Source organism: Sphaeramia orbicularis, chromosome 22 (genome assembly GCF_902148855.1).
Source record: "Sphaeramia orbicularis chromosome 22, fSphaOr1.1, whole genome shotgun sequence".
NCBI lineage: Eukaryota > Metazoa > Chordata > Actinopteri > Kurtiformes > Apogonidae > Sphaeramia > Sphaeramia orbicularis.
In genome coordinates, this window is record NC_043978.1 from 49,874,236 (window position 1) to 50,018,414 (window position 144,179).

The 144,179-nt window shown below is 36.5% G+C and overlaps 3 protein-coding genes across 3 annotated transcripts in view; 1 reads left to right on the plus strand and 2 right to left on the minus strand.

Annotated features, from left to right (window-relative positions):
• Window positions 1-5,186: 5,186 nt before the first annotated feature.
• Window positions 5,187-103,208, minus strand: pld1a (phospholipase D1a). Its single transcript, XM_030127524.1, has 26 exons — window positions 103,054-103,208; window positions 75,112-75,327; window positions 72,926-73,095; window positions 71,639-71,781; window positions 67,525-67,636; window positions 67,239-67,304; window positions 64,157-64,215; window positions 63,889-63,981; window positions 62,562-62,714; window positions 56,045-56,194; window positions 55,230-55,313; window positions 50,333-50,414; window positions 36,940-37,050; window positions 35,043-35,228; window positions 30,942-31,155; window positions 29,304-29,432; window positions 27,724-27,842; window positions 27,365-27,478; window positions 24,084-24,194; window positions 21,303-21,391; window positions 20,949-21,062; window positions 20,755-20,804; window positions 14,058-14,192; window positions 10,772-10,925; window positions 6,078-6,195; window positions 5,187-5,993 (listed from the first exon to the last, which is right to left on the minus strand). The coding sequence occupies exons 2-26, from the start codon at window positions 75,293-75,295 to the stop codon at window positions 5,769-5,771; spliced, it is 3,165 nt and encodes a 1,054-aa protein (XP_029983384.1). The 5' UTR covers window positions 75,296-75,327; window positions 103,054-103,208; the 3' UTR covers window positions 5,187-5,768.
• Window positions 103,209-108,204: 4,996 nt separating this feature from the next.
• ghsra (growth hormone secretagogue receptor a) lies at window positions 108,205-110,515 on the plus strand. The gene is made up of 2 exons (XM_030127080.1): window positions 108,205-109,039; window positions 110,143-110,515. The coding sequence occupies exons 1-2, from the start codon at window positions 108,205-108,207 to the stop codon at window positions 110,454-110,456; spliced, it is 1,149 nt and encodes a 382-aa protein (XP_029982940.1). The 3' UTR covers window positions 110,457-110,515.
• Window positions 110,516-124,342: 13,827 nt separating this feature from the next.
• Window positions 124,343-144,179, minus strand: part of fndc3ba (fibronectin type III domain containing 3Ba) — a 260,323-nt gene continuing 240,486 nt past the window's right edge. Inside the window, exons 25-28 of the mRNA XM_030127293.1 lie at window positions 138,662-138,828; window positions 133,153-133,280; window positions 128,878-131,595; window positions 124,343-127,485 (exon numbers count right to left, since the gene is read on the minus strand). Coding sequence (XP_029983153.1) covers window positions 131,284-131,595; window positions 133,153-133,280; window positions 138,662-138,828 — 607 coding nt within the window. The 3' untranslated portion in view covers window positions 124,343-127,485; window positions 128,878-131,283. The remainder of the gene's footprint in view (window positions 127,486-128,877; window positions 131,596-133,152; window positions 133,281-138,661; window positions 138,829-144,179) is intronic.

Genomic DNA, 144,179 nt, shown 5'->3' on the forward strand with positions numbered 1-144,179 from the left:
CTCAAATAAGTGACTGTCTGGTGACTATTTAACCAAGTATATTTATATGAAAACTTCTTCTTTGTTAGGAGTTTCATGCTTTTGCTGTTGGTCTTGTACTTTGTCGTATGTGATCACTGGTTACATGTGAGGCACCAAAGCAACATCTAATATTGTGAATGTTACTGATAGATTTAAGTTTCTGTAACAATTACAAGTGATTGTAAAAGTCTTACAATTCTTTCAAAAATTATTCATCAATTTACGAAAGCAAATATGCAATTAGCAAATATGAAACAAATATTAGAAACTGTGGAAAAGGAACTGATAAAGTTAAAAAAATGGTTTGACGTAAATAAGTTATCACTTAATAAAGATAAAACAAAATGTATGGTTTTTGGTGGTGCTAGGGGAAATTATGATCTAAAACTGAAAATTAATGAAATTGAAATTGAAAGGGTGTATGGAACTAAATTTTTGGGAATAATTATTGACCATAAACTCTGTTGGAAAACACAAATAGAATATATCAAACGTAAAATGTCCAAGGCTGTTGCGATTCTTTATAAAACTCGAGACTTGTTAAACAAAAAATGTTTGTATATATTGTATTGTTCACTTGTAATGCCATATATGTCATACTGTGTGGAAATATGGGGCAATGTGTATAAAACTAATATAGACCCGATAATTAAACTTAAAAAAAAAAAGCTATTAGAGTCATAAACAAAGCTGGTTATCTCCAATCAAGTAATCCAGTTTTTGTAGAATCTGGTTTTCTAAATTTTTTTGATATTGTATATTTAAAAACAATGGAATTTATGTTTCGTGTTAAAAGTAAAAATCTTCCTCCTTGTATTCAGAAAATTTTTAAGTTAAGAGAAGGACATTATAATTTAAGAGGGATGTTTGTGTTTGAAAAATGTAAAGTAAGAACAAACGTTAAATATCACAGTGTTTCAGTTATTGGTGTCAAGCTATGGAACGAACTGAAGGATGAAGTGAAATTGTGTAGTTCACCGTTGAGTTTCAAAAAGACTTTAATTTGTCAAATTCTGAAGGGCTATGAAAGTAATATGATTATAAAGTGACTTATAACACCGAATGTAGTATAATTTGTGTTTAAGTATTAATCTGCTGCAACTTCAGGTGTGGACTTAGAGGAAGGATGGGAATAGGAGAAGCAGAAATAAGCCTCTGGCTTCAGCTTCTTCCTTTTTCAGTTACAAATTGTGTTAATTTTATGTTTGTTTGTTTTTTTTAATATGTATGTGTTTTGTATTTAACTGAAATAAACATTCATTCATTCAATTTTAACTGTACTAAATCTCTAATGAAACGTAATTGGTTTTACTGGGATTATTTTAAGATTATTGTTCATTCTTTAAGAAACTAAAAACATAACTTTTTAAAAAAATTTTTTTTGTCATTAAAATATAATCATACTAAAATGCTCATGTAAAACTTGAATTAATACATGAATAATTAATAAAATTAACCTTTATTTAACCTTTTCATGCACGAATTATGAGAACCTCAGTCAAGATTTTTTTCTTGAGTGTTTTTATTCCTCTATAGGCATGAAAAAAAACAAAAACAAAAACAATGTGATTGAATTTTTTTTAATTAACCTATTTTTCATGGAATTACAAAAATGTCCACTCAGCTGGACATCATGCATTTAATTTTAGAAGCAAAGAAACATGTATTTACTCATATACTATGAGGTAAAAACATTTTTAATGCCACTAATTTGATGTTTTCTCACATTTTAACAATACCTGCATATAGATAATGTGTAAAAAAACCAAAACAAAACAAAACTGTTAATTACAGTTTAATAACAATTAGCATTTTTTTTTTAACAGTCAAACAGGTCACTGCAGATCAGATTTATCTAGAACAGCAAATTTACAGTAATGGTATGAATTACAGTGTATGGGACGATACATAAGCGTCCACTGTGTTGGCTGAAATGGAACTAAAACAACAAAACCCATAAGTACATAAGAGAACCCCTTTGAACAGCTGTCCACTGTAGTGACCACTATGCATGAAAGGGTTAATTAAAGAGATTAAACATCTGCAAATATACAATTGAATTAAACGTTTAAATAATTTATGGATCACTATCAGCTAAATAAATAAACAAAATAATCAATGTAGAAAATGAATAATTAATGAATGATTTATTTATTTAAACTTTCCTGTTACTTATTTTTAATTTGCTGCTAATTTTGCTTTGTTTGCCGTTACACTTCATTGTTTTCTGTACGTAACTTATACGTTGTTTTTTTGTTTTTGTTTTTTTGTTTTTTTTACGTGAAAATAAAAAATTAGAGGCAAATTTGAAATTAATGTATGAAAAATATTTAACATTTGTAAAATATCACATTTTCTTCTTTTTCATTTTCCATGTTATTTTATAGTTTTTATTCTCACTAAAATTTGTCAAGACTAATCAATATGTTTGATAATTCAACTGTTTTTCCCTCTTACCTTAAATTCAAACAACTACATTAAATATAATGTAAATGTAGTATTTACTTATTGATAAATATCCACTCAGCCTGGTCTAAGCTGGTGTATGAACTCTTGATATAATCACATTTCAATAACAAAAATAATAAAAAACAATACTATTTTTATCCTAACAGAATATGTCTGCATGGTAGTCCATATAGTTCTAGTGTATTTGTATTTTCATAATGACACTATACGATTGCACATAAAGTTGTAATAAACTATTTCTACCTCTTCTCATGAAATGATTGTAATAATTTGATTTATTCTTGATAAAGTATAACAGTGAGTCAGCTTGTAATCATGTGATGTGATTATGATGCGTGTAAATCGGAATAAAAAGACAAATGGGCCTGAAAACAAAATTATTTGGTGTAATATAATTTCTTCTAAAATGATCCACAATCATTTTACCTTTTTTCAATTTAAAACGTGGAAAAATCCAGGTAAACTGTGTAAACCTCCATTACAGTATGAGTGTTTATTTTTACAGTCAGTCTTTGGAAATCATTTTGAGGGCATGTTGGATTAAAATAATGACTTCAGAAATTTAAGTCTAATCAATAAAGTAAAGTACCAAGAGGTCAGATGTCTTGTAATCTTTATTATATATATACTGTATGTACTGTGTATATAGTCACCTCTGTGTTCAGTGGCTGTAAACTGTATTTATGACAAACTGGCGCCATCTGCAGGTCAAACAGGGTACTACATGTGTGAAGTCTCAGCTCGATTGTCTCCTCCAGCTCTTGTCGTGGCTGCTGTCACAACCATTTCCACAGGTTAGCTGTGGATTCTCCCATTTAGCTGTAATGTCGTACTGAACCCACTCTTCTGAATGTATGAAATAAAACTGAATTTGCAGGTTTCAGATCTCACAAAAAACCCTAAACTTCTTCCTTTGCAGAGAAATGATTGGTACATGCATAACATCAATCAGTTTGAGCAAACCATGCGCCACTGTTGAACCAGTAATACTGTCTTTTTATACACTATATTGCCAAAAGTATTGTCTCCCCCATCCAAACAATCAGAATCAGGTGTTCCAGTCACTTCCATGACCACAGGTGTAGAAAATCCAGCCCCTAGGCATGCAGACTGCTTTTACAAACATTTGTGACAGAATGGGTCGCTCTCAGGAGCTCAGTGAATTCCAGCGTGGAACTGTGATAGGATGCCACCTGTGCAACAAATCCAGTGGTGAAATTTCCTTGCTCCTAAATATTCCACAGTCAACTGTCAGCTGGATTATAAGAAAGTGGAAGTGTTTGGGAACGACAGCAACTCAGCCACGAAGTGGTAGGCCACGGAAACTGACGGAGCGGGGTCAGCGGATGCTGAGGCGCAGAGTGCGAAGAGGTCGCCAACTTTCTGCAGAGTCAATGGTACAGACCTCCAAACTTCATGTGGCCTTCAGATTAGCTCCAGAACAGTGCGCACAGAGCTTCATGGAATGGGTTTCCACGGCCGAGCAGCTGCATCCAAGCCATACAGGGGTTGGACAAAATAATGGAAACACCTTCACCTCAAGATGATAATGCCCCAATCCATACAGCTAGAATTGTTAAAGAATGGCATGAGGAACATTCTAATGAAGTTGAGCATCTCGTATGGCCGGCACAGTCCCCAGACCTCAACATTACTGAGCATTTATGGTCAGTTTTAGAGATTCAAGTAAGACGTCGATTTCCACCGCCATCGTCTCTAAAAGAGTTGGAGGGTATTCTAACTGAAGAATGGCTTAAAATTCCTTTGGAAACAATTCACAAGTTGTATGAATCAATACCTCGGAGAATTGAGGCTGTAATTGCCGCAAAAGGCGGACCTACACCATATTAAATTATATTTTGTTGATTTTTTAAGGTGTTTCCATTATTTTGTCCAACCCCTATACATCACCAAGTGGAATGCAAAGCGGTGGATGCAGTGGTGTAAAGCACGCCGCCACTGGACTCTAGAGCAGTGGAGGCGCGTTCTCTGGAGTGACCAAACGCGCTTCTCCATCTGACAATCTGATGGACGGGTCTGGATTTGGCGGTCGCCAGGAGAACGATACTTGTTGGAGCGCTTTGTGCCAAGTGTAAAGTTTGGTGGAGTGGGGATTATGGTGTGGGGCTGTTTTTCAGGAGCTGGGCTTGGCCCCTTAGTTCCAGTGAAAGGAACTGGGAATGCTTCAGCAGACCAAGACATTTTGGACAATTCCATGCTCCCAACTTTGTGGGAACAGTTTGGAGCCGGCCCCTTCCTCTTCCAACATGACTGTGCACCAGTGCACAAAGCAAGGTCCATAAAGACATGGATGACAGAGTCTGGTGTGGATGAACTGGACTGGCCTGCACAGAGTCCTGACCTCAACCCCATAGAACACCTTTGGGATGAATTAGAGCGCAGACTGAGAGCCAGGCCTTCTGTCCAACATCAGTGTGTGACCTCACAAATGCGCTTCTGGAAGACTGGTCCAAAACTCCCATGAACACACTCCTAAACCTTGTGGACAGCCTTCCCAGAAGAGTTGAAGCTGTTATAGCTGCAAAGGGTGGACCCACGTCATATTGAACCCCATAGACTAGGAATGGGATGGACCTGAAATTCATATGTGAGTCAAGGCAGGTGAGCAAATACTTTTGGCAATATAGTGTATGTTCTGAATGAACAGCAAGCAGGTTTTAGAGAAGATGCTTAAAATATATACTGTAAATCACTTTAATCTCAGAGAACTTGCAGAGAGCAGCACATACAGAATGCACGCTCAACAACTGACTGACAGGCTGACGGTACATAGCACTAATGTACCTTACAAGCATACTGTACATCACAAACTCAGTAAATCACATGCATAACTCTTTTTTTTATTATTCTGTGATTATTCTTCAACCAAAAGTTGAATTTTCCCCCAGCGTTTCTCCAGCTTCTCCGTGGTCCCTCATCAATCTTCACTTTCTGATCAATATTTCCCACAGTCTGAAGATCTCAAATCCAAAAGTTTGATTCCCATAAAATCCAAGTTCATGTGCCTTTTTTGTTTGTTTTTTTTTTCCCACAGTCTGAGTGCAGTCGAGTGCATTTTTGTCTGTGTGTCTTCTTCATACATCCAATAATAATAATACACAGAGACAGTTCTGAGAGGTTTGTCAATGCCCGGTTCTCGTCTCTGGATTACATCGATCAAAGTTCCTGTTTTTTGGAAATACACTTTACATGATGATTACAAACCAGAGACTTCACTTAAGATATTCAGCAGACGTATTCGTGGTGGGAGGGGGTCCTTATGTCCAGATCTCAGTGGGGACCATGGCCTCCTTTGTTCCGACAGACGGCATGAGGTTGTGCTCAGACAGGAAGTCCAGAGGAAACTGGACCAGGAAGCCTCGGATTTTGCGCAGCTCTTCCTGTGCTCTGGTCACGTCGGTCTGAGCCAAACCCGGCTTGGACTGGTACTGCTCCAGCTCCGACATGTTCCTGACCAAGGACGACGGCAGGCACCGGAACACCTGCAGAAAAAACCCAAATGGGCTGAATACAGATACTGGAGCAGACTGAACCCTGGCTGTTGACGGCGATATGTGGAGACCAACCTTCTCATAAATGGTGGCGTTGCGGCCGGCTGTGGTCATCCACACCTCTTTATAGAAACGGTCACTGATGGGGTCAGCCAGGTCAATACTACTGTCAGTGTGCCCTCCGAGGATCGTCCTGTTTAGAGACACGACGAAAATGGAAAGAGAAAGAAACGCACAGTAAATCAGAAAAATACACAAGGGATTGTATGGGTTGTGTCGCTAAAGCAGTGGTTCCCAACCTTTTTTAACATTTTTACATCACAAATTTCTGGCGGCCCCAGACTTTCAAAAGGGAGACTTTTTTTTTTTTTTTTTTTTTTTGCTAAAATTAATTTGTTTTTGATCATGTAATGCAAGGGTGTCAAACTCATTTTAGTTCAGTTCCACATTCAGCTAAACTTGATCTGCAGTGGGCCGAACCAGTAAAATAATAACATAATAATATAGAAATAATGTCAACACCAAACTTTTCTCTCTGTTCAAGAGTGAAAAAAGTAAATTTACATTAGGAAAATGTTTACATCTACAAACTATCCTTTCAAATGATGTGAATGACATGAACAAACTGAAAAAATAAGTGTAATTTTAACCAGATTCTGCCTCAGTTTATCATTTACACATGTACATTATAATTTACAGATCACAGTGGATCTACAAACAAGTAATGACGCTAATATATTAAACCAGTGACACCGTTTACATTATGCTGGTAAGTTTTTATGTACTGTTCATGTTGGATTTTTGAGAATTTCATTAGTTATGAAGGAAAACACAACTGACGTCAGTGTAACTCGTCCTTATGTTTCTAGACGTGTTGAAAGGTTAATCCAAGGTTAAATGATGATGACCACTGACAGGAAAACTAAATTAGAGTGCTTTTGCTCTTCAAAAAGGTTTTCTTTTTCCATTTCTTTAGATGAGGCATGTGTTTCAAATATACGCAGACAATCTATCAAAAGCAGTTCCTTCTTGTAGAAAATGAAAGACTAGCAGCTTGAAATGAAGGAAACTTCTGTGTGAAGAGGCAACATGAAGATGAGAGAGAAGAAAGAGATGGAAAAGAAAAGGATGATCAGACAGAGACAGAATTCAGTGGAAGTGAGATGAGACACGCTTTACAGTAGTAGAAGTAGAAGAAGATGAAAAGAGAAAGGAAAGCCTTGAAGAGAGGAGTCAGGCAAAAAGTCGGAGGAGTAGGATGAAGAGGAGGAGGAGGAGGAGGAGGAGGAGGAGGAGGAAGGCCCTTTGAGGGTGAGGAGGACACCATGTTGGAGGAGCAGCAGTGTTTCACAACAGAAATGGGGGAGACGGAATTTACAGGGAAAGCTGTCATTAAAGAAAAAAAAAAGAATCCAGAGGAGGAGGGAGGATGTCCAGAACATGAAAACAGAAGAAGAGGGAAAGAACTGGTAGTGGCTCGATGAGGAACAGAGGTTTGATAAAGAAAAGAACACCATGGGGGAGGATGGAGAGGAGAGAGAAGGAGGACATGTCTATGAGGAGGAGGACAGGAGAAGACAAGAAAGGCAGGAAAAGACAGGAGAAGACAGGAAAGACAGGAGAAGACAGGAAAGACAGGAGAAGACAAGACAGGAAAAGACAGGAAAAACAGGAGAAGACAAGAAAGACAGGAAAGACAGGAGAAGACAAGAAAGACAGGAAAGACAGGAGAAGACAAGAAAGACAGGAGAAGACAGGAGAAGACAGGAGAAGACAAGAAAGACAGGAAAGACAGGAAAAGACAGGAGAAGACAAGAAAGACAGGGGAAGACAGGAAAGACAGGAGAAGACAAGGAAGACAGGAAAGACAGGAGAAGATAAGAAAGACAGGAGAAGACAGGAAAGACAGGAGAAGATAAGAAAGACAGGAGAAGACAGGAAAGACAGGAGAAGATAAGAAAGACAGGAGAGGACAGGAGAAGACAAGAAAGACAGGACAGGACAGGAAAGACAGGAAAGACAAGAAAGACAGGAGAAGACAAGAAAGACAGGAGAAGACAGGAAAGACAAGAAAGACAGGAGAAGACAAGAAAGACAGGAGAAGACAGGAAAGACAGGAGAAGATAAGAAAGACAGGAGAGGACAGGAGAAGACAAGAAAGACAGGACAGGACAGGAAAGACAGGAAAGACAAGAAAGACAGGAGACGACAGGAGAAGACAGGAGAAGACAGGAAAGACAGGAGAAGACAAGAAAGACAGGAGAAGACAAGAAAGACAGGAGAAGACAGGAAAGACAAGAAAGACAGGAGAAGACAAGAAAGATAGGAAAAGACAGGAGAAGACGGGAGAAGACAGGGGTCTAGAAAACGAGAGATGCTTTTTAGCAGAGAATGGAAACGGAAAGAGAAAGACAAGACGATGAAGAACTTCAGGCTGAATCTCAGAGGGGAAAGTCCTTTGAGGTGAAAAAGGCGTTCTGAGTGAGGTGAGGAACACAGGGAGGATGTGGACATGTGGAAAACACACAGATGAAGGTAAACATCCACAGGAGGATAAGATGGTGTGGCTTCAGATCATGACAAAAGAGGAGCAAACACACCAAGAACGACAAACCAAATGTTCCTGTAAATCAGGGGTCTCAAACTCATTTTCTTTCAGGGGCCACATTGAGCCCGATTTGATCTCAAGTGGGCCGGACCAGTAAAATAATAGCATAATAACCTATAAATAATGACAACTCCAAATTTTAGTTTATGTTTTAGTGCAAAAAAAACCCATGAATAACCTGAAAAAACTGAAATTTCGTAAGAAAAATAAGTGCAATTTTAACAATACTATGCCTCAACTTATCATTTATTCGTGTGCATTATGGATCGGATCTACAAAAACCCTAAACACCTAGAAACAGGCAGAAAATTGTTAAAACTAGGCTTCATTTTCTTTAGACATTTTCAGTTGTGCATATTTGTTGAGGTTATTCACATTTTATTGTTACAGGATAGTTTGTAAATGTAAATATCTTCATAATTTAATGTTATTTTTTGCATGAAAACAAAGACAAAAAATTTGAAGTTGTCATTATTTATAGGCATCATGTAATATTTTTTCCACATCAAACTGCAAAGAAAATATGGAGTCATTATTTTTTTTGTAGGTTTTTATGCTATTATTTTACTGTAGATCATATTGGTCTGTATGTGGAACCTGAACTAAAATAACTGAATAAAGCTGAACTGTAAATCAAAATTCAACAGCCTTGACTGTGGAATTTTTGCACTTTGCAAATTCATCCCACGGGCCGCATTTGAACCTTTGGTGGGCCGCATTTGGCCCCCGGGCCGCATGTTTGAGACCCCTGCTGTAAATGATCCAAATCAAAATTCTACTGTAAATCAACAAAAGGTGTGAGTGATCCATCTGTATTATCAGCGTGGATGTGAGGTGTTCCATAAGTGGAGCTGGAAGTGTCCAACGTGTGCAAAAGGAAAACAGTCAAAGCTAATCTCCATACCTGGCAGGTGAAAGAACAAAGGACAGAACAAAGGAAAAAAAAAAGGTCTGGGCCAACGGTGGAGTTAACAATATTCTGCCTGTTACTAAATCTTTAAGTTGTGATGCACATGTATAAATGATCAACATTGCACTTATTTTCTTCAGAGTTTTCAGGTTGTTCATATTTGCTCATGTTATGTTAAAGTACAGTTCGTAGATGTAAACATTTTCATAATGAAAATTTACTTTTTTCACTCAAAAACACAGAGAAACCTTTGGAGTTGACATTATTTATCAGTTCTTATCTTATTATTCATATCATTTTACTGGTCCGGCCCATTTGTTGAGCCGCATTATGTAATAAATTCCCATTATGTAATAAAAGTTCAAAATGTAATAAGAATGTCACGTCATCTTGTAATAAAGCCGCATTTTGTAATAAACTACATCAACGCATTATATAGTAAAGTTTTTCACATTATGTAGTAAGTTATTACAATTTGAGAAATTTATGACAAAATGCACTTGACACATTTTTATTAAAAAAAAAAAAAAAGTAATAACATGGTTCATTATGTAATAACAATCCAAGTTAATATAATTTCAGAGCAATTTAGAAGAAATTAGTCACAGGAGCTACAGGTAATGGAATCAGAACTTTAACCACACAGTTTAAAGATTAATTTAGCACATTACATTTTCCTGAAAATAAAAATGTGTCAAGTGCATTTTGTAATAAATTTCTCAAATTGTAATAACTTACTACATAATGCGAAAAAATTTACTACATAATGCATTGAGGTAGTTTATTACAAAATGTGTCAGTTTATTACATAATGCGACTTTATTACAAGATGATGTGACATTCTTATTACATTTTGAACTTTTATTACATAATGGGAATGTATTACATAATATGCGGCTCAACACCACTTCAGATCAAATTAGGCTGAATTAGGCTGCAACTACAGAAGCAGGAAAATGACCCACTGACACCCCAAATGACACCACCAGCCTCAGTAAACCTTCATTTCCACTTTTGTTTGGTTCTGCAGGGATGAACAAGTGCAGCTGTAAAAAACACAAACTTCATGTCTAACCAGGACCAGCTTCATGTGCAAAAACTATGAAATATCACATTGTTTGGAACTTGTGACGTGTTTGCAAATGTTTGTGAGTTTTCATGCATGTTCAGCCTGTGAAAAACCCCCTCCAAAACTGCTGTAACATTTTCACATGAATCTTGGCACCGGCAGTGCTTCGGTCTGAAAATCACCTGAAGCATTCGAGGCGTAGATGAAGGGCGTACGGTCCGGCCTCGTACTCCTGTCCATCCATCACCGCAGCAACCTTCTCAGAGTCCTCAACGATCACTGCCACCTCGCTGTCACGTTTACCCAGCATGCTCCTGTCGTTGATGTTAGCAGAACCTGGACGAAGAACAAAAAGCACAGACCAAGATTAATCCACAGTCGTCTGTAGAGCTGAAGCGATTAACCTGTTAAACCCTGACCATATTTTCAGGGGAAAAACACCTAAAAAGACATACCCAAAGTAAATGAAGAATTATTTATAATACTTATAATAATAAGGTTCATATGGATGTTCTTGGTGTCTATGGACATTTAGAGACCTCACAGAATCTATTCCCATTGTCTAAAATATTGTATCTATTACTATGCCTGAGTAAACTAACAAACTAAAGGAGAAATTCGAATTTTTTAACCTCACCTGTTTTTTTTCGGCTGGATTGACGATGATATGCGTAAATTAATTGTTCGTGTCGGAGATTTTTAATAGCATATATTTCATCCCACAAAGATTAAAAATCATGTTTGAACATTAAAGTTTGCACTAAAATACACTTTCGATGTACTTTTATTAACATTAGGGTCTAAACTTTGAGCAAAAGTTGAAAAAAACATCTATTGTCCTGATTTATTATATTTTTATAGTAGATGAATATTAATATAATTTTTTCGGCCCATGGGTGGGCTGATAGGGCTAAAGGGGTTTTTAAACAATTATTCAACTAAAATCGATTAAAAACATTTTTAATTACTATTTTCCTGAATCGAAGCTTCATTTCCTTATTTTCTCTGTCACTAAACATCGCTTCCACTGTTGTGTTTCACACAGATGCTTATTATGACGCACATGACGCCAGGATCAACACAAAGTTGTATACTAGTTTTATCTGTAGTTGTTAGTGAGTTGGATCTAAATGTGTTGCAGACTGCAGTGCACATAATGTTTGTAGATGTCATTCCACTTGTTTGTTGTTGTTTATATCTATAGATATTTCAACGTATCCTGTTGTTGTTACTGTTGTTATTATTTCTATATAGATATTCCTAATATATCGTTTTAATTTTAAACTCTTTGTGGCCGTTGTTTCAGCTGGTAGTCATTTTCAGACATTTCACCTATTCAAATAATGGGGGTAGGAGAATACAGGGTGAGTCAGAAAAAACGCTCTTTCCATTTAAAGAAATTGTACTGCTAAAACGGAAACACTGATTTTTCTTTTGACCATACAGTCATATTGATGTGGTTATTGAGCATGTCTGGTGATGCAGTCATAGATTTATTGCATTGCATAAGAGAAAGAAGGTCCATTGTTTATTGGGCACTGAAATACCTGCCAACACAATGTATGCCACAGTGAACAAACTTGAAATTGACAACAATTACAGGAGTCGGGGCTTTGCTTTCACACTCAGGACACAGGCCTACATGACAGTGCCCAGGGAGTTTTCATCATGGCAAGACCACAGCGATTGCAGGTATTATTTCCTCATCGAGTTGTCTGTTTGGGTCAGGAGAGAGAGTGGCCACCTAGATCCCCGGACTCGACCCCCCTTGATTTTTTCTTGTGGGGGTATCTTAAAAACCGTGTGTATCAGACTGTTCCACAAACTCTTCAGGAACTCCGAAATCGCATCACGGCTGAAATCCAAGCCCTACGACGAACACGAATGGCGAGAAGAGCTGTGTTAGAGATGCGACAACGAGCACAGATTTGCATCAATCTGAATGGTAGCCAGGTTGAAGGTCGTGCCGGACGACTTCGTTGAGACAAAACATTTTGATGGCGAGTAAACATGCTGTAATGGTTGACAATTTCAATTTCATTCACGGTGGCATAAACTGTGTTGGCAGATATTTCGGTGCACAATAAACAATGGACATTCCCTCTGTTATGCTATGCCATAAATCAATGATTCAATCGCCAGACATGCTCAATAACCACATCAATATGACTGTATAATCAAAAGAAAAATAAGCATTTCCATTTCAGTGGTACAATTTCTTTAAATGAAAAGAACGTTTTTTCTGACTCACCCTGTATAAGTTTTTACTTCCTCCTACTCATGTTTAACCCTTTCATGCACGAATTATGAGAACCTTGATCAAAATTTTTTCCTGAGTGTTTTTATTACTCTTTCGGCATGAAAAAAAACAATGTGATTGAAAAATTTCTTCTGAAAAATATATTTAAAAAAATAAAATAAATAAAAATAATTTTAAAAATTAAAAAAATACATAAAAAAAATAATAATGAAAAAAAATTGTTATGAACCTATTTTTCATGAAGTTGCAAAAATGTCCACTCAGCTGGACACCACACGTTTAATTTTTGACGCACAGAAACATGTATTTACTGATAAATTGTGTGAAAACTATGGGGAGGGCTTGTGATTCTGGGGGTTTATACTCAAGAGAGATCTACATAATGTTACCAATTCATGTCAGAAAAGATATGTAGTGTCTTAAAACTTTAAAAAAGATATGTGTAAAAAAAAAAAAACAAAAACAAAAAAAAAAACAAGGAAAAGAACAACAAAACCCATGAATACACAAGAGAACAGCTGTAGAATAACTGTCCACTGTAGTGACCACTATGCATGAAAGGGTTAATTTTATTTATTTTTACTTTATTCTTTTTTTTCTCTTTTCTCTTTTGTTTACTTATCAACCTTTTATGTGTCATTGCTGATATTTTGTTGACTGGTTTTGTTTTGATTTCACTGTATACATGTTCAAAATAAAGATTTCAAATCAAATCAAATCAGGTGTTTCATCAAATTGAATCTGAGAAAGTAATCGACAGCTGCAGCTCTAGTCATCTGTTTGCAATGCTTCATTTTTAAGCTGGGTGTATAAATACCTTTAAGATCTTAAAAACAAGCTATATATGTAAAAGTATAATATACATATATAAATGTCTTTGATTTGTTTTATTTGTAAGAGTTCTGTATGAGATGCAATAGATCCGTACACAGTATGGGAGTAAACTCCAGTATTTTTGGGCTGTGATCAGTGGCCACCAGGAGGCGTTGCAGAGCTATATTACAGCAGTTACCACACACTCCAACAGCAGAGTGGATGCACATTTGGTATTTTGCCCACATGGTGAAACGAAGAAAAATAGAGCCTATTTTTGTCACGAGCTGATGGCGTAAAGAAAGTGGCTACTTCTCACAAATAGGAGTTGGTGAAAACAATATGCGATGGGAGAGACAGAAGGTGAGAGTGGACAGAACAGATGAGAGACTGACCGATGATGACTGTGTTGTCGTCGGCGATGAGCATCTTGCTGTGGACGTAGATGAGTTCTGTGACCAGCCGTCCCTCCAGCTCGGCGTGGGTTCGCAGACCGGCGAAGGAGATGTAGTTCATCCACTGGTCGTCCACTGAAACAGAGAATATGAGCATATATTAAGGTCCTTTTTTTTTTTTTTTTTTTTCAAAATTATATTTATTGTCATTTTTGCTTTATACACACACACTCACACACACTCACAAAATGACAATAAACAAAACAAAGAACATACCAACAGAACAACTAAACAAAAACAAAAACTGGTCCATAAAAATTATGTTTTCATTTCAAAATACAAATGCCCTTTTAACAATTGTTGAAGCTTCCAGTCGCATATAGGTAAGAAAAAGTTCAAGTCTTTAGAAAGACATCATCCTTATGGTGTAATCGACAAGTGAGATAGTCAAGGGAAACAGAACTAAAAACTGTCTTAAGCCATTGTGTCCGAGTGGGAATCTGAGCTGAGATCCAGTTTACAAGCAAACATTTTTTGGCACAAAAAGTAAGCATTCAATATAGTTTTTTGTGATATTTGTTGGCAACAACAGGGTCAGTTAACCCTAGCAAAAGAAAGGATTTACAGCAACTTTTGGACATAATCACTTCTGAGCTAAATAAAACTCAATTATGGTTTGACAAAAATAAGTTGTCAATAAATCTGTGTAAAACAAAATTCATGATTTTTGGCAAATGTAAAACAAGTAATGAGATTAAGGTACAAATAGACGGTGTAGATATAGAAAGGGTGAATCAAAACAAGTTTGTTGGAGTGATAATTGATGATAAAATTTGCTGGAAACCACATAAAATATCTACAAAACAAACTATCCAGAAGCATCTCAGTCCTGGCCAGTGCAAAGGGGATATTAGATCAGAAATCACTTCAGATTCTGTATAATTCATTGATCTTACCTTATTGAAGTTACTGTTTGGAGGTATGGGGAAATACATATACAAGTTCATTACATAGAATTTTTGTATTGCAAAAAAGAGCAATGAGAATTGTTCACAATGTTGGTTTTCGGGAACACACAAATCCACTATCGTTCCAATCTAAAACTTTAAAACTCATTGACCTTGTGGAATTCAAAACTATTCAAATAACATATAAAGCAAAGAATAATTTACTACTAGGCAACATTCAAGAAATGTTTTGTGAAAGAGAGGGAGGCTACGATTTACGGGGAAAATTAAATTTAAAGATTCATAAAGTATGCACTACATTAAAAAGTTTCTGTATCACCGTCTGTGGAGTAAAACTGTGGAACAAATAGTGTGTGGAGATAAAACAAATATCAAACATAATTCAGTTTAAAAAAGATATAAAGAATTGATTCTTGAGAGGCACAGTATTTAAAAATGACAATGAGGTTTGTTTGTTTATGAATGATGTACTGATAAATCTGCTGGAAATATTGAAGAGAATGTTTGATTTGTTGAGTCTGTTTGTATGACTGTACTGACATGAACAGACTGTTGTGGATAATTCAGTTACTGTATTATGGATTGTTGTGGTTCGATGCTAAAATTAGGGAAATAGTATAGACTGATTGCTGTATTAAGTTAATGATAAAGGTGTAAAAGCACTGAGGGGTAGGATTAAATAAGTTTATACTTCTTCCTACTCCTTTTCGACCATGCAATATTCAGACTTGTATGTGCTTGAAGATACAGGGGTTGGACAAAATAATGGAAACACCTTAAAAAATCAACAAAATATAATTTAATATGGTGTAGGTCCGCCTTTTGCGGCAATTACAGCCTCAATTCTCCGAGGTATTGATTCATACAACTTGTGAATTGTTTCCAAAGGAATTTTAAGCCATTCTTCAGTTAGAATACCCTCCAACTCTTTTAGAGACGATGGCGGTGGAAATCGACGTCTTACTTGAATCTCTAAAACTGACCATAAATGCTCAATAATGTTGAGGTCTGGGGACTGTGCATATGTGCATACCCTCTATTAAGAACAGAAAATACACTGGCAGCACTTGTCTACCACGTCGTCCAAGTGTTAACTGTGCAGTTTTAAAGGGAACATATCAGCTGGAGTTTCAGACACAACTCTAAGGGTCTCACTATGATCACAGGGAAAAGTCTCAGAGTCAGCATCCTTCTCCTTCTCTACATTGTCCCCGCCCCCTTCTCATTTTCAGAGTTACAGTCTAATCTTTATACATTTCTTCATCCTTCATGTTGTGTGAACTATTAGTATCCTGGTGGGAACGGTACATTCGGACATTACTACGAACCCAAACAACACTGATGTCAAGTCCATTTCATGTTTACACAGTTTTCCATATGCCATTAGGAAAAGCTATTAAAAATAACGCCAAAGAGGTCACATCTGTCATGTATTTGGAGATGTGGAACACTGAATGGGCGTCAAATCGACTGCAGGGATCAACAGGAGGGTTAATAATACTGTGGCCTTGGTGGAGGTCTGCTCTCTGAATGACCCTCTGGTTCACTGGTACTTGGACACTCATTAACCCTCATACGCTCCCTGTTCTATATCTGTTTCTTCATTTATAGCACACAACTACTGCTACTGACAGAAACACTACTTAAGGGACCGGTTAGGGGACATATTCTGAGTTAGAGAGGCTCAATTTAGAGTTTTATCCACAGTATTAACACTTCGGAACAGACCATATTTTGCTGTAAGTGCTATTATGGCTATTTTTTTTTAAAATTTGCACGGCCACATTATGAGGCACATTTTGTGTACTTCTTTTTTTTTTTTTTTTCAAATTTTTATTTAGAAATATTGAGAAAAGTTCAATATACATTTAAATTACATTGTGGTCACATAACAAGTATGTGACCGATGACCAAACTTTCCATTCTCAACATTTCAGATTTTCTTTTTTTTTTTTGTTAAACAAAACAATTGAACAATGAACAATGTATGAATTGTTACATAAAGAAAACATATACGAAAGACCAAGAGACTTTGACCTCCTCTCTCTAAAGAAAAATAAATAAATAAATAAATAAAATAAGAAAAGTAGAATTAATTAATTACACAAAAAACAAAACAATTCCAGATACTTTGTCATTATATTGTCATTTCTTGTACATTTAGGGTTCCAACAGATTGTGTTTGGTAAGTGTAAACAAAAAATATCCATATAAAATATATAAATATATATATATATATTATATATATATATAAAAATATCCGACCATAGATCGGAAAATTTGTTCATTTGTAATCGAAGGGAGAAGGTTCGTCTTTCCATCTGATAAATTTCATTCACAATATCAACCCATTTTTCCAGACTAGGTGGTTCAGGTTGGAGCCAGTGCCTGGTCACAGCCTTTTTGCCAGCAGTTATTAAAATTCTATACAAGTAGGCATTGTTCACTAAAAATTCAGTCTTTCCCATAATTAAGGTGGCAAATTCAAAAGGTAAGGTAACATTTAGTATATATTCTATATTTTTGTGTATATCCTTCCAAAATTGTTTTATTTTTGGGCAGTCCCAGAATATGTGCCAGTGATTGGCATCTTGGCTTCCACACTGTCTCCAGCACTTAAGCTCCTCCCCGCAGCAGTAACCTTTTTGTTTAGGAGTAATGAAAAATCTAATCAAGCATTTCCAATTGAATTCTCTCCAAGAATATGAGTTTGTGCATTTCCACACAGATGTACAGTAACCTTGCCATTCTTCATCAGTAATAATAGTGGTGCTGTCCTTTTCCCATTTGATTTTCACATATTGTGATGAATATATTTTTTTAATCATAAACCCTTTGTATAATCTGGATATAATACCTACAACTTCTTTTTTTTTTATCAGTAACAAGTGAAAATGTAGAATCTGGTAGAACAGGGGTGTCAAACTCATTTCAGTTCAGAAGCAACATTCAGCCCAATATGATCTAAAGTGGGTTGACCCAGTAAAATAACAACATAATAAACTATAAATAATGTTAACTCCAAATTTTTCTCCATGTTTTAGAGTGAAAAAAATGAAATTACATTATGAAAATGTTTACATCTACAAACTACCCTTTAACCCTTTCATGCATGAATTATGAGAACCTTCATCAAGATTTTTTTCCTGAGTGTTTTTATTCATCTTTAGGCATAGGGGAAAAAAAAACCCAATTTGATTGATTTTTTTATGAACCTATTTTTTATGGAGTTACAAAAATGTCTACTCAGCAGGACACCATGCGTTTCATTTTAGAAGCAAAGAAACATGCATTTACTGATATACAGTGGGAAAACTATGAAATAAAAACACTTTTAATGCTGCTAATCTGACGTTTACTCACATTTTAACATACCTGTATGGAGATAATATGCAAAAAAAAGACCCTTTTTGCTTAAAAAAAAAAAAACCCAGAAAACAAAACTGTTAATTATAGTCTAATAACAATTGCCTTTTTTTTTTTTTACACTCAAACATGTTACTGCAGATCAGGTTTATCTAGAACTGCAAAGTTACAGTAATGGTATGAATTTCAGTGTATGGGATGATGCATAAGTGTCCACTGTGTTGGCTGATATGGAACTAAAACAACAAAACCCATGAATATACAAGAGAACAGCTTTGAACAGCTGTCCACTGTAGTGACCACTATGCATGAAAGGGTTAAAGCACAGGTGTCAAACATGCAGCCCCACGGCCAAATCCGGCCCGCCAAAGGGTCCACTCTGGCCCCTGGAATGAATTTGTGAAATGCAAAAATTACACTGAACATATTAATCATTTTAGTTCAGGTTCCACATACAGACCAATTTAATCTGCAGCGGGTCAGATCAGTCAAATACTATCATAATAACCTATAAATACTCACAACTCCACATTTTTCCCTTTAAAAAAAAAAAAAATTTCATGTCATTTTACTGTATTTACACTAAAACAAACTAACTTTTCACAAAAACACAAATAACCGCAACAAATATGAACATTTTAAAATGTGTGAAATGTAATTCTAACAATATTCTGCCTGTTATTAAATGTTTTGTGCATTTGTTGATCCACTGGGATCTGCACATTGTAATGAACATGTGTAAATGATAAACTGAGACATAATATTGTTAAAATTGCACTTAGTTTTCTTAAGAAATTTCCGTTTGTTCATGTTATTCACATTGTTTAAAAGGATAGTTGGTAGATGTAACATTTTTATTGCATAATTTTACTTTTTCTGCTCTAAAACATATAGAGGAAAGTTTGGAGTTGACATTATTTATATGTTATTATGTTATTATTTCACTGGTTCGGCCCACTGCAGATCAAATGTGGCTTAATGTGGCCCCTGAACTAAAATGAGTTTGACACCCCCGCTTTAAAGAAATGTGATTAACATGAACATCCATGAACAACCTGAGATATCTTATGACAAAGAAGTACAATTTTAAGAATATTATGCCACAGTTCACACATGTTTACTTGTGCATTACAACTTACAGATCATAGTGGATCTACAAAGACACAAAACATTTAGTAATAGGCAGAATATTGTTAAAATTACATTTACTTCTCTTAGGGCATTTCAGGTCGTTCATATTTTTTGTGAAGGGATGGTTGTAAATATAAACATTCATTCATTCATTTTCTGAACCCGCTTTATCCTCACTAGGGTCGTAGGGGTTGCTGGAGCCTATCCCATCTACTTCTGGGTGAAGGCAGGGTACACCCTGGATGAGTCGCCAGTCAATGGCAGGGCTGACATATACAGATGAACAACCAATCACTCTCACATTCACACCTATGGGCAGTTTAGATTAACTGATTAACCTATCAGAGTATGTGTTTGGATGGTGGGAGGAGCCAGAGTACCTGGAGAGAAACCATGCAGACACAGAGGGGAACATGCAAACTCCACAAAGAAAAGTCCCACCCCCATCGACTGGTGTTGGAATTAACCCTTTCATGCATAGTGGTCGCTACAGTGGACAGTTATTCTACAGCTGTTCTTTAGTATTTTCATGGATTTGTTGTTTTACTTTCACATCAGCCAACAAAGTGGACGCTTATGCACCATCCCATACACTGACATTCATCCCATTACTGTAACTTTCCTGTTCTTGGTAAACCTGATCTGCACTGCAATAACACATTTGAGTATAAATCAATTGCTAATTGTTATTAGACTGTAATTAACAGTTTCTTTTTAAAAAACAAAACCATGTTTTTTTGCATATTATCTGAGTGTGTAATAGCTAGTATTATAGTATGTTAAAATGTGAGAAAATATCAGACTAGCAGCATTAAAAATATTTTTATTTCATAGTTTTCACATAGTATGTTGCTTCAAAAATGAAAAACATGGTGTCCAGCTGAGTGGACATTTTTGTAACTTTATGAAAAATAGGTTCATAAAAAAATTTCAATCACATTGTTTTTTTTTCATGCCTAAAGAGGAATAAAAATAGTCAGAAAAAAATCTCATAATTCATGCATGAAAGGGTTAAACCCAGGACCTTCTTGCTGTGAGGCACGAGTGCTATCCACTGCAGCACCGTGAAAATGTAAACATTTTCATGTAGTGTTACTTTTTTACACTAAAAGAAAGAGAAAATCTGGAGTCATCATTATTTACAGGTTATTAATGTATTATTTTACTGGTCTGGACTATGTACCTTAACCTGGAACGTTCCTAGTTGTTCAACAGTACATTCCTTTACTTACTCTCTTTCTTCAACTGGGAGATAATCGAGTGTTCTCCTCTGATCATAGTCCTGTAAGATAAAAGTATATGAATACATACATGAATATGAGGTACGTACGTTTATACTGATGCTTTCACATGTGCTTTCTTATTTTATCTCTTCCTCTTTCACTCTAAAGTTCACAAGAACTGATTGACAGTGATGCAGTTGGACCTGTAGTTGAAGTGCATGACGGCCTGGATGGCATTCCCTCCGCCTGTGGTGATGTCGCCCTCAAAGCCGGGAAGCAGCGGCGTGACCACATAGACACGGAACTTTTTACCTTCCCTGTGAGTGAACATGCATGTGTTACATACACACACCACAGCCTGTTGTTACCAGAAGCAGAACTAAGACAGGAGATTGATTTACTGTTTTACACACACACACACGTGCACACACACACACACACACACACACGTGCACACACACACACACACACACACACACACACACACACACACACAAAGTCTATAATAGTTAAGTACTACTGTTTTTTACTAAAATGAATGAAAGACGAGGAAGTACTTGTGCGCTCTGATGATCCTTTCGATGATGGCGTCACCGATCTTGTTGTGGACTGTCCTGTTGTCGGCACAAGTGATGAAGAACTGGTTCTGAGAAGATGAAAGAAAATAAGGGAAAAGAAAGGGTATGAAACACAAAAGAGAGACAAAGCAGTTACGACTTTCAGGATTCTTAATGGAGCATTCCATCATAACTAACATCTGGGTCCAGTCGCACCACTGGGTCTGTCACCTCCCATTAACCCAGTGTTTTTCAACCTTTGGGTCGGGACCCCATGTGGGGTTGCCTGGAATTCAAATGGGGTCGCCTGACATTTCTAGTAATTGATAAAAAAAATAAAAAAAAAGACCCAAAAAAAAAAAAAAAAAAAAAAAAAAAATCACCAATAAAAAATATATGTTGAGTTGAGAGAGACAATCACATACATAAAAGATGTGACAAACTGTGAAGTTGAAACTGCAGCACTGTGGTTCTGTTTATCTGTCAAATGTTCATTGTGGTCGGTTTCAGATGCTGCAGCTCTTTCATAATTCATAGTTTGACTTCTTGTTTGTTCAGTATTAATTGTCAGCCTTATAAATCACAGCTGGACTGACTGTACATATCCTGACCAAGGAAAATAAAATTCTCCCTTTGTGCAGTAATATACACCTGGATTTACTGCCTCTGTCCATAATAATATACATTAAATAGCCTAAATGTCATCTAAAATTAACATTTATTTGCAACACAGTACAGCAAACTAGTATATGATAATAAAAAAAAAATAATTTTAGTAAAAAAATGACTGGGATCGCCAGAAATTCGTGATGTTAAAATGGGGTCACAAGCCAAAAAAGGCTGGGAACCGTTGTTTTATAGTGTGATAAATATCATATTGATTATTAATATTGAATTTTTTTTTGTTTTGTTTTTGTTTTTAGTTCAGTTTATTTCGAATATGCAACAACACAAAGTAATCTTATTTAGTCCTTAGAAATAAAACAGATAGTAAGAAATGATGGAAAAGAAAAAAAAAAAAAACTTATACATATACATGCAAGCAAAGTATGACTTCATTTGCAGTTGCATTTGGTCAGTTTCAGATGCTGCAGCTCTTTCATAATTCATAGTTTGAGTTCTTGTTTGTTCAGTATTAATTGTCAGCCTTGTAAATCCAAGCTGGACTGACTGTACATATCCTGACCAAAGAAAATAAAATTCTCCCTTTGTGCAGTAATCTACACCTGGATTTACTGCCTCTGTCCATAATAATATACATTATATTGACAAAATGTCCTCTAAGATTAACGTTAATTTGCAACGTAGTATAGCAAACTATTACATGATCAATAGCAAATTAATTTTAGCAAAAAAATGTCCCTGTTTTGAATGTCTGGGATTGCCAGAAATGTGTGATGTTAAAATGGGGTCACGAGCCAAAAAAAGGTTGGGAACCACTGCATTAACTCGTCTTTGTGATCTGGGATGAGTGATATTAGGATCCAGGATCATATAATCAGTACTATTTGTCAGTGATTAATGCTTTCCCCGTATTGATAATCCAGAGGAGTTCAAAATCAGCTCTTTGCTCTCTTAGATATTGACCCTTTAGGTGCCATAGTTGTCTTGTTTTTACCTCCGCCAAGAAGCTTATGTTTTTGCCAGGGTTTGTTTGTTTGTTGGTTAGTTAGCAACATAACTGAAAAAGTTACGGATGGATATTGATGAAATTTTCAGGAGATGTCCGAAATGGCATGAGTAACAAATGATTAGATTTTTGGAATGATCCGGATCACTGTCTGGATCCAGGAATTTTTAAAAGGATTCTTTATCATTGGGAGACAGGGATATTTTCAACATATGTATGTGTAACTCCACAGTGAATGGTCAGAGTGCTTGGTAAAAAAAAAAAAAAATTCCCAACAGGTTCTACAAGATACTGAAGATCGATCTGGATCCTCAAAAAATTCTGGATACCATGATCCAGAACAGGAAAAAATAGTGGAGTTTTGGAATTTTCATCCTAACAAGGGAACAAATTATGGTATTGACATGCAACAAACACCAAAATACAGCCATGACAGTGTGAAATCTGAAGTGTGCCAACGGATTTGTTTTTAACAACTATGGAGATAGATCCAGGAGAAAACTGCCACTTCCAAAAAAGTGATTTTCGTTAGGTATTATTTTTAGTAGATCACAGCATGGGAGACTGAGCTGCCTTGGCGGAGGCCTGCGCTCTCTGAGTGCTTTTCTAGTTTTTTTTAATATTCAATTTTGATATCAAGTTTTCAAAAAGCTGTATGTTTTATTCGGTTGTGTTGCTTGTCACAATGTTGTGCGCTTAAAGGGTTAAAACACATCTGGTTTTACAAGTCATACAGACTGAGGAGGAGGCTGTATTATTCCTTTGTCTCATCCATGAAAAATACAACAGTTGTCTGTAAACATCAACTATGGGCCACCAAATGGATTTTTTTTTTTTTTGAAGATATCACTATATTTTCTCATCTTTTGTCTGGGACAGCCCGAAATCACATTGTAAACACATTTGAAGGATAACCGCATCCTTAACTATTAACGATTATTAACTATTATTGAACTTTAACATTCAAGTCTTTTTGTTGGAACCGATCCCTGGAAGATTCAGGTTTCATTAATCATCATCAGACTTAATAAAACTAGAAAAATCAATAGTCAAGAGCAGCCTTATCCTGAAACTGACAGCTCTATGCCGTCCACTCTTTATAACTCATGTCATTTTATTGTATTTGCCTTTTGTTATCATTTCTGTTTTACCTCGATGTAGATGTAGTGTTTGCTCTTGGCGATGACCTGGATGTAGGCATTATGGATGGACTCTTCATGGTATTTAATTCCTGCAGACCAGTCTGCAGCGGAGCGCAACACCTTAAACACAGAGATACAGAATTACCACATAAAAAAACAGATTAATTTCTTCATATCATTAGCCTCATAGCATAACTGACTAAGTCATACATTATATGGTCAAAAGTATTCGGACATGTTGAATTCAGGTGTTCCTTTTCTAACAGGGGTCAATAATGATAAATGTCATTATATAGTTTTATATTATGATAAATATTACTGCATTGGTTAGTTTGGTCTAAATTGTTTCATTTGCTTCTAAAATGCCTCAGAGACAGTTTTTACTAAATTTCTCTCAACATTGACTGTGATTTTTGTTTTTGTTTTTTATCTATGACAATGATTTTAAATGTTCTACCTGTAAATTTCTAAAATATGTTTCATGCTCTGGCTGTAAATAATAATTTTCCACCACAACTAGCCATCTACTTTCTTCACATCCCACTTAAGAAGAAAAATCTCCCATTACACTTTTAGGAAATATTGATATTTATAAACTATATGGGCAAAAATATTGGGACAAATCATGGCTACAGCTGTAAGATGTCCTGTTCATGATGATTTGAGATATAAAGATTAGAATTAAAGGAGTGATATTTACACTGAACAAAAATATAAACGTACCACTTTTGTTTTTGCTCCCATTTTTCATGAGCTGAACTCAAAGATCTAAAACTTTTTCTGTGTACACACTAGGTTTATTTCTCTCAAATATTGTTCACAAATCTGTCTAAATTTGTGTTAGTGAACACTTCTTCTTTGCTGAGATAATCCATCCACCTCACAGGTGTGGCATATCAAGATGCTGATTAGACAGCATGATTTTTGCACAGGTGTGCCTTAGGCTGGCCACAATAAAAGGCCACTCCAAAATGTGCACTTTTATCACACAGCACAATACCACAGATGTCACAAGTTTTGAGGGAATATGCAATCGGCATGCTGACTTCAGGAATCTCCACCAGAGCTTTTGCCTGAGAATTGAATGTTCATTTCTCTACCATAAGCCATCTCCAAAGCTGTTTCAGAGAATTCATGAAGAAGACTGTGCGAGGAAAATGGTGGTCACACCAAATACTGACTGGTTTTCTGACCCCCCTGGACCACCCAATACAGTGAAAGTGCACATTTTAGAGTGGCCTTTTATTGTGGCCAGCCTAAGTCACACCTGTGCAATAATCCTGCTGTCTAATCAGCATCTTGATCTGCCACACCTGTGAGGTGGATGGATTATCTCAGCAAAGGACAAAGGAGAAGTGCTCACTAACACAGATTTAGACAAATTTATGAACAATATTTGAGAGAAATAGGCCTTTTGTGTACATAGAAAAAGTTTTAGATCTTTGAGTTCAGCTCAAGAAAAATGGGAGCAAAAACAAAAGTGGTGCGTTTATATTTTTGTTTAGTGTAGCTTTTTTAAATGGAATTATGCATTTTAAAACATTTCCCTGTGGTCTACATAAACTGTAAATGCTACTCTTGGGTCTGAATTCTTCATTAATTCAACTCCACAGGTCCATCTTCAACCCTATTTCTGAGTAATGACACCAGAAAGGTCGTTTGGAGTGCTGGCCCTTTAAACGCACATGAGCCACTTCAGGCCCCGCCCCCTCTAGGTTGTTGGCTGTGCTGCTCTGTCCTATTAACCAAAAACTGAACATTTTAGGTAATCGGCTTGAAGTTTGGACATATTTTCAGTATGGACTACAACCGCTGCTGCTGACAAACAATTATGTCGTACTCGGAGAAATGTTCGACTGAAGTCTTGACCTTATATGTGCAAATGTTGTGACATAACACATTAAGCAGGAATTAAAACAGGTTGTAGAAATCCACTCGATTTTTGCCAAAATGAACATAAAGATAGCTTTGCAGCACTTGGAGGGTTCAAATTCAAACTGTATGAACTATTAGGGTTCAAATACACAAATAAATTAACCTAAGACTAATAAAAGTGGGTTAAGCTAAATATAATAATAATAATGGATTGGATTTATATAGCACCTTTCTAGACACCCAAAGTGCTTTACATTATTGACCCATTATTCATTTGCTCTCACATTCACACTCTGGTGGTGGTAAACTACATCTGTATCCACAGCTGCCCTGACAGAAGCGTGGCTGCCAATTTGCGCCTACGGCCCCTCCGACCACCACCAAACATTCATACACCAGTGTGAGTGGCACTGGAGGGTGAAGTGTCTTGCCCAAGGACACAACGGACTGACTAGGACAGAGCGGGATTCGAACCACCAACCCTTCAGTTATTGGACGACCCACTGCCGCCCCAGCAGCCCTTTTATTTATCACAATATCAAACTATGTATCCCAGACCCCTGTTAGGAAAAGAAACACCTAAATTCAACATGTCCCAATACTTTTGTCCACATAGTGTATAACTTAGGCAATAATGCTTTGAGGCTTACAACATGTTGTGTTTATTCTGTGAAACTAATCACTCAAACAGAGTGATGAAGATTGTCAATAAGGGCTCTGGTTTTCATTAAAATTCTTGGAAGGCTGCGTATCATTGTGTGTGTTCTCAGCATGGTGTTAATGTTAACTGTGAAATTCCCCCATGGTGGGATAATAAAGTATTATCTTATCTCATCTTATCTTAAACTTTAACCATCTGTGCTGTACAGCTGCATGGCACAAATTAACTTAAAAATAAAGCAGCCACAACCAAACTTTCAGAAGTGACATCAAAGCAAAATAAAACCAAAAAAAAAGAAAAAAAAAAAAAAAAAAATCAAAAGATCACATTCACTTGTAGAAAAACATGATGTACTTATGGCATCTTGGTGTATTTCCTATTTTAGACCAGCGTTTCACTCTGAGGTCGCTTTCCTTTTGGCTAAAAACTCTTAAGTGTCAACTGCAAGAGTGAACCTTTGTAGTTACATAACATTCTGGCCCGTGGAGACTTTTTTTTAACGCTTATTCTCTTTTATATCTTTCCAGTGTGCTGGGATGAGGGAGATAGCGTGGGAAAGTGGGAGTTTATTCAGTATGTGCTCTTGTGGTTTCTCTACAATTTTCAACCAGTACTTCACGCTTGACACTGTGCCCTGGTTTAATTCTGTGAAACTCTAAAGACAGGTCCCTCAAATGACACGGTGTTAGCTTTATTTGATATTTTTGGAACACATCTGTTTCATTGCGCTTGGATACGTGTCGCCGTCTCTCACCTGCACTTTGGCGTTAACAGAGTCGGGGACTTGGTATCTGAGTTCACTGGTGCTGGAGTGGGACTTGGGGAGGAGGAATGGGTACGACAGGGAGCGATACTTTGGCTTCATAATCTGCAGGAGAGGCAGTTGGGTGGAGAACGGGTGAACAGTGTCAGAAAGAGGAGGAATACATGCAAGTGGAAAAACCTTGGAACGCTTCTACATGATGGTATTTTTTCCGCCGTTCTCGCCAGACATTTGCTCTGACTTAGTGTTTATTGCTCAGTTTGAAGTAACTTGTACGTTCATTTTCAGGATCTAATTTAGCTCTGCATCATGAATACTATTACTAATGTTAATGCCAAGTGTTACTGTGCCTTAGTGAAGTTCCAGCGCTGAATGAAGTGTCTGGCCACATCCCGGGCCGCCCTCCCATGAACCACTGAGGCAATGTCATGCCAAGGCATTCTGGGAGTGGTGTACCTGTCGATGAAGTCTGCACAGAGAAAACAGAAAAGGCTCAGTTAAAGCAGAACAAGTGGCAGACATGGTGTAAGAAGGAAAAATAGAGCAAATAAGCTGCAGCGGTAAAATTCCAACATGAATCACAAGTCAAGCCAAGCACAACGTTTTCACTTATACTCCACAAGTTTAACCCAGTGGCGGCTGGTGAAATTATTTTTTGGTAGGACGTAGTATGCAAGTCAGTTTTTGTCAGTCAGTCACTATTACCACACATCATCACTAGGATAAAGCACACACACTATTTACAAATATTAATTTAACCCATAAGGACCCACTGTTACTTTTGTGGCCGTTCCCAAAACAATTTTTCTCTCTATTTAACCTTCCTGCATCTTATCTAAAGAAATCTTACCAAGATAATTTTCACTTGTTCCATTGGCAGATTTTTTTTGCTTAATTCAAGATTTTTTTTTGCTTAATTCAATTTAATTCACTCTGTAGGTGATTATGTCTTATTTTAAAGGTGCGGGAGACTTTCATGACCAATTTTTCATCAAATCTGTAAAACCTCATATATATATATATATATATATATATATATATATATATATATATATGTGTGTGTGTGTGTGTGTGTGTGTGTGTATATATATATATATATATATATGTGTGTGTGTGTGTGTGTGTGTGTATATATATATATATATATATACACACACACACACACACACACACACACACACACACACACATACAGGGTGGGGAAGCAAAATTTACAATGAACATTTAGTTGTTTTTTCTCAGCAGGCACTACGTCAGTTGTTTTGAAACCAAACATATATTGATGTCATAATCATACCTAACACTATTATCTATAACTTTTCAGAAACTTTTGCCCATATGAGTAATCAGGAAAGTAAACGTCAAAGAGTGTATGATTTGCTGAATGCACTCGTCACACCAAAGGAGAGTATAAATTTGCGCCTTTTGTGATTAGGCCTCCTGTGAATGGGCTTGTCATTTCTAACAAGTTGACCCTAGAAAAAAAGGCTGGGAAACAGTCACATTATGTCTAGAAGTTGGTTATATATTTTTTTTAATGCAAGGAACTTCAAAAGCGACAGGAAAAGTCATGGGAGGAGGATTAGCAGTATGTAGGGGATTGTGGACCTGCCAAAAGGAGAAATTTGTCGCAATATAATTAAGACCTGAAACACCCAGAACATGAACTGGCTTTTAATACAAGTGTGTGACTTTGATTTGTTTTTTGTTTTTTTGTCTGGTTGTGTTTTTAGATACTATTCATCCTTATCTATTTTTATTAGTTTTAATATATCTTGTATCTCTATATATTTTGGCAAGTTTTATCATATTTTGTATTTTTACCCATATTTTTTTTTTACAGCACTTGGGGCACTTCATGTTGTTGTAAATGTGCTATAGAAATAAACTTGACTTGTGGGTATTTGATTCTGGTGTGTGTGAACCGCACCGTCAAAAGGTTTCTCCAGTTGGATCCAGTCCTTGTAGACGAAGTTGCAGTAATCTTTTCCGTGCCAGAAGCGTGTGTTGCCCTGTAACTCTCCCACTCCGGTCTTCAGGCTTTTCACTGACCCACTCCCTGAAGCAACAGGACGATGATGTTAGAAATATGAACCCTTGAATGTAAGAAACTCAGCCTGACCTCATGTTCTCACACTGATTCTCCTATGTCATTAGCCCCATAGCATAACTGCCAGTCATACACTATATGGACAAAAGTATGTGGACACGTTGAATTCAGGTGTTTGATAAATGTGTATGATAAATATCACTGCATTGAGTAGTTTGGTTTAAATTGTTATATTTACTTCCAAAATACCTCAGAGATGGTTTTTAATTAATTTCTCTCAGTGATTTTTTTAATTTTCTTTTTTATCCATGACTAGGATTTTAAATGTTCTAACTCTAAATTTCCATAATATTTTTTGTGCTCTGACTGTAAATAATAATTTTCTAACACAACTAACCATCTACTTTCTTCACATCTCACTTAGGAAGAAAAATATCCCATCCCATATAAAATATATGGACAAAAATATTGGGACACATCATGTCTACAGCTGTAAGTTGACCTGTTCATGCTCATTTGAGATGTAAACATCTCATTGGGTTGTTATTAAATGAGTTATACTTCGTCCCACTCCTTTTCAAATGTGCAAATGAAGTCATACTTTGCTTGCATGTATATGTTTAAGTTTTTTTTTTTTTCTTTTCCATGATTTCTTACTATCTGTTTTATTTCTAAGGACTAAATAAGATTACTTTGTGTTGTTGCATATTCGAAATAAACTAAACTAAAAACAAAAACAAAACAAAAAGAACATCAATATTAATAATCAATATGATATTTATCACACTATAAAACAGCGGTTCCCAACCTTTTTTGGCTCGTGACCCCATTTTAACGTCACAAATTTCTGGTGATCCCAGTCATTTTTTTGCTAAAATAATTTTTTTTAATCATATACTAGTTTGCTATACTGTGTTGCAAATAAATGTTAATTTTAGATGACATTTAGGCTATATAATGTCCATTATTATGGATGGAGGCAGAAAAGCCAGGTGTAGATTACTGCACAAAGTGAGAATTTGATTTTCCTTGGTCAGGATATGTCCAGTCAGTCCAGCTTGGATTTACAAGGAGGACAATTAATACTGAACAAACAAGAAGTCAAACTATGAATTATGGAAGAGCTGCAGCATCTGAAACCGACCACAATGAACATTTGACAGATAAACAGAACCACAGTGCTGCAGTTTCAGCTTCAGAGTTTGTCATGTCTTTTATGGATTGTGATTGTCTCCCTCAACTCAACATATATTTTTTATTAATACATTTTTTATTAATTTTTTTTTTTATTTTTATCAATTACAAGAAATTTCAGGCGACCCCACATGGGGTCCCGACCCCAAGGTTGAAAAACACTGCTATAAAACTATATTATGTCATTCGTCATTGTTTTGTAGCCCAGACCCCTGTTAGAAAAGAAATACCTGAATTCAGTGTGTCCATATACTTTTGTCCATCTAATGTATGACTTAGGCAGTTATTCTATGAGGTCGACGTTTTGATGGTTCACAGACTCACCTGCACTGTCCACGCTGCTGACGCTGTCCGCGTGCTGCAGAGTGTGTTTGTGCAGGTGTCTGTACAGGCTGAAGCGGGCCTTCCTGCTGCGTCCGATGCCCTTCAGTTTGGGTAATTCCACTGGGTCGCTGGGTGGTGTTCCTCGCCCGTTGCTCTGGGAAACACCATCTGCAGAGGACACACCCTTACTGGACGGAGTATTGGTGAAGCCGGCCTTGGAACATGAACACAGAGGGAGAGGAGTTCAGTGACCTGTGATTCAAGTCCACAGTTCTTATAGTTTTGACATTTTTACTGAGTATTTCAGTTTGGGTTTGGATTTCAGTTTAGATTAATAGAAGCATAAGTGGTTATTAGTTTTTTAAGTGTTTTGAGGATTTGATTAGTTTATATTTAGTTTGAGTTTTTCATGTTAGTCCCCTTTTTGTGCACAGCTTTTTTTTTATCTTTTACACAATAAACCTTTTATGTAATTTAAACAAAGCTGATTTTACCTGCTCTTTGTTCATTGTGGTATTTATTTAATTGTTGTTTTTTGGAGAAAGGTCCTCATTGCACGCAACTTCTTTTGAGCCGCGTTATTATTTCTTCACGCTTTAATGCAGAAACCCGGTCGAAATCTTAAACACGACACGAAACTTCAGGCTTTATTGGATTCTGTCAGTTTCTCAATATAATGCTGAATATTTACTGTTATTTGCAGTTTAAGTTTTATGTTTTTCTCCTGATCTTGCACTCCAGTGATGGCAGTCTGTCATCACCTGAGGGGGAGACGCTATTGGAAAATGTAAAAGTTTAATATTAAACCTGCTGTTACTCTGAGACAATTTACAACCAGTACAACATATTCACTCCTGATGCAGACACACTCGTCCTCTTTTAAGCTCATAGGACTCCTACAGCCCAGTGATTTATAGGATCTGAACTAAGAGCCGGGAGTTCCATCTTAACCATTAAACCCAATATTAAATCAGAGCAGACATTTCTATTCGAATGCAAAAACCTCACATTTACATCACTGTCTTTCGCACAATTTCCTCTAAACCTGCATACATTTATATCAGTATGTTCAGCCAAGTCTCCTCTGATTAACTGAGGAGAGATTACAGTGATAGGCAACTGTCTGACGACTACCTTAAACCAAATTTGAGTCACTTAGCCTGTTTACGTGTAAAAATCACATCTAATGCATTTATATGCACTTAAGAAATGCGATAATTGAAAAACCCTGAATTAGATGCTTCAATCCATTTTGGGATTTCTTTCAGAGTACGTACGTACGTAGTGATGGTAGACTTAAAATTCCTGTTATTGTCTTCCGTTCACGTTTGACTATGTAACTTCCATTCTGTACGATTTTAATCAGGTTTACACATGTGCAGATGTAAAAAGAACTAAATAAATCAGATTAAGTTGTATACATGCAGGAGGACATCAAATTATTGGGGAGAAATCCAGGTGTTTTAATGTAATTTCTCATAATCAGATTACTGCTGTGTTCTAATAAAACATATCAGATTATTCTGTTTACATGATCACTTGAATAATGTGATAACTCCAGAGATCGGGTAATGATCGGAGTATTGGTGTGCATGTAAACAGGCTCAGTCTCATACTTAGTTACTGGTTGCTATGATGGGCATGAAACTCCAGAGGTGAATGGGACTATGAATCTACGGATACTGTAGAGGTAAAACTGCAACAAACAGTAGGCACAGTAAATATCTCTGACATCCACTAATTAACTATAATAACCCTAACTGAGTCTACATGAAAATATATTGATTGTAAAGTCCTTGTTAATAGTGCAGCATATTTTTGTGTAGGTTTTGTAGGTGGATTTATGTACTTTTAGAGAGCTGAACTGATTAAGCAACTCAAATCGATTAAAAAAAATTATTCGATTACAATCTTTATACCGTTGTCATTGTCGTTATAATTACGGAAGCCGAGAACGGCCGTGGATTTACATATTATTTTATGGTTGTTACCTTGTGATACTGAATTAATTAATGAAAGTGCATATAAATATTATAGTTCATATTAAAAAAGTGTGTGAGGTGACTAAAAAAATGTATGTGAATGGTTTGTATGGATGCTTTGTGTTATTGTAAAAATATAGTGAAAAAAAGTGTGTTAAAGCAAAGAAAGTGGAATTAATTTAATTATTAGTTTGTAAAAACGGGGTGGGAGTCTATAACTTATATTTCTTCCCACTCCTTTTCGAGCGCTGAAAAATTTTGTTTGACCATGTTGCATGGTTCTTTGTTATCTGATTCTATGTGCTCAAAATAAAACTACACCAACTAACTACCTTATCACGAGATAACAAAGGTCGTTTTCTTGTGATAACTAATTAATTTATTTTAGTATTTTGTGATAGAGAACCATATACAGAATTCAGGTACCACATCCTCTACCTCGCAGCCTTCAAGAGCTGCCGCTGACATGTGGAGGACAGAACAGAACACACATTCAACAACAACTTGCAGCAAGTTACAGTAACTACGAGAAAATGAACAAACAAAAATCGTTTTCTTGTGATTAACAAAATAGATTAATTCATTATCTTGAGATAACAAAGTTCGTTTTCTCGACCATAAAATGATAGGTAAATCCACGGCCCTTCTCGGCTTCCATAGTTATTTGTATATAGATATTTGTTAATATATCCTTTTCGGCTAAAATTTACTTAGGGGGTCAAATGAGTGGCCATTTTCATCAAAAAAAAAAAAGTTGTAAGAAATGCATAGAACTGTGTTGAAATAATGCTAGTACATTTGTGCACAGACTACTGATATTATTTGACAGTGGAAGCTATATTTTCGGAAATACTGGATTTTGAATAGCACGTGTATGTGAAAACTTTTGCTGGTGGACGGACGTGACATTACCCATGATGCTCTGGTCAGTACCAGTACTTTATTGGGAATAAACTTATATACTTACTATTGCTAATTCTCCCCTTATTCATAAATGTTAGTATTGTGGATCTAAAACAATAACAGCTGACACAAAAACACAAAATGTGTCAGTGGACGGATGTGACATGGTTGTTGTGGATCCCATCATACTGATGCTCTGCAGCCATGTCAGCGTTTACACTAATGATCCCTGTGCAAAAACTAGGATCAGAATTATTTATTGTGTAGTTTATCATCATACTAAAGAGGAAATAACAATATAGAATTGTTATTTCTTTATAAAAATGCTTATTATTAGAAAACTGTTGATTTAAAAAGTGACGTGTGACATTCTTCATGTATGTATTGGCGTAACATAAGCAGGATGGATCAGCACCATACTCCAGATTGAACCTGTAAAAATAAAACATGTGATATGTAGGAGAGAATCTTGTAAGAAAAACTGGGGAATCTAAAAGAATGGAATATTTGTTTTTCAGGTAAATTCAGTTCAAATATAACTTGGCCATTAGTGACATGAAAATATAGCATTAATTGTGCTGAAATTGGACATTTTTGAGCTGAAAACAGTTCATATGACCATCAACATGTTACAACAGAACTGAAATCCTGTACATTTGCATAACTTACATTTACCAACACAAAGTTCCTTTGGGGATTCACTTATATTGATTTCTTATGCACAAAGACAGAAGCAAATTTTAGCCGTTTTACATTTATACTTTTCGCAGTTGTTGCTTCAGGGACAAGTTGTCATTTTCAGACATGTCTTTTTCACATTTTTGCTTTTTTTTTTTTTTTTTTGCCGATTCAAATTGTTTAATCGAATTGAAGAAAATACAGGAATGGATCGATTAATCCATTACAAAAATAACTGATTGATGCAGCTCTATACTTTTGTATTTTAGACGTCCAAATAAAGGTACCTATTCAATAAAATGTGTGTAGATGCTGTTATATTCTGTATTTATGCACAGTAACTGTAGGATGTAACTCAGCCCTACACCATCCTTCCAGGCAGATGTGTGAATGTGAATAATAATGTTCTATTTTATTCCTGGTTCCTTTCCTTTTCGTCCTTTTCTCCACAGTCCAACCATTTGTCATGAGGCGGTACCTGCATGTATTGCTCCATATTGGGTTTTAGGAGTTCTGTGTGTATTTGTGTGGTTCTGACCTGCTCCAGAGCCACAGATCGCGTCACGCTGCCCACATCCGTCAACCGGTGCTCTCTGTCATCCCATCGACCGTACGCCAAGTCGATCCCACCCACAAATGCCACTGATTGGTCAATGACAACAATCTTCTCGTGATGTGCCCACAGATAGACAGAGGAGGAGACGTGGTCCGGGTGACGCATCACCTGAACATACAGGACGCAGAAAACATCAACAACACTGGAAACAGATTCCAGACGTTACAAGGTTACTTTATTTGAACCCGTGGGTAGATTTGTTTTGCAGTCGAGGTGATTGCTTTGGCATTACAGCAAGACATACAAGACATACATTGAACATGTTAGGCAGGTACTTGATCAAGCTTACAGAAAGGACAAAAAGACAGGACAAAAAGTGCTCAGAGTTCCACCATTCATCAGTATAGCAGCATGGATAAATAAAAGAATAAAATAAATAAATAAGATCAAATAAATAAAAAATAAGATGCAATAAAACACAAAAAAACCTCAGAAGATAAAAACAGTCTGGGATAAAAACCAGGATAAGAACATAAAATGTTAAAATTTTAAAATTTGGAGTCACAATAATAATAAATAGAGCAAAGAAACAGAATAAATAACTAAAAATAAGTTAATAAAGTGCAATGTCACTATTTCTTCTTGAGCTCTGTGACGGCAACAGGAACACAGCTGTTTTTATAACGCTGTGTCCTGCACCTTGGGAATAAAAACCTCCGTCCAGAGGAAAGGAGCTGAAATTCACCTCGTAAAGGATGGGAGTCATTATTAAGGCAAGGCAAGGCAGCTTTATTTCTATAGCACATTTCACGTACGAAGTGCTTTACATAAAACATTAAAAGCATTACAGCAGAAGGCATGAGAAAAACAAACAAACAAACAAACAAACAAACAAAAATCAGATAAATAGGTAAAACAGATAAACAGATAAAAGAGACAAGCAGATTAAACAGATAAAAACTTTTGGCTTAAAAGGAACAGTGCAGATCTGAACTGATGAATATAAACTCTATTCAAATGCAGCTGAGAACAGGTGGGTCTGTAACCTGGATTTAAATAAACTGAGTGTTTCAGCTGATCTGAGGTTTTCTGGGAGTTTGTTCCAGACATGTGGAGCGTAGAAGCTGAATGCAGCTTCTCCGTGTCTGGTTCTGACTCTGGGAACTGACAACAGACCAGATCCAGATGACCTGAGGGGTCTGGTGGGTTCATACTGGGTCAGGAGGTCACTGATGTAGTTTGGTCCTAAACCATTCAGAACTTTATAGACCAGCAACAGAACTTTAAAGTCTATCCTCTGACGGACAGGCAGCCAGTGGAAGGACCTCAGAGTTGGACTAATGTGGTCCACTTTTCTGGTCTTAGTGAGGACTCTAGCAGCAGAGTTCTGAATGAGCTGCAGTTGTCTAATGGATTTTTTAGGTAGACCTGTTAAGACACTGTTACAATAATCGAGCCGACTGAAGATGAATGCACGGACTAGTTTTTCCAGGTCCTGCTGAGACATCAGATCTTTTATCCTTGAGATGTTCTTAAGGTGATAGTAGGCTGATTTTGTGACTGCCTTGATGTGTTTTTCAAAATTTAGCTCAGAGTCCATCACTACACCCAGATTTCTGGCCTGGTTGGTGGTTTTCAGGTCTATAAACTAAGATATAGACTGATTAAGAATTGATGAAACCGTCCTCTGGACCTGTTTAGTTTACAGGAAGGCGGGACAAGACTGGGACTCACCAATCAGGCGACTGGACCATCTAACTATTTGATTCAGTGAATTTCTCTCTGCAACTGAGGTCTGACCGAACCATGCCACAACTGTCAGTTAGGTTGGGAAAACATAAACTGGTGTATCTTTTCATAGTTAAAACCCTGCTGGTACCTTGATGTTGGGGTGCAGGTGCATCAGAGTCCTCTTGCTATAGCCTGAGTTGATGCCCAGGGCAAGTTCCACCTCCTTATACAACATCACAAAGATGTGTACTCCTTGTTGCTGTGGACACATGGAAAGTCAATTCTATATGAGTGATCTAATTACTGAAGATCAATACATCAGTACAAGTGCATGATCAAATATTTATTTGGATTCAACATTATGACTCAAACAATCCTTAAACAGTATATTTCAGTGTCAGTATATAAAGACTGCTTTGACAGTCATTAAATATGGAAATGTGGCTGTAGAACCCCAAAGCAGAAGAAACTGGGACATCATGTTAAATAAAAATAGATTTTTTTAAGACCAACACTTGTTTCAATTTTTGATTCCTTCAACTCATTACAAAAAAAAAAAAATCTGGTTAAATCTTTAACATTTTGTAACACTTAAAATAAATCCTAGGACTAAAGACAGCAAGTGATGAAGGGTTTCAACTTCATTTTGTCTCATTTTTCCTGTAAACAAATCTTCAGGTATGAAACAGTCCAGGGGTTGTTTTGTTTGTTTGTTTTTGTGTTTCAAAATGTTCCACATCACATCAGGCCAGTCCAGGACCAGAACCCTCCTCTTCCTCAGCCAGACCTCTGTGACTCTTTGTGGAAAGTTTACAGTGTTTTGACTAATGTGTTTACAGTGTTTTTACTAATGTGTTTAAAGTGTTTTTACTAATGTGTTTAAAGTGTTTTTACTATTGTGTTTAAAGTGTTTTTACTATTGTGTTTAAAGTGTTTTTACTATTGTGTTTAAAGTGTTTTTACTATTGTGTTTAAAGTGTTTTAACTATTGTGTTTAAGTTATTTTTTACTATTGTGTTTACAGTGTTTTTACTATTGTGTTTAAAGTGTTTTTACTATTGTGTTTAAAGCGTTTTTACTATTGTGTTTAAAGCGTTTTTACTATTGTGTTTAAAGCGTTTTTACTATTGTGTTTAAAGCGTTTTTACTATTGTGTTTAAAGTGTTTTTACTATTGTGTTTAAAGTGTTTTTACTATTGTGTTTAAAGTGTTTTTACTATTGTGTTTAAAGTGTTTTTACTTTTGTGTTTAAGTTTTTTCTTTACTATTGTGTTTAAAGTGTTTTTACTATTGTGTTTAAAGTGTTTTAACTATTGTGTTTAAGTTATTTTTTACTATTGTGTTTACAGTGTTTTTACTATTGTGTTTAAAGTGTTTTTACTATTGTGTTTAAAGTGTTTTTACTATTGTGTTTAAAGTGTTTTTACTATTGTGTTTAAAGCGTTTTTACTATTGTGTTTAAAGCGTTTTTACTATTGTGTTTAAAGTGTTTTTACTATTGTGTTTAAAGTGTTTTTACTATTGTGTTTAAAGTGTTTTTACTATTGTGTTTAAAGTGTTTTTACTATTGTGTTTAAAGTGTTCTTACTATTGTGTTTAAAGCGTTTTTACTATTGTGTTTAAAGTGTTTTTACTTTTGTGTTTAAGTTTTTTCTTTACTATTGTGTTTAAAGTGTTTTTACTATTGTGTTTAAAGTGTTTTAACTATTGTGTTTAAGTTATTTTTTACTATTGTGTTTACAGTGTTTTTACTATTGTGTTTAAAGTGTTTTTACTATTGTGTTTAAAGTGTTTTTACTATTGTGTTTAAAGTGTTTTTACTATTGTGTTTAAAGTGTTTTTACTATTGTGTTTAAAGTGTTTTTACTTTTGTGTTTAAGTTTTTTCTTTACTATTGTGTTTAAAGTGTTTTTACTATTGTGTTTAAAGTGTTTTTACTATTGTGTTTAAAGTGTTTTTACTTTTGTGTTTAAGTTTTTTCTTTACTATTGTGTTTACAGTGTTTTTACTATTGTGTTTACAGTGTTTTTACTATTGTGTTTGAAGTGTTTTTACTGTTGTGTTTACAGTGTTTTTACTATTGTGTTTAAAGTGTTTTTACTATTGTGTTTACAGTGTTTTTACTGTTGTGTTTAAAGTGTTTTTACTATTGTGTTTACAGTGTTTTTACTGTTGTGTTTAAAGTGTTTTTACTATTGTGTTTACAGTGTTTTTACTATTGTGTTTACAGTGTTTTTACTGTTGTGTTTACAGTGTTTTTACTATTGTGTTTAAAGTGTTTTTACTATTGTGTTTACAGTGTTTTTACTGTTGTGTTTACAGTGTTTTTACTATTGTGTTTAAAGTGTTTTTACTATTGTGTTTACAGTGTTTTTACTGTTGTGTTTAAAGTGTTTTTACTATTGTGTTTAAAGTGTTTTTACTATTGTGTTTACAGTGTTTTTACTGTTGTATTTAAAGTGTTTTTACTATTGTGTTTAAAGTGTTTTTACTATTGTGTTTACAGTGTTTTTACTGTTGTGTTTACAGTGTTTTTACTATTGTGTTTAAAGTGTTTTTACTATTGTGTTTACAGTGTTTTTACTATTGTGTTTACAGTGTTTTTACTATTGTGTTTAAAGTGTTTTTACTATTGTGTTTACAGTGTTTTTACTATTGTGTTTAAAGTGTTTTTACTATTGTGTTTACAGTGTTTTTACTGTTGTGTTTACAGTGTTTTTACTATTGTGTTTAAAGTGTTTTTACTATTGTGTTTACAGTGTTTTTACTGTTGTGTTTAAAGTGTTTTTACTATTGTGTTTAAAGTGTTTTTACTATTGTGTTTACAGTGTTTTTACTATTGTGTTTACAGTGTTTTTACTGTTGTGTTTACAGTGTTTTTACTATTGTGTTTAAAGTGTTTTTACTATTGTGTTTACAGTGTTTTTACTGTTGTGTTTACAGTGTTTTTACTATTGTGTTTACAGTGTTTTTACTGTTGTATTTAAAGTGTTTTTACTATTGTGTTTAAAGTGTTTTTACTATTGTGTTTACAGTGTTTTTACTGTTGTGTTTACAGTGTTTTTACTATTGTGTTTAAAGTGTTTTTACTATTGTGTTTACAGTGTTTTTACTATTGTGTTTAAAGTGTTTTTACTATTGTGTTTACAGTGTTTTTACTATTGTGTTTAAAGTGTTTTTACTATTGTGTTTACAGTGTTTTTACTGTTGTGTTTACAGTGTTTTTACTATTGTGTTTAAAGTGTTTTTACTATTGTGTTTACAGTGTTTTTACTGTTGTATTTAAAGTGTTTTTACTATTGTGTTTAAAGTGTTTTTACTATTGTGTTTACAGTGTTTTTACTGTTGTGTTTACAGTGTTTTTACTATTGTGTTTAAAGTGTTTTTACTATTGTGTTTACAGTGTTTTTACTGTTGTGTTTACAGTGTTTTTACTATTGTGTTTAAAGTCTTTTTACTATTGTGTTTACAGTGTTTTTACTGTTGTATTTAAAGTGTTTTTACTATTGTGTTTAAAGTGTTTTTACTATTGTGTTTACAGTGTTTTTACTATTGTGTTTAAAGTGTTTTTACTATTGTGTTTACAGTGTTTTTACTGTTGTGTTTACAGTGTTTTTACTATTGTGTTTAAAGTGTTTTTACTATTGTGTTTACAGTGTTTTACTATTGTGTTTAAAGTGTTTTTACTATTGTGTTTAAAGTGTTTTTACTATTGCGTTTACAGTGTTTTACTGTTGTGTTTACAGTGTTTTTACTATTGTGTTTAAAGTGTTTTTACTATTGTGTTTACAGTGTTTTTACTGTTGTGTTTACAGTGTTTTTACTATTGTGTTTAAAGTCTTTTTACTATTGTGTTTACAGTGTTTTTACTGTTGTATTTAAAGTGTTTTTACTATTGTGTTTAAAGTGTTTTTACTATTGTGTTTACAGTGTTTTTACTATTGTGTTTAAAGTGTTTTTACTATTGTGTTTACAGTGTTTTTACTATTGTGTTTAAAGTGTTTTTACTATTGTGTTTAAAGTGTTTTAACTATTGTGTTTAAGTTATTTTTACTATTGTGTTTACAGTGTTTTTACTGTTGTGTTTAAAGTGTTTTTACTATTGTGTTTAAAGTGTTTTTACTATTGTGTTTAAAGTGTTTTTACTATTGTGTTTAAAGTGTTTTTACTATTGTGTTTAAAGTGTTTTTACTTTTGTGTTTAAGTTTTTTCTTTACTATTGTGTTTAAAGTGTTTTACTATTGTGTTTAAAGTGTTTTTACTATTGTGTTTAAAGTGTTTTTACTTTTGTGTTTAAGTTTTTTCTTTACTATTGTGTTTACAGTGTTTTTACTATTGTGTTTACAGTGTTTTTACTATTGTGTTTGAAGTGTTTTTACTGTTGTGTTTACAGTGTTTTTACTATTGTGTTTAAAGTGTTTTTACTATTGTGTTTACAGTGTTTTTACTGTTGTGTTTAAAGTGTTTTTACTATTGTGTCTACAGTGTTTTTACTGTTGTGTTTAAAGTGTTTTTACTATTGTGTTTAAAGTGTTTTTACTATTGTGTTTACAGTGTTTTTACTGTTGTGTTTAAAGTGTTTTTACTATTGTGTTTAAAGTGTTTTTACTATTGTGTTTACAGTGTTTTTACTGTTGTGTTTAAAGTGTTTTTACTATTGTGTTTAAAGTGTTTTTACTATTGTGTTTACAGTGTTTTTACTATTGTGTTTAAAGTGTTTTTACTATTGTGTTTACAGTGTTTTTACTGTTGTGTTTACAGTGTTTTTACTATTGTGTTTAAAGTGTTTTTACTATTGTGTTTACAGTGTTTTTACTGTTGTGTTTAAAGTGTTTTTACTATTGTGTTTAAAGTGTTTTTACTATTGTGTTTACAGTGTTTTTACTGTTGTATTTAAAGTGTTTTTACTATTGTGTTTAAAGTGTTTTTACTATTGTGTTTACAGTGTTTTTACTGTTGTGTTTACAGTGTTTTTACTATTGTGTTTAAAGTGTTTTTACTATTGTGTTTACAGTGTTTTTACTATTGTGTTTACAGTGTTTTTACTATTGTGTTTACAGTGTTTTTACTATTGTGTTTAAAGTGTTTTTACTATTGTGTTTACAGTGTTTTTACTATTGTGTTTAAAGTGTTTTTACTATTGTGTTTACAGTGTTTTTACTGTTGTGTTTACAGTGTTTTTACTATTGTGTTTAAAGTGTTTTTACTATTGTGTTTACAGTGTTTTTACTATTGTGTTTACAGTGTTTTTACTGTTGTGTTTACAGTGTTTTTACTATTGTGTTTAAAGTGTTTTTACTATTGTGTTTACAGTGTTTTTACTATTGTGTTTACAGTGTTTTTACTATTGTGTTTACAGTGTTTTTACTATTGTGTTTAAAGTGTTTTTACTATTGTGTTTACAGTGTTTTTACTATTGTGTTTACAGTGTTTTTACTGTTGTGTTTAAAGTGTTTTTACTATTGTGTTTAAAGTGTTTTTACTATTGTGTTTACAGTGTTTTTACTATTGTGTTTAAAGTGTTTTTACTATTGTGTTTACAGTGTTTTTACTATTGTGTTTAAAGTGTTTTTACTATTGTGTTTACAGTGTTTTTACTGTTGTGTTTACAGTGTTTTTACTATTGTGTTTAAAGTGTTTTTACTATTGTGTTTACAGTGTTTTTACTGTTGTATTTAAAGTGTTTTTACTATTGTGTTTAAAGTGTTTTTACTATTGTGTTTACAGTGTTTTTACTGTTGTGTTTACAGTGTTTTTACTATTGTGTTTAAAGTGTTTTTACTATTGTGTTTACAGTGTTTTTACTGTTGTGTTTACAGTGTTTTTACTATTGTGTTTAAAGTCTTTTTACTATTGTGTTTACAGTGTTTTTACTGTTGTATTTAAAGTGTTTTTACTATTGTGTTTAAAGTGTTTTTACTATTGTGTTTACAGTGTTTTTACTATTGTGTTTAAAGTGTTTTTACTATTGTGTTTACAGTGTTTTTACTGTTGTGTTTACAGTGTTTTTACTATTGTGTTTAAAGTGTTTTTACTATTGTGTTTACAGTGTTTTTACTGTTGTATTTAAAGTGTTTTTACTATTGTGTTTAAAGTGTTTTTACTATTGCGTTTACAGTGTTTTTACTGTTGTGTTTACAGTGTTTTTACTATTGTGTTTAAAGTGTTTTTACTATTGTGTTTACAGTGTTTTTACTGTTGTGTTTACAGTGTTTTTACTATTGTGTTTAAAGTCTTTTTACTATTGTGTTTACAGTGTTTTTACTGTTGTATTTAAAGTGTTTTTACTATTGTGTTTAAAGTGTTTTTACTATTGTGTTTACAGTGTTTTTACTATTGTGTTTAAAGTGTTTTTACTATTGTGTTTACAGTGTTTTTACTATTGTGTTTAAAGTGTTTTTACTATTGTGTTTAAAGTGTTTTAACTATTGTGTTTAAGTTATTTTTTACTATTGTGTTTACAGTGTTTTTACTATTGTGTTTAAAGTGTTTTTACTATTGTGTTTAAAGTGTTTTTACTATTGTGTTTAAAGTGTTTTTACTATTGTGTTTAAAGTGTTTTTACTATTGTGTTTAAAGTGTTTTTACTTTTGTGTTTAAGTTTTTTCTTTACTATTGTGTTTAAAGTGTTTTTACTATTGTGTTTAAAGTGTTTTTACTATTGTGTTTAAAGTGTTTTTACTTTTGTGTTTAAGTTTTTTCTTTACTATTGTGTTTACAGTGTTTTTACTATTGTGTTTACAGTGTTTTTACTATTGTGTTTGAAGTGTTTTTACTGTTGTGTTTACAGTGTTTTTACTATTGTGTTTAAAGTGTTTTTACTATTGTGTTTACAGTGTTTTTACTGTTGTGTTTAAAGTGTTTTTACTATTGTGTTTACAGTGTTTTTACTGTTGTGTTTAAAGTGTTTTTACTATTGTGTTTAAAGTGTTTTTACTATTGTGTTTACAGTGTTTTTACTGTTGTGTTTAAAGTGTTTTTACTATTGTGTTTAAAGTGTTTTTACTATTGTGTTTACAGTGTTTTTACTGTTGTGTTTAAAGTGTTTTTACTATTGTGTTTAAAGTGTTTTTACTATTGTGTTTACAGTGTTTTTACTATTGTGTTTAAAGTGTTTTTACTATTGTGTTTACAGTGTTTTTACTGTTGTGTTTACAGTGTTTTTACTATTGTGTTTAAAGTGTTTTTACTATTGTGTTTACAGTGTTTTTACTGTTGTGTTTAAAGTGTTTTTACTATTGTGTTTAAAGTGTTTTTACTATTGTGTTTACAGTGTTTTTACTGTTGTATTTAAAGTGTTTTTACTATTGTGTTTAAAGTGTTTTTACTATTGTGTTTACAGTGTTTTTACTGTTGTGTTTACAGTGTTTTTACTATTGTGTTTAAAGTGTTTTTACTATTGTGTTTACAGTGTTTTTACTATTGTGTTTACAGTGTTTTTACTATTGTGTTTACAGTGTTTTTACTATTGTGTTTAAAGTGTTTTTACTATTGTGTTTACAGTGTTTTTACTATTGTGTTTAAAGTGTTTTTACTATTGTGTTTACAGTGTTTTTACTGTTGTGTTTACAGTGTTTTTACTATTGTGTTTAAAGTGTTTTTACTATTGTGTTTACAGTGTTTTTACTATTGTGTTTACAGTGTTTTTACTATTGTGTTTACAGTGTTTTTACTATTGTGTTTAAAGTGTTTTTACTATTGTGTTTACAGTGTTTTTACTATTGTGTTTACAGTGTTTTTACTGTTGTGTTTAAAGTGTTTTTACTATTGTGTTTAAAGTGTTTTTACTATTGTGTTTACAGTGTTTTTACTATTGTGTTTACAGTGTTTTTACTGTTGTGTTTACAGTGTTTTTACTATTGTGTTTAAAGTGTTTTTACTATTGTGTTTACAGTGTTTTTACTGTTGTGTTTACAGTGTTTTTACTATTGTGTTTACAGTGTTTTTACTGTTGTATTTAAAGTGTTTTTACTATTGTGTTTACAGTGTTTTTACTGTTGTGTTTACAGTGTTTTTACTATTGTGTTTAAAGTGTTTTTACTATTGTGTTTACAGTGTTTTTACTATTGTGTTTAAAGTGTTTTTACTATTGTGTTTACAGTGTTTTTACTATTGTGTTTAAAGTGTTTTTACTATTGTGTTTACAGTGTTTTTACTGTTGTGTTTACAGTGTTTTTACTATTGTGTTTAAAGTGTTTTTACTATTGTGTTTACAGTGTTTTTACTGTTGTGTTTAAAGTGTTTTTACTATTGTGTTTAAAGTGTTTTTACTATTGTGTTTACAGTGTTTTTACTGTTGTATTTAAAGTGTTTTTACTATTGTGTTTAAAGTGTTTTTACTATTGTGTTTACAGTGTTTTTACTGTTGTGTTTACAGTGTTTTTACTGTTGTATTTAAAGTGTTTTTACTATTGTGTTTAAAGTGTTTTTACTATTGTGTTTACAGTGTTTTTACTGTTGTGTTTACAGTGTTTTTACTATTGTGTTTAAAGTGTTTTTACTATTGTGTTTACAGTGTTTTTACTATTGTGTTTAAAGTGTTTTTACTATTGTGTTTACAGTGTTTTTACTGTTGTGTTTACAGTGTTTTTACTATTGTGTTTAAAGTGTTTTTACTATTGTGTTTACAGTGTTTTTACTATTGTGTTTACAGTGTTTTTACTATTGTGTTTACAGTGTTTTTACTATTGTGTTTAAAGTGTTTTTACTATTGTGTTTACAGTGTTTTTACTATTGTGTTTACAGTGTTTTTACTGTTGTGTTTAAAGTGTTTTTACTATTGTGTTTAAAGTGTTTTTACTATTGTGTTTACAGTGTTTTTACTATTGTGTTTACAGTGTTTTTACTGTTGTGTTTACAGTGTTTTTACTATTGTGTTTAAAGTGTTTTTACTATTGTGTTTACAGTGTTTTTACTGTTGTGTTTACAGTGTTTTTACTATTGTGTTTACAGTGTTTTTACTGTTGTATTTAAAGTGTTTTTACTATTGTGTTTACAGTGTTTTTACTGTTGTGTTTACAGTGTTTTTACTATTGTGTTTAAAGTGTTTTTACTATTGTGTTTACAGTGTTTTTACTATTGTGTTTAAAGTGTTTTTACTATTGTGTTTACAGTGTTTTTACTATTGTGTTTAAAGTGTTTTTACTATTGTGTTTACAGTGTTTTTACTGTTGTGTTTACAGTGTTTTTACTATTGTGTTTAAAGTGTTTTTACTATTGTGTTTACAGTGTTTTTACTGTTGTATTTAAAGTGTTTTTACTATTGTGTTTAAAGTGTTTTTACTATTGTGTTTACAGTGTTTTTACTGTTGTGTTTACAGTGTTTTTACTATTGTGTTTAAAGTGTTTTTACTATTGTGTTTACAGTGTTTTTACTGTTGTGTTTACAGTGTTTTTACTATTGTGTTTAAAGTCTTTTTACTATTGTGTTTACAGTGTTTTTACTGTTGTATTTAAAGTGTTTTTACTATTGTGTTTAAAGTGTTTTTACTATTGTGTTTACAGTGTTTTTACTATTGTGTTTAAAGTGTTTTTACTATTGTGTTTACAGTGTTTTTACTATTGTGTTTAAAGTGTTTTTACTATTGTGTTTAAAGTGTTTTTACTATTGTGTTTACAGTGTTTTTACTGTTGTGTTTACAGTGTTTTTACTATTGTGTTTAAAGTGTTTTTACTATTGTGTTTACAGTGTTTTTACTATTGTGTTTAAAGTGTTTTTACTATTGTGTTTACAGTGTTTTTACTGTTGTATTTAAAGTGTTTTTACTATTGTGTTTAAAGTGTTTTTACTATTGTGTTTACAGTGTTTTTACTATTGTGTTTACAGTGTTTTTACTATTGTGTTTACAGTGTTTTTACTATTGTGTTTAAAGTGTTTTTACTATTGTGTTTAAAGTGTTTTTACTATTGTGTTTAAAGTGTTTTTACTGTTGTGTTTAAAGTGTTTTTACTGTTGTGTTTACACTGTTTTTACTATTGTGTTTAAAGTGTTTTTACTATTGTGTTTACAGTGTTTTTACTATTGTGTTTAAAGTGTTTTTACTATTGTGTTTACAGTGTTTTTACTATTGTGTTTAAAGTGTTTTTACTATTGTGTTTAAAGTGTTTCATTTAAGTTTGTGGATACTGCTGGAAACTGTAAATTTCCCTCTGGGATGAATAAAGTATCTATCTATCTGTCTGTCTGTCTGTCTGTCTCTCTAATAATATGTGCACAGTGGGGTTTGTACACTGACTTGCTGAAATATGTATGAATGTCTGTGGGAACGCTGTCATATGGAAGGCAGCATGTGTTGCTACAAAATCTCTCTGTACTTTTTAATATTGATGGTGCAAAAAGTACAAATGTCCTTTTCCAAGGACACTGACACAGCCCACATCCTGCCTTTACTAATGCTGTCTACATTTGTGTAAAAACAGCCTTTAGTTCTCCAAAAACCACATAATATAGAACCTAAGGACAGTGGTTATTCTGTAAGTTAACACAGATCTGAAATATTTAGGATTAGGCATTGATTAGTTTTAAAAGCCACATTACAAAAGTCAGTAATAAAATTAAATACAGTTTATCACACTTCAGGTTCATCACAATTACCCCTCTGACTGAGGAAGCACAAATGTACTGTCTGATAAGCTGTTCTATTACACACTCTACAACCAAAACACACTGAAGACACGACACAAACTAGAGTACACAAGAAACCGTTTAGTTTTCATCCCTGACATGTTCTGAAAACATACAAATGTCTGAGCTGAGAAAACTTCAACAGATTCCACCTCCATGAACTCCAGATCAGGACACACCCTGGCCTCTGCTGTTGTTGATGGGAACAGTCTGGATCCTGTTAAGCTCAACGGCTGGAAGGCCACGAGCTATTGTGAAGGCGCTGGGTCCGACGGCATCTTCGTCATCTTTGTCATCTTCATCAGCACTTTCTTCAAACATCTCCGACAAAACTACTGCTTGGATTCATTTAAAATTTTATATGTCACTTCCTTGGGACAATGTCTATGGAGTCTGTTTACAGTTTTGAGATATTTAGATTTTTCCATTTTTAACAAATGTTTTTAATACTAAAAATCTGCCTTTACTTACAATGGGCCATATTTCAAGGTTTATAATGTGGAAATGGTTAGAGATATCAATACAGGTTCTATCAAGCACTGATAGTTAGTCATAAATGGACTTTCATTTGGGTTCAAGATCTTTGACCTTGAGTGATCTTGAAGGGTCAAACTCAAGGTCACCGATGTCTACAGTTCAACAATCTTCTCTGAAACTACTGGTTGGATTCATTTCATATTTTTTATGTAACTTCCTTGGGACAATGTCTACAAAGTTTGTTCAGAGTTTTGAGAAATTTAGATTTGATTTTTATAATGGCCGTTCCTGTTTAGACAGGTTTTGTATGGCCCACCATGATGCTTTGTTTAATTTGCTTTGTCTTTTATTCTTGATATAGTATTTTATCTTTTATTGGACTGTCTTTTCTCTGTAGTACTTTGAGATTCTGTTGAATGAAAAGTGCTTTATACATGCAATTTATTATTATTATTATTATTATTATTATTATTATTATTATTATTATTACCTCCACCAAGGAGGTTATGTTTTCCGGTGTTGGTTTGTCTGTCTGTCTGTGTGTGTGCAAGATAACTCAAAAAGTTATGGACGTATTTGGATGAAAATTTCAGGAAATGTTGATACTGGCTCAAGGAACAAATGATTAAATTTTGGTGGTGATCGGGGGCTGGGGGGCACTGATCTGCCTTGGCAGAGGTCTGCCCTCTCTGAGCACTTTTGTTGTTATTATTATGACGATGATGATGATGATGACGATTATTATTATTATTATTATTATTATTATTGTCTATATTTTGATTTCCTATAACATGTACATGATTACAGATATCTGTACAGTTACTATTGAGCACTGATAGGAAGTCATATATGGACGCTGATTGAATTGGTGCAGGTCTCCTCCACTGAAAGTACCTCCCACTTATATTGGGAGACTGATCTGCATCAAGACCACAGGACTCTAACATAAAGACAGAACCTGACAACCTCGCAAATTCAACTTGTTATTGATTCTTAATAGAACATGCCGGTGAGATACAGGGACATTGGTCCTATTTTTGTCCAGGGCACAAAGCATCCATTTCTCCCAGAACATGGATACTCCCCACCTGGATACCGATCGGTCCAAGAACAGTCCACATTTCCCCTGTGGTGGTCCATCCCACATACCTCTGAGCCCACAGAAGCCTGAATTGGCATAGGTGTCCTGATCTCTGTCTTGTTAGAGCTGGACAAAGATTGTCCACAGTAATCCTGACCCACGTTGTTCTATCAGCTGTAGATGAATAATAGTAATTGATCTGGTTTTGTCTGAGATCAGTGTTCAGCTTAGACTTGAACCCTTCCTTCAATATTCCTTGATGCTTTTCATTCTGTTCTGTTTCGTAGAGGCTGAAATATCCAAATCCCTTCCTAAACATGGATGCCTCCCTGGTGAGGTGGTCCCAGCAAGTCCAATGGGGAGGAGACCCGGGGCAGACCCAGGACACACCGGAGGGATTATATCTCGTCTGGCCTGGGAACACTTTGGAATCTTCCGGAGGAGCTAGAGGGGGTGGAGGGGAGAGGGAAGTCTGGGCTTCTGTACTCAAGCTGATGCCCCCACGACCTGGACCCGGATAAGCGGAAGAAGATGGATTGATGGAACATTTATAGAATTATTTTCCCACATTTGTTGTCAAACTGGTGCGGCCTGTCTTTGCTCTTACAGAACTAGACCTTTCCTGGATGCTGGTTTTGGACTCAAGCACACTCTACTGCACACTTATTACTTTATTTATTATTATTATTACTATTTTTTGTCATTTTTAGACACTTTAGCAATTTCATTTTTTATCTTTTTATTTTCTATTGGATTTGATACATTTTTTGTCTTGTGCTGTTGTGCATTTGAATTTCCCCCTTGGGGATCAATAAATCTTATCTTATCTTATCTTATCTTATCTTACCTTATCTTCAGTAACCTGTTCACATCACCTGGTACAAATCTGATTATTTCATTTTTTTAACTCATCTTTATCCAAGAATCACCTCAGTCTAAACTTTTTCTTAAATGTTTTGCAGCCTGAATATGAAGAATAGATGTATATTTACAAATGAATCCATGTTGACCAAATATGAAATATGTTTCATACTGTCAACAACTGAAAGTTTATAAATTAATGTACATTTTTTTATGTTACTTTTCCTTTTTAATTTCCATATTCCATGCTGTCCCAACAGTTACTGATTTGGGGTTTTCTGTTTTTTCTATCTCTATGCCATTTCACTTTATTACTACTTGCTGTGAAGTGGGTTACAGCCAGAATTCCCACTATGTGGCATTCAGCCAAATGTCAGAACACTGAATATGACTGAATATTCAACTGACGAATATCAGGAATACGACTGAATATGTCTCAACAAATCTCTTCGTAGAACCATATCACCATATCTGTTGTGTGTCCACAGGGTTTCTTACTGCTTTGCGTTTAAGGATACAGTCGAGCCTCCATCTGTTGCCTTCCACCACAGGTCTCTTCAGGAAGATTTCTGGACTCAGCCTGACGATAAAAACAACAAAGAAAGAGATGAGGACAAAAGAAGAAAATTACACCCTCTGTTCAGACAATAAGTGAACTCATCATGACAGGATAATGTCTTGTGAAAGTTTTAAGTAGTATCTTACACCTGACAGACCTGACAAAATGACAGACCCTCATGCGTCACTCACTTTGGCATCCTGAGCTTACATTTGGACATATGATCCCATTGGCTCACAGCTCATTGGTTAAGACCATAAACCCAGTGATTACTTCCTCGCAAGGCAGTAATTTCCCACATTCAGCCGTGAGGGCCCTTAACTGTTACGTCTGAAATTACAGTGACATGACTGTTGTCACTGCAATTTACAAAGAAACAAATACAGTGTTTATTTCCCATAAGAAAATGTCATATTAAACTCTGTCATATTAAAATCTGAGAAGTGGTTGGTTGGAAAATTGGACGGAAGACAGATCAGCTAGACGCAGTATTACTTGAGGATTAGATTTGTGTCTTTGTAATGCCATTTACATAGGTACAGATGTGGCTGGTGACACTCACTACATGACTAAATCTGACTAAATCTGATGTACAGTACTGTGGATAAGTCCTACACCAACATTAGGTTTGTTGGTTTACTAGAGTCCCAATGACCACACATTTCTCAGTCTCAGTTTCAGCAGGAAAAAAACAGATTCTGTAAACCATCGAGATAGTATTTGCTCTTAAAATGTCTTTAACACAGTGGTTCCCAACCTTTTTGTGGCTTGTGACCCCATTTTAACATCACAAATTGCTAACGACCCCAGACATTCAAAAACGGAGACTTTATTTTTCTAAAATTAATTTGTTTTTGATCATATAATAGTTTGCTATACTATATTGCAAATAAACATTAATTTTAGATGACATTTAGGCTATATAATGTATATTATTATGGACGGAGGCAGAAAAGCCAGGTGTAGATTATTGCACAAAGAGAGAATTTGATTTTCCTTGGTCAGGATATGTACAGTCAGTCCAGCTTGTATTTACAAGGCTGACAATTAAAACTGAACAAACAAGAACTCAAACTATGAATTATGAAAGAGCTGCAGCATCTGAAACTGACCACAATGAACATTTGACACATAAACAGAACCACAGTGCTGCAGCTTCAGACTCACAGTTTGTCATGTCTTGTATGGATTGGGATTGTCTCCGTCAACTCACCATATATTTTTTATTAGTAAGTTTTTATTTTTATTTTAATCAGTTACTAGAAATTTCAGGTGACCCCATTTAAATTCTAGGTGACCCCACGTGGGGTCCTGACCCCAAAGTTGAAAAGCACAGGTTTAACACAATATGAGACTTGTCAGAATCAGAATACTTAATTAATCCCAGGGGGGAAACTTCTGGGTGTTACAGTTGCTCTATTCAAGTATAATAAAAAAGTAGCAGGAAAGAATTTATCAATACAACAGAAATAAACAAACAAACAAACAAATAAATAAATATTAAAACACCCTATTAAGACACAAAAAAGACCAGTAATTTGTACAATAAGTACTAGACAATATATTATGAATTTGATAATTAAAGAAATATGCATAATACTTATTACCTCTGCCAAGGAGGTTATGTTTTTGCCGGTGTCTGTCTGTCTGTGTGCAAGATAACTCAAAAAGTTATGGACAGATTTGGATGAAAATTTCAGAAAATGTTGATACTGGCACAAGGAACAAATGATTAAATTTTGGTGGTGATCGGGGGTGGGGGGACGACTGATCTGCCTTGGCGGAGGTCTGCGCTCTCCGAGTGCTTTTCTTGTTATTTATTGTTTTATACCAGGTTTCATTCAGGACATGTTAGATGTTTCTGTTTGTCCTTCTTGTCATGGGGTCCTGGGGTCACACCATAATAGTAGGTTTAACCTGTGTAACCCATTTAGTTCAGTTTTTTGTCAGTCTTTTAAGGCTGTGCACATATTTACCTCCACCAAGGAGGTTATGTTTTTGCCGGCGTTGGTTTGTCTGTCGGTCTGTCTGTGTGCAAGATGACTCAAAAAGTTATGGACGGATTTGGATGAAAATTTCAGGAAATGTTGATACTGGCATAAGGAACAAATGATTAAAATTTTGGTGGTGATGGGGGGGGCACTGATCTGCCTTGGCGGAGGTCTGCTAGTTCCTGTATGCTTTTGTTGTATCTGAAGAAAAGCGAATAAGATATAAACATGTCTGCAAAGCTAAAGGCAGTCTAAGACTTTTGCACAGTGCTATATTCTAAACCTGATTACAGAATGATTTTTCCAGATCCTCTCACAGGTTATATAATCAGTTATTGCTGCAGAAACATGACCCCTGATGAGTAAAAAAGAAATAAGACAAGACAGAGGAACAGCCAGACGGTTCAAGGGGCTGTGGTGTAAGCAGATATGCAGAAGCTGTAGCTTTCTGTTGGTGTATTTCTATTCTGGGTGTGTGGATAAGGTTGTAATTGGAGCCACTACAATTACATGGCAGAGCAGACATCCAGGACTTGTGGGTAATACATAATGTAATACATAACAGCGCATACAACACTAACGGCGTATCAGTGTCAAGTTGTAAGATCCTTCACTGGCAACAGTTTGACGATAGCTGGACGGATACCATACACCATATTGTCCATACTGCAGTTACATAATGACGAGCTGTTACACTGTTTAGGAGCTTCTTTGTCAATTACACTTGAAGCATTTGAGACAGAACACTAGTGCCACGACAGGACAGGTGTAATATACAATATGACAGATAAATATGACTGAGTTCAGGAACTTTATTTCACCGTTGCTGCTGCTCATGTTGTTGCTACATGCACTATCACTTTAACTGTTACTTTATATTGTGCTATATTGTCCATATTTAGACGTTATTTTATGATCTTTTTTTGTGCATTTTATGGTAGTTTTTATTGTATTCTGTTTAGCGTTCACATTTTTTATTTCACATTTTATTCTTTTACCTTTTCTAATGCTGCAAACACCAAGACCTGGGTAACTATATTTCATTCTATCATGTACTATTGAATGAATGACAATAAAGCTGAGTCTGAGTCTCAATTGTTAAGCAGTAGACATATTTCAAGTAAAAGCACCTGTTGTTGTAAAATCAAACCCACTTTTTATTCCGTCTGTTCACATGTCTCAAGGTTCTGAGATTGACGCTGTATTTGACAGAATATATTTTACTAGATGACTCCTTCTCCTTACATCCTTCAGCATTTGATAAAAAAGATAGAAATTGAGCTTGGGTTTTTAGAATAGAATAGAATAGAATAAATCTTTGTTGTTACTGTTACAGGAGCAATGAAAATCAGTTTAGCAGCAGTTTTACTTAAAATATACATTGAAAAATACAGAAATATACAACAGGCCAACTCTATATCCTAGAAAGAAGAAATATATACGACATATAAAAGGACATATATGAGGTACAAAAAGATAATTATGTGTACAAGGTAAGACTGAAGTCCTGTCTTAGTTTAAAGGCCAAACAGAGACTTGTTGGCAAAACATTTATGTAAGTGTTAGACAACAGTGATGTGATACGACCATGAACCTTCTAAAAGCTGACAAACTCTGCATACTACAGAGCACTATTTATTCATATTGTTCAATATTTAGATTATAAAGCCATCGCTCATCATTACTTATTGTATGCTCATGTCAGATTGTAAAACACTGGCATATTTTTGTTTATTTGTCTATTAAAGGTCTGCTTCATTCATATCTTTGAATATGGGTGCTTCTATGAAACTGAGTACATTTTGGTACCTGGCACTTTCCCATCTTTTTAGACCCGATAATAAAAGAGAAATTTAGACATATATCCCCCCAGGATGTATCCAGTGATGATCTTAGATAAATACAAAAAAATATACCCTTGCTCTGAGCCATCCCATAATTAATGAATTTTCAAAAAAAAATATAGGGGCCAAAAATAGGACCAAAACTGGGACAACAAAAACTACCAAAGTGTCAGTGCGTTTGATCTGAAACGCATGGCTGCAAATGGTCTTATATAGCGCTATAAATGAAGACACTGTGTTACATTTGTCGATCCTAGTGGTTTTTCTAATCCAGACATGCTGGCTTTTCATGAATCTCAGTCTCATTCCAGGTTTTGTACGTAACCCATCGTGTCCATTTGTGTTACATGCAGAACCTGCCCAGTTAAACGCATATAAATCGTGAATGATTTTGCAACAGCAGTCATTTTTGTGAAACATAAAATATAAAAATGGAAGCATATAAAACATATAAAAATGTGTTTTATCTGAATAATAGTTTGTCTTTTATCTCAGTAACTATTAATTTTTAAAATGGACCCAAAGTGCTTCCAAAACTTGCTTCATAACATTAGTCTACATCTGGCTTGAATTTTTAGCTTTTTATATTATATTTTTATATTACATAATATGTTTTCTCATAATTGATGTTTTTTGAACAAAAAGACATATCAGACTACATACTGATGAAGTGAACATTTAACTCATGTTTGATCAGCTACATACTGAGTCTTCCCAGATATTCTGATAAAGTGTGAAACCATGTCTGGTAATAAAAAACAACAACAACAACTACAACAACAACATGCTTTGCTTCTTCTAACTCCTATTTGTTTATTATTGTATTGTAGCCTGCACCATCACATGCTGCCAACACAGCCCAGCCTCGATTATTCACTCAAAATCAGTTTATCAAGCACATAATTAGCTTTTTCATGGCTTTTCTTTCATGACATATTACGGAAACACAGCTATTCTTACAAATAAACAAATAAGTACACATAAGACAGACAGAAGCTCACCACCAGTCAGTGATAAAGATTTCCTCTTTAGCTTCCTCCAAAGCATCGGCCACATCTTCCATGTACGTCTTACCATTCACGTACCTGTGAATGTATGTGAGAAAGAAAACTGATGGTTAAACTGTAGATTGAAAACTCTTTCCACCTCTCAGTTCACATGTTCTTGTGCAGACACACACATGCACACAGGAACTAAAGTAACTAGTCCTGTGCAATGTTTGACTTTGAACCATATACAGTTAATGCCAATGGTTTCTGTTGCCTTCGAGCTGTATATCTTGTCACAGCTTGCCTTAAAACTGCCACAAAACCACAAGTATGTCATCAGACAGACTTAAAAAGGCCAAAGGAGTGCATTTGTCAGCTCACTTCCTTGGCTCATCCTAATTTCGTAACATTTAGACAAGCTAAAGGCTACACCCTTTCTGTGTCATCATGACATAATTGTTCTTCACACACACACACACACACTTTTTCCTTCAGCTCATGGGAGCTCATGGCTTCAAACCAAATACAAAGATAATGACATTATCACACAGATGAATCAATACCAGAGAATCTGCCAGATGAGGGGGAAGAGAAGACAAAAAAAGACATGAAACATAGCAAAGCAGCCAAAAGAGCCAATCCTCTCGATGCATTTCCATAGTTACCAGTGAAATGTGGAGGAAAAGGTTGTGGTTGTGTTTTGTTTATTTAACTCTCCACTTCACAGTCGACTTGTGAAATCCGTTGAATGGTTTCCTTCGATTGTTTTTAATATTAGTTACGGCCCAAATAAATGAGCGGAACAGCTGGTTTACGACTGTAGTTACCATTTGGCGGAGATGTTTTCCTGTTCCTGTGCAAAGGAGCTGAAGCGGTGATCTCTGAGAAAAGCCTTCCCATGATTCCTCACAAAGCTCTCGATGCTCTGACCCCACCAACGGGCGTGTCTGTAGCTGCTGCACTTAAACACCAGAGTCCTGTCAGGAGGATGTGAACACAGTGTGATTATAGAAACGGACAGTACATAGTATAAACCCTTTAACCCTTCCATGCATAGTGGTCACTACAGTGGACAGTTATTCTACAGCTGTTCTCTTATATATTCATGGGTTTTGTTGTTTTAGTTCCATATCAGCCAACACATCAGATACTTATGCACCATCTCATACAATGCAACTCACACAATTACTGTAACTTTGCTGTTCTTGGTAAACCTGATCTGCACTGACATGTTTCAGTGTAAATCAATTGCAAGTTGTTTTTAGACTGTAATGAACAGTTTTCTTAATCAAAAAGGGTTTCTTTTTGCATATCATCTCCATGAAGTGGGTAATAACTAGTATTAGAGTATGATAAAATGTGAGAAAACATCAAATTAACTGCATTAAAAATGTTTTTATTTCCTAGTTTTCACACAGTATATCACTTTCTGATGATGGGTTTTAAATACATGTTTCTTTGCTTCAAAAATTAAACGCATGATGTCCAGCTAAGTGTACATTTCTGTAACTTCAAGGAAAAATAGGTTCATAAAAAAATTTCAGTCGCATTGTGGTTTTCACGTCTAAAGAGGATTTTTTTTTTCTTTTTTTCTGTCTTGTTTTGTTTTGGTTGTTGGGAGTCTGTTTTTTTTCTGTACTGAAAAACGTTGTCTTCAATTTAACAAATATTGTATATTTTCCTTCACACCAGAAAAATCAGAAAATATATTTGATTTAAAAAAGGAATAAAAACACTCAGGACAAAAATCTCGACGAAGGTTGTCATAATTTATGCATGAAAGGGTTAAAATAGGGGCGTCAAACATATGGCCTGTGGGCCAAAACTGGTCTGCCCATTGGTCCAATCCAGCCCGCAGGATGAATTATAAAGTACAAAGATGACACTGGAAATATTAACAGTCAGTGGTATTCAGGGGCCACATGCAGCTCAATGTGATATCAAGTAAAATAATAGTATAAGAACCTATAAATAATGACAACTCCAAATGTTCTCTTTGGTTTAAGGTGAAAAAAGTTAAATTACATTATGAAATTATTTACATTTACAAACCATTCTAACACAATAAATGAACAAATATGACAAAACTGAAATTTCTTAAGAAAATAAGTGCAACTTGAAGAACATAATGCCTGTTACTAAATGTTTTCTGCATTTGTAGATCTGTAAGTTGTGTTAATAATAAGCTGCAACATAATATTGTTGAAGTTTCACATAATATTAATATTTCAGGGTGTACATGGTTGTTCAGGTTATTCACATTTTCATTATGTATCAGGTTTATTTATTCAGAAATCACCCATAATACAGAAAATACAAACAATGAGGCTAATTTTAAGTCAATGACTGTGAATTATGTTGAGACTGAATAGGCTTAGACAGAAGCTAAATACTTACATACACCTTGCCAACATTCAAATCAAAATCAGTTTTAGGCTACCAGTCAATACAACAGAAATCATTCTTGCTTGTGTCCCTCAATAATATCTTTCCAAACCAATGTTTTGAAAACATTAATTAATTACACATCTTTAAATTCATATTTATGTCATTCCATAATTTAACATCAACAACATAAATAAATCTTCTTCTTATACATTTAACAGCTTTTTGTACAGTAAACACGAGGGTGGTTCACAAAATAAGCTTTCGCCAAATTTTGCCAGATCGCTTTTTGCCTTGATCAAATTGATATTAGAAACATTCGTACCAAAAATGGAGTCAATTGCTGCATATTTAAGGATGGCACACTTTTTCACGTCTGTTTGGTCTACATAATGTATTGGCATGAGGTTTCCCTGGCAACACATGTTCCAAAGAATGATTTGGACTTGATCCAGAGTTTGCATCTATGTCCAGATGAAAGCATTGCAGATGCCGCACTGAAGAGCATTGGACAACATTTGTGGTTTCTATCAGAAGAACTCGTCGCCCTGGCATTTTTTGATGCTGAAGAAAAGGAGGCAATGCTGAGAAATCTAGAAAGACGCCCTGGGAAGATGCTCCAAAGACTTGATGCCAAGTCTTTCTTCCGCAAGAACAGTCCAACTACCATCTCTAGCATTGTCACTCGCCGCTCAATCCACTTGTTTGAAGTTCTTACTGAAGGCCAAATTAACAGCACAAGTAACCCTGATGATGGGAGGTCCATTCTCACAGATGAGAGTCTGCCACAAAAAGTCTATTCCTTGAAGGTCATCAGTGACAATGCAGACAGAGGCATTATCCTTATTAAACACTGTCAACAATCGGGGCCAAATGAAGACCAAAAGCAGTTTTAGCTTTGCGTTGTGCAAGGACACAGAGATAAAGTATCAAAGACAACAAAGTCCTCATACATGGAATATAGTGTTTGAACTGTTCTAATGCTGTAGCACATGTAGCAGAATTACTGGGAGACTGGGAGAGATTATTAAAATGTTTTTTGTAAGTTGTCTAGATTTTTTCAACTGAATTAGGACCATTTTGCAGCGCTAAATCCAAAAATGACATCTGTTTTTCTCAATCAGGTCAGGTTTTTTTGCTAATTTGATTTTGAAAAATTTGATCTTCTCACAAAATATAATAATTAATACCAAAATAAGATTGGTAAGCACACTTTATGAAACTTGTGACTTGATTCCTGTTAGGTACAATGGTGTATTCACCGCAGATGTAGCAGAATACATCAGGCTTATTTTTGCAAGATCTTCTAGTCGAAGCCATTTCATTCACCTGTAATATTAAAAAAAACATTTATCATAAATTGGCAAAAGTAAAATCTTCACAACTCGTTTATTGCAAGAAATATGAAAGAATTTTGTATCATATGATGTGAAAATGCCCATAAATGTAAGCAAAAATGTTAAAAAGCCAATATGTAGCATAGTTCAGAAAGTGGACCTGACTGAGCAAAATTAATGTGATTTTTGGAATCAGCACACCAAAATTATCCTAAATCAGCTCAAAAAACTTAAACAATAAATTTGTTGTTGACCAGTGTTATTAATGAGCAGATTTATCTTTGTATTGTTCAAGTTATGTTTCTGCGAAAGTTCATTCATTCATTTTCTGAACCCGCTTTATCCTCACTAGGGTCACGGGGGTCGTTTGGAGCCTATCCCAGCTACATAGGGGTGAAGGTGGGGTACACCCTGGATAAGTCGCCAGTTCATCGCAGGGCCCATAGGTGTGAATGTGAGAGTGATTGTTTGTCTGCGAAAGTTACGCATTCTTATGTAGAAAAATGAAAATTGTGAAAAAGTGTGCCACCTTGTACTGTCGTCCTATTGGCTCAAATTTTGGTACAGATGTTCACAATGGCAATAGGAACAAGGAAAAATACCATCTCGCATAATTTAGAAAACTTTGACTTATACCATCAGATTGTGAACCACCCTAGTAAACACACAAACACTTCTGAAATCATACCTGCTTTACCGTACTGAACAGAACTTCTGAACAGAGTCTGGGAGTGACCTTTGTTTGGCTCAGAATGTAATGTAATTTAACTTTCGTACTAAAACAAAGAGAATATTTTTAGATTTGTATTATTATTTGTTTATTATGAACCTTTATTTGACTTGAGATCACATTAGGCTGTATGTGGAACCTGAACTTAAATGACTTCGACACGCCTGTTTTAAAAGCTCACATCCAAATGAGGCCATTCTCTGTCTTTCAGTATAGTTTTGTCCTCAGTTGAACACAATGCGGATCAGATTACAAAGGTATTTGTGTTTACTGTGAGATTACAGATCCAAGGAATGAATCTAGAAATACAATAAGCCTCAGGGAACAGGAGCTGGAAAGAAAAGAATGAACCTCCTCATACCAGACTGTTTACAGAAGCTTTAATACCCCCCCTCCAGTCAAAAACAAGGATTTGCTAATGTTCTTTCAATGTGCAAAATTATGTCTCTGCAGAGTGTTAACACTTTTCAGGGTTTTCTCAAATTTATCTGCCAAAGGGAGAAAGTTGTCTGAGCTCACCAAAAATCTGAATTCAAGGGGTGTGATTTGTGATATGCTAAAAAGATTTGAAGCCAAGCCTGTTCTAGTATTTGGAATTGTGGCCTTTAGAGGTTCGGGCATCGGTCAAGACTGGTGTTTTTGAAGGTGTTGATCTCAGTTTGGAATTGTAGTAACTGCAGTTCTCAGTATTTTGTGCAATTTGTTAGTATCATTACTGTAAAATGAGTAAAATGTCCAGTGGCCAGTGACATGGCAATTACTTTCTCCCACTCCTTTTCAAATGTGCAATTAAGTCATGCTTTGTTTTCATGTATATGTACAGGTTTTTGGTTTGTTTTGTTTTCTTATAATCTGTTTCCTTTGTAAAGACCAAGTAGGATTACTTAGTTTTGTTGCATATTTGAAATTAACTAAATTAAACTAAACTAAACATGGCTCATTTCTGATTAAAAAACAAGCTTTCATATCTTAATATACTGAAGGATGCAGCTAATGCAGAGTAGGCTAAGCAACATTTTAGCTTCAGAATCAGAATACTTTATTAATCCCAGGGGTAATTATTGTGAGTTACAGTTACTCCCTGCATGTATAATCAAAGTAGCAGGGGGAAAAAACTTGGTCATAGGCTAGTGGTTCCCAACCTTTTTTGTCTCATGACCCCATTTTAACACCACAAATTTCTGTCGACCCCAGAACGGTGACATTTTTTTGCCAAAATTAATTTGTTTTTGATCATGTAATTGTTTGCTATACTATGTTTCTAACAAAGGTTAATTTTAGATGACATTTAGTCTATATACAGGGTGGGGAAGCAAAATGTACAATATTTTGAGGCAGGGATTGAAAGACAGTGTATGACCAATTAGTTTATTGAAAGTCATGAGAATTTATTTGCCACAAGAAAACTGACATAATAGAAAATGTTTTTATTCTATGTGTCCTCCTTTCTCAATAACTGCCTTCACACGCTTCCTGAAACTTGCGTAAGTGTTCCTCAAATATTCGGGTGACAACTTCTCCCATTCTTCTTTAATAGTATCGTCCAGACTTTCTCGTAATAGTTTTGCTCATAGTCATTCTCTTCTTTCCATTATAAACAGTCTTTATGGACACTCCAACTATTTTTGAAATCTCCTTTGGTGTGACGAGTGCATTCAGTAAATCACACACTCTTTGACGTTTGCTTTCCTGATTACTCATATGGGCAAAAGTTTCTGAAAAGGTATGGATAATAGTGTTAGGTATGATTATGACATCAATATATGTTTGGTTTCAAAACAACTGACGTAGTGCCTGCTGAGAAAAAACAACTAAATGTTCATTGTAAATTTTGCTTCCCCACCCTGTATGTATATTATTATGGACGGAGGCAGAAAATCCAGGTGTAGATTACTGCACAAAGGGAGAATTTGATTTTCCTTGGTCAGGATATGTACAGTCAGTCCAGCTTGTATTTACAAGGAGGACAATTAATACTGAACAAACAAGAACTCAAACTATGAATTATGAAAGAGCTGCAGCATCTGAAACTGACCACAATGAACATTTGACAGATAAACAGAACCACAGTGCTTCAGTTTCAGACTCACAGTTTGTCTTTTATGAATTGGGATTGTTTCTGTCAACTCACCATATATTTTTATTAGTAAGTTATTCTTAATTGTTATCAATTACAAGAAATTTCAGGTGACCCCATTTGAATTCCAGGCGACTCCACACAGGGTCCCGACCCCAAGGTTGAAAAACACTGTCATAGGCCCTTATACCCTGGTTTGGGACCTAACTTAATCTACAATGCTATAAGATTGAAACTGGACTTTTCTGGGAAAAACGGGAAACATTTGATTCCCAGCAGAAAAACTTCCCAAACTAACAACATTTGCATATTTAGAGATTCTATCATTTTCAATCAGAGTCAGAAGTTGTTAATTTAACTATTCAACTTCAATGGCAGAAAAAAAACATACTAAATACAAATGATTATTCATTATAACATGACTAAAGAATAATCTTTTTTTGCGGTTTCTTTTGTTGTTAAGTTTAGTTCAACATTTTCAGTGTACGATGGATGGTCAATCTGTTTTTAGCCTACACCTTATTTTTAAAGTGTGGTTTTCAGTGTTACAAGAACAGCTTGAGACATTAATTTTTCACAATAAAAAAGTTGTATTTAATGCTGCATCAATTTATTTTCAGCAAAGACTAACCTTTAATTATTCTCTGTCCTTTCTATGGCTTTAACACTATTCACTTACATGGAAGACAAACAAACAGGAAAGGTGTATGCAGGAATAGAAGAGAAAAATGGCAGCAGTCACTCATTATATAGTCTGGATGTTCATCCCTTTGCTTCTTGGTTTGGTTTTACTGCAGAACGTCAGTCACACACACCTGGACAGACTGTCGATCCGAACTCCGTGTTTGGTCTCCGTGTCTTTCGAGTCCATCTTGATGCTGAACTCTTTATCCACCAACAGGACGAAGGAGATCGCCCCTGAGTCCGGCTTCATGTACAGCAAGAAGGAGTCCTTCACCACCAGCCAGCTACACAAAACACACACACACACACACACACATATATATATATATATAATCACCATCTTCAGGATTAGTGAATCTTCACACACGTTAAATTTTATGAATTTCAAAAGATTGCGGTAGACCATTTCTGAGTATGTTATTTGTTTTATGGAAAATGTGTAGGAAGAAAATCATCATGGGGAGGTAGGTGGATGGGCTGAACAAACGTGTGGGATTTTGCATGTTGTGTTTGGAAAATAACAATAAAACTGCTCACATAATAATTTGGCTGTGATAAAGACAAAGAAAGAAAAACAGATTCAGCCCAACGATGAATAAATTATTTTCATAGTCAAGTCAATGTTATTTCTTCAACACAGATTCACACATCACAAAATTTATGTTTATGTTTATGTTTACACATTTGGCAGACGCTTTTTTCCAAAGCGACTTACAAGGGAAAACCAATTAAATCACTCAATCAATCAAAATTTACCCAGGGTCCTTTACAGTGTGAACAGAATATCATAATCTATACTTTCAGTCCTTTAACCTTTAACAAGAAATAATACATAAAAGAAACCAGACAGAAGCACAACAGAGGAAAGATACCTCTTCTAGACACAACTGGAAGAAAAAAGAATCAAAATCCAAATGACAGCCAAGAGGCTTTCTCATTAAGACACTATCATTATTGTGTTTTTAAATGTGCAATGAATGGTCACTGTGAACACTTTTCTTTTTTTTTTTTTTTCCCTTTTTGCACTGTGTTTAGACACCCACATTCTGACAGCTTCCTGCCAGGAATTAGAGATCTAAAACGTTCTTTTGTACATAACGTCCATCACACCTACATTTATGAACAAGACTGCCAGCTGAAAAAGAAAATGCAAATCCTTCTGGTTAGGTTCTGTAGCTGAAAGACTGTAAAAGAAGGAAATTCAAGATGGTATAAAAAAAAAAAATAAAAAAAAGAATATGTTTTTTAATGTGATGAAGTTTTGGGAAATCTCCAAACTATCGGCAAACTTTGAAGCTGTTTACTTACTTGAGTATTTTAACTCAATCAGTTAGTGTGTATGTAGGACAACTAGAGTAAAAGGAGAAAGAATAAAAGAAAAGGACAAAAATAGGTGCAAATACAGCACCAGACGAACAAAAAGAACAACAGTCGAACAAAGGCAGAGGTAACACACACCGTTTGGACCAGCGGTAGCAGGCCTGGGTGTGCCCACAGCAGTTCATGCCAGGAATACGATGTCCTCCTGAGCGCTTATAGATCATCCCTTCACTGCAAGAGATAGTGCAAATATTTTTATACAGCACTCAAAGAGAACGCCTTAAAAAACAGACACTGTGAACGTTATAATTCTTCAATGTGCAGTGAAGTGTTCAGCTCTCATCTAGTTGACAGAGGAACCACAGGAGTGTTTTCACAGATGGTTAGAGAAAGCATTAATGCTCACAGTCCTTTGGGCCCCAAGTCATGAATGAACGACAGTTGGCTGACGTCAATAAACTCCATCTGAGGAAGAGGGAGGAAGAATGGAAAAAGGATTCACACAATCAGCCTCAACGCACCAGTCAAACACGAAAGAAAGATATAATAGAGTATACTTGACTTTTACCACCACATACAGCACAGTTCACCTTGTATTTTCAAGCATTTTAAGCATTTCTCTGATTTGACTTTATGAAGGATTTCTAGGTCTACACATGTGCTTTAACCCTTTATAGTTCACTCATAGAAATACTCTGAAAATCTAATTTCAACCTTAGTGTGTTATTGAAGGACAGAACTAGACTTTTTTACTTTTGTGAAATTTTGCTACATTTTTTAGTGTCATGTAGAAAATCAAGGTAAATTAAGTTACCATATTTGGTTCCTTGCCCATATGTGGCCAAAACAATCCAAGAGGTATATATATAAAAAATATAAGAAAAATACATTTAAGGTGAAAGGAACATGCATTTTAGAACATTAGACCAACATCAGTGCTGATCCAGACCCCTGTCCACATCCACATGATCCCTTTGAACATCATTCCTTACATTAGTACCATTACTTCATGACACCTAACAAAGCAGGTACACTCACTGTTCATGCACAGGTGGACCTTACAGACCCTGTAGACCACATTGGACCTAACATTGCCAGTTTATCAGCAACTCTCTGAGCACACGTCATGGAAGCTGTGCCCAGCGTCACTATGACAACCAGGTATTCTAAAGTTGGTAGTATCCTGTAAGGGAAACGGTCTCCAAGAAGTACCTGGTACCCAAGTTGAGTCGAGCCGGTACCATGTAGTGGAAACGTGGCTATACGGCCCGCCAGGCCAAAGGGTCTGATCCAGCCCATGGGATGAATTTATGAAACGCCAAATTCAGACCAATTCAATCTCAAATGGGTCAGACCAGTAAAATACTATCATGACACTCGATAACTAATGACAACTCCTCTTTCTCTTTGTTTTAGTGTACTAAAAAAAAAAAAGTAAAATTACATGAAGATTTTTACATTTACAAACTATTCTTTCATAAAAAATGTGAAGAAGCGGAATAAATATGAGCAATCTGAAATATCTTAAGTAAGTGCAATTTTAACAATATTCCAGCTGTTACTAAATGTTTTGTGTATTTGTGGATCCACTGTGATCTGTAAGTTATAATGTACATGTAAAAATGAGAAGCTGAGGCAGAATATTATTAAAATTGCAGTTATTTTTCTTAGTAAATTTTTGTTTGTTCACGGTCATGTTATTCACATTTTTTTAAAGGATAGTTTTGGAGATGGAAACTTTTTTTTTTAATGTGATTTTACTTTTTTCACTCAAAACATAGTGAAAAGTTTGGAGTTGACATTTTTTATATATTATTATGTTATTACTAGACTGGTCTGGCCCACTTCAGATCATATTGTGCTATAAATGTGACCCCTGACCTAAATAAGTTTGACACCCCTGCTCTTGACTATGGTGACATTGCTGTTGTTCCCATTTTTAGTGGATGGCATTCAACATTAAGGCTCTTTACAGCTACCTACAACATTCCACTGTGGATCAAACTTAATATCCACTGAACTAAAAGGCCCAGAACAGATAAAACAAGGACATTCATGTTTTTGCAGCTACCATAGGTGAGGGAGAGTGAGGTTTTCAGTGGGTTGAAATCTGCCATTTCACTGTTAGATGTCACTAATATCACACACTGAAATGAACTGAACTTTAAAGCACATGTGTAGACCTAGAGATATTTACTAATGTCAAATATGAAAGAAAGACAGAACACAGTATACTTGACTTTTACTACCATATACAGTACAGAACACCGTGTATTTTCAAGTATTTTAAGCATTTCTGTGATTTGACATCATTATAAATCTCTCTGTGTCTACACATGTGTTTTAACCCTTTCATGCACAGTGGTCACTACAGTGGACAACTGTTCAAAGCTGTTCTCTTGTATATTCATGGATTTTGTTGTTTTAGTTCCATATCAGCCAACACAGTGGACACTTATGCATCATCCCATAAGCTGCAATTCATACCATTACTGTAACTTTGCTGTTGTGGATAAACCTGATCTGCAGTGACATGTTTGAATGTAAAAAATTGTGAATTGTTAGACAATTTTTTTTTGTTTTTTTGCATATTATACCCGTGCAGGTATGTTAAAATGTGAGAAAACATCAGATTATCAGCATTTATTTCATAGTTTTCTCACAGTATATCAGTAAATACATGTTTCTTTGCTTCTAACATTAAATGCATGGTGTCCAGCTGAGTGGACATTTTGGTAACTCCATGAAAAATAGCATCATAAAAAAATCAATCGCATAGTTTTTTTTTTTAATGCCTAAATGTTTAGAATAAAATCTTGATTAAGGTTCTCATAATTCATGCATGAAAGAGTTAACTAAAAACCCCATTTCTACAAAAAATGGGCCCAGACATCAAAATCTAAAGTTGGTCAATAAAACGCTCAAAATGTTACAGTTTTGTCAGTTAAATGAAAGGTTCAGTTAACATATTTTAGTCTTTATCGTACTGTATGGAGTGCGGACATGTGTGTGTACTTCTATTCAGACTTCACAGTTTGCAGATGATTACACTGTAACATCATTTCATTTATATGTTACCTCTGCTGATAAAATGTTGATATAAGTCATTTGCTCCCGTGGTTAACAAAAAGCAGTAATAAAATGCTTAGATTTTTTGACTGTGTCAATATAAAGCAGCCCTGCGCTATGGGTAAACACAGATTAATCTATGTCAACAGTGCTAAGGCTCGACACTGATTAACCCGAGTCAACAGACAATGTCCCCATGAGGTGAGACAATACAGTCAATGATGAATAAAATACAAATACTATTGAATGAATGGACTTCCAGTTGATCTGAGGAATCTGGATGACATGCAAAAGTCACATCTGGTAAAATATTTACATTCAGAAACAATGTGTATAAAAATTAACTTCTCGGTTGGCATGCATTCCCTGTGAACTTATGTTTAAGTCTTTCAGTTTTCAAGCCTAGTGCGATTACTCACAGTATGGTGATATTTGCGGTACATTGCCATCCTCAGCAGCTTGTTCAAATAGTCTTCTAATTGTCTCTGTAGAAACACACACACACACACTAGTTTGGCCACTGAGTTATTTAAAATCCATGCATATGTAAATTTACATGCACATACGCACACAAACTTTCAGAAAATAATCCGAGGATTAGCTAGAAATGAGTTACAGGTGAAATCTTGTCATAAGGTGAAGTTATGACAAGAATGAATCAGCAAAAATAAACCAAAAATGGTCATAGAGGCTGTTGAAACATACCCTCCTGCTGGACACCTGCTCATCTCGCACTAGCTCATCTCCTCCACCTCTGGGCAGTGAAGGCATCTCCCTCACCTCACTCTTCCTCACTGTCCTTCTCCTCACGGTGTGACTGAAAAAAAAAAACAAAAAAAAAAACAGAAAGGAAAGTATAAGTATTTTTAAAAAATGTCTTTCCAAGAGAGTCATGTTTGTTCTTTGAAGGTTGAATTTCTATCACACTAACTTTGACCTATTACTACTTAAAGCCTAAACCCTATTTCGACCTCATTATTTCTTCATACCTGCTCCCATACACAAATAAAATCTTGGGATAATTAACAGTCTGAGTCTAAATGTTATTAGATTTTTTTAATCCAGAAATGCTTTTTTAAATATTCAGAAATGTTCCAAAATAACATTTATTTAAATCAAATGTAATTAACAACAAAAAATTGATGTAATAAATTAGATTAGATTGATTAGATTAGATTAGACTTTATTGATCCACACAATGGGGAAATTACTTTGTTACAGTAACAGCACAAGACGTAACAGGCTGCCGGCATCCCCGGCGCCATAAATCTTGACAGAATAATGCAAAGCACAAGTATAAGACATCATACAGTTTACACACAGTACACGTGGACACATGCTGGAATTTTTTCATGGATTTAAAGGGAGTCGGGGGACAGTGTGAATAATTAGGCCGACAGCAGACGTCAAGTGGGGGGTGGGGGGGGAATATAACGCCAACAAAAAAAACCTACTAAAATCCTAATTTCCTCCTGTTTTAAGAAAGTGGGAGAGTAAGTGAGTGATACAAAAAAGAAGAAAAGGAAGTAAAAAGACAAAATATTTTTCATTTCGCATATTTTCAGATGTTCCACTAGTCTTAGCTTTTTTATATGCATGTGTCAACCTACTGCTTCCTTTTAACATTATTTCTAAGTCATTTACCTCCGTTTCTGTGATGTAAAGACAATGAATATAGATACTACATTACTTATCTTTTTGCCAAACCAGCTACTATTAGCTTGTGAGCTAAATAAACAAAGCTAATGTTACCATAACTATAATGTTCCATTCGGTCAGACTGAAGGAATACAGAATGACCTGAAGTAACTTTAAAAACATAACAGATTGTAGCTTTTGAGAAAACATTTGTGTCTGATGATCCAGATTATCTAATTATTAGAGAAGTGAAGTCCAATGAGGTGAGACAAATATTTTTTGGATCCTGTTTGAATTGTTCCACCATTTGCTTATATGATGTTTGTCAGTTTAAAAGATAATTTCATGAACTAAGACAGTCCCAGTTTGTGGTTAAAATAGCAAAGAAACAGCTATTTCTGTGTAAAATGGCTCAGTGGACTGCATCTGTCATCACATGTGATAAGTTACCAACAACTAACAATGAAAACAGACAGACTATTTTTTCTCATTCCAGGATATGAAGTTAAAACGTACTGAAAGAGGTGAAAGTCACTATAGTCTGGTCATGTTTAAGCTGCAGAGATGTCTTCAAAGACTCCAAACAGATTATAGACAGAGACAGTTAGAATCCCCCTCCATGACTTGGGGGTGTGCAGCGGTCTTTCTACTTACACATTTTCGGTCTGGTACTATAACGGTTTTACAATACACTGAAACTTTCTTGACTTGTACGATATTTCAAACTGACAACCATATGCTGGGGCGCCGTTAAGGGTGGGTAAACATGACAAATTCATGGGGCCCAGCATTTGTGGGGGGCCCATAGAGAAGAGGAGGGGGTCCAGTGGATACAGGTTAGAAGCTGTGAAAATTTCATGTAAGATCCGCTGTATAAAAGAAGCATAGAAGTCGGACATTGAAAGCATGTTAAGTTTCAATTTCATTTACCCCCCACCCCCCACCCCCACCCCGAGATCGACAAGCTAGTGAATTATATGAAGGGTCCACAATGTTTACCTTTCACGGGGCCCACAATTGGTAGCGGCATCCCTGAATATATGTATAAATAAAGTAATGATTCAAACAACAAAATATTTGCCTCTTGCCGTTGACTGTAATACATATTTTTCCCAGTTAGGTCCAATGAGGAACAACTGGAAAGGGTAGGCTTGTCTTGTATTTCATTACCACCCTAAATAAGACCTCTTTATAAAGAGAAAAAAAAGCACCAATATCCCTGTATCTCACCGGTATGTTCTATCAAGAATCAATACCAAGTTGAATGTGCGAGGTTGTCAGGTTCTGTTCTATGTTAGAGTCCTGTGGTCTTGATGCACCAGATCAATCTCCCATTACAAGTGGGTGGTACTTTCACTGGAGGAGAACTCAACAAACTAACTTCAAGTCCATATATGACAAAACAGATAAACAGTTTTTGGCGTACCATTAGAAGATCTCCCTCTACAAAGGCTACAATTAAATAGTATATCCTACTCCTCCCTTTTAGCACGGCGATTAATTCCTTTAACTTGGAAGAATGACAAACCCCCCTCCTTTGGCAGATGGATATGTGATGTCATGTTTTTTCTTAAAATGGAAAAGATTAGATACACATTGAATGGATCAATGGGGAGGTTTAACTCTTTAAGTGCCAGACAGTTAAGGGGATAATAAGCCTTAAAAGTGCCACAGAATTTGGCCGTTTTTCAGTATTTCGCGTCGTTTTCATAATATTTGAAGAATCCTGCAGGAAACCGCTCGGTAACATCCGACCGATTGCTGATTAGATCCAAAACGCACCGGACGCAGCTGATTCATTATTGATCGTAATTTGCATAATTTATAATAATAATAATAATAATAATAATAATAATAATAATAATAATCTTTATTTATATAGCACTTTTCATACATTAAAAACTGTAGCACAAAGTGCTTTACATATCAGTTTAAAAATCAGTACCGCCCCCCACCCACACCCACCCACTCACCCGCACACACATATACATGCAAACCCACAAGCTCACACATACTTAAGAAGAGTGACTGAGCACGGGTAGACCAGAACAAAAATGTACAAGTAAAAGTAAAACATCAATTTAGGAGGCGCTGTCTCAGGGAGCCATCCGCACCAGGAGGCAGCCGCCGACCCCAGCGACCAGGCACCAGCAACACAGCCCCGCATCCCAACTAGTGGGAGAGGGCCAACTGGGACCCCCACCCACCAGAAAGGAGCAGACCCCAGTGAGAGAAGGCGCCACAGCCCCCGGAGTCCACAGCCGGCCCCCCGGCATGGAGGGCTCCCTCTGATGAAACACCGGAGAATAAGAAACATTAAAAAGATATAAAAATATTATTCGGTCGCGTGACCTCAAATTCCCGTCTGCTTGGTCTCAAAAGGGGGACACAGAAAGAACGTCATCGAAATGTGAGAAAGAAATGGGGGTGGATGGTTTGTTTGTACACAAATGTGGCGTGTTCTCCAAAGCCGATCTGATCGGCCCGTGGCACTTTACAGGTTGTTTTCGTAAAGCCGATTTAATCGGCCCATGGCACTGAAAGTGTTAATGTGGTATGGCATCCTTTATTTCTTATGTACAACAGCGGACAATGCACCTTCACTCTGGATAATGTGTGCTGTGGACAAAGTGATTGGGTAATTACATAGTGGAACCCTTTAATTTTTTTTTTTGTTGTTTGATTTGTTTTGTGGTGTCTTATATCTGTGCTATATGTCTTAGTGTTTGTCTTACTTTTTTATATGTTTGAAAAACTTAATAAAAAATACATTGATAAAAAAAAAAAAAAAAACTATATAGAAAAACAGATTTATATAAGAAATCATTTGTTTCTTCTATTTCACCACTGGTAAATCCAAAGATAACCTTCAGGTACATTCAACATACTGTTGTGTAAATAAATCTATATCTATATTTTGTAGTTCTGACCTTTCCCACCGACTTGACCTGTTTCCCTTCTTCATGCTATGCTATTCTGAGCTACTTGCCGGCAGCGAAAAGACATGAGATGGTTTCAATCTTATCTATTTCTAAACAAGGAAAGGCTAAATAAGTCTGTTTCAGTGAATGTCTACTACTTTCACTTTAAATGTAAGCTAACGCAAGCTGATAAGATCAAGTGTGTGATGACCCGACTGGTGTTCCGACATGCGGGCGTGTTGTTATGTGCAGGTGCCAACCTCCGTGACGGTAGCGGTATCCTCATGAAGGTCTTGTACGTCCTCAGTTCTCTGTGCAGCTCCATGAAATGTTTTTCCTTCCTCTTTACCACCCAGGTAAACTCACCGTGCTTGAGCTCGATCTTAAACACCGCCGGCAAAGACTACAACCACACAACATCACAGAACATTAGGGCAAAGATGGAAGAACAAGGAAAATATCTGTGTCAAATTAGCTGCATTCTCAATGTGGTACAGTAGAAAGAGGCCCATTTTTGACATATTTAAAATGGTTATTTTAATCAAAGGATATAGGGATTAAAAAGAATCAAGAAAATTACTAGCTCTACTGGCGTACAGGGTGTCCACAAAGTCTCTTTACAATTTAAAACATTTATTACAAAAGCAATTGATGAGATATGTTAATCAGATATGTTCTATGTACTTGCATTTGTGTATTTCAGATAACCTGTTGATGAAATACTGTAGGTTCTGTTACATAAACCCCTAAAAAAGAAAAAGCACAAGGTGTATTGTGGTTTATTGAAACAAAATCAGATACACACACTCATGGAGAGAGTCCAAAGGTGAATGTGTGGTGTGGGATCATGTGCCATTGAATCATTGGTCCATTTTTCTTCAGCAAGAGATCAATTACTGCAAATGTTTACTTTGACCTTTTGACTGAATTTGAGGCACTACTGGACGACCTTCAACCAACCATCATGTTCCAGGTAGATGGTGCACCACCACACTGGGGACTGCATGTTGGTGGGTTCCTAAATCAAACATTTCCAGACCGGTGAATTGGAAGGGATGATCCAATTCCCTGGACACCTCGTTCACCAGATATCACTGCCCTGGATTTCTGTTTATGGGGTTATGTTAAAGATATTATCTATTGAACAAAGATACAGGACAACAACGACCTGAAGCAAAAGACCACTGATGCCATTGATGAGGCTATGACACAGCCAACATGGAAACAAATCCAGTACCGTCTAATGGTCCCATATAGAGGTGCATTAAATGAGGTAAAAAACCTTCAATATCTAATTTCCATTTTGAAATAATTTGCACAGATTTGTCAATTCATTTGCTTTTGTAATAGATGTAAGTTGTAAAGAGACTTTATGGAACTCTGTGTATATACAATGTGCATTAAAAACACCAATGCTACTAAATAATTGCAAGGTAGGACAGCCAAATGTTGATGAGTACGAACAAGCACAAAGAGTCAACAGTCAATATGATAAGAACTCATGTAAAACTGGTTCTGTATGCGTCATGTGGTTTCTGTTGTTGTACCTTGTTGACGCTCCGGTGGTGCGACAGGTTGAAGCGGTCCTGTGCGGTGGTGAACCTCTCCACCTCCAGGATCCTGGCGGTTATGGGTACGGCGGGGAGGTAGACCTTAGCTGTGGTCTCCTTGAAGCCCACTGTGGCATACACCGCTGAAAAAGGGATCCGAGAGTCCCCTGGGAGAAAAGAGAGGCGGACAGTTCCTGTAGCGTTAGTGTTTTTACAGTTTGTGTATGTAGGAGGTGCTCAGGCGGCTCCAGAGCGAGTAGGCTGCTTCACTGGAAACGTCGGCCTGTGTTGGAGAATTGTACGCTTTACAGCTTCTCAAGGTTAAGTCAAATGTTTCAGTTTATTCTCTTGAACTAAATTATGTAAAAGGAACAATCCACCTTTATGCTGTTGTACTATTTGGAGGCTCTGTGCATTCTGTTAAGTCTTTTTTGTACAAATTCCAGATGGTTACATGATGTGAGGCCCACTTTCCCTTGTGCCTCCCGGGCACACACTGAGAGAAGGATGAATCTGTTTCATAGTGCAAAAAGTAATCTGCAGGTCTTAGTATTTCTACAGAGAAGTTCAGTACAGGTTTATGGGAGCCAGGCCTTTTCAGGGCCAGTATCTACTGGTATTAGCTTCATAAGATACAGAGACAGGACCGAGGTAGAACAGACCCACTGGTGCTGAGAAAGATTCTAATGGGCTGAAATGACCTGCACATATTTAAGTGTCAGCCATGATATAAGATGATCAAAGTCTTTGATCTGACGACCCAGATTATCTAATTATTAGAGAAGTGAAGTCCAATGAGGAGAGGCAAATATTTTTTGGATCCTGTTTGAATTGTTCCACCATTTACTCATACGATGTTTGTCAGTTTAAAAGATAATTTCATGAACGAAGAAAGTCCCAGTTTGTGGTTAAAATAGCAAAGACACAACTATTTCTGTGTGAAATGGCTCAGTGGACTGCACCTGATCAAAGTCTTTGATCGGGGGTGTCAAACATAAGGCCCATGGGCCAAAACAGGACCCCCAAAGGGTCCTATCCGGTTTGCAGGATGAATTTATGAAGTGCAAAAATTATACTGAAGATATTAATGGTCAAGGGTGTAAAACTCATTTTAGCCCAATGTGATCTCAAGTGGGTCAGACGGATAAAATATTAGCACAATAAATTAAAAATAATAACATTTCCAAATTCCAAACTCTAAAATTTTAACAGTGTTATGCCTGTTACTAAATGTTTTGTGCCTCTATAGATCCACTGTGATCCACTGTAAGTTGAGGAATAATATTGTTAATATTTACTCATTTTTTCTCAAGAAATTTCAGTTTGTTCAAATTATTCACATTTTTTGTGAAAGGAGAGTTTGTAAATGTAAGCATTTTCGTGATTTAATTTTACTTTTTTGTACTAAAATAAAGAGAGAAATTTGGAGTTGCGATTATTTATAGGTTATTATGCTGTCATTTTACTGGTCCAGCTCATTTGAGATCACACTGGGCTGTATGTGACCCCTGAACTATAGTGGGTTTAACAGCCTCACTCTACATACACGAGAACATCCCCTATGATTAGAGAGGAAAGAATGCCTCCCATAATTCACAGCGGCATCATGTCTGACTATTCACAAAACCATACAAACAGCATGCTACCTTTTAAGTGCTTAAAAATTCTCCTTTCCATTTTTCCATAACACTCAAGGAAAAGTGTTATGGAAATTAGAAGGCAGGTCATTTTTTTGGACTTTTCAAGGGCAACCCAAGACTGAAGTGGTCTGCAGACTGAGGCAAAACAAGACCAAAGCAGGTGCACACTAAGGACACTACAATAATTAACATTTAACAAAGTAATTAACTGGACAAATGAGTTCATTTTCTGATCACAAATCTAAAATATCTGTTATATATAAGGTGATTTCCATTAAAAGGAAAGTGGATGTGTTTAGCTATTATATATTTCTTTCCTGCTACTTTTCATTATACGTGAATGGAGCAACTGTGCCACAACAATTTCCCCCTAGGATTAATACAGTCTTCTGATTCTGACTCTGATAAAGAAAATGAAACTTCCATGTGGAAAATATGTGTTGCTAATATTTCCTGTATCTCCTTGGCTGAGAGGTTTTCCCCCATGTTTGGACTGGTATTATTCACCATATGGACTGGTTTTAAATGTCTTTCGATGCTCACCAACGGCATTTCCATCATAGTCAATCTCCTCTCCCTCTCCTATGTCCAGCTCTCTGGTATCCAGGCTTTCCACGAGGTCAGCCATCTTGACACCGTCGTGTACGTCCGAGACTGGGTTGGGGTCCGAAACTTCAGCGTTCACCAGGTTCAGGCTGCTGGTAGTGGGCGGAGCCTTACCCAGCATGCTTAGCAGTCAGGCCCCAGAGCAGGACGAACCTAAAGAAGAAAAGGAGAGAATTTGTTTTAAGACCGTATCGATAATATTGTAATTCAAAACAAAAGGATATTTACTGTCAGATGGACTTGGATGACGTTTTCAGATTATGTGAGTCTGCATCACACCCACAGACAGCAGCTGTCTTCATAGGTTTAACCTTTCCATGATCATACGCTCATCACGGCTGGTTACACAACACTCCAGCAGACTAACAGGGGTGACTGATACCAAAAAACAGCTTTCAGTCTTCAGTTACCAAATATTCAGAGCCAGAATCACCAACAACAACACTTTATTAATAAAAATGACTTATTATGTAAAGGAGATCCATGTGACATTGACTTAAAACGGTGCTGAGCCTCATTGAACCATGACAGCATAACCAGTGACCCTTTATGACAAAGCTGCCTAACAGGAATTCAGCCCCTCTTTACTGAAACATACAGTATAAGGAATGAGTATATGAATCAGCTGATACCCTCCACCCAATCATGTGTCATCATCAACTTGGGGAGTTACTATGTGTTAACATTTTGCAGATTAGTTGTTCTTCTCTAAACACCATTTAGACCTTTCACTTTGATGTAACAACACCATGTCTTAGATGAGAAAGATTAAAAAAAAAAAGTCTTTACTGTTACTTTAGTTGGCACTTGTTTTAATTTCCTAAGCATTTTCCACAAAAATGACTGCTTAACCCTTTCATGTATACTGGTCACTACAGTGGACAGCTATTCTACAGCTGTTCTCTTATATATTCATGGATTTTTTTGTTTGTTTGTTTGTTTTTGCACATATCTTTATTAAAGTTTTAAGACACTACATATGTTTTCTGACATGAATTGGTAACATTGTGTAGATCTCCCCTGAGCATACTCTCACCCCCAGAACTACAATCCCCCACCCATTTTTAACACAATTTATCTGCAAATACATGTTTCTTCGTTTCAAAAATTAAATGCAAGGTGTCCAGCCGAATGGACATTTTTGCAACTTCATGTAAAATAGGTTCATAAGATCATTATTATTATTATTATTAGTAGTAGTAGTAGTAGTAGTAGTAGTAGTAGTAGTAGTAGTATGTCTTTTTTAACTTTATTTTTTGTTTTTTATATAGTTTTTATTTATTCATTCATTCATTCATTCATTCATTTATTTTTCATAAGAAAATTTTCAATTGCATTGTTTTTTTCATGCCTAAAGAGGAATAAAAACACTCAGGAAAAAAATCTTGATTAAGGTTCTCATAATTCGTGCATGAAAGGGTTAATATAGTGTCTGTATAAACACCGTAATTTGTTAGCCTCATAGCATAATTGTTTAAGTCATATTTATCTGCGTAACTTTACTTTACTAACACTACTTCATTTTGCATCACTGACTATGATCAGAAAAATATATGACTTAGGCAGTTATGCTACGAGGCTAATAAATATGTAAGATACATTAGCAAGATTTTAAACTACATCATGTCATTTAAATGTTAAGAAGAAATGCTGGAAGAATCTTAACTATTAGTCAGTATAACTGCTAGAAAACCTTGCTTACAGTGTGACCTGTATGGTATAATATGGGTCTCTATTGAGTTACAGTATATGTTGTCATTGTTTTTTCTGACTCTGTGGTTGCTCATGTCCATCATCATCCTACCAACGCTGTCAAAAGATTCCACTATTCCACTCCCTCAGACATGCTTTGTTTATTGCACATTAATGATCTTATTTTTAGGGAGTGCAAACACATCATTTACATTTTATCACACTCTTATGCATGTTCTCTTCCAACATCACACTTTCCATTTGCAAGTAAGACAGCGGCACAAATATTTGCCTGCTATGCACAACCAAAAGCAGACGTAACAGAATATTCAGACTTTTTTTTTTTTTTTTAAATGCTTCTATCCTATTTGTCATCTTCTAATAGTTTTCCATTTATTTCCAATGGGATGACAGGATAATGATCAAACTGACAGTGCCTTTAGGGCAACATGTTTTAACGGCTGAAACTTTTACTGAACACTTCAGACTTTCACCCATAAAGACCCAAACAGCCACCGGTGACCAAAATCATCTACTGATGTAAAATGTTTAATAACTTCTGATCCACTAATCCTATCAATACATGTAAATAATTGGTGTAAAATACAGTTTAACATCTTTTCATGGCCATCATATATGACCCATTTGGACATTCAGAGGCTCTGTAGTGAACATGAAAACACCATCACCTTCTACAATGTTGATTCACCAGTAAAACCCATGGAGTTTGATAAATGACAGTGAATGGACACACTGGGTTTATGTTCAGTTAATGATATATTTTACTGCAAACGTCACTTTTTCTTCAGTTTTCTCTATTTATGATATAATATCCCTCAACTTTAAACTGAGCTTTTAAGGACATCTACATAATCAGTGAATAAAAAATATAAAAATACCTGATTTTTTTACTTAAAATTGCAAAAAACTGAACATATTAGAATAAATGATGATAAATCACTTAAGAAAGGTTAAAAATAGAGAAAATTTCACTTAGGAACTGATGCAGAAGTAGCACTGGGTCTTTATGGGTTAATGGGCTTTATTAATATTATAATATCTAGTACGACGTTTACACTAGAGCTGCAACCGATTAATCGACTCAAAGTGACCCAAAAAGAATCAATAACCACAATTTTCCTGAATCAAAGCTTTGTTTCCTTCATTTCTCTGCTGTTAAACATTGGTTCCACTGTTGTGTTTCACACGGACGCTTACTGTGATGCACAAAGAAGCTTCAATTCAGGAAAACTGCAATAGAATATTCCCCTTCAATCAATTTGAGTCGATTAATCGAATTTTGAATTTTTGCATTCGCTTCAAGCACCTAATCGATGAATCGGTTGGAGTTCTAGTTCACACAATCAGTTCAGTTATGCAAGTTTCTCGATTTTGCAAAGAATGTTAAGCGTGGACGTCATCACCACAGTGGAGAGACGCTTTTCTGTTGAAACTGCCGTTACTCTGTGAACATTTACAACCAGTGCATCCTATTTACCAAAAATGAAACCACATTTGTCCTCTTTCAGGTCACATGACTCCCAAAGCCCAATGACATATGGAACTTGAACAACGAGTCTCAAAGTGACACCCCCCTGCCCCATTAAACCCAATAATAAATCAGAGCAAATATTTCTGAACAAATCACAGGTTACACACTGTCTTTGACACAATTTCCACTAAATCAGGGGTGTCAAACTCACTTTAGTTCAGGAGCCACATTCAGCTAAATTTGGTCTGAGGTGGGCTGAACCAGTAAAATAATAACAATTATATATAAATAATGTCAACTCCAAAATTTTCTCTATATTTTACAGTGAAAAAAGTCAAATTAAACAATGAAAATGTTTACATCTACAAACTATCCTTTCAAACAATGTGAATAACATGAGCAAACTGAAAAAATGAGTGTAATTTTAACAGTATTAAGCCTCAGTTTGTCATTTACACATGTTCATTATAACTTACAGATCACTACAAATACACAAAACATTTAATATCAGGCAGAATATTGTTAAAATTGTACTTACTTTTCTTAAAACATTTCAGGTTGTTCATATTTGTTCAGGTTACTCACATTTTTTGTGAAATTATACTTTGTTTTAGCATAAATACATGAAAACATTTACATTTACAAAGAGAGAAATTTGGATTTGTCAGTATTTATAAATTATTATGATTGTATTTTACTGAATCCTGCCCACTTGAGATTGAATTGGTCTGAATGTGGAACCTGAACTAAAAGGATTGTTTATATCTTAGCGTAATTTTTGCATTTCTCAAATTCATCCCAAGGGCCGGACTGGACCCTTTGGAGGGCCGGATTTGGCCCCCGGGCCGCATGTTTGACACCTGTGCACTAAATGTACATAAAGTTTACATCTACATGTTCTGTTGAGTCTCCCCTCCCTCACAGTGGAAGTAAAATTATGATATGAGGTACCATATTCCGTTGAGGTTGGGTTTAAGGGCTACCCTAAGCCACATTTTCAGACATCACCCAACACTTGGACATCGTAAACCCATTGTATAGCCTCTGCTTTCTCTTTAAATATGACTCTGACTTCACAACCATTACTTCTCAGTCTGTGGTATAATCCTTGTGATGTGATGTGTGTGTGAATAACTTGACTGAGTACACCCACAGGAGTGCAAGTTAGTGTAAACTTGTTGGTGGAGTTGTCTGCTGTTTAAAGTGCATTGTAAGGCTACACCGCGCTGAGTCAGATCTGAGCTCAGCCTTCAGGACCACACAGTTACACTTGGACATCACACTGACTGAACAATGGCCCAAGGAGAAAAGAGAGAAATACACAACATTATCGGGTTTTGTGATTGTACTCATGCTCACACAGCCTCTATAGAGAAGAAAAAAGAAGAAGCATAAGAAAGAAGAGCAGAGAAAAAGGTGTTACTAATATTGAGTTTCTCAAATATCACTGCTTTTGTATCATTCTAAATAATTCCTAAGCTCTCCTTCATGTCACATTACCCATTTTTCATTTATTTTTCTAAGCAGACATAAAAAAAAACGTCTACTTAGAGTCATCGTTTTGGCAAAACTGGGATATCATTGCCTTTACAAGAGTTTCTGTATCATATGATGTTTGCAAGGCCAGCTCCTAGTCCTCAAACTGCAGAGCACATGTTAATTAGAGATCCACTGATTTTTAAAGGTCAATATAATAACAAATAGTTTAGAACAGGAAAAAGCTGAGCGGATTAGTCTGTCATCTGTTTCTGGGAAAAGAATCTCCACTGCCAGTGAACTATCTTCAAATGTGTGATGGACACTATGCATGTCATATTTTTTGGAACCGTTTAAGTCATGAGTATTTTCACACTGAACATGAATATTGTGTGGTGAATAAGTGAAAAGTATTTTTCCAAGCTTTTGCACAGTGACTTAAGGCATAAACCATTAATTTGTGTGAAATGGGCAGAGGTGTCAAAAGTATTCACATTCATTCCTGAGGTAGAAGTCCAGATTCTAGGGTTTAAATAGACTTCTGTAGAAGTTGAAGTATCAACTCAAGCTTTTTACTCAAGTAAAAGTGTAAAAGTACTGGTTTCAAAACTACTTAAAGTATAAAAGAAAAAAAATGCCATTAGGACAAAGGCTTAAGCGGCACCACAGGGGCCTATATAGAGTGCACTACCCCACCTCCAAAAAACATTTTTCTAAAGGCTGTAATGGCTGTAATGTTATATTAAAATGTTAATGCTGAAACATTTGGGATGTCACACATATGCCCATTGGAAATGAACACATTTTAGACCAATATAAATGTATTAAAGAACCATATATGTGTCCTACTGTGCATTAACATGTGTTTCATGGAGCTGAAGATATGAGGACTAGTTGAATTTAAGTACTGGAATGGTGCAAAAAGTCAGGTCAGGTGTGATGGGCTGCATACAAACCAATAAGGTGTCAGAATGATATGTTTTTACTCCTCATCCAACCACAATCAATTCACTCTATCCGGAAGGCGTGATTTATCTGGATACTTTTTTTTATCTGAACGATGACAAGCCGGAATGAAAACAAGCCAAAATGAAATAGGAGTAACGAGGCTATTTTTTAAAATGTAAGGACTAGAGATAAAAAAAATCAGCTGAAAAATAATTACTCCAGCAAAGTATAGCTAACCAAAATTTCTACTTAAGTAAAGTAACAAAGTACTTGTATTTCATTACTTGACACCTCTGGAAATGGGTGTCACAACAGGTCAAGAGCTCCAGCAGCTTTTGTCTAACGCATTTCTCTTGTGGCCTTCATCAGGGTCAACAGGGTCATCCTGATCCTAATAAAGGCCACATGTGAAAGACATTGATCAAAACTTGGAGTAAACAAAATAGTTCCTCTATAACAGTGGTTCTCAAATCCAGTTCTCAAGGGTGGGTATCTTGCATGCTTTAGATCACAGGTGTCAAACATGCGGCCCGGGGGCCAAATCCGGCCCGCCAAAGGGTTCAATCCAGCCCCTGGGATGAATTTGTGAAATGCAAAAATTACACTGAAGATATTAACAATCAAGGATGTTAAAATCATTTTAGGTCATTTCAGTCTAAAGTGGATCAGACTAGTAAAATACTACCATAATAACCTATAAATAATGAAAACTGTAAATTTGTCTCTTTGTTTTAGTGTAAAACAAGTAAAATTACACAAAAATGTTTACATTAACAGACTAGCCTTTAACAAAAAAAAAAAAAAAGGGAATATCTGAAATGTCTTGAGAGGTATGTGGAATTTTAATAATATTCTGCCTGTTATTTAGTTTTTTTGTGTATTTGTAGATCCACTGTGATCTCTAACTTGTGATTCACATGTATAAATGATAAACTAAGGCGTAATATTGTTAACATTGCACTTTTACGAAAGAATTTTCAGTTTGTTCATATTTGTTCATGTTGTGTTCAAGTACAATTCATAGATGTAAACATTTTCATTACAGAATTTACTTTTTTCATTCAAAAGTTTTTATCCTATTATTTCTATTATTTTACTGGTCCGGCCCACTTTAGATCATATTGGACTGTATGTGGCTCCTGAACTGAAATGAGTTTGACACCCCTGCTTTAGATAGTTCCCTCTTCCAGCACACCTAGAAGCCATTACATCATTATCAGGCTTCTGCAGAGCATGATGATGAGCTGATCATTAATTAAACCAGGTGTGCTGGAACAGGGAAATATCTAAAACATACCAGATACTAATCCTCGAGGAACCACTGTTCTATAAGATAAGTGCTGCTGCAGTTCTTGACCTGTTGCAAGTTTTTCACCTTCTCCATGGAAGTAGGTGGTTGTGCCAGAACTTTCTACTTAAATAGACACAAACAATGATGAACCTGGACCTGTTTATTTATGGACACGCTGTTTTTTTTTCCATAAAACAACGGATAACGTGTCGAGCAGAATCACAGCACAGCTATACCAGTGTTTCAGCTCAACACCCACTAGACCAGGGGTGTCCAGTCCAGTCCTGGTCACCAAGAGCTACTATCCTGCATGTTTTAGATCAGGGGTGTCAAACTCATTTTAGTTCAGGGGCCACATTAAGCCTAATCTGATCTAAAGTGGGCCGGACCAATAAAATAATATAAATAATAGGATAAGAACGTATAAATAATGTCAACACCAAAGTTTTCTCTGTTTTTGAGTGAAAAAAGTAAAATTCCGTAATGAAAATGTGTACATCTATGAACTGTACTTGAACATAACATGAACAAATATGAACAACCTGAACATTCTTAAGAAAAAGAAGTGAACTTTTAACAATATTACGCCTTAGTTTATCATTTATACATGTGCATCACAGCGTACAGATCACAGTGGATCTACAAATACACAAAACGTTTAGTAACAGACAGAATATTGGTACAATTCTACACACGTCTGTTAAGAAATTTCATATTGTTCATATTTGTTCAGGTTATTGACATTTTTTTGTAAAAGGATAGTCTGTAAATATAAACATTTTTGTGTAATTTTACTTTTTTTTTTTTTTTACACTTAAAAAAAAAAGACAAAAATTTGCATTTTTCATTATTTATAGGTTGTTATGACTGTTTTTTACTGGTCTGACCCACTTCAGATTGAACTGACCTAAAATGATTTTCACATCCTTGATTGTTAATATCTTCATTATAATTTTTGCATTTCACAAATTCATCTGAGGTGCCGGATTGAAACCTTTGGCGGGCTGGTTTTGGCCCCCGGGCCGCATGTTTGACACCTGTGTTTTAGATGTTTCCCTCTTCCAGCACACCTGAAGGTCGTTATCAGGCTTCTGCATAACTTCATGATAGGTTTATCATTTGAATCAGGTGTGTTAGAAGAGGGATACATCTAAAACATGCAGGATAGTTGCTCACAAGGACCTGGATTGGACACCCCTGCGCTAGACATACAAAAATATGTCAAGAATTCCCATAGATCTATGTTTTTATTGACTCCTCCATTGTCAAAACATCAACTCTAAAAGACTATTATCTGTGTGTTTTGTCTTCTTCTTTTATATCACAGGTGTCAAACATGCGGCCCGGGGGCCAAATCCGGCCCGCCAAAGGGTCCAGTCAGGCCCTTGGGATGAATTTGTGAAATGCAAAAATTACACTAAGATATTAACAATCCGTTTAGTTAAGGTTCCACATTCAGACCAATTCAATCTCCAGTGGGTCAGACCAGTAAAATACTATCATAATAATCTATAAATACTCACAATTCCAAATTTTTCTCTTTGTAAATGTAAATATTTTCCTGTATTTACACTAAAACAAAGTATAATTTCACAAAAAATGTGAATAACCTGAACAAATGTGAACAACCTGAAATGTCTTAAGAGAAGTAAGTACAATTTTAACAATATTCGGCCTGATATTAAATATTTTGTGTATTTGTAGATCCAATGTGATCTGTAAGTTATAATGAACATGTGTCAATGATAAACTAAGGCATAATATTGTTAAAATTACACTTATTTTTTCACTTTGTTCATGTTATTCACATTGTTTGAAAGGACAGTTTGTAGACGTAAACATTTTCATTGTTTAATTTTACTTTTTTCACTCTAAAATATAGAGAAAAGTTTGGAGTTGACATTATTTATATATTATGATGTTATTATTGTACTGGTTTGGCCCACTTCAGATCCAAAACTGAACTGCTGGTCTTCCCAGCTAAGCCAACCATACAGCAGGACATCTCCATCACTACTGACTCCATACCTCTGGCTCCTACCAGTGTAGTACGTAACTTGGGAGTCATGATTGATAATCAGTTGACCTTCACAGATCATGTTGCCTCTGTCACCCGATCATGCCGTTTCACTCTGTTCAACCTAAGAAAGATCAGGCCATACCTAACCGAACAGGCCACCCAGCTCCTGGTGCAGACTATGGTTATCTCCCGTCTTGACTACTGCAATGCTCTTCTAACGGGCCTCCCAGCTTATGTTGTCAAACCACTACAAATGGTCCAGAATGCAGCAGCGCGTCTGGTCTTCAATCAGCCTAAAAGGGCACATGTCACCCCCTTACTCATTGAGTTACACTGGCTACCCATAGCTGCCCGCATCAAATTCAAATCTTTAATCCTAGCCTACAAAATTCTCAGTGGGTCTGCTCCTGTCTACTTAGGTGCACTAATAAAAGCTTATGTCGCCCCAGGACCACTCCGCTCGTCTGGGGAACGTAGTCTGGTGGTCCCCAGACCTTGTACAAGACAATCCAGGCTCTTTTCATGGGTCGTTCCACGTTGGTGGAACGCTCTACCAAGTGCTACAAGAACAGAGTCATCCCTGCCTATCTTCAAGAAGCTCCTGAAGACCCAGCTCTTCCGAGAGCACCTCCTGTCCTAGCACTTTCAAACATTCCATTTTAAATATTCTAATAAGGTTTTTCCCAGGACAACCACAGATTCTTTCACGATTATCTGTGGACCTGCTGCAGTGGTCCGGCCTCTTCCCTGCCCTCATCATCACCACTCACTTATCCTCAACCGCCTCCATGTGTCTCCCCCTACTCCCCCCTTCTCCCCCTCTCCCCCAGTATCTATCTCTATCGCTCTCTCTTTTTCCCCTTCTCTACTCTCTCTCTTTAACCCTAACTGGTCAAGGCAGACGGCCATCCTCCAGGAGTCTGGGTCTGCTCGAGGTTTCTGCCTGTTAAAGGGAAGTTTTTCCTTCCACTGTCACCAGTCACAAGTGTTTGCTCCTGGAGGATTCTGTTGGGTTTCTGTAAATTGACTTAGAGTCTGGTTTTGACCAACTCTATATATAAAATGTCAAGAGATAACTTTTTTTGTGATTTGGCGCTATATAAATAAAATTTGATTGATTAAGTGATTTAACTGGTTTTCCCCTGTAAGTCGCTTTGGAAAAAAGCGTCTGCCAAATGCGTAAACATAGATCCACTTTAGCTGAATGTGGCCCCTGAACTAAAATGAGTTTGACACCCCTGTTTTATAACATTTGAAGCTTTTTAAGTTTTTTATATTGCTTTCGTCTTCTTATATCTATTACATCATGTCCATCGTGTTACATGATCTTTACCTTGTTTCATCATCGGTGACATTTGAGGCCTCTTGTCGGTATTTTGGTAAGTAAGAAAAGAAAATGAGTAAGAAAATTAATTCATACATCATAGAATTGCTGCCAAGTGGCGACCTAATAACAACAGCTCCATGACCCATTGTGGTATCAACCCTAAGTTTAGGAAACACAGAACTACATTATTAGGATAGGGAGGAGTTTCTGTCTTGTGAACGTCATATGAAACAAATGTAGTTTGTTCTGTGTTTTTACCTGGACATGACTATTTCTCTTGAATGGGCTGCACAAATATATTCAAATCTTTTACTGAATCAGGGTCGCGGCAACTGCAAACCTGCACCTGGTGATACTGTGAATAATTTTGATATAAAATATTTGTGGGTGAATATTTCAGACTTCTGTGTTGTTTATTCATCTTTCCTCAGGTTAGTAAAGGTCTCTAGAAGCTGGATAACTGCTGAACTGAACATTAAGCTCAAAGTAATCAATAAATCTGTTATTTCACATCAAACCACTCATAAAAAAAGTGTAATTGGCTCAGATTTTTCATCAGAGTGGGGCTGTGGGACAGAAAAATGTGTATAGTTTAATATTCTTCTCTGCTGTTTATATGTGAGTCACCTTTTTTATGGCAATATTTTTTGTCATTCGAGGGTTTTGTTTTCTTTCACAAAGACGCAGCCAGGAAAATAGCACAAAGGCAAAGCAAATAAACAGAGAGAACATGACACAGACTCATTCTGAAGAAGAGTGGTTTATATCAAAGTTTCATAAAATGATTCCTTTACTCAATTTAGAAAACAAATACTAGGTCATGACATACACGGTAAATGTGATAGAATCCATATCAGTAGTTTCACTTTAATGTGAACATGAAACAAATTAATAAAACATCTTCAAAAATCTGACAGTTTGACACAGGCTATAATAATATAAACACCTTGGAGAGAAAACTCTTTGCCAAAATGTGGTCTGAGTCTGCCAGTGATCTGTAAAACGTTACAGGAAGCACTGATTTCTGGTTTGGACACTAGTTTAATTTAACCCTTTAACCCCTGATGTGTCTGTTGTGCTCGTTTTGTATGTATGATTTATTTTAAATATTCCTAAAAATTCAACCGTTTGCTACTTAAGAAAAATTGCAAACATACACCGATAGAATAGACCTTGTTCTTTCCATATATATATCTGAGCATGCTCAGTGCACCCCCTGCTGCCTGTGTAATGGGGGACAAAAACAGAGCAGTGAGTGAGGCCGACTCGCTATAAAAATAGACGGTCTGGACTTTTTTTTGTTTTTGTGTTTTTACACTGTTTTCCTGGTGCTTTTTTTTGTTTGTTTTTACTGTTGTTTACAGTGTTGTTGTGATTTTCCTTTTTTTTTTTTTTTTTACTGTGTTTTTACTGAGTTTTGACTCTAATTCAGTGGTTCCCAACCTTTTCTGGCTTGTAACCCCATTCTAACATCACAGATTTCTGGCGAACCCAGACATTCAAAACATTGATTTTTTTTTGCTAAAATTAATTGGTTTTTGATCATGTAACAGTTTGCGTTACTATGTTGCAAATAAACGTTAATTTTAGACAACATTTAGTCTATATAATGTATATTATTACGGATGGAGGCAGTAAATCCAGGTGTAGATTACTGCACAAAGTGAGGATTTTATTTTCCTTGGTCAGGATATGTACAGTCAGTTGAGCTTGGATTTACAAGGAAGACAATTAATACTGAACAAACAAGAACTCAAACTATGAATTATGAAAGAGCTGCAGCATCTTAAACCAACCACAATGAACATTTGACAGATAAACAGAACCACAGTGCTGCAGTTTCAGCTTCAGAGTCTATCATGTCTGTTATGGATTGGGATTGTCTCTCTCAACTCACCATATATTTTTTATTAGTAAGTTGTAGTTTTTTTTTTTGTTTGTTTTTTTAATTAATTACTAGAAATTTCAGGTGACCCCATTTGAATTCCAGGTGACCCCACGTAGGGGTCTTGACCCCAAGGTTGAAAAACACTGGTGTAACTGTTTTATGGAGTTCAACTAGGTGTCAAAAAGCAGCTGGACTGATTTAGAAAAAAAGAGCCCCAAAACAAAAACTACTGGGTCAAAATTCAAATCCTTGCTGTTGTTCAGTGTGTTCCACTTCACAGTTCATGTTCAACACCCTAAATCTCTTTATGATGTACATTCTGAGTGCTGTATTTAGTAAAAACCTGTCGAACTTCAATTCCTCTCTTTGTATTTTTCTGTTATTCCACCCTGTTTTGACCCTAAAACACACAGTAAAACCAAACCACTGAAAAAAAGGAACACAAGTACATGCTCACAGCAGCTTTTATGACACTGAAACAGATGCAAATTCCCAGCAGCACATTTGACTGAAATAATGTCTGAGGGGTTAAAGGGTTAAACAGAAAAGGGCAGCACCAACAGATCAGGATTAGGTGATTCTCCACATCTCACGACTACATTTGAAGCAGATGCAGCAGACACAAAAGGTCTCATATTGGAATATAACTGAATTCTGAAACCTAAAAAACTGTAGTAAGAGTAAGAAAATAAGTAAATAAATAAATGTTGCTCGAGTAAGAAACTGCTTGAACGTTTTCTCCCCTCAAAGTGCCAAATTCTTCTTGTTGGAGCTAAAAATGTTTGTGTCGAGTCACAAACACATGAGCACGTACAGGGACCGATAACAGCTTCACAGTAAACATTCCCGATCCTGAACAAGATCCAGCATGCCGATCCACCAGCAGCAGTCACCCGATGCATTCACTGACTGCACGACAGTCTGCTTCACACGGTCTGAGCCACTTAGTCTCATTCACTTTCTCACGCTGATCTCTTTCATGAAGGAAAATGCTGTAGAAATGTCAGCAAGGATTAAAGCTGATTGTGTAGATATACAAAACTGAGTATGTGTGCACCATTAAAGCCTGCCTTTTTCTACCAGTGGATCGTCTGATATTTGACAGTCAACTGCCTCTCTATTTTTAGCTAACCAGATTTTCTAACATGTTCACAAAAATACACATTTCAGTCACCTTAACCAGTGCACAAGTGTTTCAGTGCTGCTAACATGCAGGTATTCAACAGCTACTGTAGAAAGTGAAACATTTCAAGTTCTTCAAGACTGTTTCCAAAATCATCCACATTCCTACGAACAGCAGATCTGACAATTGCCAAGATGCTGGTTAAACATACTTTTAAGACTCCATTTTGGGTAAAAACTAAAAAAAAAACAAAAAACAAAACCTGTTAAGACCCATTTTACACAGTTAAAATTAGAGCTGCAGCGATCGATTATTTTTGTAATTGATTACTCTATCAATTTATTTTCTTTGATTTGATTAAATTATTATTTGAATAGTTGAAAAATGCCTGAAAATGACAAACAATTTGTCTTTTATTCCAGAACCAGCTGAAACAACATCCAGAAAAAGTATCATAGTTAAAGGATATGTAAAAAAAACAAAAAAAAACAAAAACAAAATCTACAGAGAAATACCAACTGTATAAAAGTATATTACATCTACAAACAATATGTGCACTGCAGTCTTCAACACATTTGGATCTGACGTACTAACAACTTGTGATGGAACTAACAACTAAAAAAAATAAAGCCCAATAGTTTTAATTTTAGTAAAACTTGAAAGAAGTAAATGATGCTTCCAGTATAGAAAACTGAACCACACTCCATGTTGTTTGTGTTGATTCTGGCGTCATGTGCATCACAATAAGCCTCCGTGTGAAAAACAGTGGAACTGATGTTTAGCAGCACAGCAATTAACAAAGCTTTGATGCAGGAAAATAGTAATTCAAATTTTTTTTAATCCTTTCAAGGCAATTAATCTATTAATCGTTTCAGCTGTATTTAAAATATACCATTGTGAAACCATGAATGAGTTTTGATTGTCTACATTTAATGTTTTATCAAATACAAAATGCTAATATTCTGTGAGGTTGATTAAAAAATTCAGTTTTCCATCTTGAAGACGCAGGATTACATTTGTCATGTCGAGCTGGTCGCCTGCAATCAAGGTTTCCAGAAGTATTTAAGACAGAACAGATATCTCCCGGCTCTAAGAATACCCATGACCCACCAGAAGCCTGACCCACAAAGAGGTCAACCTCAGGGGGTGTCGGAATGCTGCGTGTGCTCCGATCGACACGTCAAACATACAACGCACACACACACCAGCCTTTGGTAACGGTAACACGCATGGCAGAGGAACTGGGAGTTTTCAGGGGTTATCTCTATTTCAATGGAACACGTCCTATTTCCTGCTTCCTTTCCTGTTGTCATGGTGATAGATTTAAGCCCAAGTAAGTTCTTATAGTTTATAAATATCAACAGACGCAGCAAAGGAGTGTCCACCTCTTCCTTCATGTGGTAGCGTCCCTTTTAAATGTCATTTAGTGGGAATTGACGCACTGCGAAATCATAGATTTGATTAAATGAAGCCGAGTGGGAAGGTTTGGTGGAGTGTGACAGGAAAGAGAGGATAAAATGACGCACCACTAAAGTAAAAAGAGCACAGTGTACCACAGAGCTATTAAAAATAAATTACTACACGTGACATGCAGAAATCCGCCATCTCCAGCATATAACAGTAGCAGAGGACTCCTTATGTAACTGTTTGTAATGTGGTCTTATTAAAAAATGTTTCTATAATCTAGGGTACACTTCATTCACCCTTATGCTTCCCTTACACCTCATTACACCCAGTAATGACACCATCTTTTAGGGGGAGATTATCCACCCTTATTCTGCCACCACTCTGAGTTGAGGGAAAAGGACCCCCAAAACGAAGCCATTAAAGAAGTATCTTAAAGCGGTAATACCACTGACAGCCACTAGAAGCTATTCCAAAAAGCCCTGGGGCCTCATGTATAAAGACTTGCATGGATTTCATACTGAAACCTGGCGTACGCTTAAATCCAGAAAAGTCTGTACGCACAAAAAAATCCAAATGAATCAAACTGAGTGTACGCCTGATTCCAAGTACATTTCCTTCATACAACCCAATCAGCGTGGAATTGAGCGCATATGTTGAAGTACCTGACTCCTCCCTCTACATCCCACATTTAAATATGCAAATTAGTATAAACTGGGCCTGGAGGTGGGATTCCCTCTGGGATTCCCCGCTCTGCAAGATCAGATGACGACGTCAAGGTGGACGTGAAGCAGAGGCCAAAACAGGCGGAAGAAGAAAAGAGACGAACTCAGCCTGTTTGAGCAGGGAGTCGCCGCTATTGTGGGTGACACTGGTGTCACAGGGCTGACTCAGATCACCCATAAGGTAAATATATATTTAGCATTTGTGTAACTCACACATTAGTTCATTCTACGGGTCATCCAACAGTCTGATCACAGCCAAACTAAATAAAGATTCATGCGTAATCATGTCAGGATATCAAAGAGGAAATCAAAGACTTTGACTCATTTTTAATCACTCAAATTATTATTTTCCAACAATGAGGCAGAAGACGGTGAGACGCAGTTTCAACCTCCTGTCACAGAGGCTTCCTGTTGACTCCCCAGCGTTAGCCGATCCTCCGGTCCACCAACAGCTGCTGATGCCCATCCAACCCACATGGGTCACCCGAGTCACAAGAGGACATCATGAGAACAATTGGCGGCGTCAGTGAGCGACTGGACCAACTTATAAATGTTCTCACAGACATGAACACTACATTAAATGCATTTATCAACCAGTGAATTCTGTGTCCTTGTCTCTTTATATGGTTGTTGCTGAATGTCCTCCCGGGCAGGATTGGCATTGATGGGTCCAGGGTTGGTTCTGGTTCTGGTGGATGTGCTGCTCTGGCAGTAGGATGACGTGTCGGTGTGTTCATTGTTCATCTGTGTATCTCTGATGTGCCCACCAATCGGAGGAATGACCTTCCATCCATCCATCCATTATCTTCCGCTTCTTCCGGGGCCGGGTCGTGGGGGTAACAGTCTAAGCAGGGACACCCAGACTTCCCTCTCCCCAGACACCTCCTCCAGCTCCTCCAGGAATGACCTTTTTCACATTATTAACAGTTTCCCAGTATCACCTCTAAGTGTCGCCAATGGTTCAAAAGCACTAGAAACATGCGTACGCCAGCTATGGAGTTGGCATGGAGGACCGCACTTTTCCACGGTCATTTCACTCTTTATACATCTGAACGTGAGCGTAGAAAAGGGCGTACACCAGGTTTTTGTGCGTATGCATGCTTTATACATAAGACCCCTGGTGCTCATAAGCCAGCAGATCTGCCTTCTGGAATCCAAGGGGCAGAGACGCAGCGCAGCGTATAGTGTGCATATGGACACACTTGCATGGATTCTGCAGCAGCTGCCCCAGGTTCCAGTCCCGCGGCTTCGTGCCACAGGTGAAAATGGCATGTAGCAATGGCATCCCTGGTATGAAGCTGCAGAATCCATGCCAGTGCCTCTATATGCAGGGGTCACCATCATCAAAACATCACACTTTGGTTGCAGAACGAAAGGTGTTCCTTTTACACAGCGTTCCAGAATCATGATCCCACCTTTATCACGGCTCTGTTTCTACCTCCAGAGGCGTTACAGAGCCACGATAAAGGTGGAACCAAATGATCCCATCATTTCGTTTACACAGATGTCGCTCCGGAATAGAGGTGAAATATTCCCGTAACAGAAGTGCTGTGTAAAAGGGGCTTTAGATTTACATTGATGTTCACGTTAAAAATAGTGTCAATATTTTATTGGGATTCTGATCGGTTTGTTTAACTTGAACCATCTACCATAAACCCTGATTTCAATTAGGACCAGACTCACTAGAAATACATGTTGAATCTATTTTTGACGGCTACATCAAGAAGCACAGATGAGAAGGAAAGGAAGTCAGATACATAAAAGGCACAGAGGATCTGGTCAGTGTGTGATTGAACACAAATAAAAATATAAAAAATGAATAGAATATTCAGTCACTACAACTAGATTCTCCTAAATCTTGCAAAAGGGACCTTTAACTGCTTCTTGTGCAGAATAAGTTCAATCCAAAACTGTTGTATATGTGCATATGTATAATTTCTCTTCTTTACCCTGAACTCTGCAGGGTCTGTCTACTGTCTGTTTTCAACTCTTGTTCACTACCGAGGACATAAATGCATTACTGGGTCTCAAGAGGTTAAAACACCACAAGCAGAGTCCCAGTCATATACTCAAAATCACATTACCAACGTCAGTAATGAAAACAATGTCAAAATACTGATATAAAACGATTATGAACATTAATGTTTTTTTGGTTTTTTTTTACCAACAGCTACAAATGTTTGATCCATGTTATTCAGAACAATTCAGTACATGCTTGAAAATGTGCTTGTTTAGTCTGACATCATGGTGCCATAAAACATCATCCGCTTCCTCTATTCTTCACCATGACATGGAAAGCAGTAAAATGATACCTGGATGTGCTCTATGGACTTAGGGACACAGTACTACATGCTGAGGAATGAACCGAAGTGGAGAGAGAAACAGAAAATGATATTCCAGCTTAACACTTACCCAAATCAAGAATAAATGCAATGAAACGAATGGTAATATACAGAGCTATGCAAGAATAGAACAAACTACCGGAACACATCACACAAGAAAACTGTAAAATGAAATTCAAGAAATCAGTCAAGAAGCATCTATTGACCATAAATGATTCATACTTGGGCTAACTGAACGTATTTACTAAATACACCATACCGCTGCTGACCTAAAGGAGCTGTCGTGTCTGTATTTTGTCTGTTATTTATTTTCTTTCATGTTATGTAGTATGTGGAAAAGTTGCTATGTATGATTATATTGTATGTTATTTGCATTGACTAGTTGTAAAGATTACTGTAAGGACCCCAGGAAGAACAGCTGTAGCTATGGTACAGCTAATGGGGATCCTAAAGAAAGAAAGGAAGGAAGTAACAAGTGAGAGACAGAAGAAACCATTTGACCCCAGGTTTATTTTATCTATGAAATGCTCCCCCGTGTGGATTGAAACCCTGCAGAGAACAAAATGAAGACATTTTGTAGCTGTGATGTGGTGGAAATGGATCTGGTGGAAATCAGAGGTAACCAGTGATCTCGGAGTCCATCTTTACTCCTCTATTACACATTGTGTTTACTGGATAAAACACATTTTTCAACAAAAAAAGACATATTTTGCTATAAAAATTTTCCATCAAGTAAATGGATTGAATTTATATAGCGCATTTTCTACACCTTAATGGTGCCCAAAGCAAAACAATTCCTCACATTCACACACCAGTAGGCAGCTGCTGCCATGCTCTACTGGGAGGAATTTAAGGTTCAGTGTCTTGCCCTAGGACACTACAACATATGGACAGTCAGAGCCAGGATTTGAACCGCTGACCCTTCAGTCAAAGGATGACCCGCTCTACCAACTGAGCCACAGCCACCCATAGTGTTAAAGTGTTACCATTTTGCATGTACCAAGCTAGCATGAAGCATTAACTCACCCATTGGCCCTCTAGCTCCACCCCTTTTGACTAAATACGGTCACATCTGACAACATTTGACTTGATAACAGCCAAAACTAATGAGAGGTATCACAGAGTGGCTGAATCCACCTCTTATAGAACAGTCTATGGCCTTATGCACTGCCCTGTAAACGCAGTACCAGCCAAACAACAAACCATAACAAAACATTTTCTTTGTCATAATTAATTTAGTCACTTTTTTCCTTTTTTTTGAACAGCCATTAGTTTACTAGGGACCATGAAGACAAGACAATACTAGGATTTATTAGGCTCAAATTGTTAAACAGTGGTTCAGGAAGCATGAGACATTATTTTCACACATGAATTAGACACCACAGAGTCCAGACCTGAACCCCACTGAGCAAACTTTACACAGTGATTCGACTCTTGGCCATCAATACAAGATCTTGGTGAACAAATGTGTGGCATTGTGGTATTGTGACATTTACTGTGGCATTGCATTAGCGTTGCACTGCATAGACAATACCATAGAGTCCTGTAATCTAAGCTTTAAGGTGATCCAGTGAAATATTGTATGCAGGACATTTTTAGTGCCAGGCAGTGTATATTGGCTTCATATATCATTTATCTGTTTCCTTGGTTACTAACAAATCTGTCTCTGTATCATCTGTAAATAAAAACACACATATCAGTTGATCGCTACTATCTGCACAACCTAAAGGAAGATGTAATTGTAGGACACTTGTGTTATGTCTACAGCCCCGTGTCTTGTTCCAACCACTCTCTGGAGGCTGATTAAAACATTTGGCTTCCCCTTTGTGGTCTTCACATTAAGTGTGGATGGGGCATGTTTAATTTATCTAATGGTGCAACGACCCTTGAGGTTGAAATCTGCATCCTGTCAGTCGTTTAGCTGCTTTCTGTCCAAAATTATTTTCCGCCAGCAAGTCACTGATTCGCTGCCAAACTTTCATGATTTGCGTGGGAAGCTGCTGCGATCGTTCCAGATGTAAAATGTGCATATGTTGTCTTGTGTTTTCTGATATTCTTGCATTGTAAAACAAAAATTGACTGTTTTGCAAATGGGGATTTGGAGGTTGCATCTTCCCATGGGCATGAGGAGGAAACAGTGTTGAACAGAAAATATTTCTAAATAAGGACAGAGCATCGTGCTTTCCTGGCCTGCACATAAATTACTCTGCACACAAAACAAGTCTAATGTACACAGTCTGCAAACAAACAAGGTCCTCCAACCCTCAGTACGTTCACTCTCGAAAGAAGTGGGAGCTGATCTGAACTCACCACATGAGACCTTAATCAAATCATGAATTATTTGAGCCGGGAAACAGTGGTATTGTTCTCAAAGGGCCTCGCTGGGAGCTGGGTGGAGAATATTTCCAATATCCTAAGAAAAATAACTTTGTTCTGCTGCTTTCGGAACATACTGGTGTTAGAGGGGCTTAAGGAACAAGGAACTTTTCTTCATTTTTGGGTGGTACATACACCACACCAAACCTCAACATGGAGTCTTTGATATAATATTTAAAGTTTTATAGTCAAAGAAAACAGAAATTACCCAGAGTATATTTGTCTCTGTAAAGACCACTGGTGTAGTTTCTATTATACATATACATACATATACAAATATCACACCTATCAAGTCTTTGTTTAAAATACATTTCTGTTTTCATGTACTGCTCATGTTCATACTGACACTGACCACCTGATCATTGTTCCAGTTCCATGCAGCTAGACAGAGATTACATCCTCAAGTGATCCAAGTTAGGGCAAAATACACATAAACAAAGACAAAATAATGACTTTTCTAATACTAAGAAGAAATGGAAAAACACATCTGAGAGGACATACCCTTGCAGATCTGCATGAGACGTAGAAATCCACTAAGGCAGGGGTGTCAAACTCATTTTAGTTCAGTTCTACATTCAGCTAAATTTGATCTGAAGTGGGCCGGACCAGTAAAATAATAGCATAATAATATAGAAATAATGTCAACTCCAAACTTTTCTCTATGTTTCAGAGCGAAAAAAGTTAATTTACATTATGAACAGGTTGACATCTATAAACTATCCTTTCAAAAGATCTGAATAACATGAACAAACTGAAAACAGTATAATTTTAACAATATTCTGTCTCAGTTTATCATTTACACACGTATGTTATAATTTACAGATCACAGTGGATCTACAAACACACAAAATATTAAGTAACAGGCAAAATTTTGTTAAAATTGTACTTACTTCTTTTAAGACATTTCAGGTTATTCACATTTTTTGCTAAATTATACTTTGTTTTAGTGAAAATACATGGAAATATTTACATTTACAAAGAGAAACATTTGGAGTTGTCATTATTTCTATGTTATTATGATTGTATTTGACTGGTCCTGCCCACTTGAGATTGAATTGTTCTGAATGTGGAACCTGAACTAAAAGGATTGTTAATATTTTAGTGTAATTTTTGCATTTCACAAATTCATCCCAAGGGCTGGACTGGACCTTTTGGCGGGCCGGATTTGGCCCCCGGGCCGCATGTTTGACGCCTTTGCACTAAGGGAGTGATGTCTGTGTAAGTTCTCATTTGCCCAGGTCATCGTTCTTCTTGGTGGTTCTCCTAGGTTCAACTGGACTTCCCCAGAACTGAAAAAGTCTCTTGGATAAGAGATAAAATGTTTTCAAAAGAGCTATATAAGTCTAGCTGAACCTAGAAGAACTACCAAGCACTAAGGGAAGGATGCAGTTCATTCACTGCATTTCATTCACTACAGTCCACAGCAGAACTGAGTCAGCAGGACAAACGAAGTCATGGCACCCTGTAGATCAGTAAAAGTCTTAAAAGTTATTCAGATCAGTCGTTTATATTCGACGATGAGCAATGAAACTTAAAGCAGTGTATGACTTTCATCACATATCCACACAATTCCATATAATTTATGTTCACTTTTTAAAATTTTTTCATGTAATAGAGAACGTTAACTCTGGTCAACTCTCAAACATGGCAAGACATCGTCAGATTCAGAGTCAGAATACTTTATTAACCCTAGGGGGATATTGTGCGTTAAAAGTTGCTCCATGCAAGTATAAGAAAAAACAGCAAGGAATTCACCTCAATGTTGGATACTAGTCATCATAAAATAGAAAAAGAAGAAGTGGAAGTCCATTTGGAGCAACTGTACCTGCTCCCTCTGTAAATGTAATGGCTCTTTATGAGTTAATGATAACACGAAACCTTGTTATTTTTGTGTGATTGAACTAGGGATGTAACGATTACCGGTATAACAATAAACTGCGGTAAAATTGCCAATGGTTAGTATTACCGTTTAAATTCTAATTATCATGATAACCATGTTTAATTACCGCACTTTCCTGGAGAAAACGCCTATGTAAAGATCTGCTTTTATGTCAAATATTTGAGTATAGTTTTAATTTATTACAATTTTAATTTTATATACCTAATATTTGGAACCAATATTCACTTTTAAAGTTTCTGTAAAGGTTCGTTAAACATCTTTGTGTTATTTATGCAATAAATTATATACATTTTTCAAATCGGATTTTATATATATATTTTTTGTTTTCTGTCCTTTTGTGTTGATATAGTCAGTTAAAGTGAAAAAAAATTACAGACAGATGAGATTGATGAAGTTGTGCTGAAAAAAAGATATCAAACATGGGTATAGTAAACATTTCTTTATATAATATATAAAAACAAAATCAAAAGTACTAAAAAACAGACAAAATAGGCTCAGACCACTAAGGGTTAATATTTGAATGTTTCTGCCAACAGAAGGTACATTGTACCAATTATTTTATTATTATTATACTTTTTTTTTTTTTTTAAACAATACAACTTGGTTAAATTATTTCAGTGTGTGTATCAGTACTTTTTGATCATTTTAAACACAAGTTCAACAATACCGCGATAATAATGATAACCGTGATAATTTTGGTCACAATAACCGTGACATGAAATTTTCATATCGTTACATCCCTAGATTGAACATAAAGAAAAATATTAAAAATAAAGAGTATATTCAATCACTACAACTAGAGACTTCTAAATCTTACAAAAGGGACCTCTAAGTGCTTCTTGTGCAGAAACAGTTCCATCCAAAACTGTTGTGTATGTACATATGTATAATTTCTCTTCATTACCCTGAACTCTGCAGGGTCTGTCTACTGTCTGTTTTCAATGACAGCGGAAGCTCCCTCTTTTGACCCCAGTAATAATTTGCTTGAGAACACGAGTTTAAAAAGCATCAAATTATTCAAGGGAACACTGGAGGCGGACTGGACATCTATGTCAACATCAGCAGAGCCGCTGTCACACATCTAGTGTTAGGAAAAACAGATAACTTGTGAAATGCATCATCTATTCCTGGATGTGTGATAAACAGCTTGACATTTGTGCAGAAGTGTGGACAATGGAGTGAGTGGTTGCAAAGATACTGTACATACATGTAAACATTATCTTTGTCTAATTGGCTACCAGTGATGAACAAATGGCGATTAACACGAACACGCACCTATACAATAACATAAACATTGCTTGGCATTTACAGATCGTGTGGTGCCAACCTCCTCATGGCGCAGATGGTACAAAGAGAGAAAGAGAAGATGGAGGGAGGATGGGAGAGAAATGCAACCAGAGAGAGAGGTCTGTGACACCTCTTTTTCTCTGCCCACTCTAAAGCTGCCTATTATCTAATCCTTCACACCATGGACCGGGGGATAAGGCTGGTCAGAGAGGCAGAGAAAGCAAGACATACAGTAGACGCCAGAAAAAAAGAGAAGAGAGGGAGCAATCGTCATCATCACCATAGTGGCGTTCTGCTGGTGGTAACACAAGGCATCATTGTACGGAAGGAGAGAGGAAACTGCGCTCTCTCTCTCTCTCTCTCTCTCTCTCTCTCTCTCACTAAATTTCTCTTTCTCAGAGGAGCTGAACTCAGCGCTACAAACCCAGCCAAGTTTGAGAATGGAAATAAGCAAATTGTAACTTCTACCCAGAGCACTGAAGTGACTCAGTATGATTACGGAAACAGGAATAGAAGCTTAAACCATAAAGACTCGGTGCTACTTTTGTGGCAGTTCCCGAATGATTTTTTCCTCTCTTAAGTGATTTATCATCATTTATTATAATACAGGGTGTCCCATATGTCTCCATACATAGGAGACATAATACATATGGTTCTAACATGTATTTCTTTATATTTCTTCTTTATAGTTCTTCAGCAGTGGAGGACACGCATTGAAATGTGTTCCCAACAAAATGGCAGTCATATAGAGCATATTATATAAATAAAAACGGTTTATGTCAAGAAACGTTAATTTTCCTATGTATGGAGACTTATGGGACGCCCTGTATTATTCTCTGTAGTTTGCGTTTTTCAAAGAAAAGCAGGTATTTTCCCATATTTAATTTACTGATCACGTACATGTTTATGTTTATGCATTTGGCAGACGCTTTTTTCCAAAGCGACTTACAGGGGAAAACCAATCAAATCACTCAGTCAATCAAATTTTATTTATATAGTGCCAGATCACAACAAAAAAGTTATCTCATGACACTTTATATATAGAGTTGGTCAAAACCAGACTCTAAGCCATTTTACAGAAACCCAACAGAAGATGTTCATAAAAGCTCCGATTAAAGTCGACTGTCATAATATCAGAAACAGAGAAAAATGAAGAAAATGTGACTTTTTCAACAAAATATATCGTTGACTGAACATAAACCTAATGTGTCCATCCACTGTCACTGATCATTCTCCATGGGTTTTACTGGTGAATCCATACCGTAGAACAGGGATGTCCAATCCTGGTCTTCGAGGGCTACTATCCTGCATGTGTTAAATGTATTCCCCTTCCAACACACCTGATTCAAATGATAAGCCTATCATCAAGTTCTGCAGAAGCCTGATAATAACTGTCAGGTGTGCTGGAAGAGGATAACATCTAAAACATGCAGGATAGTAGCTCTCGAGGACCAGAATTGGACACCCCTGCTGTAGAAGATGACGGTGTTTCCATGGTAACTACAGAACCTCTGAACGTCCAAATGAGTCATATCTGATATCCATGAAAAGATGACAAAGTGCATTTTACACTAATTATTTACATGTATTAATAGGATTAGTGGATCAACAGGTATTAAACAGTTTAGATCAGTAGATGGTTTTGGTCACCACTGACTATTTGGGACTTCTGCCTCTGGGATTTCTGTTGCCACCTCTACACATGGAGCTAAATGACATTTGGTTACTGACAATATAGAAGTAAACGTCTCATATTTTAAAAAATGTGAGGAAAAAACTTAGTGTCTTGACTCAAAATGTGTGCATAATCAACAAACCTGCAAGGCTAAGTGTGATTCCAAAGTATATCCAATCTGTTTAGATACATAGGCAAGAGAGCAGGTGTTAGTAATGTTCCTGCTGCCAAGAAAAATTAAGCTTTCACTGAAGTTATTTACAAAAAATGCAAATTACATGTGTTTATGCTTAGAAGCACATAAACTATAGGCTGCATAGTGTCGTCAGGGGGTGATGCTATAGGTTATGGTACACAAATCTTATCTATTTATATAGTGCCAAATCATAAAAGTTATCTCATAACACTATACATTTAAACATTTACTTATACAGTATATGGCTCTAATGCATAGAAAGGAAAAATGGGGTCATTTAGTTGCTGTTTTCCATCTAAAATGACTGTGATACTTTTATCATAGATACATTCAGGGTTCACACTATTTGTTGTACTGCCAGACATGTTTTCACACTTTATCAGAATATCTGAGTAAATGCTGTAAACAGCTGATCAATCACATGACTTAAATGTTGGCTACATTACAGTTGTTGAAAAATTGTTTATATTTCCATTAAGAATATTTATTATTTTTCAGACAAGAGCAAAACCCACAAATCTTGCCATTTCCTGGTGTGATGCTTCAGGTGTTAAATATGTCTATGGAAATGCATCTACTGTAAACCTCATGATGATGGTTATTATTATTATTATTATTATATCATCCTTTAAAAATCCATTATCAGCTAACCTTTGTGTTTGCATTTACTGCTTCTATATTTCACTAATTGATTAATTTGATCAAAAACTGTGTTTATAATCAACAGTTAGTTTTGATTCCTGCTTCGTAAATGCCGATTATTTTCATTTTCTTTTCTATTTTTTCTCCTCTGTGACTGAAAACTGACTGTCTTAAAGTTGTGGACCAACATAAAGCAGCCGAGGATGTCATCACTGGATTTGAGAAATACTTTTTCAGCATTTTAATAAACTAAAAGGTATTTTGTGTATTCTGTGATGGTGTAGCATTAGTGCATCTTATTCACAAAACCATTCTGCAACGAGTTCATGTCCATTCATTGTCAAAGAACAGACTAATAAACTCCAGTTGGATGTAAACCTCCTTCCAAAAGAACCATGTTCCTTCAACTTATTTCTACACTGTGAGAACATATGTTTTTTCCACCTCTCCAACGGTTCTGATAAATTTTAGATTTGACCAAAAAAAGCTGCACTCACTCTGTCACAGAGTCCTGAACACGATGGTTAAACCTGAAAATCACTATTTATTGAGTCTGTAGTTAGAGGATGTCAAATGGGTCATGGGTTATTTTGGGGAGACAGAAACACCATACAGTACAACTAAATGACACTATGGTCCACATCTGTAAATCATTTAGTGAATGAGCTGAGCTAAAAATATTTCCTTCCAATCCTTCTCCAAACACACAGAGGAACAAGATAATAGAGACGTTACATAACAGAATCTCTTTTATGATAAACAGAATATTAAATATTGAGGATATTGACTCTTACTGTTCTTTCAGTGTCCAGACTGATAAGTGACATGTATCACAAGTTAAACAAGATAACAACACATAGGACAGGTCGATAAAGATCCACATACCGTTAGCCTCACGTTATACACTATATGGACAAAAGTATTGGGACACTTTGAATTCAGATGTTTCTTTTCTAACAAGGGTCTGGGCAACAAAACAATAATGACAAGTGTCCTAATATAACTTTATACTGTGGTAAATATCATATTGATGTTTCCGTCTCAAATCAGCATGAACAGGACATCTTAGAGCTGTTGCTATGATGTGTCCCAATATTTTTGTTCATACAGTTTAGAAACATCAATATTTCCTTAAAGTTTCCTAAGTGAGATGGGAAGAAAGTAGATAGTTCATTGTGGTAGAAAATTATTTGCAGTCAGAGCACGAAAAATATTGTAGAAATTTAGAGGTCGAACATTTAAAATCATAGTCATGGATAAAACATAAATCAATATTGAGAGAAAATAAGTAAAAACCATCTCTGAGGCATTTTGGAAGCAAAGATAACACTTTAAACCCATGCAGTGCAATGATATTTACATACTTTTGTCCATTTGTGTACGAGTTAGGCAGTTATGCTATGAGGCTAACAATATGCATTTATCAAAGCCTGAGGCAGGAACTAAAAAAGTAATAATAAAACATTGTATGTGTGTGCTGGCACCACAACAGGAAAGGTCATTCTTTTAGCTGCCTGCACCGTACCAAAGGAAGACTTCTGAATGCCAGAGGTCAGTAACATGTGTATCAGTTGCAAAGACAACAGAAGAAGAAGATGAAGCATGGTCGGGTTGCAGAGAGGGGGAGTGGTGGTATGGGTATGCAGCAGATAAAGAGAAGCTAAATATCTCCAGTGTTCCCATGACATTCCAGCTGTAGTAACAAACTTTTACAACAGGACGGGAGGCCGGCAAGTGAACACACACATACACAAACACACACACATACCTGTGCAGCCTTATGAAACACCCTTTGTTGCAATAAATTGTAAAAATAATCATGTGAAGTCCTCCACACAACCCTATCTAACCAGGGTTTCCACAGTAGCAGACACATCTGCCCTTCATTATCAGACACATTAACAGACAGTTACACTCAAACCTACTGTCTACATGATACCACCGACTCATATCCAAGACAGACAGAATATCCCTAACCCTCCCTCCCCACCCCTCGAGCCAAACCATGGACGAAAACAGACCAGAGCCACATAGAGACAAACACAGACAGGGAGACAGAGGGAGACATTACCAACCTGCTCTGTCTGTGGACGTCCAGCCCACATGTTGCTCATCAATCCACTTCTTCTATAAACTCAATGAATGGTCACACTCAACTGAAAAGACGACAACAGCAAAAACAACCCTGTCCAACAGCAGACAGTCAGACAACCCTGTGCTCCTTCTGCTCTGGAACTCAGTTAAGTATGGCTGAGAAAAAAAAAACCCACTGCTAAACTCTCCCCCAACTCCTCGGGAAGGGAGGAGTCTCTAAAACTCTGGACCAATCCTGAGGAGAGTGTCCTCCCACAGACAGTTCTCATTGGCTAAACATGAAAAAAAAAGTGTAGGACTTTTAGTAAAAGAGGAGGAGTTCTCATGGGAAAAATACACTGAGCTGATTCAACCAATTGTCTCATCACTTCTTACTTTTTCTTTTGTCTTCTCTTGTATGATTGTCATTTTTTTCCCACAGTGTCTGTATATGTATAACCAAGTCTGACTACAGGTTTTGATCCGATGAATCATGCAAAATATATGAAATATAAAGGATTATGCTGTGAGAGGGGTGTATAAAAAACAATAGTTATTTAAATTGATCTAAGTACAAGTGTGTGTATTCATTATCTGTGTTTCTACTGAGTGACTTGTCAGTGAAATAAATGTCTGTCATACCGTGCTAGTATCAGAAATCATTCATGAGTAGGCATGCCAAAAAAATTTAAAGAGATCTCCTCTGCCATCTTGAGGATACATGGATTCACTGCGCTCCTGCCTACAGATTTAATATGCATTTCCCAAACAGTTTTAAAAGTCTGTTTAGGTGGAATTTATGAGGATTTAATTGTAGAAATGGAAAATGAGTGTCATACTTGTGTATAATTACAAGGCAATAAGAATAATTTATTTCATTAAATGGAGGTGTTTTTATGTACACTGGGACTTGGTTTCCAATTAGTGATTATGTTTCTACATTATCTTAAAACAGACTTCCTCATCTTTTTTTCTGTTCTATAACACATAGTCTCCAGTGGTTAAGTCCATTACTGTCACGCATTATAATAGTGTGTGTATGATATTTAACATCCCCTGAACTAAAAAACCTCCGCCAAGGCAGATCAGTGCCCACGCCCCACGCACCCCCCCCCCCCCAACGATCACCACCAAAATCATTTGTTCCTTGTGCCAGTATCAACATTTCCTCAAATTTTCATCCAAATCCGTCCACAACTTTTTGAGTTATCTTGCATAACCTCAACAAACAAACATAACCTCCTTGGCAGAGGTAACAAACACTAAATGTAACAGCTTTTTCACATCCTCTGTATGAAGGGAAGATGGGGTTAATTCGGTCGGTTGCACTCTTCAACTTCACCACTAGATGTCACTGAGTATCACACACTTAAGCTTTAAATGTGTGTCAACACACTGTGACAGGGACTTTAACCTGTAATTTACCACTCCCTGGAAGCAAAGCTCAGATAACACGATACCCAACATGGTAGACATGCTGTCAAGCCCTGCGAGTCACGAATATAAGGTTGCAAACATCCGTAAGGTGGATTATAAGGCTAAACACATGATATAGAGACACAAACTGTGGCACACAAAGAGTACAATGAATTGTATTCAGTAGCTGAGACACTCCCACAACAGACCAAAAAATAACAGTAGAATCTGTCTGAAAAACAGGACTGTAGTGGTGCAGTGTACTTATTATTTCTACCTATTATTCTCCATTTATTGTTATTTCATCTGGATAAATTGCTTTCTGATTGCTATTATTATTAGTACCACAATTGCTATGGGCAACGGGCAACAGAAATATCATCTGATCTCAGACTAAAATGTCACACATTACTCAGAACATCACGAAGGATCACAGCACAAATACTCTTGCGCATGCACGGACACACACTAAATATTTACCGATCACATAACCTATCATGTACATACCAGATGTGATGAGAACGTCTTGTGTTTGTCTGTCTACAGGCAGGATCTTCCTGTATCTCTTGTGTCTCCTTCTTTCTCAGTCTAAGTATGTCTGTTTCCCACTCAGATCATATTCTAATATAGTCGTCATAAACATTATGATATCGGCAGGGAGGCACGGCACAAAGGGCACCCTGATAACAATATTCCAAATAAGTAGAAAGTGACCGTTCAGAAAAAAAACATAACCTAACCCACGGTAAGTTTGGACATTTATCTTATGTCATTAGCCTCATGGCATAGGTCATACACTAACACTATATGGACAAAAGTGTGTGGACACGTTGAATTCAGGTATTTCTTTTCCAACAGGGGCCTGGGATACAAAACAATGATGACAAATGTCATAATATAGTTTCACATTGTGATAAATATCATATTGATTATTAATATTAATGTTTATATCTCATATCATCATGAATAGGACATCTTACAGCTGTAGCCATAATGTGCTCCAATATTTTTGTCCATATAGTTTATAAACATCAATATTTATATATATTATATTATACATAATATATTTAATGGGAGATTTTGCTTCCAAAGTGAGATGTGAACAAAGTAAATGGTTAGTTGTGGTGGAAAATTATTATTTACAGTCAGAGCGTGAAAAATATTTCAGAAATTTGGAGGTAGAATATTTAAAATCATAGTCATGGATAAAACAAAAACAAAATCAGTGTTGACAGAAATTAAGTAAAAACCATCTCTGAGGCATTTTGGAAGCAAAGATCAGAATCAGATCAGAATTATCACGATATAAAACTATATGAAGACATTTGTCATTATTGTTTTGTATCCAAGACCCCGATTGGAAAAGAAACACCTGAATTCAACATGTCCCAATACTTTTGTCCATATAGTGAATGACTTAAGCAGATATGCTATGAGGCTAATGATATGTGACATTTACCAAAAGTCACCATTTAAAAACACATCATTAAAAGCTTTAATAAATGTGTGGTGGTTGAGTTTGTGAATATATACGGGGTCATAGGTGGAGAGTAACTAAGCACAAGCACTTTTTACTGTATATCAGTAGTGTTTAATATGTCTGTATATGGATGTTTATTTGAGTAATATGAAATATTACTCCCTACATTTGAACACAGATATGTGTGCTCTCTACTCCTGACATTTTCAAAGCAGAATCAATTCGTTAGTTTTAATGAACTTGAGGGATTATTGTCACTTGTTTTTAATGTTAAATCACTGCATGATGTCAATGGCAACAAAAAACAAAACAAGATTTAAAAAAAATGTAAGTTGATGAAAAGGATGTATAAGACATAAGATGGTGGATGTAATAAAAGCCTGCCTGTGAACTCAGATTTTGTGATTTAGTGTTTATGTAATTCTTTGAAATACTTCTACACTGGAGTTGACAAACAGACAAAACGAGATGGAAATGACATACAAGACAGACAGACAGATAGATTTTTACCTTTAAACTTTGTTTCAGCCTCTATTTTTCACTTTTACTTGAGAAGAGAAGTAGAGTTCATCTGTTTTTGCATGTCTCTGTGCATCTATTGAAGTAAAAAGAATGTGTTAACTTCTCCCACCTTTGACCAGGATCCAGACCATTCTAAGCAGGCAATAGATAGATAGATAGATAGATAGATAGATAGATAGATAGATAGATAGATAGATAGATAGATAGATAGATAGATAGATAGATAGATAGATAGGCTTTATTACGGACTCATGGTCCACATTAAAAAGCAAACAGATAAATACAAACACAATTTAAAAACAAAACAAAACAAAACATAAAAAACCTCTATACCAGTGTTTCCAGAACAGAGATGTGTCACGTACAGCACTATATGCAGGTTTTGTCAGCAATAAAATTACAGTATTCAGGCGACATAAATTTAAACACCAGATTTCTAAGCACAGCACGCAATGAATTTACATAATTAGACATAAACAAATCAAATAGAGCCTGTATTCCAGTGGATTTTAAGTAGATTACTGAAATGAGATAATTATGTCCTCATAATATAGTAAATCTACTAAAACTATTTTTAACCGAGCCCATAATGTACTGAGCAGATGTTTAACATTTACACATCAGTCTGGTATGAAAAAGATCTGAGCTGAAAGTTAACCCCCATCACTTTTTTTTGCAGCACCTGTAGGTGGCGTTACAACACTGGACTGACATTCAAATCCCAAACCATCCTCCCCTGTGCCGGTCCCCTTCACCTGTATATGTTGTTTTGCGCACTGGGAGTCAGTAGACACAATCTGGATACAGCCTACAAGACAACTACAAGAGCTGGGTATTCCACGGAGATTTATTTTTTATTCTTTTTTTTATCGCTCTGAACTTGTTTATTTCTTGTGACTTTTCTCCAAATCTTATTTCTTTGACTACGTTGACAATGCGCCGTTCCTTCGTGGTATTTGTGACTTTTATAAAAGTGTCTCCGTTCCATCATGTGGTGTTTGTTTTCACTATGGTGATCGTTTATCCTTTTGTGTTTGGCTGAGTTTTGAGGCTCCCCTGCCCCCCAGGACAGATGTTCACCGCTGCTGCCGCATCACTACGACCCTGTCTCTGACTCACCATCTCCTGACACTTGTTTTTGTCTGAAGCGCAAACGCTGGGACGCACCGCTGCTGAGGAGAACTCTGGAGCGAAGAATCCTGATGTTTCTTGACTTCTTTCATTCCTATAAACAGAAATATGTGGATTATTGATGCTTTATTTTTAATTTGATGTGTTTGTTTGGCTCATTTCTATATTTTGCTGTCTTCATCTGTTTTGATCGGAATGCATTTACGCACGCATCTCAGCGAAGTGTAGTTTGCAAATATCAGGCATGTACTTGGTTTTAAAACTGCCCTTCCAGCGCCAGACATTGACAGTTTTTAGACGAAGCGGATATTTTAGATGTAAAGCCTGCTTATTTTTGTTTAAAAAGTGCTTTTAGAGTCTGAACTGCCTCTACTGTTCCCTGGAGGATTTCTGATATTCTTTGTGGACCCTGTTGCCTCACCTTTACTGCGCACAAGGGTGACGGATCTTGGTTTTACGCACAGCTGGTACCGAACATCCGCAACTTTACGCGCCAGTTATGAGAGGAACAGGCGGCGCAAAGGGGCTTGAGGAGTCCCAAAATCGGGGTGCCTTTGACAGCCAGGGCCAGGCGCGGCCCCGGGAATAACCGCGCAACGACAGCATGCCCTCTTGGCCCAACCATTCGCAGTGCTTCTCCCATAACTGCAGCTGGGAGGAGACCCACAACGCCACAAACTTCGGTGACTTTGACTTTCCTCCTCTGAATTACTACTCAATCCCTCTCCTCACCGCCATCACCATTGCCTGCACGCTGCTTTTTCTGGTCGGTGTTGCTGGGAATGTCATGACCATTCTGGTAGTCAGCAAGTACCGGGACATGCGCACCACCACCAACCTGTACCTGTGTAGCATGGCGGTGTCCGACTTGCTCATCTTCGTCTGCATGCCACTGGACCTCTACCGCATGTGGAGGTACAGGCCCTGGCGCTTTGGGGACGCGCTCTGCAAGCTCTTTCAGTTCGTGTCGGAGTCATGTACGTACTCCACCATCCTCAGCATCACCGCTCTGTCAGTGGAACGCTACCTGGCGATCTGCTTCCCCCTGCGCGCAAAGGCCCTGGTCACCAAAAGGCGGGTGCGCGCCCTCATACTTCTTCTCTGGACTGTATCCCTGTTGAGCGCTGGCCCCGTGTTTGTCATGGTGGGAGTGGAACGGGACAACGTGAGTCCGTTACAGTTAAGTCCTGGGAAGAATGAGACCGGCTTTTACCTGGAGGACACCCGCGAGTGCAAGATGACGCACTACGCCGTGGAGTCCGGGCTGATGGGGGCCATGGTTTGGCTGAGCTCCGTGTTCTTCTTCATGCCGGTGTTCTGTCTCACGGTGCTTTACAGCCTCATAGGCCGCCGGCTGTGGCAGAGACACAGGGAGACCAACATGAGCTCCCGCGTCGCCCACCGGGATAAAAGTAACAGACAGACCATCAAGATGCTGGGTACGTTTGCGCAAATTACGCACAGTCCACAGGGTAGTCCAAACTTTATTCAGTTAATAAAAAGATGCATATTAACCACACAAATCTATGATTTGACGTATATGTAGTATAGCCTATTAACCCTTTCATGCATGAATTATGAGAACCTTAATCAAGATTTTTTTTTCCTGAGCGATTTTATTCCTCTTCAGGCATTAAAAAAAAACCAATGCAATTGATTTTTTTTTTTTTTTTTAATGAAGCTACTGTATGTTTCATGGAATTGCAAAAATGTCCACTCAGCTGGACACCATGCGTTTAATTTTTGAAGCAAAGAAACATGTATTTACTGATATACAGTGTGAAAACTCTGAAATAAAAACATTTTAATGCTACTAATCTGATGTTTACTCACATTTTAATATACTCTAATGCTAGTCATTACTCAATTCATGGACATAATATGCAAAAAAAACTGAAATTTTTGTTGTTAATTCCTGTCTAATAACAATAACGAGCAATTGATCTACACTCAAACATGTTAGATCAGGTTTGTCAAGAACAGCAAAGTGACAGTAATGCTATCAATTGTAGTGTTTGCGATGATGCATAAACATTCAATGCGTTGGCTGATATGAAACTAAAACAATAAAATTCACGATTACACAAAATACCTGTAGAATAACTGTCCACTGTAGTGACCACTATGCATGAAAGGGTTAATGTATGAAAGAGACAGGAAGTTTAAAAAAAAACAAAACACTCCATTCATCCATAATCCATCCATAATAGCCTGGAACATTTGCATATTTTCCTACAGGTGTACATCATCAGCATCATGTAGCCTAAAACTCTATGCAAATATGTAAAGAATGTGTGTATATGTACAGAACGAGTAATATAAGTAGAAGATTCTCCTTTATGTTTCCTATTCACTCTTCAATGTTTCTGCCTGTCTGCACTTTGTTTTTGTATTTTTGCTGCTGTAAACACTGCAATTTCCCCACAGTGGGATCACTAAAGTCATGTCTTAATCTCCCCTACATCCACCTCTACCTTTCCATCCTTCCACCTTCCCACTCCTTTATTCCACCTATTAACCTGTTTCTGTCCGTTCTCCTCAGTGGTGGTGGTCCTGGCCTTCGTCCTGTGCTGGCTGCCGTTCCACGTCGGTCGGTACCTGCAGTTCCGCTCTCTGGACGCACCGTCCCGGCTGCTCTCCACCTTATCCGAGTACTGCAGCTTGGTTTCTGTGGTTCTCTTCTACCTGAGTGCCGCCATCAACCCCATCCTCTACAACACCATGTCCTGGAAATACCGAGGTGCGGCGGCGCGCCTCTTCGGCCTGACTGACACCCAGCCACCGCGCTGCCGCACAGCCAGCACCCTGAAGGGAGACAGTTCCAACGGGTGGACAGAGTCAACAGTTAGCTTCTGATCCTCACATCCGACTGTCACTGTGTCCGGATATAACCTGTAAAAACCACAAGAACACAGGCCTAAAAAAAAAAAAAAAAAAAAAAAAGATTCAGTCAGGATGAAGACAAACTTATGCGTAAACGACGACAGTTGGCCTTAAGTTTGCTCCAGACGGTTCCTGTTCACTTTACGCATCACACAAACTTGGGTTTTTGTCCTGATAGACTTGAGAATGTGCCATCCACAGAAAATACCGAGCAACTTCTGAAAGACACGATGACTGAAGTGCAAAATACACTGACCTGAAGTGCTCCATTGATCCAAATGTGAACAACATATTGCACAAACACGCACATCTACAATTGCCTTATATTGTATTCATATATTCTGGATGACAAAGAATGCACTGTAGACCATGTAGCACTGATATGCATCCCTTCACAGAGGAGCAGGAGTGCACCGTGTGCGTGTGTGTGCGTGGGCGCATGTCTTTCTATGGTTGTATGGAAACATTTTAGAAGGATATTTATTTTAGGGAGGACATTTTAGCCTCATAAATGGCTTCATGAGAGTTCAGACCTTTAAGGTTAGACTTAGGTTTAGGTTTGGATTGTTAAGCAGGTTGTAAAAATTGCAGAATATATTTTTAAAGTTTCAAGACTGGCACTTGATCGTTGCCATCTTGACTTTTTTGATGAGAGGATAGAGCTGGGGAAAAACAAACCAACCTAATGACAAATTACTGAAAACACTGACCAAACACTGTTTGCCTCAAAGTAATTTCAACCGCTAATGACATGTAAACACTTGGTTTTTTTTAGAGTAAATTCGACTTCATATAGGCCTAATGTATAATACAATATTTAGCACTAGCTGGTCATAGCTAATTAGCATCCTAGCTTGATAAACCATATAATCCAATAGTAATGAATGCTAACAGAAGCTAATGTAGCTAAGACAAAGTCAAAAACCAGCTACTGTGATTAAGTACCTGTATACTTCATGATAGAATCCTCTGATGGTGCTGTTAGAGTGACTTCTGAACTGAGGAAAAAAAAAAAATTAATTAAACAAATAGATGCTCTAAGCTAAATGTCCAACTTGGCAGGTAAGCTAACTGTCAATCAAAGCTAACACAGAAGACTATGGAGGGTATGCACGTGACGTCACCGCTAGCGGAAGTCACCGTGGTCCCGCCCACTGTGGCAGAAAGAGGGAGATGAGTGACAGCGTTGGCTTCAATACTGTCTAAACTGAAGAATAATATTGAATAAAATGGGGCAGAGTTGTTGTGGGATTGATTGTACTTACAGGTTTGAAAAGCAGTCGGAGCTATCGTTTTACAGACACCGAAAGACAAAGAAAAGAGAAGGAGATGGATCCACAAATCCAGGAAACCAAACCTAGATCTGTGGATCCTGTTTGGTGTCAGCTAACATTCATTGATGCTGTATTTTTGGGTCCAATCAGACCTTAAATGAGGTATTGTTTTGGCTAACGTTACTTCTTAGTGCAGCTCTTGGTTTCATGATCAGATCTTTCATGGTTTTTGTCTTCATTTTGTGATTCTGAACCTTGTGCTCCTACATGATTAGTAAACTAACTGAAACTGAGGCCAACCTAGTATTTCAAATATGGGGGAACTGGAGAATAAAGCTATGACAGAGTATTAGGACCACAGAAGAAAATAAAAACACTGGTCACTACGAGTTGAAAGTCATAAAATATCGATATAAAACCTGTGATTTTATGAGAATAAAGTCGAATACAAAAAGAATCACAATGTTATGAGAATGAAGTCGTAGTTATAAAAAAGAAACTCATAATTTAACACAAATGTCATCCGTTTATGAGATTAAAGTTGTCATATTCTGACAGTAAAGCCATAATATTACAAGAATAATGAAACCATGTATATTTGTTTCAGGTAAAAATAGCGCTGATCCCCTCCATCCTGGATCAGGTCAGGATCCTCCATTTGTGTCCACATGTCAGTGTTCATGGACCACTTGTTCTTTGGTAGCTCGTACAGATCCATGTCCAGTCCAATTGTCCTTCATTTAATTTCATATTTCACATTTTCCCGCTCTGGCTGTGTTTACTGCTGTACTCCGTCATGTTGAGCAGGTCGGTTTTTGCCACTCAGTCTGACTTAGAGGGGCATGGCCCGGGGGGGAAGTGACGTATGTGCATACCCTCTATTCATTCACCTGTTACTCACAGAGGTGCCACCTTCAATTATGCATAACTTTAAGCCTTAACATAATTTAAATGATTGAGTTATATCTGAAAATATAACCTCCCCTAAATCAGGCAGTACAAATTTGTATTTCTGTTGTAATGTTGGGTGTTTTTAACAAAGGGTCTTGTGTGGGTTGTTGTGCACCCCCTAGTGTCCATTTGAGAAAGTGCTGTTTTTGACTCTTCTATCTACTCTTCATTTAGCCCAAGAGGTTGCATTGAGTTGTATATGATGGTTCAGGTTAGGATCAAGTGCCGTCAGCTGTGGTTAGTGCTTGGATCATGTCAACAGGTTTCCTCATAAGTGATTCAAGTGTGTGTGTGTGTGTGTGTGTGTGTGTGTTATGTGAGTGGGAGAGAGTATTTGCATTTGTGGACATGGACTGCGTACCAGGTGTGATACTTCTGAAAGTGATTCATGCCATTAGTTGTAGTAATTGAGTTCTTATTCGTATATATATATATATATATATATATATACAGTGTTACTGTTATTCATTTCTGACATGCTGATTGCCCTGTATCTTGGAAATTCAAGTCCATGCTGTGTTAATGCTGCCGAGAAAGTCTAACAGGGTTTGTGGAAAAACATCTTTCATGACAAGAATTATGACATTAGTGCAAACCCGCTTCAGTGATACTCAATATTTGTAAAATTAGCGGACAGAGGACCCATGATGTTAAACAGTGGTTTCTGTACTGCTGTTTTGAAGTGTTTATTTTGTAATTTGATGGCTTTTTGGAGCATGAAGTGACCACATTTAGACAAAAGGGGCGGGACTGGGAGGGTCTAAAGGGTCAGGGGGCAACAAATGTGTAGCACTATCTTAATGACTTAGTAAAATGGTAAAGTTTATCAAACATGGCTTAACAAAGTAAGATTTCCTCTTGTTAGTAGAACTTATAAATCACAACTATAGTCATTCTGTTTGTTGTGGAAAAAAATGTGTCCAAAACTGAAAATCTGACTCAGCAAATAAGCAACATGTCCTACTGACCTGTTTGACAGACATCACAACCTTATTTGACCCGAGATCATGTCATTACAATATCCAAACAAGATAGATGAGACCAAGAGTTCGAGAAAAAAAAAAAAAAGATTATTATTTCAGTGGGAGCCAGGGCTTTTTGGTGCTCCTCCTCCTAGTGGCCATCAGTGATATTACAAATTTAAAATGTTTCCACATTGGGTTAATTTTGGAGCCAAGGTCATGGTCCCTCGAATGTTAAAGAGAAGTTAAAAAGCAAGAAGGAATTTTTGTGATACAGTTTCAAGAATTCAAACATTTTATAAGTGATATTATGTTTTTCTTACCAATGGAAATGACCAACATGGGATGGGTATACTTTTTTGATAAGCTTTTTTTTTATTGGTCACTTACACAATGTGACACATAAGGGTGTGTACATAAATATGAACCTCATATCATAAGTCAACATTTCACTGGGCAGAGATTCATCAGTATCTTTGTTATCATCCAAAGGGCATCATGGGTAGGGGCTCTCATTCATTATCATTGTCTATTGTGTCACACTTCTGTCAGGGAAATTTCAATGTGCAACCATTCTACCACCTTACAACAAGTGACTTTTTCATTTCTCTGTTTCTCTTTACCTTTAAAATAAATATGTGAGCAGGGGACAGTCATTTCTTTATTGGGTAAAACTGACGCACAATGTAAATTATATAGTGATGTATTACATGTTCTTTATGTTCTGTTTAAATGAAGGATATCATGAGTGCACACAAGAGGAAAGTAATTAAATGGATAAATGTTCTAAATGTGCCAAAGGTGCCACAGAATATTGCAACGTAAAAAAAAAAAAAAGAGAAAAAATAAAAAGTGAGAACAAAAAAATATTGAACTTATTTTAAGTTGATATACATTTCTTTAAAAAGATGAGTTTCTAACCTCTATAAATGCTGATGTTCTGCTTGCTTTTACTTGTAAATAAATGCTTTTTGATGCTGTACACTCGGTTAGTTTCAGTCCAAAATCACCGCAGCAGCCTCCACCAACCTGCACTGGATTAAAAAAACATTGCCTCATGGCTCTAAAGAATGTATTTCTGTTCATGAATGTTTCTGACTGTACATACTGATGTCACTGCATATTATTTATTAACCTTTGGATGTATACCTGAAGAGTTAAAACACATATTTACGTTTTTTCAGTCCGTAAATGAATATTTACTGTTGGGTAATGTATCTGTCAATGATAAAGTCTTGTAAAAGTAAAAGAAGGAAAAAAAAACAAAACATCGCCTCTTCCTATTCTTGGCACATGTAAACATTTGTAGTATTCTGCATGCAAGTGTGCACACTCTTGACAAGTGCCAGAGTCAGATAGTTGTTTCAGGCACTTGGGATCTGATGCAAATTCTAATCAGGGAATGTTTGTGTGACTAATAAGCCTCTTAAGACTCCCCAGATCCACTCCCAGCATCATCAGAGAGTCTACACCACCCTAACCATCACACCTCAATAAAACCTGTAATCTGTTTTTCCATGTGACCCCCCCAGACCACTCTTATGTAACAGTGGTCTTTCACTGGTAGACTGTAATCTTTCTTCTGAGTCAGAGTGACATTCATCACTAAAATGTTGCATCTTGTCGTATTTGCCGCTCTTTCACAAACGGACAAAAGGTCTTTTTGAATGGAAACAGTTTGCAGAATAACCTTCAAGTACCTCATCACAAGCCCCATTAACAACTATTCAGTCTATATATAGTTCTGTGGATCTGTTCCCCTCTTACTGACCATGAATCTATTCAGATAATTCACTACATGTTCACTCTATTTTTGTCAGAAAAACCTTCATAGAAACTATGTTCAGCAATTAATTTTAAACTTGTTTTTTATGAGGGTCATATTGCCAAAATAGAGATAAACAGAAAAATGAGACACCTTCTCTGTTCAGGGTCAAACAGAACCACATTTAATTCATGTCATATGAGTCACTAAGATTTTGGCCCACATGTTCAGAACCACAAATAAAAAAAAAAAAAAAAAGTAATTACAGCATGACCAGTACATCTTAGTCAATAGCAGACAGACGGACTATTCTGTAAATAAATTACTGATGACTTGTTTTAATTTTATCAATTTATTTCTTTCCTTTCTTTCTTTTTGTGAACTGAATGACAAACAAATCTTTCCTATGAATCAGTAAAGTTGACCTGAATATGAATTTCTATTTGAAATGGAAGTAAATAAACCCAACTGCAAGAAAAAACATAGCTACTGTATGTCTTTGTAAATCACAGATACATATAAGGTGAATGTCATTATTTTTGATAGATTTGGGATTTCTATACCTTTATGACAATAGACAATAGGTTGGGGATGATGGTGGTTTTAGAAAATCAAGGATTTGACCTCAGAGAGGGGCATTCAGATTCTGACTCCCCTAAGGTTTTAGGCCTCAACAATACAAGCGTTTTATTTAGCATTGGGGGGACATTTTTGTGTGGTTTAAACTGGAGTCTGAGTCATTTTTTGTTTTACACCTTTGTGGACTTTATGCATAAGAACAAACTCTGATTTCTTTCACTACAACTAATGTAAAGTGCTGTCACTGTCAAAATGTTTCCATGTAAATCATTCAATGTATGCTAATATGAACATAAATTATGTTACAGACAAATGAAAACAGGTGTAGTGGGTTAAAACACTATGACATGAATAAATACATGCATCAACTGCATTTACCTACATTTGTCCCCTGTGTGTGTGTGTGTGTGTGTGTATGTGTGTGTGTGTGTGTATGCGCATCTGTAACTCTGCAATACATTTCAGCATGACATTTTTATACCAAGTAGGTTTGGCCCATATCATTGTCTTCTTCAGAAAATGGTCGGGATTTTTAAAAAAAATTTTTTAAATTCTGCAGATTTTGATTCAAACATAAAGGGAGCATATAAAAAATACACACTTGTGATTCTTGTCGATTCAAAAAAGATTATCCAAAACTGAAGGTATGTTCATGTATTTTCTAAATCTAAATATTTGATATGTGATCTTGACCTCCGTTTCAACATAATAAAATCATATTTTCTTTTTTCTACTGAACTAGTGGCATTGTACCCGTGGTGCCATTGTATGATAGCATGAGAGGCTAAAATCTCCCAGCATACCTCACAACATTTGAATACAGACATAAAATTGTGCCCAGTAGATAGTAAGGTACAGTGGTGGCTGCTCGTCTTTCAGAAAGGGGAAGTTCATTGTCGGCTTACATAAAAAAAAATAAAAAATAAAAAAAAAGTCAAGTTATTTAAACATAAATTCGGCCCTCCTTTCCTTTTTAAGGACATGGTCGTATCATACCAAGTAAACAAGAAAACGTTGAAATTATGTTAAATTGAAACAAGTACAATGAGTGTGTTTTATTTACAGTGCAAGAAATGAACAAGTAATTTCGTAGTGGTTTCTCTCTCCATTTCACAGCAGAATGCACGACGGTATTAAACTGAACTGTGTCAGTGAAGGAGTAGATCTCAAAACAGCTGTCAATCAAATGGGATTCAGCCTTTCGACTGATCCTCCAATCAGCACGTGGGAGTCTGGCGTCCAGCCCGGCTGAGCTCCGCCCACAGCTCCATTCATCCCCAGAGATGCCCGGCGTCTGGGGGCAGGACAACATCGTGGCATTTATTCAATTACCGTCCAGTTTTGAGGCAATGAAAAAAACTGTTCCACTCAGTCCCATTGAAGTGCATGGACGCTGAGCGTCTACGGGCAAATGCACTGAGCAGAGATCATATGAGAAAACAGAGACAGGCCTGTCACGGGCCTGTGAAGGCTGAGGAAAACCCGTACAAACGCCCTCCTGTGCTGCAACATCGATTGGACGGACACGGAACGTGTATTATATAGTAGGATGTTCATCCCTCTTTCATATCAGACGTGTTTGTTCTCAGTCTGGTGACAGATTTGACACAAGAGGTGGGAGAAAGTCACAAGCAAACTCGTTGTTTCTGAGGTCAAAATAAAGCAAGACAAGGTGAGTCATAGTTCATGGTCGATTGCACATGTGCTGTTCTAGTCTACATGAAAAGTTCAGCCAAGTCAAGTGGTTTTGGTGCCAATCAGTGGTGGCTCATCATTGGAGGGCACAAGGGCACCACTCCACCTGTCACACATAAAGAAACAAGACATTAGGAATTACCTCAAATAATTTTACAAAATATTAATATTAGAATAAACAAGCTATACATGATACAACCCCTGAGTATCATGTATAATCTACTTTCAAGTGTAGTTTAAAAATGTTTTCAGCCGTTTAATGAACAGTCAAGTAACGTGTTTCCTGTTTGGGTGCTCTGTGTCCCATAATACACTCTTGTAAATGTGCAGTGGACCCCCTCCAATACAAGAGATAGAAGAGCCTTGGGGCATGTTATGCTCGGTCCAGGGGTTGCCGAGATGCAACATGGTTTGAGACTCCCCTCCCTCCATGTCCCTTAACAAACAGGAGTAAATTAACAAAAATGATCAGCAACCACGCCACTGCAATATGAGATATTTATTTACAAAAAAAAGAAAAATTAAATCAGGTAAGGGAATCATAACATTCTACAAGCACAAACGAAGGAAACCAAAATACACCAATCTTACCAAACAATAAACTTAAAGAAAAAGATTCCCTCCTTCTACAGCTGATGCCACAAAGTTCTAACAAAAATTACTGCAGGCTGGTCTGCACAGAGGGGGAGATGGAATGAGAGGAGTCTCTCTGGAGCAGGGGTCAGCAACCCTGGTCCTAGAGAGCCACTATCCTGCATGTTTTAGATGTATCCCTCTTCCAACACACCTGATTCAAATGATCAGCCTATCATCAAGCTCTGCAGAAGCCTGATAATGACCATCAGGTGTGCTGGAAGAGGGAAACATCTAAAACATGCAGGATAGTGGCTCTCTAGGACCAGGGTTGCTGACCCCTGCTCTGGAGGAATGAAGATCTGGCCTTTAAATTTCCCAGCTCATCTCTAAAGCACCAATCAGCTGCAGCCAGCAGAGCAACAGCATACCTGCAGCTCATCCTCCTTTAACAACTATCTGTTGGAGGGAAAGAGAACACACCCACACACAAGGAAGAGAACAGAAAAACTACAAAAATATAACAATCACAAATGACACAAACACATTACATACTCAAACATCACTAACCCTTAACAGGGCACAAAAAATTGCAAGTACCACCCACAGGAGTAAATGTCACATCCCAAAAAGAATCACGACCTTCCTCAGAAATGGAATCAGCGAATAGGTCACAGACTTATACTACTGAGTCATGATCAAGAGGCTGGATAGTTCAATGGTCAACACAGCTGGCTTCAATGTGGGAGGCAGTGGTTCAAATTGTGGCACGAGAGGTATCATTAATGTTGATTTTCTATTTTTTTTAATGCTATGCGATCTACGTGCACTACCTTCAGCCCTGGTCTAAATGCATTGTCTATACTATCAGTGGAACAGACACTTGTCAGGACATGGCTGGTTTTAACCATAGTCATAAAAAATGTGCATGTTTGAAGGATAGATGGGTGAAATTTACATATAAAAAATACAGGACTGAAAACACATTTTTATTTTAATTTAAACTAGAAGCACTTGGAGAGCGCAGACCTCCACCAAGGCACCCCCCCGATCACCACCAAAATTTAACCATCTGTTCTTTGTGCCAGTATCAACATTTCCTGAAATTTTCATCCAAATCTGTCCGAGGTAATTATGTATTTATTTATTTTTTATTATTAATAATAGTGGTGCATGTGCTTTGGTGCATCCTAGTGGTGACATGTGGTTATAGTGCAACTAAAAACTGACTTGGAATCTGCGCCCCGCCAAAAAATACTTTCACCAGCCACCACTGGTGCCAAGAAATACAAATATTAATATTAGCATCAATGATACATGAGTATATAATGAGGACTTTACTGCATTCCTTCATTCCTATTTTCAGTTGGATGAATGACTGACACAGCCTTCATTAGATCAGGTTCCAAAAGTCAAAGGTCCACAGGGATGCATGGAAATGGAGACACCAGTATCCAGCTGATGTTTGGGCCAGTACCAGTTCTGACATAAAAGATGTCTATGTGGTGATGGCAGCAGCATATATTTAGCTGGTGTCTTCTATCTATCTATCTATCTATCTATCTATCTATCTATCTATCTATCTATCTATCTATCTATCTATCTGTCTATCTATCTATCTATCTATCTATCTATCTATCTATCTATCTATCTATCTATCTATCTATCTATCTATCTATCTCTCTCTCTCTCTCTCTGTGTCTGTCTGTCTGTCTATCTATCTATCTATCTATCTATCTATCTCTCTCTCTCTCTCTCTCTCTCTCTCTCTCTCGCTCTCTCTCTCTCTCTCTCTCTCTCTCTCTCTCTCTATTCCCGACCTTTTTTGGCTCGCGACCCCATTTTAACATCACAAATTTGTGGTGACCCCAGATATTCAAAACAGAGACATTTTTTTCTAAAATTAATTTGTTTTTTGATCATGTAATATTTTGCTATGCTATGTTGCAAATAAACATTCATTTTAGATGACATTTAGTCTAGATAACGTATATTATTATGGACAGAGGCAGTAAATCCAGGTGTAGATTACTGCACAAAGTGAGAATTTGATTTTCCTTGGTCAGGATATGTACAGTCAGTCCAGCTGTGATTTACAAGGAGGACAATTAATACTGAACAAACAAGAACTCAAACTATGAATTATGAAACAGCTGCAGCATCTGAAACTGACCACAATGAACATTTAACAGATAAACAGAACCACAGTGCTGCAGTTTCAGCTTCAGAGTTTGTCATGTCTTTTATGTATTGGGATTGTCTCTCTCATCTCACCACATATTTTTTATTAATACGTTTTTTTTTTGTTTTTGTTTTCATCTATTACTAGAAATTTCAGGTGACCCCATTTAAATTGCAGGCGACCCCACGTGGGGTCCCCACCCCAAGGTTGAAAAACACTGGAATAGGGGCAGCTTCATTACTGGCCAGCTGATTAGGTACAGCTTGGAGCAACAGTTGGAACTGATTAGGCCGACAAAATGTGGAGAGACGAGGGAGGAGACAACAGCAGAGCAGACGGCGACAGTTTCAATCTGTTTTCAATCAAAGACAACATGATGAAGAACTGAACAACTTTAATAATAGAAACTTTCTTTTATTTTTATTGAAAGTCTTTGATAGAGAGGGATGAAGGACAACAAAAATAAAATAAAGAAACAAAAAGTAACAGTGGAACCGGCATCAGCTATGGGCCAAAAACGCTATTGACAGTATGAGCTTCTGGAAAAAAAGTTTATCCCACTGTTATTCTGAACGTGACAGGTTTCAGGTGTTATGTAAACAGCATATTCTGCTTGGATTATTCTGAATTAGGCCTTTTTCTGGATGGAGTATTTTTCAATTAAGATGTGAGATGTTTTATGATGATTCTTTAAAACATACTTAACCCTGTAAAGCCTGAACCATTAAATCATTGACAGAAAATTTTAGTTTTTTTAAACTGGAGCTTTTATCGGTCCTTCTGAACAACCCAAAATTGTTTTTTTCAAGTATCATTTTTCATGTATGAGTTTAAATTTTGTATCATATTTGATACATTAGTTCTCAGTGCTCAAAAATTATTTCTGAACAAAGGAAAACATAATATAACACAAACACATCTAACAAATTGGTAATTCCTTTTCAAAACTGGCAAACTTCTGCCTCCTTTTTCATTAATGACAATCTTGTGGAGTCACTGGAAAGGCCTCTGGTGAATGAATTCCTCCCCCTGGTGGATTATCTGTGTATTGCATGTATCTAATTGTATACAACGGGTTTGTCAAGAAATAAAATATCACACTGATTACATGGAGGGCTTCAAAACTCATGGATCAAATATGATGCGTTTGGTGTTATAGGGATAATATGCAGTATATAGAAAATGAATTTGATACACGTTTTACTGTTTGTGTGACACTGCTGGAGTTCACAATCAGCTGGAATAGAGATAAAGAGCCTGCATGTAGCGCTGGATGAAACTAAAGAACAGTTCATATTTGTGGTCAGAGGGAGGAACACATCTACTGTTAAACCGTGTTCTCTGGTACTGTTGGGCAGCGGATATCGACAGGATATTGGATATGAGAAAACAAGTTGACCTTTTGTAGATGAAACAAAAGAGGGAGGCTGAGTTTGCACAGCGGAATGTCTGCCATCAGAGGAAAACTGAAAAAAAAACAAAAACAAAATAGGATTTTTAATGTGGTTTACACAGATGACTGTGAACCGGAACATTACTAGAATATTTACTTCTATAAACATGGAAGGATAAGTTGTAAATGGGTATTGTCATATTAGTGTGTATAGGAGAAAGGATGTATGATATTGTTATACTACTATTATTATTATATTGATATTCATCCAAAATAATAATCGCTATATAGTGATCATAAGGAATAGTAATTGGGGGTAGGAGTACATAAGTTTTTACTTCTTCCTACTCCTTTTCGAGTATGTTTAATTCATTCTTCTTCTTCCTCTTCGCTTATCATTTATATACCAGTACTTATATTTTGCTGGTTGATTTTTGTTTTTATTTTATTGTCTACATGTTTGAAATAAAAATTTCGTTTCATTTCATTTCATGTAAAATCTTGAAAAAACAAAACACTATATATCCTCTGTGTATACTCTCTGAAACATGAATGAAGACTCATTCACCTATTCAGGAATGTCAGATGGGATATTTGTCAGTTTTAAACAGTTCTGTGGTTTGTGTGAATCCAGATTGGACTGTGAAGGTGTGGAAAACCAACAATGGTTTAAGGTTTAATTAAAATTCACATAAGAAATTAAAGGGCGTCCATTCCAGTGTCGTCTACATCCACGTTGCATTTGATGCATCACATAATGATCAAGGACAAACGTAGACTGATGCTGACATGGGGTCCATGTGTCTCTGCAGGTTGAGCGGTGCAGCAGTCGTCCTCAGTCAATGATAACACCACCTGTCATTTACTCACCTCCATTACTGAAGCAAACACCATCAAGACCACAGGAGATTAAATCAAGCAAAACCTGATAGACCACACATCAGCAGACACACTAACACTTTATCTACAACACACACACACACACACACACACCTGTATTACACCGTCAGAAACTGTTGAACTGATTGTAGTTATAATTCTAGCTCATTGCACATAAATCAGTCTCTGAGAGCTTTTAATTCAGGTTGTCACAGTGAAGTGGTTCAATAAACTCATAGATCAACTACTTCGTCATAACCGTGTCTTTAGTTTTATAGATATCGAAGACTTCAGCTCTGTTTACAACAATAAAATAAAGGCGCCTCAGACGAGCGGAGAGTCATTACTCTCTTATTGAATCCTGAAGATACAATCAATGGTGCTCAACAAAAGTAAATGTCATGAAGTCTGATGGATTCATACACAAACACATTCATGATTCATGGACCTGGTCATTAGCTGAAGCTGCTGCTGTTTGTTTCATTAATTCTTTGTCCATTTAATGATCATATGACTGATATTCACAGTCCCCGTCAGGATTGAACTAAACAATAGTTCAGATCCTTCTACTGGATAAATACTGCAGTGATTTATGTTTCAACTCATTAGCCTCATAGCATTATTACCTACATCATACACAATATCGACAAAAGTATTGGGACACATTGAATTCGGGTGTTTCTTTTCTAACATGGGTCTGGGCTATAAAACAATAATGACAAATGACATTATAGAGTTTTATATTTGCATATATTGGGACAGCAGCACCTCCACTTTCTGAGGATCCTCAGAAGGGTCAACTTGAGGAGGGAGCTGCTGACGGTCTTGTACTCCATTGAGAGTGTGTACTCATGTATTGCATCTCTGTGTGGTTCATGATCTGCACCACGGCACACAGAAAGGCACTGCAGAGGGTCATTAACACATTAACATTAATGGAAAAGTAAAGTTCACCTTGATTATTTTGTTTTTATTTTTACTTATTTTGTTCATGATGTAGATTATTTTGGTCATTTGTGTTCATATATGCTCCTTTAGTTGATTTAGTGCTTATTTTGTTTTGGTGTGGTTTTGTTCTGTTTCTCTTTAGTCCAGGTCAGACTGTCCTGACATTGTCTCTGGTTCAGGATGATCTTGACCCTATGAATGCCACTCTTGCAGTCCATGTCCTGGACTCAAGGCTGGTCATCCCTGTTGCTCGTCCACCTTTTCCTACCACGCTTTTCCCTTCCTGTCAACTTTCCATGAATATACTTTGATGCATCACTTGAATGTTGATGTGGTAGTGTGCATTAAACCAGAGTTTTATGGTATTTATACTGCATTAGTAGGGATTTACTTGAACTTTAAATGAAATATTGTTCTATTTTGAGATTTGCTCTTCTGTTTTTTTTTTCTGTTTACATGTAATGAGTGACGAATCAACCAAATTTCCCCTTTCTGAAATAAATTACAAGAAATACTTAACTTTTCCATGATACTCCAAGTTTTTGAGATGCACATCTTTAGAACACACATCCAAAAGCAGAGTTTGTATCATATGGAATAATACAGCACGTGGATGAGTAAAGACAAACACAAGAAAGAAATACAGGTGTAACCAAAGTCAGAAAAAAATTAAAACATTTATTGGGCATAAATATATTATATATACGCTACCGATACAGTTACGTCTTACATACATAGGGTAGTATTTGCAAAAAATCTATACATTAAAATTGATATGGCAGTTTCTTTTATATAATGTATATGAAATTGTCTAACATTTACAATACAAGAAGAAATGCATGAATTTCTTTTTTTTCAATTCGTAGACCATGACAACATTGGAATGTTTGTTTTTAACTTGTGAGGTAAAAATATGTCTCTTATTTTTTTGTCTCGCCTAAAAAATAGTTAAATACCTGTGAGTTTCTGTACGTTTGTCAAATCGCCAATCTCTCAGTCATAAAAGAAAAAAAAAAAAAATCTACTTACTGTAAAACGTACAAAACATAAAAAAAGAAAAAAAAAATTTCAAAAGAAAAAATAATAATAATAATAATAAAAACCGATCAGAAGGCACGGACGTGGGGTTGCTGGGCAAAAATTAAAATTAAAAAATAAAAGAATTGCCTCTCGTTCTCGACATAACCCGCCAAATGTGCAGGACCTGCAGGGTGGGTGGGTGGGTGGGGAGGGTCTATAAAATCGACAGCATTTGAAAAAACAAACAATAAAGCACATAAAGGGAGCGCCCTGCCCACAAACTCAGGGTTAACACTGTGTCAACCTCACGACTGGTCAACACTAACATGACTGGCCTGACGTTGGCCGGACGTCCGCCCTCTCCCCTGTGTGGGTATTATTAAGGCTTTGAAGTGGGTGGGTGGGCAACATAACATCAGGGGGTCGGTGTTGTTTAAGGACAGGACACCTCACACGTCACCTGTCGACTACAATGCAACAGGTCAGGTAGACGCGTCTGAGGAAGGCGCCTTCGCTCCCACGTACTCCCCGCGTTGCCGTAGAGTTTCGTGTCCGGGAGGGAGGGGCCGTTTGAGAAGCACACGACTCATGCTCCAGTAATGCCAAATGTCACAGTGATGCCAACGACACACAAATAATGCCAATGAATGTAACAGACGGCGTTGGCAGTAGTGTTTGGAACAGGGCGAAGGACTTCATATCTCCTGTCGCTCATGTGAACCTCATCAAAACTAATTCTCCACATAAAAAAAAAGTGCTTCAACTCTGTTAGTCATAATGTATTTACCATCTCATTCTATAGCTCTATAGATATCTCTGTATATCATCTCTTAGCAAAATACTGGATAGAAAATACTCACTACTGCTATACCAGCAAAAGCCTGAACACGGAGGAATCGTCGATATTATTATTACTGTCGTCATCTGCCTGAAATCATCGCCTTTGTGATTGGTTTTCGTGTGTTTTTTTTTTTGTTTGTTTTCTTTTTTTTTGCCTTTATTACCTTTCAGTGTGAAATCAGGTTGTTAAAACTCTCCTCCAAAAAGGGGCTACAAATTTCAAAATGGCACATTTTGCTTTACAAAATAATAAAAGATAATATGAAAAAAAAAAAAAAAAAAGCATAATCACAGATCAAGTTAATGTTTTTTTTTTCCTTTTGAGAGAATAATAATAATAATAGTTGTAATGCTGTGTCGTTACAGAAGAACATCACAGAACCCTTTAGACGACTGCAGACGCAACATCTAGTGGACACAAGAAGCCTGCGCTTTGGCAATAGTAAAAAGATATCAGAAGCTTCATTATAATACTAATTTAAAAGCCAAAGGCGACGCTTTTTTATCTCAAAAACAGATGACTTAAACTGACCCTAATAAGGCCTGGCTTTGCTACATGTCTCTCTAAGCATTACAAGAACTGCTCGGCTGTGCATGGCCGCAACAGGAGATGGAGAAAAAAAACAAAAAAAAAAAACAACTTACATAGGCATTTGGTTACATGTTTGAAACGGCAATGATAACTGCAATGCATGAACTGATGAGCTACAGGTTCCCAACAGCTGTAAGAGAAATACTTAAAGGGTTACTGAGATAAGGAATGCTGGCCTTAATCATACAATCTAACATACATCCATTAAAAAAATTAAAAAGAAAAAAAAAACATGCTACAAGGAAAAAAATTAGTATATAACTACACTTGTCTCTTAATCTTTAAACAATAAATAAATGAAGATTGCACTGTAATTGGCATGTAAAGTACTGTATGCAAATATATAGTATAAATAAACCTAGAAAAGAACTCTACCTTAACTTTCCCATCAACTTTGGCAAAGGTATTTTGAGCTAGTAAACCACTTTGCTTACTGACACATACAGGAGCAAGGCACAGCAAAGACAAGAAAAGACAAGATACAGCATCAAAACAAAACAAAACAAAACAAAAAAAAAACAAAAAAAAGGAAAGGCAAGGGGAAAAGAGGAAGACAAGAGAGAAACAGAGGAGAGGCGGATGTGAGAATGATGGTGAACAGTGATGGGGGGTGGGGTGGGGGGTTGACGGGGTTAGATCTCCCCTCTGTAAGGCCTTATCCCTGAGGTACATTACAGGCTGCCAATCAGAGCTGAGGGGCGGGGCTTTCCAAACCACTTGCCCCAGTCCTCCTCCTCCTCTTCTTTAGCCCCTTTCCCCACCTAATCCCTCCTCCCTTCTGCCACCCTTCCCCACCTGACTTACGAATCCCGTGGGTCGGGGTGACTTTTCTTTGGATCGTCCGTGGGGGTCATGTATCGGGCTGTACCTTGGCTGTGTGTGTTTGGGGTAGGGGTGGGGTCAAGTGGTTCAACAGTCAGGCTGTAGGTCAGGGGGGGGTCGGTGTGTATCACAATGCCCTGTTCTGATGAATTGTGTTCTGTTGAAGGCTTGTTTGGTTAGTTGACATTATTAGTTCGAGTCCCCAGAGAACATGACGGTCTGAGGAGAAACCGCAGACTTGCTACTGCTCTGATTTAATGTCAATAAAGCACCTTTGAATGGAGAAAGAGGGGGAGGTGGAGAAAGAGTAGTGTATGGGTAAAACATACAGTACCACTTTACAATAAGGGATTTAGAAATGGTTCATAATCAGGTTATTAATAGGGTTGTAAACATTAGAAAATGAGAACAGTGTCCTGTTACTTGAACTCACATTGTATGTTACTGTTCAGTCTCACACTGGTCACTAAGCTTCACCTGCAGCATTCGACTGATATGAATAAGTTACTGACATTTCACCTTCACAACTAGGGATGGGAATCGATAAGAATTTAACGATTACGATTCCATTATCGATTTTGCTTATCGATCCGATTCCTTATCGATTCTCTTATCGATTCTCATTGAGGGAATAAAAGAGTACAACGGGTGTGTTTGCATGAACTGTCTTTTCTATTTCCATCTCTGCACAGAAAATAGAACATATACAGTATGTACAAATAATAATAACAGATGACGCTGGGCCTGGTTCGGGGGGGGGGGGGGTGCAGTGAGAGTGAAACTAAAGACTCTTTAATAACACTGGTCAACAACAAATTTATTGTTTAAGTTTTTTGAGCTGATTTAGGATAATTTTGGTGTGCTGAATCCAAAAATCACTTTAATATTGCTGAATCAGGTCAACTTTCTGAACTATGCTACATATTGGCTTTTGAACATTTTTGCTTACATTTATGGGCATTTTCACGTCATATGATAGAAATTCTTCCATATTTCTTGCAATAAACAAGTTCTGAAGATTTTACTTTTGCCAATTTATGATTAATGTTTTTTTTAATATTACAGGTGAATGAAATGGCTTCAACTAGAAGATCTTGCAAAAATAAGCCTGATGTATTCTGCTACATCTGCGGTGAATACACCATTGTACCTGACAGGAATCCTGTTAGAAAATGATTTTTTTTCTCTTAAAACCTATTTTGGGTGAGAACAATATAAAAAATCAACTGTTAAAGTCACAAAAATGTAATAAATTTTGTGAGAAGATCAAATTTTTCAAAATCAAATTAGCAAAAAAACCTGACCTGATTGAGAAAAACAGATGTCATTTTTGGATTTAGCGGTGCAAAATGGTCCTAATTCAGTTGAAAAAACCTAGACAACTTGCAAAAAACATTTTTTTGTAACCCAGTGTAATTTGTCTGTTGTCGCATGTCCACTACATGGAACCAGTTCGACTCAGTTCGGCTCGTCTCTCGTTGTTGTGCACCTCATTTCCTTTCCCCTACCTTCAGAAACTTGTATTTGAGGGGGTACGACGTTTGTTGCCCGCACCAGAACTGGAACTAGGCCTGGCGTTCACTCTGCTGCTAGATGCACAAGCGTCGCTAAGTAGTGAATCAAATACTGACAGTCCTGTAAATGACTCACATGCTGTGGACAAATGTTTGAGCAGATTGGAGGGATTCCACCCTTTAGAAGAAATGGAAGCTTTGACAGGTGTCGTCTGTTTGGACCGTTTCTGCCTCAACACCATGTTGGCTACGTTCTGACCAAAACAATGCAGCATACACGTGACGTCATCGCGCATGCGCAACGAAGGTGGAATCGATAAGCAGAATCATTAAGCAGGCAGGCAAACGATTTTAAGGAATCGAACTACTGGGATCCGGTTCTCGATTCCCATCCCCCATATTCACAACCATATCTCAATACTCAGAGAGTTTAATCCTCTCCTCTCTGGTAACATCCATTAAATGCAGCCACACCGTGTCATTCAGCTCTTTTCACTTAAAATGTAGTGATGTGTGTTGTGTGTCCCTGATAATAAGTAAAAAATTGATAAGAGATAGATAACTTGAGCTTTCTGATAAACTGTGAAAAGCGAAGCTAGCAGTTAGCATGCTAGCCTTTAGTGTGCTAGCAGTTAGCTAAATGTATATCTTTTTGCCATGTGTCAGATAACGTATTTACACCAGAGTTTGAGTAATGACGATGGAAGTAGGTCATATTAAGAGTAAAGAAAGTGTATTTTGAGCCACACGGGCAGTTTTGAAATTTACTTTGTTAATTTGGCGTTCCGCTAACTGATGCTAGCAGTGCTTTATAACTCTAAGCTAAACATGTTTGTGGAGTATCACGATAAAAGTTGCTCTTAACACACACGGCAAGCGGCTTAACAGGTCGACTGCTTGAACTGACACAAGCGAATTTACGTCAACGTGTATTAAACATTATAATCTGGTTCCCTTTTGCAGGTTTGGTGAACACGTTAACAGATTAAGGAACAAGACGGACAAAACCACCGGTAACATCAGAGATTTAACAGCCAAAGAGTGAGCCTAATGTATAATGTATGAAAACAGTTACGTCTATGAATGACCTTTACAGCCCGACTAGTAACCATTTATAAATCCTTTATAAGAGTCTGCTAATGGCATAGTGGCACCAAAAAGACAAGATGGAGTGGAAGCAAGAGAGAAGCTGGAAAGCAGCCAGAGCCGAAAGGTAATGACAGGTAATGACGGGCAGCAGGAGAGAAAAAGAGACCTTGAACGCATCGATTCACAGACTAGCTGGAAGAAGAAACTAGTACAGTTCAGCGCTGCTCTGGCTGAATTTCAGGGGGATAAAGCTCAAGCTAACTCCTAATGGCTTTCCAGGTTTACACACACACACACACACACACACTGGCATACATCCACACAGCTCTGAGAAGGGCAGCTAGCTGGCAGGCTGTCAGCACCTCTGGGTCTATGGGCATTGTTTTTGCTACTAAAGCTAAAGATAAAACAAGGCTGGAGCGAATAAGTCTGACTTGAGATGGTGACGTATGGAAGGGGTTGACGGATCCAAGACAGAGCTCCGACCACACGCTCCTGTCTGCGCTCTCAACCCCAGGCCTTGCTTTCTACAACACTAAAGCCAGTTTGTGCCCCGTACAGTTAACATTTGAACACCTACCAAGTTTTATTTGTTCTGATCCGAGACCAGTGTTTAAAAAGGCTCCGTCAACCGTAAAAGCTGCTGAACTGACCTCGGAGCTGCTGTTTTATGAGCACCTAAAGTCGACTCGTCCCCTTTTGCGCTGTACTTTAGACCTTACATTGCCATCACTTATATACATCACTTCTATAACGTCATAGATATTTGTTATAATATATATATTGTGTATATATATTAGATTACTGGTTTTCCATTTTTATAGATATAATAAAATCACAGGATAGCAGCATCTTACACCACACATGGATTTGCATCACTTTGGTAGCTGAAAGAGTGAGTGATTGAATGTTAAAAGCTGAAGAGATATGTGATTATCTTCTTAGGAGTAAATGTGTGTTTCTCATTGTCATTGCATGAGTGTAATTGTTTGCATGTATATGTACGTATGTCTGCCTAAATGTGTGCGTTGTGTCTTTGTCAGTCTGTGGTTTCGTTTGAGAGCAGGTGCAGATTGCATGAACTGACTGACAGCCTGTAGAGTAGTATCAAACAAACTGAACAATATGGTATGAACGGCTAAAGCTTTGAAGGCCTACATTGGAATATGGCTGAATGAATAAAGACTGCAGCAAAAAAAAAAAACAAACAAAAACAAACAAACAAAAAAAAAAGTAAATTAAACATTGGAAAACAAATTTTAAAAAAAAAGTAAGGCAAAAGACTGTCAAAAATATACATGTTCTCTAATAGAATATGTTTTTAAAAAGATACAAAATAAAAACATGCAAGTCAGTCTGAGGAGCATCTGCTTTGCTCACAGCTATTTTAAGGCTTGATTATCAGTTTTCTTTCCCAACCGAGGTACAGCTAAGAAAAGGCTTCCCTCGACAGAAATCCTTAAAAACTGAGACAGACGGTGATACAAAGACATAGTAAGAAATGATACCAAACCGAGTGAAAGCAGAAAACAGGAACAAGGTGAGGAAGCCTGAATCGATACTTTGACTAAAAAAAAAACAAAAAAAAAAACAAAAAAAAACACATACATAGCCATAGAAGTATATCAAGTGTTTTGATTTCATTCGGTTCTTTCATAGACATTTTTTAAAAAGTTTCTCTGTGATTTTGCTTTCTCTTTCTATCCTATAGTTAAAATTCCCTCACTTCATGAAGAAGTACTGTAGCAAGCAGGCGATGAGGATGGAGAAGCCCGCGAACACGCACACGATCAGCGCCGCGAAGCGTTCGTCGCTCGAGATCAGGCCCGCCCCTTTGCCCGTTTCCATGGCGCACATCTCCGACGATGATGCTGTCTCCTGGCGGCGCAGCGTGAACAAAGAGGAGGGGCTCAGAGGTCCGCACAGTTCCTGGCACGTGTCCTGGCAACGACGGCAGGCGCCTACACGGAATCGATAGTCTGTGTTGCCCTGGAGACCAGAGATTTGGAACACGCTCTCCTCTCCCTTAAAAACCTGGAAGGGAAGAGACAAGTATTACAGTCCCACTGTCAAAATATACAGTTGGTCCCTAAACCGGGAGCTGGTAGGGCAGTGTTTCTCAAATTGTGGGGCGGGCCCCCTAGGGGAGGTGTGAAGGATTGCTGGGGGGGGGGGGGGGGGGGGGGGGGGGGGGCATGGGATTGTTCCGGTGTGTTTTTATTTTTTTCATTCTTCAGGTTAGAACATGTATGAGGTGGAACTAATGTTATAGCATTGGAGCACCCTGGACTCATTTTAGGGACGTGCAACAATCAAATCTAGTGCCATGGTGATCTGTCACTAGACTAGATGAAGAGCTTAGATTTTGTACAGTTTGTACTTCAATGTTCTGAGATATGCAACGTAAACAGGTACATTGCAGTCACTGATAATGTTAAAATGTTCATCTTTCTTACCAAAATTTGTTTGTTGTTCTAAAAAAAAGTTACTTTATTGTCATAGTTGGACGATAATTGCAGAATTCCTATTTTTATTTGGAAAAAATCATCTCAGGGAGCAGTCCTGTTGAGTTGACTTGTGTTGTTCAAGCAAAAATCTAAGTTATTTTTAATCTGAACAAAAATTATTAAAGCAAAAGCAAAAAATATTGTTACGATACGGATGTTTCTTTCAATAAAAGTTACAATTGCACCACTGTTACAATGTTGTGAGGTTTAGGGGGGCATGGAGATTTTTCGTTCTCCAAAGGGGGGCCTGAGAAAAAAAGATTGAGAACCATTGCTGGTAGGGGTCGCCAAATCTCAGAAAAAAGTACACGTACATAGTTCTGAAAATTTCGTGTAAGGTCCGGTGTATAACAGAGGCATAGAAGTTGGGAGTTGGACGGTGAAAGCATGCTCAGTTTCATTTCATGCTAGCGTACGTGATGTTATGTATGGACCGCACCCCCACATACACACATTTTTGTAAATTTGATTTGATTTTGATTTGATAAAGCACTTTGTGACTCTGTCTGTGAAAAGTGCTCTATAAATAAAATTTACTTACTTACAAACCCCCACCCCCGTCCGACAGATTAAGAACATACTGAATTTATAAAGGGTCCATAAAGTTTATGCTTTCATGGGGCCCACAATCATTAGTGGCGCCCTTGTGGAAGCTCATAATGTTATCGTTACTATTCTTATTCTATGTGGACAGACTTCAGTTCCTGTTGGATTCATGCAGAAATAAACTTCAATGATCTGTGCTGAAAGGGTTAAATTCAAGTGTTTGAATCCTCATTGTTGTGTGTCAGTCATCGCAGTTGAGTGTCTGTGTGTTTCATTCTTCAGAGAACTGCTCGCTTTTTCTGTGTGTGTGTGTGTGTGTGTGTGTGTGTGTGTGTGTGTGTAGAGCTGAATAATCTGTAATAGACTTTCCATCAATGCAAACTGAATTTTTCTGCTGCGTGAGGAGATTAGAAATATCCTTACGCAGCTCTGCAGAATAAGAATGAAGTGAATAACTGAAGTGTGGCTGTGGACCAGAGGGACGTGGGAACTCAACACTGTCCTCGTATGACCTTAGGGACGGTGTGTAGCTACCAACCTGTTTGTATTCGGATTCGCGTCCCACCAGCACCTGAAGCACGTAACTCACAGGGTCGCCTCTCATCGGTGGGATTGTCTCCCATGTGATCTCACACGTGTTGCCCTCCAGCTGGTGCACTCTGGGAGCTGTTGGAAATAACACACAAGTCTTTATTATATTTGGGCCATCCATAAACTGTTATATGAGGTTTGTGTCAAAGCCCTTTCTGAAGGTCTCAGTTTTTGTTTTAGCCACTTTTTTTTTCAACCTTGTATTTTCAAAACCATTCAGGACCAGAGCTGCAAGGAAATCACGCAACTGAACAACTCAACACTCAACTGCCCGTGCATGGTTTGAGTTATTTCTTCAAACCACCACTGTAAAGAATTACCTTTCAAACATTTCTTTAAGAAATTTACACTTTTTACCAAAGCCAGAGAATCATGTCACCCCTCACCCAAAGACATTTTGCTAATACGGGTGATACATATTAATATTGTGTCTTATATGTAATCCTACTAATGTGAGAGACTGAAGAGATCAGGGCACACAGAGACAAACCATTATCTAAATCTTACCAAGTGTATTTTTCTCATTTCTAGTCAAAATATGCCATCACACTTAAAATAAGACATAATCGCCTAAAGAGTAACTTTTCAGTGAGATATAAGAACTGATTTTTAGACAATAGATCTTGAATTGTTTTTTTTTTTCAAGAAATTTTACCAAATCCATTGACAGATTTTTTTGGCTTAATTCAAGCAAAAAAAAAAAAAAAATCTGCCAACAGAACAAGTGAAAATTATCTTGGTAAGATTTCTTGAAATAAGATTTTCAAGATCTATTGTCTAAAAATCAGTTCTTATATCTCACTGAAAAGTTACTCTTTAGGTGATTATGTCTTATTTTAAGTGTGTGTCATATTTTGACTAGAAATGAGAAAAATACACTGGGTAAGATTTAGATTTTTGCAGTGAATGACAATGGTGAGACACATAAACACATAAAGCTATGTAGTTAATGAATGGAAAGGTACGCAACATCAATGTTAGCTGATGTCTGCTCCAACATAAACACTACATGATGTGGTGCAACAGCTTCATTTAGCAACGAGGGTTAAATGTGACAACAGAGAGTGGAGATCCAGTAACGTGTCCCCAGTTCTATTAAACTGTGAGTGTGAATACACAGTGGTAGATTTAACAGTCCTATATCCCCCTGACACCAGAAAGGAAATGCTTTAGCTTTTTTTTTTTTTTTTTAACATTTACTGCCTTTAGTCTAACCATACAGGGTGGGGAAGCAAAATTTACAATATTTTGAGGCAGGGATTGAAAGACAGTGTATGACCAATTAGTTTATTGAAAGTCATGAGAATTTATTTGCCACAAGAAAACTGACATAATAGAAAATGTTTTTATTCTATGTGTCCTCCTTCTTTCTCAATAACTTCCTTCACACGCTTCCTGAAACTTGCGCAAGTGTTCCTCAAATATTGGGGTGACAACTTCTCCCATTCTTCTTTAATAGTATCTTCCAGACTTTCTGGTAATAGTTTTGCTCATAGTCATTCTCTTCTTTCCATTATAAACAGTCTTTATGGACACTCCAACTATTTTTGAAATCTCCTTTGGTGTGACGAGTGCATTCAGCAAATCACACACTCTTTGACGTTTGCTTTCCTGATTACTCATATGGGCAAAAGTTTGTGAAAAGGTATGGATAATAGTGTTAGGTATGATTATGACATCAATATATGTTTGGTTTCAAAACAACTGACGTAGTGCCTACTGAGAAAAAACAACTAAATGTTCATTGTAAATTTTGCTTCCCCACTCTGTAGTTATTTCAGTATTAGAATAAGAAAATGTACTGGTTTGGTTATGTCATAAGAAAAGAAAAGAAAAGAAAAGATGACTCACAGTTAACAGCAGAGAAAAAGACAGGTAGAAAAACCACAAGCGAGTGCAAAATTAAATATAAAGAAAAAAATAAGAAATTTAGTATTTATATACATATGTATATAAATATAGAATTAAAGTTTAATATTATATGTCATATGATGTCCAATATTTGAGATGAATTTGAGCAATATTTGAAAAAAAGTTGGCATATTTGGTCTGTTCTCTGTCTTAGTCCTGGTCTAGCTGGTCTTCGTTCAGGTGGTCTTCATTACAACACTAGTACATGTTGTAGCTTTGCTGTACGCCTCAACATGGGGATGACATTCATCAGTGATGGTTTTGTTTTTCAGTACTCATAATGTCTTTCCAAAGCCATGATATGCTTTGGGAATAAATACCCTGATTGGAAAATGACAGAACTCCACAGATGCTCTCTCTCTATCGATGTCTCTCATATCCTTCCTCGTGTCATTTTTCTGAATGGATCCTGTTTTTCAAGAATCATTTCAGGCAGCATCAGCAAACACTCTACAGAAGCTGTTCAGACCCTTCAGGCTATTATTTCCCCCGTTCACGGATATTTCAATAATGTGCAGCATATTTACAGCCTCGCAGTCATACCCATAATCCTCTCCGGTTATGTCACCTGAGAGAATACTCTTTACTGTGATTATTGGAACTGTAATAAGCAGCTGCCTCTTCGGTTACAGCAGAAGCTACATACTGATGACAAAAAACAACCAAGGCCAAAGGCAGCATGTCATTACTCACAACCAAACTACAACACATGTATTCATGTATTTGTATAAAATAGAATAAAATAGAATAGACTTTATAGTCATTGTGCTACTCTAGTCAGTGCAACAATATTAACAAAACACCAGTACTACAGAGAAAATGACCACTGTTGCAAAATCATTCGCCATTTATATGCGTTTAACTTGGCAGGTTCTGTATGTAACACAAGTGGACACGATGGGTTACATACAAAACCTGGAAAACCCATATGTCTGGGTTAGAAAAACCACTAGGATCATCAAATTTAACACAGTGTCTTTCTTTATAGCGGTATATAAGACCATTTACAGACATGTGGTCGAGCTAAAATGCTCTGACACTTTGGTAGTTTTTCATGTCCCAATTTTGGTCCTATTTTTGGCCCCAGTATTTGATTAAAAATCCATTCATTTTGGGATGGCTCAGAGCAAGAGTATAATTTTTTTGCTTTTATCTGAGGTCATCATTAGGTACAACCTGGGGGGGAAATATGTCTACATTTCTCTTTTATTATCGGGTCTAAAAAGCTGGAAAAGTGCCAGGTACCAAAATGTACCCAGTTTCACTGTAGTACCCATATCTATGAACAATATTAACAATATTAACAGTATGTATTACCCATGAAAACAGTACGTCTATATGTAACAGTATGTATACCTATGAACCAAGTCTATATAAAAATGGTGCATTTATCTTTTGATAAATATTGAATAAATATTTCATTGTTATTGCAGAATAAAAGATTACACTGGTCAACAACAAATTTATTGTTTAAGTTTTTTGAGCTGATTTAGGATAATTTTGGTGTGCTGAATCCAAAAATCACATTAATTTTACTCAATCAGGTCAACTTTCTGAACTATGCTACATATTGGCTTTTTAACATTTTTGCTTACATTTATGGGCATTTTCACATCATATGATACAAAAGTCTTTCATATTTCTTGGAATAAACGAGTTGTGAAGATTTTACTTTTGTCAATTTATGATTAATGTTTTTTTTAATATTACAGGTGAATGAAATGGCTTCGACTAGAAGATCTTGCAAAAATAAGCCTGACGTATTCTGCTACATCTGCGGTGAATACACCATTGTACCTAACAGGAATCAAGTCACAAGTTTCATAAAGTGTGCTTACCAATCTTATTTTGGTATAAATTAAAGTCACAAAAATGTAATCAATTTTGTGAGAAGATCAAATTTTTCAAAATCAAATTAGCAAAAAAACCTGACCTGATTGAGAAAAACAGATGTCATTTTTGGATTTAGTGGTGCAAAATGGTCCTAATTCAGTTGAAAAAACCTAGACGACTTGCAAAAAACATTTTTTTTGTAACCCAGTGTTATTGCACAATTTTTTGCACATAATTTCACACTGTGTGTAGTGGGTCGTCCTTCAACCGAAGGGTCGGCGGTTCGAATCCTGGCTCTGACTGTCCACATGTCGAAGTGTCCTTGGGCAAGACACTGAACCCTAAATTGCTCCCAGTAGAGCCTGGCAGCGCCGCGCATGGCAGCAGCCGCCTACTGGTGTATGACTGTGTGTGTGAATGGGTGAATGTGAGGAATTGTAAAGCGCTTTGGGCACCATTAAGGCGTAGAAAATGCGCTATATAAGTTCAGTCCATTTAGCATTTACTGTAAGATTATTGCACATACTAGGCTTTTTCTTTGGCTGGGTTTTTTTTTTTTTAAATCCTCTTTATTTTAATGTTGTAAATCACTTTGGCAGTGCATTAACAACACTAAATAAAATTAAAAAAAAAAAAAAGAAAGAAGGGGAAACACACAATAAAACAAGGGGGATGTTGTTCCTTATATATTCGAATGCTTTTCTATACTCAATCTGATATCAAGAATTTCTGTCCTTGAATATGATCCATTTCTCCCATCTTCGCTTAAAAGTTCCCATCTTAATCCTCAGTTGAAATGTTAATTTTTCCATGCAGTATATTTCCCCTATAATGTCCAGCCATTGTTGTAGTCGTAGAGGGTCACTTTTTAACCAGTTCCTTGCGACTACCTTTTTGAAGGCAAGAATTAAAATTTTAAATAAGTAAGTGTCTTCTCTTTTAATTATGTCATCAGGTATTAGACCAAGGTAGATAGTCTGGGGGTCCATTGGAATTTTATAATTTAAAATATTCTCCATTGTCTGAAAAAGATGGTTCCAAAACATTTGCATTTTTACACATGTCCAAAAGATATGCGAGTGGTTGGCATTCATGTGTCCACATCCTCTCTAGCATTGCTGCTGTTTTCCCAGTTGTTTGCTTTTAATATTTGGTGTAATAAAGAAGCGAATGAGGTTTTTCCAGCCAAATTCTCACCAACCTTTAGAGCTGGTGGATGTTAGCTGTGTTTTGCACATAGAATGCCACTCACTTTCAGACAGAGTAATATTCAATTCAGATTCCCATTTCGATTTAATGTAAAATGAATTCACACCGTTACATTTTTGTAGACCCTGATATAATTTAGACACAGTCTTAGTGGGTGTGTGTTTGTAAGCTCCTGTGAAGACCTTAATCAGTTCGCTGCCCTCTGATAAGTTACTTTTAATCTCTCTGTCAAAAAAATGTTTTACTTGTAAATATCCATACTGATCCTTATCCTCCAAATTATATTGTTTTTTTATTTCATCAAATGATTTAAAAGTTTTCCCCTCAATGAGTGTACAAATGGCTGTTATTCCCTTTTCTCTCCACCTCAGAAATCTATTATCAGATTTAGCGGGGGTGAATTTATCTGACTGGGAAGGCCATACCAGGAGCTTACTATCATTTTCCAAATTATATTTCTTAATAATCACATTCCATATTTTCAATTCTTTGGCTGGGTTTACCTTTAAGGGCTGGGGGTACAGACTTGGTGGTGCAAAAGGTGTGTGTGTCAGAGAAAGGACCCTCTCCGGCGTCGCTGACAGCCTGTATTCTGAAACTGTAGCTGCTGGACTCGGTCAATCGCTGGACCTTGTACGTGTGGCTGGGGCCGCGGTAGATCGTAACAAACCTGAAAAACAGAAAGTGTGAATAAGTCACATACCCGGAGAGAAGACAGACAAAAAAACAGAGGGTGAATGAGATGAAACAGGTGGTCTGTCAGGGCTGTGAGATGAAGCTGAATGGAAAAAAGAACAAGGCAGAGATAAAAGGAAAGGGTGAGAGGAAGGCATGCTGGGACTGAAACTAGATTAGAAAAAGGTTGATAGAGATAGTTCAACATAGATCACCAGTGAAGGATGAGGCACCTCAGCTTTGTTCTCATTCTGTAACTTGCCAGTCTTTAGATTTTTCATTTCCAAAGCAAGGATTAATATCAGCCTTGTTGCAACTTTAGAGGCGTACAACCAATCAGAGCCACGACACAAGGGACTTTGACTCAACTGGCAAAACTATACCCACGTTGTTACGAAAATACAGGAACCCAGTTTTCTTGGCCATTAAAACCTTTAGCGTTAATTCATTGTTTAATAGAAAATGCTAGGAATGCACAAGACTGATGCAGCTGAGAGCTAAGAATTGGCTTTATTTTAGAGTCGAAGCCCTTTGGTTGCAACTTACATATTGTATATGTCCGTCCAACACACATCAGGAGCTTATAAATATTTTAAAAACATTTTTCTTTGGCTCAAATTCAGGACAACATGGGAAATGATAGATAGTTGGATAACTTTATTGTCATTCCAGGAAATAATAAAACAAAATTTTGTTACATGACTCTCGAGAGCACAATATAAAACATAAATACAGTTGTCAAAAATCAAATCTCAAATATAAAAAAGTGCCGTGTGCGTACTTTTAAAAATTGTTTTAAAAGTCTAAAATCTGTTTAAAAGTCTATAAAATAGCTCTGGCAGTGGATTTTTAGTGTCTTTCATTCCCCTGTGGGTGTTTGACTTCCTTCGTTGAGAGTTCAGAAGTCTTATGGCTCCTCACAAAAACAGCCTCCAAAACTGGTGGACTTACCTTCACAGACATCAGTGTATTAACCCTTTCATGCATTGTGGTCACTACAGTGGACAGTTCTTCTCCAGCTGTTCTCTTGTATATTCATGGGTTTAGTTCCATATCAGCCAACACAGTGGACACTTACAGGGGTTGGACAAAATAATGGAAACACCTTCACCTCAAGATGATAATGCCCCAATCCATACAGCTAGAATTGTTAAAGAATGGCATGAGGAACATTCTAATGAAGTTGAGCATCTCGTATGGCCGGCACAGTCCCCAGACCTCAACATTATTGAGCATTTATGGTCAGTTTTAGAGATTCAAGTAAGACGTCGATTTCCACCGCCATTGTCTCTAAAAGAGTTGGAGGGTATTCTAACTGAAGAATGGCTTAAAATTCCTCTGGAAACAATTCACAAGTTGTATGAATCAATACCTCGGAGAATTGAGGCTGTAATTGCCGCAAAAGGCGGACCTACACCATATTAAATTATATTTTGTTGATGTTTTAAGGTGTTTCCATTATTTTGTCCAACCCCTGTATGCATCATCTCAAACTGCAATTCATACCATTACTGTAACTTTGCTGTTCTTAATTGGTTCTTGAGTGGAAATCAATTGTTAATTGTTATTTTTTGCATATTATCTCCATGAAGTGAGTAATAACTAGTATTAGAATATGTTAAAATGTGAGAAAACATAAGATTAGCTGCACTAAACATGGTTTCATTTCACTGTTTTCATATCACTTTATGATATTGGGTTTTAAATACATGTTTCTTTGCTTCAAGAATAAAATTCATGGTGTAGCTGAGTGGACATTTTTGTAAATCTATGAAAAAAAGACCTCAGTCTCATTGTTTTTTTCATGCCTAAGGAGGAATAAAAACACTCAAAAAAAAAAAAGAACTCAACAAAGGTTCTCATAATTCATGCATGAAAGGGTTAAAGCCCATCAGTGTCAGATAAAGGGCTGTGATTGGCTCAACAGGTTGGAGCTGTGAGAAGAGCCAGACTGCTCTGCCACTGACACATCACATCTGCTTTCAGTCCATTTCCCAGCCTACTCTTAACTAATTTTGGAGGCTGCTTCAGACCATATTCACGATCAGATGGATGCCATTTAAACACTCACCGCAGCACCAGTTACCACTTAATTACCAGCTCAATAATTGCATGTAATTATTAAAATATCAATAGTCTAAAAATGCCTCAATAGATGTGATTACATGTAAAACGTTAGCTTGTGTTGAGTCATGTTTAGTGAAAAAATGAACACAAAAGGCATCAGTGGGACCTTAAAAATAGAGAGGAGAGGGGAGTACATCACGGAAAAGATAGTGGTTAGATTTATGACGGCATGGGAGGAACACTGACGGGGCATAGTCACAAATCTGATGAAAACGACAACCAAATAAGTTTTTAGCTATGTGGACGGACAGATTGATGGATCGAAGGTAAGATGATTAAACGAGTGAATGAGCGAGTCAGAGAGAGATAGGAGCTTGAGCTGAAAAGGGGGTCATTTATTTCTGCTATCAGGGTTTGAGCACAATAAGTCTGAGCGAGAAAGTTATGTAAGAGAGGAAAGAAAGAGAGAGAGAGAAAAAAAAAACAGCGAGGGAGATAGGTGAAAAAATAAAGGCTAGTGGAAAGTCAGTGGGAAATAGAGTATGTAATGGAGAGGGGGGTAAAGGAGTGGAAAGAGAGGTGATGGAGAACCTGCTGTAAAAGAGGGGGAAAAAAAAAGAGCAAAGAGATGGAAGAGGTCATGGTTTCAGTCAGAGGCTGTAACTCTAGATGAACTCTTTATGTAGCTGCACTACTGCGCAAAGATGAGTTTCTCTGGATGATTTATATAGTATTAATACCTCGCTGCTGACCCATCACATAAACTAACACTCAAAAAAACTAAAGTCCAAAATTATGTCTTTCCTAACATACTAAACATCATAAATCATAAACAGGTACATTGCAGTCACTGATATTGTGAAAATGTTCATCTTTCTTACCAAAATTTGTTTGTTGTTCTAAAAAAAAGTTACTTTATTGTCATAGTTGGACGATAATTGCAGATTTCCTATTTTTATTTGGAAAAAATCATCTCAGGGAGCAGTCCTGTTGAGTTGACTTGTGTTGTTCAAGCAAAAATCTAAGTTATTTTTAATTTGAACAAAAATTATTAAAGAAACCTCGCTGTTGGCCCATCAATAACACACACACAAAGACAGTAAAGTACACAGCGCATAAACTAACACTCAAAAAAACTAAAGTCCAAAATTATGTCTTTCCAAACACACTAAACATCATAAATTATGACCCCTTCTCATTTGGATGGAGCCGAGTGGCAGAATATCAAAACAATTAACACTCGCCAGAGCGCTGACAATAAACAAACACACACACACACACACACACAGAGACAAAATCACCAGGACACAGTTAATGAGATAAACAGTGTCTTTGGTCCGGAGCCAAACGGCAGTCCCATTATCCAGAGGCAGAGAGGAGCATGGACCAGGGCTAAAAAACCATCAGATCCATGTTCTTATTGTTGATATCCATCATTTTTCAATATCTAATGTCAGGCAGTTGGTTTTTTTCTACATCTATTTACGTTGCAATACCTCGTCCGCACTAGTTACACTGGTCTACAATTTTTTAGAAATGATTTGCTTCAGACATTAAATGTGCTAAATGTTACATATTTTAATAAGATTAATTGGAAAATAAATGACAAAAGTGTCGGTTTGCTGATGTTTTCAAGGTATATGATTAAGTGTTATTACACATATATATTGGTTTATGTACATTTATATAATAGTTTTATAAATCTTCCATTAAATAGAACCTGTAAAGTGAATGTATTCTAATGTGCAGACAGTGTTTTGAAGTAGGTCTTGTAGCTCTGAGACAAATATTCCTTTTGAGTCAAACCCATTCTCTCGTTAATTCTTGAGTTTCACATTTTGACCCAAGGCTGTATCTTGGAAAGTTCAGCCAACCAGTATTTTTGACTTGATTTTTCTTCATCAGTGACTCTCATGTGGTAAAATTTCGTTACTTTTATTCTGGAAGCATTTTCCTTGTAGACCAGTGTTATACGCAACGCTAACTTTTATCCAAGACTCTGCAGTTATTTACTTTTAACCCTTTCATGCATACTGGTCATTACAGTGGACAGTTCTTCTCCAGCTGTTCTCTTGTATATTCATGGGTTTGGTTGTTTTAGTTCCATATCAGCCAACACAGTGGACGCTTACGCATCATCCCATACACTGCAATCCACACCATTACTGTAACTTTGCTGTTCTTGATAAACCTGATCTGCACTAACATGTTTTAATGTAAATCAATTGTTATTGTTATTTGTTAGACAAAAAGTTTTTTTGCATATTATCTCGTTGACGTGAGTAATAACTAGCATTAGAGTAAGTTAAAATGTGAGAAAACATCAGATTAGCAGGATTACAATGGTTTTATTTCATTGTTTTCATCTCACTTTCTGATATTGGGTTTTAAACACGTTTCTTTACTTCAAAAATTAAATGCGTGGACATTTTTGCAACTCCATGAGAAAAAAACAAACTGGATCGCAATTTTTTTTTTCATGCCTAAGGAGGAATAAAAACAATTTAAAACTCTTGACTAAAGTTCTTATAATTTATGCATGAAAGGGTTAAAAACAGGTGAGATGTCGATGGTCTATCATTATCAGGGTTCCTACGGATTTCTACAAGATAAATTTAAGACTTTTTAAGACTATTTACAATATAATTTAATGCCCATTTCACAGCCATACTGGCAAAAATTCTTGATTAGTAAAATTTAGAAAAATTTATTTATTTACTCCAATGCCTCAATTCCCACCGTTCGGAGTCACTTCTCACCTAGGGCTGCAAAGTTAGTGATAATTGGTTCTTAATTTTAATATACATAGTCGGGTTGGAACGGGACATTTAACAGACACATTTAAACACAATAAAGTGAACAAGTTTATGGCAACATAATGTAAGACCTACCATATCAAATTTAATACCTTTTAAAGACTTTCAGGTATTAAATTCAGATTTGTAAATTCAAGACTTTTTAAGACCCCGTGGGAACCCTGATTATACAGACAAATACTAACATAATTTCCACTGTGCACATTAATGTTATCTATGCCCACTGAAAAACTCCACTTTTACTTTGCACATTCGTTTATTGTTGCACCTACCATTTGACTGTACAGATTTTTTTTACCAGCTCTGTTTTTATACTTCTAGTTTCTTATGTACAATGCATTTGCTCTTGTGTTCTATTTTTTTTTTTTATTGTTGTAACTACATATTACTTATTTATTCCCTTGTTTTATGATTTATGTACGGCACTTTGGCCAACTGTAAAGTTTTTAAAGTGATTTATAAA

What these genes read in the sequence shown, in the direction of transcription:
- ghsra (XM_030127080.1), top strand. Translation starts at nt 108,205, where the DNA reads ATGCCCTCTTGGCCCAACCATTCGCAGTGCTTCTCCCATAACTGCAGC. An exon ending in ACAGACCATCAAGATGCTGG is followed by an intron (nt 109,040 to 110,142) that starts GTACGTTTGCGC and finishes CGTTCTCCTCAG; the next exon opens with TGGTGGTGGTCCTGGCCTTC.
- pld1a (XM_030127524.1), bottom strand. Translation starts at nt 75,295, where the DNA reads ATGCTGGGTAAGGCTCCGCCCACTACCAGCAGCCTGAACCTGGTGAAC. An exon ending in ATCTTTATCACTGACTGGTG is followed by an intron (nt 50,415 to 55,229) that starts GTGAGCTTCTGT and finishes TTTTATCGTCAG; the next exon opens with GCTGAGTCCAGAAATCTTCC. An exon ending in AACACTACATCTACATCGAG is followed by an intron (nt 21,392 to 24,083) that starts GTAAAACAGAAA and finishes TCATCTTCTCAG; the next exon opens with AACCAGTTCTTCATCACTTG.